We start from the raw sequence: 144,179 nt of genomic DNA, 5'->3' as shown, positions 1-144,179 counted from the left end.
GATGGATGAGGATATGGCTGTGGTACTCAGTATACAGTATATGGAGATGGATGAGGATATGGCTGTGGCACTCAGTATACAGTATATGGAGATGGATGAGGATATGGCATGGGCACTCAGTATACAGTATATGGAGATGGATGAGGATATGGCTGTGGCACTCAGTATACAGTATATGGAGATGGATGAGGATATGGCTGTGGCACTCAGTATACAGTATATGGAGATGGATGAGGATATGGCTGTGGCACTCAGTATACAGTATATGGAGATGGATGAGGATATGGCTGTGGCACTCAGTATACAGTATATGGAGATGGATGAGGATATGGCATGGGCACTCAGTATACAGTATATGGAGATGGATGAGGATATGGCTGTGGTACTCAGTATACAGTATATGGAGATGGATGAGGATATGGCTGTGGCACTCAGTATACAGTATATGGAGATGGATGAGGATATGGCTGTGGCACTCAGTATACAGTATATGGAGATGGATGAGGATATGGCTGTGGCACTCAGTATACAGTATATGGAGATGGATGATGATATGGCTGTGGCACTCAGTATACAGTATATGGAGATGGATGAGGATATGGCATGGGCACTCAGTATACAGTATATGGAGATGGATGAGGATATGGCTGTGGCACTCAGTATACAGTATATGGAGATGGATGAGGATATGGCTGTGGTACTCAGTATACAGTATACAGTATATGGAGATGGATGATGATATGGCTGTGGTACTCAGTATACAGTATATGGAGATGGATGAGGATATGGCATGGGCACTCAGTATACAGTATATGGAGATGGATGAGGATATGGCTGTGGCACTCAGTATACAGTATATGGAGATGGATGATGCTATGGCTGTGGTACTCAGTATACAGTATATGGAGATGGATGATGATATGGCTGTGGTACTCAGTATACAGTATATGGAGATGGATGATGATATGGCTGTGGTACTCAGTATACAGTATATGGAGATGGATGATGATATGGCTGTGGTACTCAGTATACAGTATATGGAGATGGATGATGATATGGCTGTGGTACTCAGTATACAGTATATGGAGATGGATGATGATATGGCTGTGGTACTCAGTATACAGTATATGGAGATGGATGATGATATGGCTGTGGCACTCAGTATACAGTATATGGAGATGGATGAGGATATGGCTGTGGTACTCAGTATACAGTATATGGAGATGGATGAGGATATGGCTGTGGCACTCAGTATACAGTATATGGAGATGGATGAGGATATGGCTGTGGCACTCAGCATACAGTATATGGAGATGGATGAGGATATGGCTGTGGTACTCAGTATACAGTATATGGAGATGGATGATGATATGGCTGTGGTACTCAGTATACAGTATATGGAGATGGATGATGATATGGCATGGGTACTCAGTATACAGTATATGGAGATGGATGAGGATATGGCTGTGGTACTCAGTATATGGAGATGGATGATGATATGGCTGTGGTACTCAGTATACAGTATATGGAGATGGATGATGATATGGCTGTGGCACTCAGTATACAGTATATGGAGATGGATGATGATATGGCTGTGGCACTCAGTATACAGTATATGGAGATGGATGAGGATATGGCTGTGGCACTCAGTATACAGTATATGGAGATGGATGAGGATATGGCTGTGGTACTCAGTATACAGTATACAGTATATGGAGATGGATGATGATATGGCTGTGGTACTCAGTATACAGTATATGGAGATGGATGAGGATATGGCTGTGGTACTCAGTATATGGAGATGGATGAGGATATGGCTGTGGCACTCAGTATACAGTATATGGAGATGGATGATGATATGGCTGTGGCACTCAGTATACAGTATATGGAGATGGATGAGGATATGGCTGTGGCACTCAGTATACAGTATACAGTATATGGAGATGGATGATGATATGGCTGTGGTACTCAGTATACAGTATATGGAGATGGATGATGATATGGCTGTGGTACTCAGTATACAGTATATGGAGATGGATGAGGATATGGCTGTGGCACTCAGTATACAGTATATGGAGATGGATGATGCTATGGCTGTGGCACTCAGTATACAGTATATGGAGATGGATGAGGATATGGCTGTGGCACTCAGTATACAGTATATGGAGATGGATGATGATATGGCTGTGGTACTCAGTATACAGTATATGGAGATGGATGAGGATATGGCTGTGGTACTCAGTATACAGTATATGGAGATGGATGATGATATGGCTGTGGTACTCAGTATACAGTATATGGAGATGGATGATGATATGGCTGTGGTACTCAGTATACAGTATATGGAGATGGATGAGGATATGGCTGTGGTACTCAGTATACAGTATATGGAGATGGATGATGATATGGCTGTGGTACTCAGTATATGGAGATGGATGAGGATATGGCATGGGCACTCAGTATACAGTATATGGAGATGGATGAGGATATGGCTGTGGTACTCAGTATACAGTATATGGAGATGGATGATGATATGGCTGTGGTACTCAGTATACAGTATATGGAGATGGATGAGGATATGGCTGTGGCACTCAGTATACAGTATATGGAGATGGATGAGGATATGGCTGTGGCACTCAGTATACAGTATATGGAGATGGATGAGGATATGGCTGTGGTACTCAGTATACAGTATATGGAGATGGATGAGGATATGGCTGTGGCACTCAGTATACAGTATATGGAGATGGATGAGGATATGGCTGTGGCACTCAGTATACAGTATATGGAGATGGATGAGGATATGGCTGTGGTACTCAGTATACAGTATATGGAGATGGATGAGGATATGGCTGTGGCACTCAGTATACAGTATATGGAGATGGATGAGGATATGGCTGTGGCACTCAGTATACAGTATATGGAGATGGATGAGGATATGGCTGTGGCACTCAGTATACAGTATATGGAGATGGATGATGATATGGCTGTGGTACTCAGTATACAGTATATGGAGATGGATGAGGATATGGCTGTGGTACTCAGTATATGGAGATGGATGATGATATGGCTGTGGCACTCAGTATACAGTATATGGAGATGGATGATGATATGGCTGTGGCACTCAGTATACAGTATATGGAGATGGATGAGGATATGGCTGTGGTACTCAGTATACAGTATATGGAGATGGATGATGATATGGCTGTGGTACTCAGTATATGGAGATGGATGATGATATGGCTGTGGCACTCAGTATACAGTATATGGAGATGGATGATGATATGGCTGTGGCACTCAGTATACAGTATATGGAGATGGATGAGGATATGGCTGTGGCACTCAGTATACAGTATATGGAGATGGATGATGCTATGGCTGTGGCACTCAGTATACAGTATATGGAGATGGATGATGATATGGCTGTGGTACTCAGTATACAGTATATGGAGATGGATGAGGATATGGCTGTGGTACTCAGTATACAGTATATGGAGATGGATGAGGATATGGCTGTGGCACTCAGTATACAGTATATGGAGATGGATGATGATATGGCTGTGGTACTCAGTATACAGTATATGGAGATGGACGGCCATGGCATGGGCACTCAGTATATGGAGATGGATGAGGATATGGCTGTGGCACTCAGTATACAGTATATGGAGATGGATGATGCTATGGCATGGGTACTCAGTATACAGTATATGGAGATGGATGAGGATATGGCTGTGGCACTCAGCATACAGTATATGGAGATGGATGAGGATATGGCTGTGGCACTCAGTATACAGTATATGGAGATGGATGATGATATGGCTGTGGCACTCACTATATACTCAGATGGATGAGGATATGGCTGTGGTACTCAGTATACAGTATATGGAGATGGATGACCATGGCATGGGTACTCAGTATACAGTATATGGAGATGGATGATGCTATGGCTGTGGCACTCAGTATACAGTATATGGAGATGGATGAGGATATGGCTGTGGTACTCAGTATACAGTATATGGAGATGGATGAGGATATGGCTGTGGTACTCAGTATACAGTATATGGAGATGGATGAGGATATGGCTGTGGTACTCAGTATACAGTATATGGAGATGGATGAGGATATGGCTGTGGTACTCAGTATACAGTATATGGAGATGGATGATGATATGGCTGTGGTACTCAGTATACAGTATATGGAGATGGATGAGGATATGGCTGTGGCACTCAGTATACTGTATATGGAGATGGATGATGCTATGGCTGTGGTACTCAGTATATGGAGATGGATGATGATATGGCTGTGGTACTCAGTATACAGTATATGGAGATGGATGAGGATATGGCTGTGGTACTCAGTATACAGTATATGGAGATGGATGAGGATATGGCTGTGGTACTCAGTATACAGTATATGGAGATGGATGATGATATGGCTGTGGTACTCAGTATACAGTATATGGAGATGGATGAGGATATGGCTGTGGCACTCAGTATACTGTATATGGAGATGGATGATGATATGGCTGTGGTACTCAGTATATGGAGATGGATGATGATATGGCTGTGGTACTCAGTATACAGTATATGGAGATGGATGAGGATATGGCTGTGGTACTCAGTATACAGTATATGGAGATGGATGATGATATGGCTGTGGCACTCAGTATACAGTATATGGAGATGGATGAGGATATGGCTGTGGCACTCAGTATACAGTATATGGAGATGGATGAGGATATGGCTGTGGCACTCAGTATACAGTATATGGAGATGGATGATGATATGGCTGTGGCACTCAGTATACAGTATATGGAGATGGATGAGGATATGGCTGTGGCACTCAGTATACAGTATATGGAGATGGATGAGGATATGGCTGTGGCACTCAGTATACAGTATATGGAGATGGATGAGGATATGGCTGTGGCACTCAGTATACAGTATATGGAGATGGATGATGATATGGCTGTGGTACTCAGTATACAGTATATGGAGATGGATGATGATATGGCTGTGGCACTCAGTATACAGTATATGGAGATGGATGAGGATATGGCTGTGGCACTCAGTATACAGTATATGGAGATGGATGATGATATGGCTGTGGCACTCAGTATACAGTATATGGAGATGGATGAGGATATGGCTGTGGCACTCAGTATACAGTATATGGAGATGGATGAGGATATGGCTGTGGTACTCAGTATACAGTATATGGAGATGGATGATGATATGGCTGTGGTACTCAGTATACAGTATATGGAGATGGATGAGGATATGGCTGTGGTACTCAGTATATGGAGATGGATGATGATATGGCTGTGGCACTCAGTATACAGTATATGGAGATGGATGAGGATATGGCTGTGGCACTCAGTATACAGTATATGGAGATGGATGATGATATGGCTGTGGCACTCAGTATACAGTATATGGAGATGGATGAGGATATGGCTGTGGTACTCAGTATACAGTATATGGAGATGGATGATGATATGGCTGTGGTACTCAGTATACAGTATATGGAGATGGATGAGGATATGGCTGTGGTACTCAGTATACAGTATATGGAGATGGATGATGATATGGCTGTGGCACTCAGTATACAGTATATGGAGATGGATGAGGATATGGCTGTGGCACTCAGTATACAGTATATGGAGATGGATGATGATATGGCTGTGGCACTCAGTATACAGTATATGGAGATGGATGAGGATATGGCTGTGGTACTCAGTATACAGTATATGGAGATGGATGAGGATATGGCTGTGGTACTCAGTATACAGTATATGGAGATGGATGATGATATGGCTGTGGTACTCAGTATACAGTATATGGAGATGGATGAGGATATGGCTGTGGTACTCAGTATACAGTATATGGAGATGGATGATGATATGGCTGTGGCACTCAGTATACAGTATATGGAGATGGATGAGGATATGGCTGTGGCACTCAGTATACAGTATATGGAGATGGATGATGATATGGCTGTGGTACTCAGTATACAGTATATGGAGATGGATGAGGATATGGCTGTGGCACTCAGTATACAGTATATGGAGATGGATGATGATATGGCTGTGGTACTCAGTATACAGTATATGGAGATGGATGAGGATATGGCTGTGGTACTCAGTATATGGAGATGGATGATGATATGGCTGTGGCACTCAGTATACAGTATATGGAGATGGATGATGATATGGCTGTGGCACTCAGTATACAGTATATGGAGATGGATGAGGATATGGCTGTGGCACTCAGTATACAGTATATGGAGATGGATGAGGATATGGCTGTGGTACTCAGTATACAGTATATGGAGATGGATGATGATATGGCTGTGGCACTCAGTATACAGTATATGGAGATGGATGATGATATGGCTGTGGCACTCAGTATACAGTATATGGAGATGGATGATGATATGGCTGTGGCACTCAGTATACAGTATATGGAGATGGATGATGATATGGCTGTGGCACTCAGTATACAGTATATGGAGATGGATGATGATATGGCTGTGGCACTCAGTATACAGTATATGGAGATGGATGATGATATGGCTGTGGTACTCAGTATACAGTATATGGAGATGGATGAGGATATGGCTGTGGTACTCAGTATACAGTATATGGAGATGGATGATGATATGGCTGTGGTACTCAGTATACAGTATATGGAGATGGATGAGGATATGGCTGTGGTACTCAGTATACAGTATATGGAGATGGATGATGATATGGCTGTGGTACTCAGTATACAGTATATGGAGATGGATGAGGATATGGCTGTGGTACTCAGTATACAGTATATGGAGATGGATGAGGATATGGCTGTGGCACTCAGTATACAGTATATGGAGATGGATGAGGATATGGCTGTGGCACTCAGCATACAGTATATGGAGATGGATGAGGATATGGCTGTGGTACTCAGTATACAGTATATGGAGATGGATGATGATATGGCTGTGGTACTCAGTATACAGTATATGGAGATGGATGATGATATGGCATGGGTACTCAGTATACAGTATATGGAGATGGATGAGGATATGGCTGTGGTACTCAGTATATGGAGATGGATGAGGATATGGCTGTGGTACTCAGTATACAGTATATGGAGATGGATGATGATATGGCTGTGGTACTCAGTATACAGTATATGGAGATGGATGATGATATGGCTGTGGCACTCAGTATACAGTATATGGAGATGGATGATGATATGGCTGTGGCACTCAGTATACAGTATATGGAGATGGATGAGGATATGGCTGTGGCACTCAGTATACAGTATATGGAGATGGATGAGGATATGGCTGTGGTACTCAGTATACAGTATACAGTATATGGAGATGGATGAGGATATGGCTGTGGTACTCAGTATACAGTATATGGAGATGGATGAGGATATGGCTGTGGTACTCAGTATATGGAGATGGATGAGGATATGGCTGTGGCACTCAGTATACAGTATATGGAGATGGATGATGATATGGCTGTGGCACTCAGTATACAGTATATGGAGATGGATGAGGATATGGCTGTGGCACTCAGTATACAGTATACAGTATATGGAGATGGATGATGATATGGCTGTGGTACTCAGTATACAGTATATGGAGATGGATGATGATATGGCTGTGGTACTCAGTATACAGTATATGGAGATGGATGAGGATATGGCTGTGGCACTCAGTATACAGTATATGGAGATGGATGAGGATATGGCTGTGGCACTCAGTATACAGTATATGGAGATGGATGAGGATATGGCTGTGGCACTCAGTATACAGTATATGGAGATGGATGATGATATGGCTGTGGTACTCAGTATACAGTATATGGAGATGGATGATGATATGGCTGTGGTACTCAGTATACAGTATATGGAGATGGATGATGCTATGGCTGTGGCACTCAGTATACAGTATATGGAGATGGATGAGGATATGGCTGTGGCACTCAGTATACAGTATATGGAGATGGATGAGGATATGGCTGTGGTACTCAGTATACAGTATATGGAGATGGATGATGATATGGCTGTGGTACTCAGTATACAGTATACAGTATATGGAGATGGATGAGGATATGGCTGTGGTACTCAGTATACAGTATATGGAGATGGATGATGATATGGCTGTGGTACTCAGTATACAGTATATGGAGATGGATGACCATGGCATGGGTACTCAGTATACAGTATATGGAGATGGATGATGCTATGGCTGTGGCACTCAGTATACAGTATATGGAGATGGATGAGGATATGGCTGTGGTACTCAGTATACAGTATATGGAGATGGAGGATGATATGGCTGTGGCACTCAGTATACAGTATATGGAGATGGATGAGGATATGGCTGTGGTACTCAGTATACAGTATATGGAGATGGATGATGATATGGCTGTGGCACCCAGTATACAGTATATGGAGATGGATGAGGATATGGCTGTGGTACTCAGTATACAGTATATGGAGATGGATGAGGATATGGCTGTGGCACTCAGTATACAGTATATGGAGATGGATGAGGATATGGCTGTGGTACTCAGTATACAGTATATGGAGATGGATGAGGATATGGCTGTGGCACTCAGTATACAGTATATGGAGATGGAGGATGATATGGCTGTGGCACTCAGTATACAGTATATGGAGATGGATGAGGATATGGCTGTGGCACTCAGTATACAGTATATGGAGATGGATGATGATATGGCTGTGGCACTCACTATATACTCAGATGGATGAGGATATGGCTGTGGTACTCAGTATACAGTATATGGAGATGGATGACCATGGCATGGGTACTCAGTATACAGTATATGGAGATGGATGATGCTATGGCTGTGGCACTCAGTATACAGTATATGGAGATGGATGATGATATGGCTGTGGCACTCACTATATACTCAGATGGATGAGGATATGGCATGGGTACTCAGTATACAGTATATGGAGATGGATGATGATATGGCTGTGGTACTCAGTATACAGTATATGGAGATGGATGATGATATGGCTGTGGTACTCAGTATACAGTATATGGAGATGGATGAGGATATGGCTGTGGTACTCAGTATACAGTATATGGAGATGGATGATGCTATGGCTGTGGTACTCAGTATACAGTATATGGAGATGGATGATGATATGGCTGTGGTACTCAGTATACAGTATATGGAGATGGATGAGGATATGGCTGTGGCACTCAGTATATGGAGATGGATGAGGATATGGCACTCAGTATACAGTATATGGAGATGGACGGCCATGGCATGGGCACTCAGTATATGGAGATGGATGATGCTATGGCTGTGGCACTCAGTATACAGTATATGGAGATGGATGATGATATGGCTGTGGCACTCAGTATACAGTATATGGAGATGGATGAGGATATGGCTGTGGTACTCAGTATACAGTATATGGAGATGGAGGATGATATGGCTGTGGCACTCAGTATACAGTATATGGAGATGGACGGCCATGGCATGGGCACTCAGTATATGGAGATGGATGATGCTATGGCTGTGGTACTCAGTATACAGTATATGGAGATGGATGATGCTATGGCTGTGGCACTCAGTATACAGTATATGGAGATGGATGATGCTATGGCTGTGGCACTCAGTATACAGTATATGGAGATGGATGAGGATATGGCTGTGGTACTCAGTATACAGTATATGGAGATGGATGAGGATATGGCATGGGCACTCAGTATACAGTATATGGAGATGGATGATGATATGGCTGTGGCACTCAGTATACAGTATATGGAGATGGATGAGGATATGGCTGTGGTACTCAGTATACAGTATATGGAGATGGAGGATGATATGGCTGTGGCACTCAGTATACAGTATATGGAGATGGACGGCCATGGCATGGGCACTCAGTATATGGAGATGGATGATGCTATGGCTGTGGTACTGCAGTGCTGGTTTGTAGATTCAGGCGAAGTTTGTGTTATTCTCTTGGTTTCATCCCTGGAATCCCCATGTGAAGGGAGAGTTAATTGCTCTTCATACCTTCGGACTTCTCCGGTTACACATGGAGGACTTGGCTCCGGTTCAGGATATTTGGGTGCAGATTGTGGCTTTGAGCGGCTGTTCGCTGGAACATCCTTTCCTTGGATGAAGGATTCTTCCACCCACTGGAAATATCTTGCTGACTCAGAAGAAGTAATATGGGCTTTTCCCAGGCCACATACGCAGACGATGCCACAGATGACGGCCATGCTGGTTTCTGGCCAATGTATCTTTACTATGCTTCCCCGCTGTGAAAAACTCATCCAAATATTTTGTCTTTTTACTAATAATGACAATATTCACAGAAAAAAAACAATTTCTTTTGATTTCCTGACAAGGAAAAGCAGTGTCATCATTTCTAGAATATTACCGATTCATTCCGCAGTTCATGAATTCGCTTCTTCTGTCACAGAATTATTATTAGCATTATTCTTACAAGTGATAGAAGGAAAGTCTACACAATATCCTCCTGAAACTTTTCTTTGGGTCCATAGCCTGCATGTAGGCAGGTATAGGCTGCAGTACTTTCTTTAACCTGAAGGTGGCACTGTGCAATTCCTTTAGGCTGGCAGGAGCCCATTGAGAAATAATTATCTCCGAACATGGACTACAGACAGCCATCTTGGAGGGGACGGCAATCCTATTGGATACTGAAGTCCCGCGAGATTTGGGTAGCCATCTTGACAGAGGATACTTTAATAGTGAATACTGTTTCATTCAGAGTGCCCCCACTGTGGGATAGGGACGGGGACGGGGTCCCTGCTGGATAGGGAGAGAAGAGGAGCAGCATTAGATAGAGGAACCCGACAAGAAGGGAATGAGTTCTCCTACAGGATTTATTGTAAGAAACAGCGCTGTATCTTGGCCTAGGCTGACAAGGCCCAGGCCTAGGGCGGCACTTTGCAGGGGGGGGGGTCAGCAAAAATGCAACACCCTGCACGAAAAAAAAAACGAAAAGGCTCCCCGCCTGGCTTGCGCTGCACTTTTAGTATAGTGCCAGTCTCATGGGGTGAATTGAGCCGGAGGCAGCAAACCGAAGTTCAAATATCTTAAAAGAAAGTAGTAATCTTACTAATCCAGTGACATAAAGCTGCACTGATGAGGTGGCCACTGATGGGCATGAGGTGGCACTGATAAGCTTCACTTATGGGCACTAGGTGGCACTGATAAGCTGCACTGATGAGGCTGCACTGATGGGCACTAGGTGGCACTGATAAGCTTTACTTATGGGCTGCACTGATGGGCACTAGGCAGCACTGATAAGCTGCACAGATAAGGCTGCACTGATGGGCACAAGTTGGCACTGATAAGCTTCACTTATGGGCACGATGCGGCACTGATAAGCTTCACTTATGGGCTGCACTGATGGGCACTAGGCGGCACTGATGAGCTACACTGATGGGCACGATGCGGCACTGATAAGCTGCACAGATGGGGCTGAAGATTTGGGCTGCGCTGGTGGTCTGTAGTTTACAGATGACAGGGTGGGTCATAAACATGAAGGGGGGTCATATTTAAATTAGGGGGTGCAGAAGGTTAGTCAGGCCTAGGGCAGCACGAAACCTAAATACACCACTGGTATGAAAGATATAGTGTGGACTGAGAAGGAGACCCCATATCATATTGTGTGCCCAATGGCATCATCCCAAATTGAATGGAAGAGAGAAATGGTTACAGGTAAAAGGGGTGGGGCTTTACAGATGCCTCTGAGAACACATTACACAATGCGTGTACTTGTAGATTAAAAAGGTTCTATATTAGGTTTATACAGATAAAAGATGCATAATAGCATACAACAACGCGAATAATACCATACAGTATATATTGTGAGAGATATATAATCTCAATGGGAACTTGGTCTGGTCGACGCGTTTCACAGCACTCCCACTTCTCCAGGACCATTCAAGCATGTATAATATGTAACCCTTAACTAGAATGAAGTAAATACATATAAAATAAATTTACCTACACAAAGGAAATAAATATTAAACATATTATCCCTATGATGTCATATATTATCCCTATGATGTCATATTATCCCTATGAGGTCATATATTATCCCTATGAGGTCATATATTATCCCTATGATGTCATATAATATCCCTATGATGTCATATAATATCCCTATGATGTCATATAATATCCCTATGAGGTCATATATTATCCCTATGAGGTCATATATTATCCCTATAATGTCATATATTATCCCTATGATGTCATAATATCCCTATGATGTCATATATTATCCCTATGATGTCATATATTATCCCTATGATGTCATATATTATCCCTATGATGTCATAATATCCCTATGATGTCATATATTATCCCTATGAGGTCATATAATATCCCTATGATGTCATATAATATCCCTATGATGTCATATAATATCCCTATGATGTCATATAATATCCTTATGATGTCATATAATATCCCTATGAGGTCATATAATATCCCTATGATGTCATATAATATCCCTATGATGTCATATAATATCCTTATGATGTCATATAATATCCCTATGAGGTCATATATTATCCCTATGAGGTCATATATTATCCCTATGATGTCATAATATCCCTATGATGTCATATATTATCCCTATGATGTCATATATTATCCCTATGAGGTCATATATTATCCCTATGAGGTCATATGTTATCCCTATGAGGTCATATATTATCCCTATGAGGTCATATAATATCCCTATGATGTCATATATTAAATACAACAAAAACAATTTGGTGCAGGTTTGTATGATCTAATGTACTATGGATTGGCTCAGCCAGTGGGTGCACCCCAACCAAGATGTACATTAATAACCAGACAATAAGTCATACGTTTAGTGAGAATTTGTAGCTCCTATAGGCATCATAAAAATAAAAGAAAAGTTGGACATGGGTCTCCAGATGGGGGGATGGGGATAGCGCCTATCGGCCAATGGGAGTGGCCCACCATTGTGCAATGGATGAGAAAACATTATAACCATATCATCAAGGACAATGTTGGGAGACCAATATATATGAATAGATCACATCTAACCATCCAGATCTGCGATGACAGTAAATTTACACTGTTATACAAGCTGTAGGATCGGTTCACAGTAGGGCGACACGACTTCAGGCGAGTTATGCCCTAACCCATGCACCGCGACTTCACATAATGGAAGTCAATGCAAGTCGCTCCGAGGTCGCCCCAAAGTAGTGCAGGAACCTTTTTCTAAGTCGGAGCGACTTGTGTCACTCCTATTAGAACGGTTCCAATTGCACAGCGCGGTCCGCTACTTTTCAGGCGACCAAGTCGGAACAGTGCGAACCGGCACTTATACAAGCTGTACACTCACTACTTTACATTGTAGCAAAGTCTCATTTCTTCAGTGTTGTCACATGAAAAGATAGAATAAAATGTGAAGGGTGTACTTACTTTTGTGAGATTCTGCCAGAAAATGGGACCGGAAATCCTGAACACACAGAAGGCAGCAGACACGGGTATTATTCTGCATTCATAGCCAGTGGTAAGGATCCTGTATCCAAATATATAGAGATATAGCAGACCGATGATGGTATATAATAAATATATAGAGATATAGCAGACTGATGATGGTATATAATAAATATATAGAGATATAGCAGACTGATGATGGTATATAATAAATATATAGAGATATAGCAGACTGATGATGGTATATAATAAATATATAGAGATATAGCAGACTGATGATGGTATATAATATATATAATAAATATATAGAGATATAGCAGACCGATGATGGTATATAATAAATATATAGAGATATAGCAGACTGATGATGGTATATAATAAATATATAGAGATATAGCAGACCGATGATGGTATATAATAAATATATAGAGATATAGCAGACTGATGATGGTATATAATAAATATATAGAGATATAGCAGACCGATGATGGTATATAATAAATATATAGAGATATAGCAGACCGATGATGGTATATAATAAATATATAGAGATATAGCAGACTGATGATGGTATATAATAAATATATAGAGATATAGCAGACTGATGATGGTATATAATAAATATATAGAGATATAGCAGACTGATGATGGTATATAATAAATATATAGAGATATAGCAGACCGATGATGGTATATAATAAATATATAGAGATATAGCAGACCGATGATGGTATATAATAAATATATAGAGATATAGCAGACTGATGATGGTATATAATAAATATATAGAGATATAGCAGACTGATGATGGTATATAATAAATATATAGAGATATAGCAGACTGATGATGGTATATAATAAATATATAGAGATATAGCAGACTGATGATGGTATATAATATATATATAGAGATATAGCAGACCGATGATGGTATATAATAAATATATAGAGATATAGCAGACTGATGATGGTATATAATAAATATATAGAGATATAGCAGACCGATGATAGTATATAATAAATATATAGAGATATAGCAGACCGATGATGGTATATAATATATATATAGAGATATAGCAGACCGATGATGGTATATAATAAATATATAGAGATATAGCAGACCGATGATGGTATATAATAAATATATAGAGATATAGCAGACTGATGATGGTATATAATATATATATAGAGATATAGCAGACCGATGATGGTATATAATATATATATAGAGATATAGCAGACCGATGATGGTATATAATATATATATAGAGATATAGCAGACCGATGATGGTATATAATATATATATAGAGATATAGCAGACCGATGATGGTATATAATAAATATATAGAGATATAGCAGACTGATGATGGTATATAATATATATATAGAGATATAGCAGACTGATGATGGTATATAATAAATATATAGAGATATAGCAGACTGATGATGGTATATAATAAATATATAGAGATATAGCAGACCGATGATGGTATATAATAAATATATAGAGATATAGCAGACTGATGATGGTATATAATATATATATAGAGATATAGCAGACCGATGATGGTATATAATAAATATATAGAGATATAGCAGACTGATGATGGTATATAATATATATATATATAGAGATATAGCAGACCGATGATGGTATATAATAAATATATAGAGATATAGCAGACTGATGATGGTATATAATATATATATAGAGATATAGCAGACCGATGATGGTATATAATATATATATAGAGATATAGCAGACCGATGATGGTATATAATATATATATAGAGATATAGCAGACTGATGATGGTATATAATATATATATAGAGATATAGCAGACTGATGATGGTATATAATATATATATATATAGAGATATAGCAGACTGATGATGGTATATAATAAATATATAGAGATATAGCAGACCGATGATGGTATATAATATATATATATAGAGATATAGCAGACTGATGATGGTATATAATATATATATAGAGATATAGCAGACTGATGATGGTATATAATATATATATATAGAGATATAGCAGACTGATGATGGTATATAATAAATATATAGAGATATAGCAGACTGATGATGGTATATAATAAATATATAGAGATATAGCAGACTGATGATGGTATATAATATATATATAGAGATATAGCAGACTGATGATGGTATATAATATATATATAGAGATATAGCAGACTGATGATGGTATATAATATATATATAGAGATATAGCAGACTGATGATGGTATATAATATATATATATATAGAGATATAGCAGACCGATGATGGTATATAATAAATATATAGAGATATAGCAGACTGATGATGGTATATAATAAATATATAGAGATATAGCAGACTGATGATGGTATATAATAAATATATAGAGATATAGCAGACTGATGATGGTATATAATATATATATAGAGATATAGCAGACTGATGATGGTATATAATATATATATAGAGATATAGCAGACCGATGATGGTATATAATAAATATATAGAGATATAGCAGACTGATGATGGTATATAATATATATATAGAGATATAGCAGACTGATGATGGTATATAATATATATATAGAGATATAGCAGACTGATGATGGTATATAATATATATATAGAGATATAGCAGACTGATGATGGTATATAATATATATATAGAGATATAGCAGACTGATGATGGTATATAATAAATATATAGAGATATAGCAGACTGATGATGGTATATAATATATATATAGAGATATAGCAGACCGATGATGGTATATAATATATATATAGAGATATAGCAGACTGATGATGGTATATAATATATATATAGAGATATAGCAGACTGATGATGGTATATAATATATATATAGAGATATAGCAGACTGATGATGGTATATAATAAATATATAGAGATATAGCAGACCGATGATGGTATATAATAAATATATAGAGATATAGCAGACTGATGATGGTATATAATAAATATATAGAGATATAGCAGACTGATGATGGTATATAATAAATATATAGAGATATAGCAGACTGATGATGGTATATAATATATATATAGAGATATAGCAGACTGATGATGGTATATAATATATATATAGAGATATAGCAGACTGATGATGGTATATAATATATATATAGAGATATAGCAGACTGATGATGGTATATAATATATATATATAGAGATATAGCAGACTGATGATGGTATATAATAAATATATAGAGATATAGCAGACTGATGATGGTATATAATATATATATAGAGATATAGCAGACTGATGATGGTATATAATAAATATATAGAGATATAGCAGACTGATGATGGTATATAATATATATATAGAGATATAGCAGACTGATGATGGTATATAATATATATATAGAGATATAGCAGACTGATGATGGTATATAATATATATATATAGAGATATAGCAGACTGATGATGGTATATAATAAATATATAGAGATATAGCAGACTGATGATGGTATATAATATATATATAGAGATATAGCAGACCGATGATGGTATATAATAAATATATAGAGATATAGCAGACTGATGATGGTATATAATAAATATATAGAGATATAGCAGACTGATGATGGTATATAATAAATATATAGAGATATAGCAGACTGATGATGGTATATAATATATATATATAGAGATATAGCAGACTGATGATGGTATATAATATATATATAGAGATATAGCAGACTGATGATGGTATATAATAAATATATAGAGATATAGCAGACTGATGATGGTATATAATAAATATATAGAGATATAGCAGACTGATGATGGTATATAATAAATATATAGAGATATAGCAGACCGATGATGGTATATAATAAATATATAGAGATATAGCAGACCGATGATGGTATATAATAAATATATAGAGATATAGCAGACCGATGATGGTATATAATAAATATATAGAGATATAGCAGACTGATGATGGTATATAATATATATATATAGAGATATAGCAGACTGATGATGGTATATAATATATATATAGAGATATAGCAGACTGATGATGGTATATAATATATATATATAGAGATATAGCAGACTGATGATGGTATATAATAAATATATAGAGATATAGCAGACCGATGATGGTATATAATAAATATATAGAGATATAGCAGACTGATGATGATATATAATATATATATAGAGATATAGCAGACTGATGATGGTATATAATATATATATAGAGATATAGCAGACTGATGATGGTATATAATATATATATAGAGATATAGCAGACTGATGATGGTATATAATATATATATAGAGATATAGCAGACTGATGATGGTATATAATAAATATATAGAGATATAGCAGACTGATGATGGTATATAATATATATATAGAGATATAGCAGACTGATGATGATATATAATATATATATATAGAGATATAGCAGACTGATGATGGTATATAATAAATATAGTTCCCATATAAAGGTCCAGATCTATAATAATATGTTCATCCAAAGCTTCAAAAGCACCCAAAGCCGGACTTCCCTCCCATGATGCTCTCCATTAACTACCAGAGTCCGTATCAAACAGATGGGAAATGAGGACTTGATAAGCAAACAAATCAGTCTATATATATATATATATACATGGTGGGTGTATATGAGAGCTGCCCACATCCCAAGGCACAGCCCTAATTAGGGTAAATTGGAGTCCAGGGGTGGGGGAGTCTCATTGATCATCCCAAGGCATGAGAAGGTCAATGCTTGGGGATATCGTCTCATTCTCCTATAAGGGGTCACTTCACTGGCAGCCCGATGTCGGCGGGGACTTTTGGGGGTCCCAGCGTGATTCCTCCACCCCCCAGAAATGCTCCTTTGGCGTCCTGTAATCTGTGTGCCGGAAACCTGCCTTAAGCCCCATACACACACACCGATTGTTAGCCGTAAATATTCGGCCGACGACCGATTTTTGGCTTGTTAGTATGATGCTTCCGACAGCCGACAGCGCATTTTCGGCCGAACAGAATCCGTCATGCAGGCATTAAAATTTTTGTTGGCCGTCACCAGAACGGCCGATTGTTCGTCAGTCAGTAGAGAATTCGGCCAACAGACAGCAGATTTGCAAGACTGAGCATGCTCAGAAAAGAAAAAAGACAGGGAAAGTTAACCATCACATGACATCACTTCTGCAGTCAGCTGTTGTTGGCCGACAAAATTCGTGTGCAGTCTTCAACCGACACGACAGCACCAGACAAAAGACGGCCGATCGTTCGGCTGACGATCAGTACGTGTGTACGGGGCTTAAATATCGATGTATTCCCTCCTTTGGAAACCAGGGCAGAAGATGTTCCTCTACTGGACCCTCTTACAATAAAACTCCAAGCAAGTTATCAACCACGTGTATGGAGAGGAAATGAAAGCGTAATCCGGTATAAAATAAATGACAGAAATGTACTCCATAATGCACTTCCATATTCACATCAATAAAAGCCAGAAATTGCGATAAAAACGCGGCGTCCCGCGTGTATTAGGAAGACGGCGTCTAGGGGGCGTGGTAACTGTACGTCCGGTACCGCCTTATTTGTCACCGGTGTATTCCTGCTAGATCATCTCCTTGGGATTCAAACCTCCTCTCTGTCATTGTCCATCCCGGGACTGTCATTGTCCATCCCGGGACTGTCATTGTCCATCCCGGGACTGTCATTGTCCATCCCGGGACTGTCATTGTCCATCCCGGGACTGTCATTGTCCATCCCGGGACTGTCATTGTCCATCCTGGGACTTGTGCATCACTCTTTGAACTTTGTTTCTTTGAATGGACACTTTATTGCACGATTGAGGTTTACAATTTCATGTATTATATGATTCACACTGCACCACACTGCACCACACTGCACCACACTGCATCACACTACATCACACTGCATCACACTGCATCACACTGCATCACACTACATCACACTGCATCACACTGCATCACACTGCATCACACTGCATCACACTGCATCACACTGCATCACACTGCATCACACTGCATCACACTGCATCACACTGCATCACACTGCATCACACTGCATCACACTGCATCACACTGCATCACACTGCATCACACTGCATCACACTGCATCACACTACATCACACTACATCACACTACATCACACTGCATCACACTACATCACACTACATCACACTGCATCACACTACATCACACTACATCACACTGCATCACACTACATCACACTGCATCACACTACATCACACTGCATCACACTGCATCACACTACATCACACTACATCACACTAACACAGTTGCCAACATTTAAAAAACATTTCCAGGGACACTTTGCAGCACAGCTATCAATTAACACACCCACTTCCCTGAAGCTCCGCCCACTCTGCATAATTAATCTCCGCCTACTTATCAGATTATAGAGTCTACTCCAATATAGAGAGAATTACAGGAAATTAAAAAGGGAATTTCAAACTTAAGGCCACAGTAGCAGAGTTGGAATAATTCTCCCATTCAGCTGCACTACTTCTGTGTAACATTTTATGGGCAGCCGATTAACAGGCGCTTCCAGGGACAATATAAATTATCTGGGACAGGCTCTTATTTGCAGGGACTGTCCCAGGAAAAAAAAGGGACAGTTGGCACGTCTGCACTATATCACGTTAGCACTGCATTAAGCCCCGTACACACGTACCGATCATCGGCCGAACGATCGGCCGTCTTTTGTCCGGTGCTGTCCTGTCCGCTGAAATGTGCCTAGACTGCACACGAATTTTGTCGGCCAACAACAGCCGACTGCAGAAGTGATGTCATGTGATGAATAACTTTCCGTGTCTTTTTTCTTTTCTGAGCATGCCCAGTCTTGCTAATCTGCCGATTGTCAGCCGAATTCTGTACTGACTGACGAACAATCGGCCGTTCTGTTGTCGGCGTACAAAAATTTTAATGCTTGCACGACAGATTCTGTTCGGCCGAAAAGTCGCAGTCGGTTGTCGGAAGCATCATACTAACAAGCCGACAATCGGCCGATCGTTCAGCGGCCAACAATCAGTACGTGTGTACGGGGCTTTATTTGTACTTTATATTTTTGGATTTCTATAGACCAAGTGTATCAGCTGCTTCCACAGTCACTTTCATTATTACTATCCACTTAGCACAGGATTTTTTGGGTTTTTAACCACTTGCCAACCGCTCACTCGAGCTCTACTGCGGCAAAGTGGTTAGTTCCCGTCCAGCGACGTAAACCTACGTTGCTGGACTCCTCCCCTTGTGGGCGGCGCACGCGTGCCGCCGGAGGCTCGCTCCCGCTGTATTCAGACACAGGCCAGTCGGGCCAGGGGAGGAGCTGCGGTGATCAACGCCGCTCTTCCCCGATCGTCGGGGAATCGAATTTGGAGATCCGCCCGCTTGTGTAAACAGAATGGGCGGATCTCCTAAGTGACAGACAGTGACAGATTGCAGGATTCAGCATAGCTCAACCTGCGATCTGTCCCTGTGTCACTCAGTCCCCTCCCCCCACACGTCAGTAAGCACCAGGCATACATTAACCCCTCCCTCTCCAATAAAGTTAACCCCTTCCCATGTATAGCACTGATTACTGTAGTAATGTCACTGGTACCCCCAAAAGTGTCAGAAATGTCAGTCAAGGGTCCGATCTGTCTGCCGCAATGTCGCAGTCCCGCAAAAAAAAAAAAAAAAAATATCGCAGATCGCCGCCATTACTAGTTAAAAAAAATAAAAAAAAAAAAATCAATAAAAATGACAGAAATCTTTCCCTTAGTTAGTAAACGCAATAACTTTTGCGCAAACCAATCAAAATACGCTTATTGTGATTTTTTTTTACCAAACATAGGTAGCAGAAAACAAATTGTAAAAAAAATTTGATTTTTACATTTTTTTGGGAAAATGTGAAAAATATTGTTAGTTTTTCAAAATTTACGCTCTTTTTTTGTTTATAGCGCAAAAAGTAAAAATTGCACAGGTGATCAAATACCACCGAAAGAAAGCTCTGTTTGTGGGGAAAAAAAGGACGTCAATTTCATTTAGGTACAGCGTCGCACGACTGCGCAATTGTCCGTTAAAGTCATGCAGTGCCGAATCGCAAAAAGTGGCCTGGACGTAAGACAGCAAAATCCTCCGGTGGTAAAGTGGTTAAAATGTGGTGCCATTGCTTGGCCTGCCTTTGTTGGACCTTTCTACAACATACAGGACAGTGCGATTCCTCCACTGTCGTCCTGTAATCTGTGTGCCGGAAACCTGCCTTAGGAACAATCATGACTTCCTTTTCCGGAAGTCTACAATGAATGCATAGGTGTGCGCACAGGGTGTGCCAGGTGTGCCCAGGCACACCCTAATCACCCTGTGCAGCACAGATTCCCCCTACTACCCTGACTCCCTGTGGCAGGCGCAGCACTACAAAGTGCCTTATGCGCTGTGGCGTTAGAAGAATTGGATCTCTCTGACTTCAGTCTAACCAGACTGTCTGTTACTCTATAAATTCCTCTAATACTGTTCTATGGAAAGCAGGAGGTTTAAAGAGCACAGCAAACGCTTCAGATATCTTCTTTATTAACTTCAACTTTTCAGCAGACAGTCCATGTACAACATGTGCTGAATACAGTGTAACAAATGGTGGATAGATTTCTCTCTCTATTGCTGTTTGCTTGGGTTTGGTTTTGAGTTGTTTGGGTTTGTTCGATAGTTTGAATTCGATATAACTTCTGAAGTTTGATAGTTTGTTTGTTTGGTGGAACTACAAGTGAACACATAACTAGTTGAGTATACAGCTCTAATCACATTACTAACAATAGGAACATGTATAACTGGTAATTACCTATTTTTGGCCACTTTGCTTCCATAAAACTGCTCTGTGGATCTGTGTGTCTATTCAGTTCTCTTCTCTGTAGTGGAATGAGAAGGTTGGCTGAAGCATGAGGCTTCAGAGAAAGAAAATGAGTGTAAGGCTGGCTGTGATTGGCCAAGACTGTTGCTGAGTGTGAGATTGGCTGTGATTGGCCAAGACTGTTGCTGAGTGTGAGATTGGCTGTGATTGGCCAAGACTGTTGCTGAGTGTGAGATTGGCTGCAATTGGCTACAAACTCCTTATGGGTAATAAAGTTTAACTCTGTGCTTTCTGGTTTCAACTCTGCTGTGTCTGAGCTTACCTTACATGCATACAAATGAATCTTACAGGAATATTTTTCCTTTGCTTCTGTGAACACAATATACAATTGTTATATGACATCCAAACATGAAATCACAGTAAATAACTCTGCTTTTGTCTCTCACATATAAACACATGCACTGTATACCTGCCAACTGTCCCGTTTTTCCCGGGACAATCCCGGCAAATAGGAGCCTGTCCCGGGTAATTTACATTGTCCCTGTTAATCAGGGACAATGTAAATCATAAAAAAAAAAAAAAAATTTTTTTTTTAATTTTGTTCCACACAGTGTCGCTCTCGCCCCAGCTAGGTGTTGTAGTTCTGACAGCAGGTTGTCTCTCTCTCTCGGTGCCCGCTCACTCTTCCCATCTGTCACAAATTTAACGTGTCACCGGAGGCAGGGTGTCAGCATGATGCACTTACCGAAATCCGCCAGCAGGGGGAGGCAGAGCACCTTCCGACAAGCTGACACTGTAGAATTGCAGGGAATTGTGATGAGAAGTAATGCAGCTGAATGGGAGAATTATTCCAACTCTGCTACTTTGGCCTCAAGTTTTCAATTCCCTTTTCAATTTCCTGTAATTCTCTATTTATGAAGTAGATCCTACAATCTGATAAGTAGGCGGAGATTAATTATGCAGAGTGGGCGGAGCTTCGGGGAAGTGGGTGTGGTAAGTAATTGATAGCTGTGCTGCAAAGTGTCCCTGGAAATTTTTTTCAAATGTTGGCACCTATGGCACTGTATTGAGGTTATTATCAGGTCTAGCTGTATATGCATGTAGGTCATATTAGCAACCTAGGACAGGTTCTAGCTGGCCAGCTACACTCCCCTCCCCCTTACCCTCACAGCTCTTCCGGCTTCCCTCCTCTCCTCTCCAGCCAGCTGTTGCTGTGGGGATGTTTTAGGATGAGTGGGGAAAGGGGCTGGTAAATATATAATTTGCCGGCCCCCTCCCTTTCTGAATGAACATCGTAAGTGATCGGTAGTGTGTGTTTGAGCTTTGGTGTGCACACCCTAATGCATTATTATACCTATGAATGAATGTGGTGCCATTGCTTGGCCTGCCTTGGTTGGACCTTTCTAGAACATACAGACAGTGCGCCGGATCCTCGCAGGCCTCAGCCTGGGTGCTGCTGCTGCATAATCACGCATCTTTGTTGCGCATATGTTTTTTAATAGTTACAAAGTTTGTCTGGTTGAAAAAAAGACACATCTAATGCAACCAATGCGTTTTTGATGCATTTCTTTGTAGAAAGAGGAGACGGCTTGAACTCAAAATCCTCCTAAAAACATCACGCCAGAATCCCACCTACCTGCGTTTATCTGTGCACTTTTCAGGCGCTCCCATCGAAGTCAATGGGCAAAAAAAATGCATTGTGCTGCACAAGAGAAGCACCTGCAGCATTTGAGAAATCGCATTGCTCCATGTCGCATTATTGTGGGCGGTACCATAGAGAATAATGGGATTTCCATTGTTGTGTATGGCAGAGTGATGGCGGACTCAGGGAAATCCGTGTGAACGGGGTCTCAGGGAACTCTGATTGGACCTCGGCTCCATGCATACACATGAGGTCAGTGACATCACATTATTGTGGGCGGTAACATAGAGAATAATGGGATTTCCATTGTTGTGTATGGCAGAGTGATGGGGGACTCGGGGAAATCCGTGTGAACGGGGTCTCAGGGGACCCTGATTGGACCTCGGCTCCATGAGGTCACATGAGGTCAGTGACATCACATTATTCCCCGCACCCAATAGTCATTTAGAGATGAAAAGAATGGAAGGTGTGAATCGGGAAATGCCGGCGTCAGAATTATTATTGATTTATTTATTAGATTACAGATCAGGAAATGTATAAGGGAGAACTCCGGGGGGGGGGAGGGGGTAGTCTGATAATCCAGAACATTTCATATCCTCTCTGTTCTTGTGTAACAAATCCATCAAATGATATTACCCCCCCCCCTCCCCTCCCCCCCTTGGCTTCTCATATGATGGGAATTAAGATTTCGGCTGGATTCCCACCAGACTCCCCCAACCCTCGCCACCAAAACCCCAAAACAGCTGCAGGAGGGGTTTCCCCCCTTTGAGGTTTACCATGCAGCTGCTGAGGGATCTGAGAACTTCTCTGGATTAGAAATCTTCAGTTCTCAGACGCCATCAATGTGTGACGGCCATTTCTGGGGAGTATCTGATGGCCATCACCCCTCCGCCATGACCCCTCCGCCATGACCCCTCCGCCATGCTTCCGAACTCCCATAGGACGTGCGGTCACACTGAAGAATGCAGGTCTGAGGATTGTTCTGAGAGTTCATACATTGTATACCCAGAGTCAGCCAGGAAATCAGCATTTTCACAATGGCACCCCACATATATCTCAGTATGGGTGTATGAAAGGATAGCTAACCCTAAAAACAAAAATATCATCTATTGCTGCTTACCAGGCTTCACATGTGCCGGCTGCATTCCTTTTCTTTCTTTTCAGGCTAAAACCATTTCCATTACACCGCATTCACATTGATCCGACTTGTCAGGGGACTTGGTCGCCTGACAAGTCGCGGTCCATCGCGCTCCCATTGAGTAGTACAGGAGCCGTTTTAATAGGAGTGACACAAGTCGCTCCGACTTAGAAAAAGGGTCCTGTACTACTTCGGGGCGACCTGGAGGCGACCGCCATAGACATTCATTATATGAAGTCCGTGGAAGTCGCACTGCACGCGACTCCACAGGTCACCCCCTAAGTTGGAGCGACGTACGTGAACGGAGGTTTAAAGCCGAGTTCCAGTCTATTTTGCAACTTTAGTGATTCCTGGAGCGCTCGCTATGCTGATCAACAATTGGGCATTTTTTTCGGGGGTCCCTTACCTTATTTTTTGATTGCACTTCCTCCTTCTCCCCCCTCTGTGGCCACCGACATCACTTCCTCCTTTGCATTGCATCCTGGGAGCTGTTTGTCATCACTCCCAGGAGGCTGGAATCAGGAAGAAGGGCACAGCAGATTACACTGCGGCTTCAGATGCCAACATCCAAGATGGCCGCGCCCAGACAGCGTTTTTAAAACTAAGATTTTGACTAAAATCCAATCCTGTACACCTTGTATGAGAATAGCGGTTCTGTAAGGGCGATGGATTGGTATTATAGGGGGATTTTTAGTTAAAAAAAAGGTATTTGAAGCCGGAACTCCGCTTTAAGTACAGAAAACATTTGTTGGTTCTGCCAGAAATGCAGGGTCCTCCATGCATAAAGAACCAGATTTGTAATGTGTAATCTGCTATTACCATCAACCCTCATATAAAGGAGAGAAAGACATGGATGAGCCCAGCATTGGTGACAACCCCAGCCTGTGCAGTCACTGAGCGTTGTCACACTCTCATAGGATGAGCGTTATTGGCAGGATCAGCGGGTGAAACAAAAGAATAAAAAGCTGGAAGAAAGAAAACGAATGCGGCCACCGCATCCAACATAATAAAAGATGAACAATACTGAGTTTTCACTTCCCCAAAATTTCAGGAAAAATCTGCAGACTTTGGGGAAATGTCAACATTTTGAAAAATTGCATTATAGCAGCTTTAACCTTAACACTTCCTCCTCTCTGTGTAACCTTAACATTTCCTCCTCCCTGTGTAACCTCAACACTTCCTCCTCCCTGTGTAACCTCAACACTTCCTCCTCCCTGTGTAACCTCAACACTTCCTCCTCCCTGTGTAACCTCAACACTTCCTCCTCCCTGTGTAACCTCAACACTTCCTCCTCCCTGTGTAACCTCAACACTTCCTCCTCCCTGTGTAACCTCAACACTTCCTCCTCCCTGTGTAACCTCAACACTTCCTCCTCTCTGTGTAACCTCAACACTTCCTCCTCTCTGTGTAACCTCAACACTTCCTCCTCCCTGTGTAACCTCAACATTTCCTCCTCCCTGTGTAACCTCAACACTTCCTCCTCTGTGTAACCTCAACACTTCCTCCTCTGTGTAACCTCAACACTTCCTCCTCCCTGTGTAACCTCAACACTTCCTCCTCCCTGTGTAACCTCAACACTTCCTCCTCCCTGTGTAACCTCAACACTTCCTCCTCCCTGTGTAACCTCAACACTTCCTCCTCTCTGTGTAACCTCAACACTTCCTCCTCCCTGTGTAACCTCAACACTTCCTCCTCTCTGTGTAACCTCAACACTTCCTCCTCCCTGTGTAACCTCAACACTTCCTCCTCCCTGTGTAACCTCAACACTTCCTCCTCCCTGTGTAACCTCAACACTTCCTCCTCCCTGTGTAACCTCAACACTTCCTCCTCTCTGTGTAACCTCAACACTTCCTCCTCTCTGTGTAACCTCAACACTTCCTCCTCCCTGTGTAACCTCAACACTTCCTCCTCCCTGTGTAACCTCAACACTTCCTCCTCCCTGTGTAACCTCAACACTTCCTCCTCTCTGTGTAACCTCAACACTTCCTCCTCTCTGTGTAACCTCAACACTTCCTCCTCTCTGTGTAACCTCAACACTTCCTCCTCCCTGTGTAACCTCAACACTTCCTCCTCCCTGTGTAACCTCAACACTTCCTCCTCCCTGTGTAACCTCAACACTTCCTCCTCCCTGTGTAACCTCAACACTTCCTCCTCTCTGTGTAACCTCAACACTTCCTCCTCTCTGTGTAACCTCAACACTTCCTCCTCTGTGTAACCTCAACACTTCCTCCTCCCTGTGTAACCTCAACACTTCCTCCTCCCTGTGTAACCTCAACACTTCCTCCTCTCTGTGTAACCTCAACACTTCCTCCTCCCTGTGTAACCTCAACACTTCCTCCTCTCTGTGTAACCTCAACACTTCCTCCTCTCTGTGTAACCTCAACACTTCCTCCTCCCTGTGTAACCTCAACACTTCCTCCTCCCTGTGTAACCTCAACACTTCCTCCTCCCTGTGTAACCTCAACACTTCCTCCTCCCTGTGTAACCTCAACACTTCCTCCTCTGTGTAACCTCAACACTTCCTCCTCCCTGTGTAACCTCAACACTTCCTCCTCCCTGTGTAACCTCAACACTTCCTCCTCTCTGTGTAACCTCAACACTTCCTCCTCTCTGTGTAACCTCAACACTTCCTCCTCCCTGTGTAACCTCAACACTTCCTCCTCTCTGTGTAACCTCAACACTTCCTACTCCCTGTGTAACCTCAACACTTCCTCCTCTCTGTGTAACCTCAACACTTCCTCCTCTCTGTGTAACCTCGAAACTTCCTCCTCCCTGTGTAACCTCAACACTTCCTCCTCCCTGTGTAACCTCAACACTTCCTCCTCCCTGTGTAACCTCAACACTTCCTCCTCTCTGTGTAACCTCAACACTTCCTCCTCCCTGTGTAACCTCAACACTTCCTCCTCCCTGTGTAACCTCAACACTTCCTCCTCTCTGTGTAACCTCAACACTTCCTCCTCCCTGTGTAACCTTAACACTTCCTCCTCCCTGTGTAACCTCAACACTTCCTCCTCCCTGTGTAACCTCAACACTTCCTCCTCCCTGTGTAACCTCAACACTTCCTCCTCTCTGTGTAACCTCAACACTTCCTACTCCCTGTGTAACCTCAACACTTCCTCCTCTCTGTGTAACCTCAACACTTCCTCCTCTCTGTGTAACCTCGAAACTTCCTCCTCCCTGTGTAACCTCAACACTTCCTCCTCCCTGTGTAACCTCAACACTTCCTCCTCCCTGTGTAACCTCAACACTTCCTCCTCTCTGTGTAACCTCAACACTTCCTCCTCCCTGTGTAACCTCAACACTTCCTCCTCCCTGTGTAACCTCAACACTTCCTCCTCTCTGTGTAACCTCAACACTTCCTCCTCCCTGTGTAACCTTAACACTTCCTCCTCCCTGTGTAACCTCAACACTTCCTCCTCCCTGTGTAACCTCAACACTTCCTCCTCTCTGTGTAACCTCAACACTTCCTCCTCTCTGTGTAACCTGGGGTAGCTCTGGAATGACCGCCAGACAGTTTGGTGAAAGTAAAACTTCATTTATTAGAATCCCAGCAAAACAAAATGCAGCCAAAGTAAAAAAAACGTCCAAATCCTGGCATTGGTAACTAAGCAGCAGGCTCACCGCTAGTCTCCGGTCCCATACAGGGGTCAGGCTCACCGCTAGTCTCCGGTCCCATACAGGGGTCAGGCTCACCGCTAGTCTCCAGTCCCATACAGGGGTCAGGCTCACCGCTAGTCTCCGGTCCCATACAGGGGTCAGGCTCACCGCTAGTCTCCGCTCCCATACAGGGGTCAGGCTCACCGCTAGTCTCCGCTCCCATACAGGGGTCAGGCTCACCGCTAGTCTCCGGTCCCATACAGGGGTCAGGCTCACCGCTAGTCTCCGGTCCCATACAGGGGTCAGGCTCACCGCTAGTCTCCGGTCCCATACAGGGGTCAGGCTCACCGCTAGTCTCCGGTCCCATACAGGGGTCAGGCTCACCGCTAGTCTCCGCTCCCATACAGGGGTCAGGCTCACCGCTAGTCTCCGGTCCCATACAGGGGTCAGGCTCACCGCTAGTCTCCGGTCCCATACAGGGGTCAGGCTCACCGCTAGTCTCCGGTCCCATACAGGGGTCAGGCTCACCGCTAGTCTCCGGTCCCATACAGGGGTCAGGCTCACCGCTAGTCTCCGCTCCCATACAGGGGTCAGGCTCACCGCTAGTCTCCGCTCCCATACAGGGGTCAGGCTCACCGCTAGTCTCCGCTCCCATACAGGGGTCAGGCTCACCGCTAGTCTCCGCTCCCATACAGGGGTCAGGCTCACCGCTAGTCTCCGGTCCCATACAGGGGTCAGGCTCACCGCTAGTCTCCGGTCCCATACAGGGGTCAGGCTCACCGCTAGTCTCCGGTCCCATACAGGGGTCAGGCTCACCGCTAGTCTCCGGTCCCATACAGGGGTCAGGCTCACCGCTAGTCTCCGCTCCCATACAGGGGTCAGGCTCACCGCTAGTCTCCGCTCCCATACAGGGGTCAGGCTCACCGCTAGTCTCCGCTCCCATACAGGGGTCAGGCTCACCGCTAGTCTCCGCTCCCATACAGGGGTCAGGCTCACCGCTAGTCTCCGGTCCCATACAGGGGTCAGGCTCACCGCTAGTCTCCGGTCCCATACAGGGGTCAGGCTCACCGCTAGTCTCCGGTCCCATACAGGGGTCAGGCTCTCCGCTAGTCTCCGGTCCCATACAGGGGTCAGGCTCACCGCTAGTCTCCGGTCCCATACAGGGGTCAGGCTCACCGCTAGTCTCCGGTCCCATACAGGTTTCAGGCTCTCCGCTAGTCTCCGGTCCCATACAGGGGTCAGGCTCACCGCTAGTCTCCGGTCCCATACAGGGGTCAGGCTCACCGCTAGTCTCCGCTCCCATACAGGGGTCAGGCTCACCGCTAGTCTCCGGTCCCATACAGGGGTCAGGCTCACCGCTAGTCTCCGGTCCCATACAGGGGTCAGGCTCACCGCTAGTCTTTGGTCCCATACAGGGGTCAGGCTCACCGCTAGTCACCGCTCCCATACAGGGGTCAGGCTCACCGCTAGTCTCCGGTCCCATACAGGGGTCAGGCTCACCGCTAGTCTCCGGTCCCATACAGGGGTCAGGCTCACCGCTAGTCTCCGGTCCCATACAGGGGTCAGGCTCACCGCTAGTCTCCGGTCCCATACAGGGGTCAGGCTCACATCTAGTCTCCGGTCCCATACAGGGGTCAGGCTCACCGCTAGTCTCCGGTCCCATACAGGGGTCAGGCTCACCGCTAGTCTCCGGTCCCATACAGGGGTCAGGCTCACCGCTAGTCTCCGGTCCCATACAGGGGTCAGGCTCACCGCTAGTCTCCGCTCCCATACAGGGGTCAGGCTCACCGCTAGTCTCCGCTCCCATACAGGGGTCAGGCTCACCGCTAGTCTCCGCTCCCATACAGGGGTCAGGCTCACCGCTAGTCTCCGCTCCCATACAGGGGTCAGGCTCACCGCTAGTCTCCGCTCCCATACAGGGGTCAGGCTCACCGCTAGTCTCCGCTCCCATACAGGGGTCAGGCTCACCGCTAGTCTCCGCTCCCATACAGGGGTCAGGCTCACCGCTAGTCTCCGCTCCCATACAGGGGTCAGGCTCTCCGCTAGTCTCCGCTCCCATACAGGGGTCAGGCTCACCGCTAGTCTCCGCTCCCATACAGGGGTCAGGCTCACCGCTAGTCTCCGCTCCCATACAGGGGTCAGGCTCACCGCTAGTCTCCGCTCCCATACAGGGGTCAGGCTCACCGCTAGTCTCCGCTCCCATACAGGGGTCAGGCTCACCGCTAGTCTCCGCTCCCATACAGGGGTCAGGCTCACCGCTAGTCTCCGCTCCCATACAGGGGTCAGGCTCACCGCTAGTCTCCGCTCCCATACAGGGGTCAGGCTCACCGCTAGTCTCCGCTCCCATACAGGGGTCAGGCTCACCGCTAGTCTCCGGTCCCATACAGGGGTCAGGCTCACCGCTAGTCTCCGGTCCCATACAGGGGTCAGGCTCACCGCTAGTCTCCGCTCCCATACAGGGGTCAGGCTCTCCGCTAGTCTCCGCTCCCATACAGGGGTCAGGCTCACCGCTAGTCTCCGGTCCCATACAGGTTTCAGGCTCTCCGCTAGTCTCCGGTCCCATACAGGGGTCAGGCTCACCGCTAGTCTCCGGTCCCATACAGGGGTCAGGCTCACCGCTAGTCTCCGCTCCCATACAGGGGTCAGGCTCACCGCTAGTCTTTGGTCCCATACAGGGGTCAGGCTCACCGCTAGTCACCGCTCCCATACAGGGGTCAGGCTCACCGCTAGTCTCCGGTCCCATACAGGGGTCAGGCTCACCGCTAGTCTTTGGTCCCATACAGGGATCAGGCTCACCGCTAGTCTCCGGTCCCATACAGGGGTCAGGCTCACCGCTAGTCTCCGGTCCCATACAGGGGTCAGGCTCACCGCTAGTCTCCGGTCCCATACAGGGGTCAGGCTCACCGCTAGTCTCCGGTCCAATACAGGGGTCAGGCTCACCGCTAGTCTCCGGTCCCATACAGGGGTCAGGCTCACCGCTAGTCTTTGGTCCCATACAGGGGTCAGGCTCACCGCTAGTCACCGCTCCCATACAGGGGTGAGGCTCCTCCAAAGTCAGGGTGCCAGGCCGGCCACACAAGGGAAAGTTAGCAGCCCATGGCTCAGCTTGTGAGTCTCTGTCTCTCTCCCATTCACTTCCCTGACTCAGGTGCTGATTTCACTCTGCTGCCTTCCAAGCCTCCCTCACCTGGGACCTAACCCCTGAGGACCACACAAGTTCTACAACTGACCCCATTAAAGGGACCACAGCTCAAACATCGGGGAATTGTACCTGCCATCCAGGACACATTCCCGGTGTTCTGTACAGTGCAAAAAGTGGTGACAAAATAAAGAGGGATTCAAGAGTGCATAAAAATCTCCTGAGAATTAGGGGGACTTCCTTCTACTATTCAGGACCGCTTCTTGTGCCAAAAATACTAACCAGAATCATAACCCCGACCCAGTACTAACCCGAATCATAACCCCAGTACTAACCCGAATCCTAACCCCGACCCCAGTACTAACCCTAATCATAACCCCGACCCCAGTACTAATCCTAATCATAACCCCGACCCCAGTACTAACCCGAATCATAACCCCGACCCCAGTACTAACCCTAATCCTAACCCTGACCCCAGTACTAACCCGAATCCTAACCCCGACCCCAGTACTAACCCTAATCATAACCCCGACCCCAGTACTAATCCTAATCATAACCCCGACCCCAGTACTAACCCGAATCATAACCCCGACCCCAGTACTAACCCTAATCCTAACCCTGACCCCAGTACTAACCCTAATCCTAACCCCAACCCCAGTACTAACCCTAATCCTAACCCAGACCCAGTACTAACCCGAATCATAACCCCGACCCCAGTACTAACCCTAATCCTAACCCCAGTACTAACCCGAATCCTAACCCCGACCCCAGTACTAACCCGAATCCTAACCCCGACCCCAGTACTAACCCGAATCATAACCCCGACCCCAGTACTAACCCGAATCCTAACCCCGTCCCCAGTACTAACCCGAATCCTAACCCCGACCCCAGTACTAACCCGAATCATAACCCCGACCCCAGTACTAACCCGAATTTTAAACTCCGACCCCATTACTAACCCGAATCATAACCCCGACCCCAGTACTAACCCTAATCATAACCCCGACCCCAGTACTAACCCTAATTCCAACCCCAGTACTAACCCGAATCCTAACCCCCGACCCCAGTACTAACCCTAATCCTAACCCCGACCCCAGTACTAACCCTAATCATAACCCCAACCCCAGTACTAACCCGAATCCTAACCCCGACCCCATTACTAACCCGAATCCTAACCCCGACCCCATTACTAACCCTAATCATAACCCCGACCCCAGTACTAACCCGAATCATAACCCCGACCCCAGTACTAACCCGAATCATAACCCCAGTACTAACCCTAATCCTAACCCCGACCCCAGTACTAACCCGAATCCTAACCCCGACCCCAGTACTAACCCTAATCCTAACCCCAGTACTAACCCGAATCCTAACCCCGACCCCAGTACTAACCCTAATCCCGACCCCAGTACTAACCCGAATCCTAACCCCGACCCCAGTACTAACCCTAATCCTAACCCCGACCCCAGTACTAACCCGAATCCTAACCCCGACCCCATTACTAACCCTAATCATAACCCCAGTACTAACCCGAATCCTAACCCCGACCCCAGTACTAACCCTAATCCTAACCCCAGTACTAACCCTAATCATAACCCCGACCCCAGTACTAGCCCGAATCCTAACCCCGACCCCATTACTAACCCGAATCCTAACCCCGACCCCAGTACTAACCCGAATCCTAACCCCGACCCCATTACTAACCCTAATCCTAACCCCGACCCCAGTACTAACCCTAATCCTAACCCCGACCCCAGTACTAACCCTAATCCTAACCCCGACCCCAGTACTAACCCTAATCCTAACCCCGACCCCAGTACTAACCCTAATCCTAACCCCGACCCCATTACTAACCCGAATCCTAACCCCGACCCCATTACTAACCCTAATCCTAACCCCGACCCAGTACTAACCCGAATCCTAACCCCGACCCCATTACTAACCCTAATCCTAACCCCGACCCAGTACTAACCCGAATCCTAACCCCGACCCCATTACTAACCCTAATCCTAACCCCGACCCAGTACTAACCCTAATCCTAACCCCGACCCAGTACTAACCCGAATCCTAACCACAGTACTAACCCTAATCCTAACCCCAACCCCAGTACTAACCCTAATGATAACCCCAGCCCCAGTACTAACCCTAATCCTAACCCCGTCCCCAGTACTAACCCTAATCATAACCCCAGCCCCAGTACTAACCCGAATCCTAACCCCGTCCCCAGTACTAACCCTAATCCTAACCCCGTCCCTAGTACTAACCCTAATCCTAACCCCGACCCCAGTACTAACCCTAATCCTAACCCCATCCCCAGTACTAACCCTAATCATAACCCCAACCCCAGTACTAACCCTAATCCTAACCCCATCCCCAGTACTAACCCTAATCATAACCCCAACCCCAGTACTAACCCTAATCCTAACCCCAGTACTAACCCTAATCCTAACCCCGACCCCAGTACTAACCCTAATCATAACCCCGATCCCATTACTAACCCTAATCATAACCCCAGTACTAACCCTAATAATAACCCCGACCCCAGTACTAACCCTAATAATAACCCCGACCCCAGTACTAACCCTAATGATAACCCCGACCTCAGTACTAACCCGAATCATAACCCCGACCCCAGTACTAACTCTAATCATAACCCCGACCCCGGTACTAACCCTAATCATAACCCCGACCCCAGTACTAACCCTCATCATAACCCCGACCCCAGTACTAACCCGAATTCCAACCCCAGTACTAACCCTAATCATAACCCCCGATCCCAGTACTAACCCTAATGATAACCCCGACCCCAGTACTAACCCTGATAATAACCCCGACCCCAGTACGAACCCTAATGATAACCCCGACCCCAGTACTAACCTTAATGATAACCCTAACCCCAGTACTATCCCTAATCATAACCCCGACCCTAGTACTAGCCCTAATTCCAACCCCAGTACTAACCCTAATGATAACCCCGACCCCAGTACTAACCCTAATCATAACCCTGACCCCAGTACTAACCCTAATAATAACCCCGACCCCAGTACTAACCCTAATCATAACCCCGACCCCAGTACTAACCCTAATTCCAACCCCGACCAAAGTACTAACCCTAATCCTAACCCTGACCCCAGTACTAACCCAAATTCCAACCCCGACCAAAACACTAACCCTAATCATAACCCCGACCCCAGTACTAACCCAAATTCCAACCCTAATCATAACCCTGACCCCAGTACTAACCCTAATCCTAACCCTGACCCCAGTACTAACCCTAATCATAACCCTGACCCCAGTACTAACCCGAATCATAACCCCGACCCCAGTACTAACCCTAATCCTAACCCCGTCCCTAGTACTAACCCTAATCCTAACCCCGACCCCAGTACTAACCCTAATCCTAACCCCATCCCCAGTACTAACCCTAATCATAACCCCAACCCCAGTACTAACCCTAATCCTAACCCCATCCCCAGTACTAACCCTAATCATAACCCCAACCCCAGTACTAACCCTAATCCTAACCCCAGTACTAACCCTAATCCTAACCCCGACCCCAGTACTAACCCTAATCATAACCCCAACCCCAGTACTAACCCGAATCCTAACCCCGATCCCATTACTAACCCTAATCATAACCCCAGTACTAACCCTAATAATAACCCCGACCCCAGTACTAACCCTAATGATAGCCCCGACCTCAGTACTAACCCGAATCATAACCCCGACCCCAGTACTAACTCTAATCATAACCCCGACCCCGGTACTAACCCTAATCATAACCCCGACCCCAGTACTAACCCTCATCATAACCCCGACCCCAGTACTAACCCGAATTCCAACCCCAGTACTAACCCTAATCATAACCCCCGATCCCAGTACTAACCCTAATGATAACCCCGACCCCAGTACTAACCCTGATAATAACCCCGACCCCAGTACGAACCCTAATGATAACCCCGACCCCAGTACTAACCTTAATGATAACCCTAACCCCAGTACTATCCCTAATCATAACCCCGACCCTAGTACTAGCCCTAATTCCAACCCCAGTACTAACCCTAATGATAACCCCGACCCCAGTACTAACCCTAATCATAACCCTGACCCCAGTACTAACCCTAATAATAACCCCGACCCCAGTACTAACCCTAATCATAACCCCGACCCCAGTACTAACCCTAATTCCAACCCCGACCAAAGTACTAACCCTAATCCTAACCCTGACCCCAGTACTAACCCAAATTCCAACCCCGACCAAAACACTAACCCTAATCATAACCCCGACCCCAGTACTAACCCAAATTCCAACCCTAATCATAACCCTGACCCCAGTACTAACCCTAATCCTAACCCTGACCCCAGTACTAACCCTAATCATAACCCTGACCCCAGTACTAACCCGAATCATAACCTCGACCCCAGTACTAACCCTAATCCTAACCCCGACCCCAGTACTAACCCTAATCCTAACCCCATCCCCAGTACTAACCCTAATCCTAACCCCGACCCCAGTACTAACCCGAATCCTAACCCCGACCCCATTACTAACCCGAATCCTAACCCCGACCCCATTACTAACCCTAATCCTAACCCCGACCCAGTACTAACCCTAATCCTAACCCCGACCCAGTACTAACCCTAATCCTAACCCCGACCCAGTACTAACCCGAATCCTAACCACAGTACTAACCCTAATCCTAACCCCAACCCCAGTACTAACCCTAATCATAACCCCAGCCCCAGTACTAACCCTAATCCTAACCCCGTCCCCAGTACTAACCCTAATCATAACCCCAGCCCCAGTACTAACCCGAATCCTAACCCCGTCCCCAGTACTAACCCTAATCCTAACCCCGTCCCCAGTACTAACCCTAATCCTAACCCCGACCCCAGTACTAACCCGAATCCTAACCCCATCCCCAGTACTAACCCTAATCATAACCCCAACCCCAGTACTAACCCTAATCCTAACCCCATCCCCAGTACTAACCCTAATCATAACCCCAACCCCAGTACTAACCCTAATCCTAACCCCGACCCCAGTACTAACCCTAATCATAACCCCAACCCCAGTACTAACCCGAATCCTAACCCCGATCCCATTACTAACCCTAATCATAACCCCAGTACTAACCCTAATCATAACCCCGACCCCAGTACTAACCCGAATCATAACCCCGACCCCAGTACTAACCCAAATCATAACCCCGACCCCAGTACTAACCCTAATGATAACCCCGACCCCAGTACTAACTCTAATCATAACCCCGACCCCGGTACTAACCCTAATCATAACCCCGACCCCAGTACTAACCCTCATCATAACCCCGACCCCAGTACTAACCCGAATTCCAACCCCAGTACTAACCCTAATCATAACCCCCGATCCCAGTACTAACCCTAATGATAACCCCGACCCCAGTACTAACCCTGATAATAACCCCGACCCCAGTACGAACCCTAATGATAACCCCGACCCCAGTACTATCCCTAATCATAACCCCGACCCTAGTACTAGACCTAATTCCAACCCCAGTACTAACCCTAATGATAACCCCGACCCCAGTACTAACCCTAATCATAACCCTGACCCCAGTACTAACCCTAATAATAACCCCGACCCCAGTACTAACCCTAATCATAACCCCGACCCCGGTACTAACCCTAATCATAACCCTGACCCCAGTTCTAACCCTAATTCCAACCCCGACCAAAGTACTAACCCTAATCCTAACCCTGACCCCAGTACTAACCCAAATTCCAACCCCGACCAAAACACTAACCCTAATCATAACCCCGACCCCAGTACTAACCCAAATTCCAACCCTAATCATAACCCCGACCCCAGTACTAACCCTAATCCTAACCCTGACCCCAGTACTAACCCTAATCATAACCCTGACCCCAGTAATAACCCGAATCATAACCCCGACCCCAGTACTAACCCTAATCCTAACCCTGACCCCAGTACTAACCCTAATCATAACCCTGACCCCAGTACTAACCCGAATCATAACCCTGACCCCAGTACTAACGCTAACCATAACCCTGACCCCAGTACTAACCCTAATCCTAACCCTAACCCCAATCATAACCCCGACCCCAGTTCTAACCCTAGCCCTGACCCCAGTACTAACCCTAATCATAACCCTGACCCCAGTACTAACCCGAATCATAACCCCGACCCCAGTACTAACCCGAATCATAACCCCGACCCCAGTACTAACCCGAATCCTAACCCCGACCCCAGTACTAACCCTAATCATAACCCCAACCCCAGTACTAACGCTAACCATAACCCTGACCCCAGTACTAACCCTAATCCTAACCCTGACCCCAGTACTAACCCGAATCATAACCCTGACCCCAGTACTAACCCCAGTACTAACGCTAACCATAACCCTGACCCCAGTACTAACCCTAATCCTAACCCTGACCCCAATCATAACCCCGACCCCAGTACTAACCCTAGCCCTGACCCCAGTACTAACCCTAATCATAACCCTGACCCCAGTACTAACCCGAATCATAACCCCGACCCCAGTTCTAACCCTAATTCCAACCCCAGTACAAACCCTAATGATAAACCCAACCCCAGTACTAACCCTAATCATAACCCTGACCCCAGTACTAACCCTAATAATAACCCCGACCCCAGTACTAACCCGAATCCTAACCCCGACCCCAGTACTAACCCTACTGATGACCCCGGTACTAACCCTAACCCTGACTCCAGTACTAACCCTAATCATAACCCCAACCCCAGTACTAACCCTAATCATACCCCAACCCCAGTACTAACCCTAATCATTACCCCGACCCCAACACTAACCCTAATCATAACCCCGACCCCATTACTAACCCTAATGATAACCCCGACCCCAGTACTAACCCTAATGATAACCCCGACCCCAGTACTAATCCTAATCCTAACCCCGACCCCAGTACTAACCCTAATCATAACCCTGACCCCATTACTAACCCTAATCCTAACCCCGACCCCAGTACTAACCCTAATCATAACCCCGACCCCATTACTAACCCTAATGATAACCCCGACCCCAGTACTAACCCTAATCATAACCCTGACCCCAGTACTAACCCTAATTCCAACCCCGACCCCAGTACTAACCCTAATCATAACCCTGACCCCATTACTAACCCTAACCCCGACCCCAGTACTAACCCTAATAACCCCGACCCCAGTACTAACCCTAATCATAACCCCGACCCCAGTACTAACCCTAACCCTAATAACCCCGACCCCAGTACTAACCCTAATTATAACCCCAACCCCCTAACTCTACTACAAACTCTAACAGTAACCCTAATTCCAACCCTAGTACTAACCCTTAACCCTTGTAATAATTACACAACCACCAGCCTGAACCATTACCCCCCTTCTTCCTCCACACCCACCCCATTACACAACCCCCAGCCTGAACCGGTAAAACGAGGCATTTTGGATCCACGCACCAAATTCTGACCCTCCCCCATCTGAATGTCGCAGCTGAAATCCAGACTGATCAGACCAGGCAATGTTTTTCCAATCTTCTATTGTCCAATGTTGGTGATCTGTGCCAATTGTAGTCTCAGTTTCCTGTTCTTAGCTGACAGGAGTGGCACCCGGTGTGGTCTTCTGCTGCTGTAGCCCATCTGCTTCAAGGTTGGATGTGTTGTGCATTCAGAGATGGTATTCTGCATACCTTGGATGTAACGAGTGGTTATTCAAATTACTGTTCCCTTTCTTTTATCAGGAATCAGTCTGTCCATCCCCCTCTGACTTCAACAAGGCATTTTCCTCCACACAACTGCCGCTCACTGGATATTTTCTCCTTTTCCCACCATTCTCTGTAATCTGCCCGAGAGATCCCAGAAATACTCAGAGCGGCCCGTCTGCCACCAACAACCATGCCACGTTCAACGTCACTTCAATCCCCTTCCTTTCCTATTCTGATGCTCAGCAAGTCGTCTTCACCACGTGCCTTAATGCATTGAGTTGCTGCCATGTGATTGGCTGATTAGCAATTTGTGTTACCAAGCAACTGAACGGGTGTACCTAATAAAGTGGCCTGGGAGGATATATAGAGTTCATAGCAGAACCCGGATCCTACAATCCTTCTCCCGGTGTCCTCCAAACTTCACAGGGAGGGTCTGGGATTGGAAAATTGGTGACCTTCGTATGAAGTCACCGGGGTTCCTTCCTGGAGATGACCTCTTCTAGGGATAAAGTGACAGAAGTGAGGGAAACTGTCACCTTCAGTGTCAGGGACAATTCTACAGCCAACGGAACTTCCATCAGCCAATGAGATTCTTGTGAAAAACCAATGAAGGAATGAATGGAACGTTGATTCCCCATTGTGCCGAAATTTGGGACTTTTCATCAGATTTAAAGTTCAGAATTTCTCCTTTGGTGAAGACTTTCAGGAAATGATCCGTTCTTCCTCCTGATTATAGTAATAGAGGATTGACCCGGGTCAGCCGGATATCTCCATCCATCATCCTTCTATTCTACTCACCTTTGTCTTCCTAATTCCCAATTTTATCCGGCTGGACTTCCAATTCCCTAATTACTGTCTGCAGCCGGAACCTTAATCTCCTTTGTGTGACTCTTCCTATCGGACACCTGGGAGGTGAGAGGGGGGGAGGGGGGGATTTGGGTGTAACCAGGTGTGTGGTCTCTGGACATTCACAGGTAATTCACCCTGAAGAGCCCACAATGGAGGAGATCGAACGTCTGCACCAAGTACTCGTTTTTCTTCTGTCCAGAGAAGCCAAACAGAGGGGATTTCTTTATTGGAATGATTTGTGAATGTGGCGCCCCCTGTCTGCTATTCACAGTCACTTTACAAGTCCTTTCTATATCACAGAGACCCCTTTACAGTGCAGACCCCTTTTATATCCCCCCCTTATGTATTTATACATGGTGATCATATCACCCTTATGTATTTATACATGGAGATCATATCCCCCCTTATGTATTTATACATGGTGATCATATCCCCCCTTATGTATTTATACATGGAGATCATATCCCCCCTTATGTATTTATACATGGTGATCATATCCCCCCTTATGTATTTATACATGGTGATCATATCCCCCCTTATGTATTTATACATGGTGATCATATCCCCCCTTATGTATTTATACATGGAGATCATATCCCCCCTTATGTATTTATACATGGTGATCATATCCCCCCTTATGTATTTATACATGGAGATCATATCCCCCCTTATGTATTTATACATGGAGATCATATCCCCCCTTATGTATTTATACATGGAGATCATATCCCCCCTTATGTATTTATACATGGAAATCATATCCCCCCTTATGTATTTATACATGGTGATCATATCCCCCCTTATGTATTTATACATGGAGAAGATATCCCCCCCTTATGTATTTATACATGGAGAAGATATCCCCCCTTATGTATTTATACATGGTGATCATATCCCCCCTTATGTATTTGTACATGGAGAAGATATCCCCCCCTTATGTATTTATACATGGAGAAGATATCCCCCCTTATGTATTTATACATGGAAATCATATCCCCCCCTTATGTATTTATACATGGAGGTCATATCCCCCTTATGTATTTATACATGGAGATCATATCCCTCCTTATGTATTTATACATGGAGATCATATCCCCCCCTTATGTATTTATACATGGAGAAGATATCCCCCCCTTATGTATTTATACATGGAGAAGATATCCCCCCCTTATGTATTTATACCTAGTGATCATATCCCCCCTTATGTATTTATACATGAGATCATATCCCCCCCCAAATTCAGTTCCTCTAATCTCTCCTCATAGCTGACCTCTTCCGTGCCTCTTATCAGTTTGGTTGCTCTTCTCTGCACTTTCTCCAGTTCCCTGATATCCTTTTTAAGAACTGGTGCCCAAAACAGAACTGCATATTCCAGATGAGGTCTTAGTAATGATTTGTACAGATGATATCTCTCTCTCTGGAGTCCATGCCTAATAAGAGCACCTTTGGGATGTGGTGGAACGGGAGATTGGCATCATGGATGTGCAGCCGACAAATCTGCAGCAACTGCGTGATGCTACATATAGTTACATAGTAGGTGAGGTTTTGGGGGGGGGGGGTTGTACATAGTTACATAGTAGGTGAGGTTGAATAAAGACAATAGTCCATCCAGTTCCCCCTGTGTAGGTGTGTGTGGGCGGAGTTCCCCCTGTGTAGGTGTGTGTGGGCGGAGTTCCCCCTGTGTAGGTGTGTGTGGCTGTAATCATCTCTCATACCCCTGAATGTTCTGATCCTTGAGATGTAAGTCTAGGACTCTCCCATACTTCCCACAGAAACCACCTCTTGTGGTAGAGAATTCCACAATCTTGTAGCCCTAACAGTAAAGAACCCCCCACGTTGCCTGAGGTTAAAACACTTCTCCTCTAATCGCATTGTATGCCCTCGAGTCCTCATGCAATCCCTTCGAATGAACAGCTTTTTTTCTAAGCTGGGATCCCCATTAAGATATTTATAAATTGCTATCATGTCCCCTCTCAGGCGTCTCTTCTCCAGGGAGAATAAATCGAGCGATTGTAGACGCTCTTCATAGTCAAGGTCCTCCAATCCCCTAATTAGTTTAGTTGCCCTTCTCTGGACTCTCTCCAGCTCCAACACATCTCTCCTGAGGACTGGTGACCAGAACTGGACAGAATACTCCAGATGAGGTCGGACCAGAGTTTTATAAAGTGGAAGGATTATAGTCTTATCTCTGGAATACATCCCTTTCTTTATGCATGCTAATATTCTGCTGGCTTTGGAAGCTGCCGCTTGACATTGCATGCTGTTGCCTAATCTATCATCAACTAAGACTCCCAGATCTTTCTCCATTTTTGATTCCCCCAAGGGTTCCCCTCCTAACGTGTATTGTGCTTTTATGTTTTTAGTCCCCAAGTGCAAAACCTTACACTTCTCCACATTAAACCTCATTTGCCATGTTGTTGCCCACTCTGATATTTTGTCCAGGTCATTCTGTAGGATATCTGCTTCATGCTGTGCAGTTATTGCTCTGCCCAATTTTGTGTCATCTGCAAAAACTGATATCGAACTCCTGATCCCGTCCTCAATGCTGTTTATGAATAAATTGAACAAGGTTGGTCCCAGGACTGAGCCTTGGGGGGACCCCGCTTACCACCTCAGACCAGTCTGAGTATGCGCTGTTTATTACCACCCTTTGGACACGCCCTTTTAGCCAGTTCCGTATCCAAGACCAAACCCTGCTGTCGATACCTGCAGATCTTATTTTATAAATTAAGCGCTTGTGGGGAACTGTATCAAATGCCTTAGCGAAATCCAAGTACACCACATCCACTGGTCTCCCCCTATCCAGGTACACCACATCCACTGGTCTCCCCCTATCCAGGTACCCCACATCCACTGGTCTCCCCCTATCCAGGTACACCACATCCACTGGTCTCCCCCTATCTAGGTACACCACATCCACTGGTCTGCCCCTATCCAGATACACCACATCCACTGGTCTCCCCCTATCCAGGTACACCACATCCACTGATCTCCCCCTATCCAGGTACACCACATCCACTGGTCTGCCCCTATCCAGGTACACCACATCCACTGGTCTGCCCCCATCCAGGTACACCACATCCACTGGTCTGCCCCCATCTAGGTACACCACATCCACTGGTCTGCCCCTATCCAGGTACCCCACATCCACTGGTCTGCCCCTATCCAGGTACACCACATCCACTGGTCTGCCCCCATCCAGGTACACCACATCCACTGGTCTGCCCCCATCCAGGTACACCACATCCACTGGTCTGCCCCTATCCAGGTACACCACATCCACTGGTCTGCCCCTATCTAGGTACCCCACATCCACTGGTCTCCCGCTATCTAGGTACACCACATCCACTGGTCTGCCCCTATCTAGGTACCCCACATCCACTGGTCTGCCCCTATCTAGGTAACCCACATCCACTGGTCTCCCCCTATCCAAGTACACCACATCCACTGGTCTCCCCTATCTAGCTCACAGCTCACCTCCTCGTAGAATGTTAAGTGATTGGTTTGACAAGAACGCCCATTTGTAAACCCGTGCTGATTACTGCTGATTACTGCTGATGATGTTGTTGTCTTTAGCAAACTCTACGATATAGTCCCTTATCATCCCCTCCAGAAGTTTACATACTATCGATGTCAGACTGACAGGCCTATAATTTCCCGGTATATGCCTCTGCCCCTTTTTGAATATCGGAATCACGTTTGCTTTCCTCCAATCCCCTGGTACATCTCCTGTCCTAATACTGTCAGCAAAGATCAGGAACAGTGGTCTAGATATAACCATACTGAGTTCCTTGAGCACTCTCGGATGTACGCCATCCGGGCCTGGTGATTTGTTTGTGTTAAGTTTATCCAGCCTTTCCCTGATTTCACCCTCTGTTAGCCATAGTGGCAAGTCCTGTGTATTACTACTAACCATACAGTCGTGGTCAGTGTACCCCGTACAGTCGTGGTCAGTGTACCCCCCATACAGTCGTGGTCAGTGTACCCCCCATACAGTCGTGGTCAGTGTACCCCCCATACAGTCATGGTCAGTGTACCCCCCATACAGTCATGGTCAGTATACCCCCCATACAGTCATGGTCAGTGTACCCCATACAGTCATGGTCAGTGTACCCCTCCTTTTTCTGTGTAAAGACTGACGAGAAAAAAGCATTCAGCACGGTTGCTTTTTCAGTGTCCTCTGTAACCATCCTCCCATCATTGTTAATTATGTGTGCAATATGCTCTGCCTTAGTTTTGTTGCTGTTGATATATTTAAAGAATTTCTTTGGGTTTTTTTTACTATCCTCCGCTATTTGTCTCTCAAAGTTGATTTTAGCCATCTTGATTTCTTGTTTACTTTTCTTATTTGCCTCCTTGTATTGCTCGAAAGCCGATACTGTGCTCTCTGATTTATATTTCTTGAAGGCCAATTTTTTTCCCCTAATAAGTTTTCTAACGCTACAGTTTAGCCAGCCAGGTTTGGCTTTGTCTCTTCTAAATTTATTTCCCATAGGAATGCACTGCAAGATGCCTTTGTTTAATATTGTTCTAAAGCATTCCCATTTTTCCTCTGTGGTCAGGGATCCCAGGGTTTGGTCCCAGTTTACCCTTTCCATCATTGAGTACAATTTGGGAAAGTTTGCCCTTCTGAAGTTTAGGGTTTTCCAAGGCTGAGATCAGCTTTGTGGATTATCTCCTGATTTCCTGAAGAGGACGATTGAAGTTTGGTGCGGATGGTAAAGATTCTATGGAGGTGGGGGAGGGGGAGGAATGGCCCCGGTTGGCTTGGTGTGGATGGTAAAGATTCTATGAAGGCGGGGGAGGGGAGGAATGGCCCCGGTTGGCTTGGTGCGGATGGTAAAGATTCTATGGAGGTGGGGGAGGGGGAGGAATGGCCCCGGTTGGCTCGGTGCAGATGGTAAAGTTTCTATGGAGGTGGGGGAGGGGAGAAATGGCCCCGGTTGGCTTGGTGTGGATGAGTCGGAGTTTAATGGATGTAATTGGCCGCTCTGGGTTTCAGATGCTTCTACTGGGATTTCATTGAGTGTAATTTCACTCGGCGTTATTTTTGGACGCGTTCTGAGAAGAGTTTTTCACACCTTTTGGTAGTGGAGATGCTGGCGGAGGAGGAGGGGGAGGGCAGGGAGGACCGCAGTCAGTGCTTTTCCTGGGGTTTGGACGCAGTACAGATGGGAGGGGGGGAGGGGGAGGACCGCAGTCAGTGCTTTTCCTGGGGTTTGGACGCAGTACAGATCCTATGAAGAAGAGAAGATTTCTGGCCATCCATGGAAAGTGACGTTCTACGACCTCAGAAATCCTGCCAGTCATACGCTGAAATCTGGGAAGGACGAAAAGCCGCAGAAATTCTACAAGTGCTGCGCTGGGGGAAATGGCTGCGGTCACACAATGAAGGGGGACATGTGAGGAACAGATGGGAACCAGCAAATCCCAGAGAGGACAAATGGACCAAATACAAGGCTTTGTCATGGAAAGAGGCCACGACAGGTCCCCCCAAACCCAGACTGACCCCAAATTCTCACAATCTACTTCTACTGGGCGATAAATGTTTGTTTTATCATAAATACTCAATAAATAGGATACTCAGACACCTGCACCCCCCCCCCAACATGCACTGTGGTTTCATCCACCGATCTCCAACACTTCTAGGGGGGTCAGACACCTGCACCCCCGACATGCACTGCGGTTTCATCCACTAACCTCCAACACTTCTAGGGGGGTCAGACACCTGCACCCCCGACATGCACTGTGGTTTCATCCACTAACCTCCAACACTTCCAGGAGGGTCAGACACCTGAACCCCCCCGACATGCACTGTGGTTTCATCCACTAACCTCCAACACTTCCAGGAGGGTCAGACACCTGCACCCCCCCAACATGCACTGTGGTTTCATCCACTGACCTCCAACACTTCTAGGGGGGTCAGACACCTGCACCCCAGGACATGCACTGTGGTTTCATCCACTAACCTCCAACACTTCCAGGAGGGTCAGACACCTGAACCCCCCCGACATGCACTGTGGTTTCATCCACTGACCTCCAACACTTCCAGGAGGGTCAGACACCTGAACCCCCCCCCGACATGCACTGTGGTTTCATCCACTGACCTCCAACACTTCTAGGGGGGTCAGACTCCTGCACCCCAGGACATGCACTGTGGTTTCATCCACTAACCTCCAACACTTCCGGGAGGGTCAGACACCTGCACCCCCCCAACATGCACTGTGGTTTCATCCACCAACCTCCAACACTTCTAGGGGGTCAGACATCTGAACCCCCCCAACATGCACTGTGGTTTCATCCACTGACCTCCAACACTTCCAGGAGGGTCAGACACCTGAACCCCCCCCCCGACATGCACTGTGGTTTCATCCACTGACCTCCAACACTTCCAGGAGGGTCAGACACCTGAACCCCCCCGACATGCACTGTGGTTTCATCCACTAACCTCCAACACTTCCGGGAGGGTCAGACACCTGCACCCCCCCAACATGCACTGTGGTTTCATCCACCAACCTCCAACACTTCTAGGGGGGTCAGACACCTGCACCCCCGACATGCACCGACCTCCAACACTTCTAGGGGGGTCAGACACCTGCACCCCTGGACATGCACTGTGGTTTTATCCACTGACCTCCAACACTTCTAGGGGGGTCAGACACCTGCACCCCCGACATGCACTGTGGTTTCATCCACCGACCTCCAACACTTCTAGGGGGGTCAGACACCTGCACCCCTGGACATGCACTGTGGTTTCATCCACCGACCTCCAACACTTCTAGGGGGGTCAGACACCTGCACCCCCGACATGCACCGACCTCCAACACTTCTAGGGGGGTCAGACACCTGCACCCCTGGACATGCACTGTGGTTTTATCCACTGACCTCCAACACTTCTAGGGGGGTCAGACACCTGCACCCCTGGACATGCACTGTGGTTTCATCCACCGACCTCCAACACTTCTAGGGGGGTCAGACACCTGCACCCCTGGACATGCACTGTGGTTTCATCCACCGACCTCCAACACTTCTAGGGGGGTCAGACACCTGAACCCCCCAACATGCACTGTGGTTTCATCCACCGACCTCCAACACTTCCCTTCATGTTACTTCTCATTTTTTTCTGATAGACGATACGAATTCTCTGTGCATCTTTTTGGGTTTTATCTATTATTATATACAGGAATATAAGGACTGCATCTTTGGGGGGAATATTTATTGTTTCCATCCCCCATCATCATTGTGCCATAAAGGGGACCTAAAGCTTGTCCCTGTGAAATCGAATCTACTGATAGAATACTTTTAGGTCTGGCCAGAAAAGCCACAATACCAGGAATCACCAGCAGGTGGTGCTGCAAGAAAGAGGAGTGATTGCACCTCCATGTGTCAGTCTGGATGGGTGACCCCTCATAGGAGATCATATAGAGGTCCTCATCACCTCCCCCACTGTGTCCCAGGGAAGCCATGTCATTGTCACAGCCTCCGGCCTCTCTCCATGTGTAGAGTTTATTCATGGTCACCGCTCCTTCATTACCTTCCCTGGTCAGGAACCAGAAGGAGAAGGGGACCTTCATGGGGGATGAGACCACCTTGTCCTCACCTGTGGGATTCTCAGATGTGGGTGGGGGTGGGGGCAGTGAAGCCAATATGGTGTTGACGGGTTTCCATTCATTGGTTGATGAGGCCAATAATTCCCATTGATAAGCTAATGTCCCTCTCATTCTTCTCACCCTGGAAGTGTGACGTCCAATAAAAGTCCCAATCATGGCCCATTGAATGGAGAGCCGCCATTTATAGACAAGGACACAATTTCCTGGTGTTTGCCGGCTGCCACCTTTCACGCCTTTTGAAGTCCCAGCTGCCGATGTTTATTGCCTGGAATGTCACCTCCAGGATTTCCTGATCCCTATTGTATTCCCTGAGGGGGGAGGGGGTGACACTCTGCTATTCACCTTCTCCCAGGTGCCGACATTCCTCCAAATACTTCCTACTGATAGATATTCATTGGAATCAGATATCAATCATTGATAACCCCAATCATAGATATCAATCATTGATAACCCCAATCATAGATATCAATCATTGGTAACCCCCATCATAGATATCAATCATTGATAACCCCCATCATAGATATCAATCATTGGTAACCCCAATCATAGATATCAATCATTGGTAACCCCAATCATAGATATCAATCATTGATAACCCCAATCATAGATATCAATCATTGATAACCCCAATCATAGATATCAATCATTGATAACCCCATCATAGATATCAATCATTGGTAACCCCAATCATAGATATCAATCATTGGTAACCCCCATCATAGATATCAATCATTGATAACCCCAATCATAGATATCAATCATTGATAACCCCCATCAGAGATATCAATCATTGATAACCCCAATCATAGATATCAATCATTGATAACCCCAATCATAGATATCAATCATTGATAACCCCCATCATAGATATCAATCATTGATAACCCCAATCATAGATATCAATCATTGATAACCCCCATCAGAGATATCAATCATTGATAACCCCAATCATAGATATCAATCATTGGTAACCCCAATCATAGATATCAATCATTGGTAACCCCCATCATAGATATCAATCATTGGTAACCCCAATCATAGATAGTGATCATTGGTAACCCCCATCAGAGATATCCATCATTGATAACCCCCATCATAGATATCAATCATTGATAACCCCAATCATAGATATCAATCATTGATAACCCCAATCATAGATATCAATCATTGGTAACCCCAATCATAGATATCAATCATTGGTAACCCCAATCATAGATATCAATCATTGGTAACCCCCATCATAGATATCAATCATTGGTAACCCCAATCATAGATATCAATAATTGATAACCCCCATCATAGATATCAATCATTGATAACCCCCATCATAGATATCAATCATTGATAACCCCCATCATAGATATCAATCATTGATAACCCCCATCATAGATATCAATCATTGATAACCCTGCGGATAGATATCAATCATTGATAACCCTGCGGATAGATATCAATCATTGATAACCCCGATCATAGATATCAATCATTGATAACCCCGATCATAGATATCAATCATTGATAACCCCCATCATAGATATCAATCATTGGTAACCCCCATCATAGATATCAATCATTGATAACCCTGCGGATAGATATCAATCATTGATAACCCTGCGGATAGATATCAATCATTGATAACCCTGTTCATAGATGTTGATCATTGATAACTCTGATCATAGATATTCATTATAAATAATCCTGATCATAGATATTGATCATTGATAACCCCGATCAAAGATATCCATCATTGATAACCCTGATCAGAGATACCAATCATTGATAGCCCTGATCATAGAAATCTATCTTTGGTAACCCTGATCATAGATATCGATCATTAATAATCCTGGTAATAAATATCATTGATAATTTTGATCATAGATATCGATCATTGGTAATCCCGGTAATAGATATTGATTATTGATAATCCTGATCATAGATATCAATCATAAATAATCCTGACCATAGGTATCGATCATAGATAAAACTGATAATTGATATGAATAATAGATATACATCATAGATACAAATAATACATACATGGATAATAGATAAACCTGAAATAAATGTAGATTATAGATAATCCTGATAAATGATATTGATTATTAATAATTCCGATTATAGATACAGATAAACATTCCTCAGTGTAGAAGATTTATGTCGCACACACATACAGGTGAGATGGACACTACCTGAGATATTCTTGGAGTCATCTAGAACAGAGGAGGAAAAGATCGCAAAGATAATGGTGGAAATGTTCTATAATATAACCCTTTGATTATCTCTGCTCCTCCCCCACGCTAGGGTGGCAGCGGGGTCATTGGATCTGTCAGTGGGAATTTGCTTTTTATCAATTAAGCGATTTAAGTGAAGATTTTGTTCTCCATGATAAATCAGAGATCAGAGATTAATAATCAGAGACGATAGAATAATTATCAGAGACAATAGAATAATAATCAGAGACGACAGAATAATAATCAGAGACGATAGAATAATAATCAGAGACAATAGAATAATTATCAGAGACGATAGAATAATAATCAGAGACGATAGAATAATAATCAGAGACAATATAAGAATAATCAGAGACGATAGAATAATCAGAGACAATAGAAAAATAATCAGAGACAATAGAATAATAATCAGAGACGATAGAATAATAATCAGAGACGATAGAATAATAATCAGAGACAATATAATAATAATCAGAGACGATAGAATCAGAGACGATAGAATCAGAGACGATAGAATAATTATCAGAGACGATAGAATAATAATCAGAGACAATAGAATAATAATCAGAGACGATAGAATAATAATCAGAGACAATAGAATAATAATCAGAGACGATAGAATAATCAGAGACGATAGAATAATTATCAGAGACAATAGAATAATAATCAGAGACGACAGAATAATAATCAGAGACAATAGAATAATTATCAGAGACGATAGAATAATAATCAGAGACAATAGAATAATTATCAGAGACGATAGAATCAGAGACGATATAATAATCAGAGACAATAGAATAATAATCAGAGACAATAGAATAATAATCAGAGACGATAGAATAATAATCAGAGACGATATAATAATAATCAGAGACAATATAATAATAATCAGAGACGATAGAATCAGAGACGATAGAATCAGAGACGATAGAATAATTATCAGAGACGATAGAATAATAATCAGAGACAATAGAATAATAATCAGAGACAATAGAATAATAATCAGAGACGTTAGAAGCTCCAAGAACAAATTGTGGGAGGTTTCTTTGTTTCCATCATTAATACTCATTATGACATCACACTTTCTGAGAAGATTCCATCACTTCATGTAATAAGGATTGACTTTGGTTGGGGGGTTCCCTTCCAACACAGAACAATCAAAGGGGGTGAGATAGCAGAGTGGGGGATGGGTAAGGGGTGAGATTGAGTCAGGCGGGCAATAGAAGGAGGACGGAGTATCTGGGCAATTCAGGATGTTGAAGGCCCAGATCGGTGAAGAGGTTCCTGCTGATTGGATGCACCGGGAACTTTCCGGAGGACTGATTGGAAAATTGGGGCTCAGCTGCTCATTGACCTTTCACCTGGAAAGGAATCTTTGGTGGCCGGGATTTGGTGACACCTTCTATATGAGGAGGAGGAAATGCCGGCCTTCCTCATGGACAATTCGTCTGGAAAACCGGATTTTCCAATTCATTTCACACAACTCATCTACTACACAAAGGTGCAATATCCAACCCATGGTCCCCCCACCCCCACCCGGGGGGAGCCTCATTATTATGGCTGAGAAGTCACATGTCACCCCCATTGTCTGCCCATTGTCACCCCATTGTCTGCCCATTGTCACCCCATTGTCTGCCCATTGTCACCCCATTGTGCCGTTCATTAACACCTCTTCTCCGAGAGACAAACTGACATTTCCATCAATTCACATCCAGGAGAGAAGATGGGAAGAAGACTTTCCACTAATCCTCACCTGATTATGTGTAATGTCTGCAAGTCTAATTATTGATAATCTATTAAAGGTCTATTTATTGATAATGTACAAGTCTAATTATTGATAATCTATTAGAAGTCTATTTATTGATAATGTATTAGAAGTCTATTTATTGATAATGTATTGCCTAGAAGTCCATTTACCTCTTTGCCCTTAGAAGGGGTAACCACGGTCTCGCTGCCCTCAAAGTCTTGGGGGGGGGGGGGGGTCTAACACTGCAACTAACACACACAGAGGGCGGCACCGACCGAGTGCATTATCCCGAGACAAATCATTTATAGAATAAAAACACACAGGAAGTAATGTCCTCACAAATCACTGTAAATTCCATCCAATGTATCCAAATGTATGGGTGTAACAGTCACTGAAGACCCTGTGTGCTGACGCGTTTCGAGGAATTCCTCTTCTTCAGAGCCATCTGTGATGAGCATTTTTCTGCTGTCTTTGTGAGCAAATTACTTCCCGTGTTTTTATTCGATAAATGATTTGTCTCGGGATAATGCACTCGGTCGGTGCCGCCCCCTCTGTGTGTTTTATATAGTTAGAGGGTGACAACGCTCTGTCCCTGTTTTCTAATTATTCCCCTGCCTTGTCACCCATCCCATACAAAGTATCCTTCCATGTCACCCATCCCATTACAAAGTATCCTTCCATGTCACCCATCCCATTACAAAGTATCCTTCCATGTCACCCATCCCATTACAAAGTATCCTTCCATGTCACCCATCCCATTACAAAGTATCCTTCCATGTCACCAATCCCATTACAAAGTATCCTTCCATGTCACCAATCCCATTACAAAGTATCCTTCCATGTCACCCATCCCATTACAAAGTATCCTTCCATGTCACCAATCCCATTACAAAGTATCCTTCCATGTCACCAATCCCATTACAAAGTATCCTTCCATGTCACCCATCCCATTACAAAGTATCCTTCCATGTCACCCATCCCATTACAAAGTATCCTTCCATGTCACCCATCCCATACAAAGTATCCTTCCATGTCACCCATCCCATTACAAAGTATCCTTCCATGTCACCCATCCCATTACAAAGTATCCTTCCATGTCACCCATCCCATTACAAAGTATCCTTCCATGTCACCCATCCCATTACAAAGTATCCTTCCATGTCACCCATCCCATTACAAAGTATCCTTCCATGTCACCCATCCCATTACAAAGTATCCTTCCATGTCACCCATCCCATTACAAAGTATCCTTCCATGTCACCCATCCCATTACAAAGTATCCTTCCATGTCACCCATCCCATTACAAAGTATCTTTCCATGTCACCCATCCCATACAAAGTATCCTTCCATGTCACCCATCCCATTACAAAGTATCCTTCCATGTCACCCATCCCATTACAAAGTATCCTTCCATGTCACCCATCCCATTACAAAGTATCCTTCCATGTCACCAATCCCATTACAAAGTATCCTTCCATGTCACCAATCCCATTACAAAGTATCCTTCCATGTCACCCATCCCATACAAAGTATCCTTCCATGTCACCCATCCCATTACAAAGTATCCTTCCATGTCACCCATCCCATTACAAAGTATCCTTCCATGTCACCCATCCCATTACAAAGTATCCTTCCATGTCACCAATCCTATTACAAAGTATCCTTCCATGTCACCCATCCCATACAAAGTATCCTTCCATGTCACCCATCCCATTACAAAGTATCCTTCCATGTCACCCATCCCATTACAAAGTATCCTTCCATGTCACCCATCCCATTACAAAGTATCCTTCCATGTCACCCATCCCATTACAAAGTATCCTTCCATGTCACCCATCCCATTACAAAGTATCCTTCCATGTCACCCATCCCATTACAAAGTATCCTTCCATGTCACCCATCCCATTACAAAGTATCCTTCCATGTCACCAATCCTATTACAAAGTATCCTTCCATGTCACCCATCCCATTACAAAGTATCCTTCCATGTCACCAATCCTATTACAAAGTATCCTTCCATGTCACCAATCCCATTACAAAGTATCCTTCCATGTCACCCATCCCATTACAAAGTATCCTTCCATGTCACCAATCCCATTACAAAGTATCCTTCCATGTCACCAATCCCATTACAAAGTATCCTTCCATGTCACCCATCCCATACAAAGTATCCTTCCATGTCACCCATCCCATTACAAAGTATCCTTCCATGTCACCCATCCCATTACAAAGTATCCTTCCATGTCACCCATCCCATTACAAAGTATCCTTCCATGTCACCAATCCTATTACAAAGTATCCTTCCATGTCACCCATCCCATTACAAAGTATCCTTCCATGTCACCAATCCTATTACAAAGTATCCTTCCATGTCACCAATCCCATTACAAAGTATCCTTCCATGTCACCCATCCCATTACAAAGTATCCTTCCATGTCACCAATCCCATTACAAAGTATCCTTCCATGTCACCAATCCCATTACAAAGTATCCTTCCATGTCACCCATCCCATTACAAAGTATCTTTCCATGTCACCCATCCCATTACAAAGTATCCTTCCATGTCACCAATCCCATTACAAAGTATCCTTCCATGTCACCCATCCCATTACAAAGTATCCTTCCATGTCACCCATCCCATTACAAAGTATCCTTCCATGTCACCAATCCCATTACAAAGTATCCTTCCATGTCACCCATCCCATTACAAAGTATCCTTCCATGTCACCCATCCCATTACAAAGTATCCTTCCATGTCACCAATCCCATTACAAAGTATCCTTCCATGTCACCCATCCCATTACAAAGTATCCTTCCATGTCACCCATCCCATTACAAAGTATCTTTCCATGTCACCCATCCCATACAAAGTATCCTTCCATGTCACCCATCCCATTGCAAAGTATCCTTCCATGTCACCCATCCCATACAAAGTATCCTTCCATGTCACCCATCCCATTACAAAGTATCCTTCCATGTCACCCATCCCATTACAAAGTATCCTTCCATGTCACCAATCCCATTACAAAGTATCTTTCCATGTCACCCATCCCATTACATAGTATCCTTCCATGTCACCCATCCCATTACAAAGTATCCTTCCATGTCACCCATCCCATTACATAGTATCCTTCCATGTCACCCATCCCATTACATAGTATCCTTCCATGTCACCCATCCCATTACAAAGTATCCTTCCATGTCACCCATCCCATTACATAGTATCCTTCCATGTCACCCATCCCATTACATAGTATCCTTCCATGTCACCCATCCCATTACAAAGTATCCTTCCATGTCACCCATCCCATTACAAAGTATCCTTCCATGTCACCCATCCCATACAAAGTATCCTTCCATGTCACCCATCCCATTACAAAGTATCCTTCCATGTCACCCATCCCATTACAAAGTATCCTTCCATGTCACCCATCCCATTACAAAGTATCCTTCCATGTCACCAATCCCATTACAAAGTATCCTTCCATGTCACCAATCCCATTACAAAGTATCCTTCCATGTCACCCATCCCATTACAAAGTATCCTTCCATGTCACCCATCCCATTACAAAGTATCCTTCCATGTCACCCATCCCATTACATAGTATCCTTCCATGTCACCCATCCCATTACATAGTATCCTTCCATGTCACCCATCCCATTACAAAGTATCCTTCCATGTCACCCATCCCATTACAAAGTATCCTTCCATGTCACCCATCCCATACAAAGTATCCTTCCATGTCACCCATCCCATTACAAAGTATCCTTCCATGTCACCCATCCCATTACAAAGTATCCTTCCATGTCACCAATCCCATTACAAAGTATCCTTCCATGTCACCAATCCCATTACAAAGTATCCTTCCATGTCACCATCCCATTACAAAGTATCCTTCCATGTCACCCATCCCATTACAAAGTATCCTTCCATGTCACCCATCCCATTACAAAGTATCCTTCCATGTCACCAATCCCATTACAAAGTATCCTTCCATGTCACCAATCCCATTACAAAGTATCCTTCCATGTCACCCATCCCATTACAAAGTATCCTTCCATGTCACCCATCCCATTACAAAGTATCCTTCCATGTCACCCATCCCATTACATAGTATCCTTCCATGTCACCCATCCCATTACATAGTATCCTTCCATGTCACCCATCCCATTACAAAGTATCCTTCCATGTCACCCATCCCATTACAAAGTATCCTTCCATGTCACCCATCCCATACAAAGTATCCTTCCATGTCACCCATCCCATTACAAAGTATCCTTCCATGTCACCCATCCCATTACAAAGTATCCTTCCATGTCACCAATCCCATTACAAAGTATCCTTCCATGTCACCAATCCCATTACAAAGTATCCTTCCATGTCACCATCCCATTACAAAGTATCCTTCCATGTCACCCATCCCATTACAAAGTATCCTTCCATGTCACCCATCCATTACAAAGTATCTTTCCATGTCACCCATCCCATACAAAGTATCCTTCCATGTCACCCATCCCATTACAAAGTATCCTTCCATGTCACCCATCCCATTACAAAGTATCCTTCCATGTCACCCATCCCATTACAAAGTATCCTTCCATGTCACCAATCCCATTACAAAGTATCCTTCCATGTCACCAATCCCATTACAAAGTATCCTTCCATGTCACCCATCCCATACAAAGTATCCTTCCATGTCACCCATCCCATTACAAAGTATCCTTCCATGTCACCCATCCCATTACAAAGTATCCTTCCATGTCACCCATCCCATTACAAAGTATCCTTCCATGTCACCAATCCTATTACAAAGTATCCTTCCATGTCACCCATCCCATACAAAGTATCCTTCCATGTCACCCATCCCATTACAAAGTATCCTTCCATGTCACCCATCCCATTACAAAGTATCCTTCCATGTCACCCATCCCATTACAAAGTATCCTTCCATGTCACCCATCCCATTACAAAGTATCCTTCCATGTCACCCATCCCATTACAAAGTATCCTTCCATGTCACCCATCCCATTACAAAGTATCCTTCCATGTCACCCATCCCATTACAAAGTATCCTTCCATGTCACCCATCCCATTACAAAGTATCCTTCCATGTCACCAATCCTATTACAAAGTATCCTTCCATGTCACCCATCCCATTACAAAGTATCCTTCCATGTCACCAATCCTATTACAAAGTATCCTTCCATGTCACCAATCCCATTACAAAGTATCCTTCCATGTCACCCATCCCATTACAAAGTATCCTTCCATGTCACCAATCCCATTACAAAGTATCCTTCCATGTCACCAATCCCATTACAAAGTATCCTTCCATGTCACCCATCCCATACAAAGTATCCTTCCATGTCACCCATCCCATTACAAAGTATCCTTCCATGTCACCCATCCCATTACAAAGTATCCTTCCATGTCACCCATCCCATTACAAAGTATCCTTCCATGTCACCAATCCTATTACAAAGTATCCTTCCATGTCACCCATCCCATTACAAAGTATCCTTCCATGTCACCAATCCCATTACAAAGTATCCTTCCATGTCACCCATCCCATTACAAAGTATCTTTCCATGTCACCCATCCCATTACAAAGTATCCTTCCATGTCACCAATCCCATTACAAAGTATCCTTCCATGTCACCCATCCCATTACAAAGTATCCTTCCATGTCACCCATCCCATTACAAAGTATCCTTCCATGTCACCAATCCCATTACAAAGTATCCTTCCATGTCACCCATCCCATTACAAAGTATCCTTCCATGTCACCCATCCCATTACAAAGTATCCTTCCATGTCACCCATCCCATTACAAAGTATCCTTCCATGTCACCCATCCCATTACAAAGTATCCTTCCATGTCACCCATCCCATTACAAAGTATCCTTCCATGTCACCCATCCCATTACAAAGTATCCTTCCATGTCACCCATCCCATTACAAAGTATCCTTCCATGTCACCCATCCCATTACAAAGTATCCTTCCATGTCACCCATCCCATTACAAAGTATCCTTCCATGTCACCCATCCCATTACAAAGTATCCTTCCATGTCACCCATCCCATTACAAAGTATCCTTCCATGTCACCCATCCCATTACAAAGTATCTTTCCATGTCACCCATCCCATACAAAGTATCCTTCCATGTCACCCATCCCATTGCAAAGTATCCTTCCATGTCACCCATCCCATACAAAGTATCCTTCCATGTCACCCATCCCATTACAAAGTATCCTTCCATGTCACCCATCCCATTACAAAGTATCCTTCCATGTCACCCATCCCATTACAAAGTATCCTTCCATGTCACCCATCCCATTACAAAGTATCCTTCCATGTCACCCATCCCATTACAAAGTATCCTTCCATGTCACCCATCCCATTACAAAGTATCTTTCCATGTCACCCATCCCATTACATAGTATCCTTCCATGTCACCCATCCCATTACAAAGTATCCTTCCATGTCACCCATCCCATTACATAGTATCCTTCCATGTCACCCATCCCATTACATAGTATCCTTCCATGTCACCCATCCCATTACAAAGTATCCTTCCATGTCACCCATCCCATTACATAGTATCCTTCCATGTCACCCATCCCATTACATAGTATCCTTCCATGTCACCCATCCCATTACAAAGTATCCTTCCATGTCACCCATCCCATTACAAAGTATCCTTCCATGTCACCCATCCCATACAAAGTATCCTTCCATGTCACCCATCCCATTACAAAGTATCCTTCCATGTCACCCATCCCATTACAAAGTATCCTTCCATGTCACCAATCCCATTACAAAGTATCCTTCCATGTCACCAATCCCATTACAAAGTATCCTTCCATGTCACCCATCCCATTACAAAGTATCCTTCCATGTCACCCATCCCATTACAAAGTATCCTTCCATGTCACCCATCCCATTACATAGTATCCTTCCATGTCACCCATCCCATTACATAGTATCCTTCCATGTCACCCATCCCATTACAAAGTATCCTTCCATGTCACCCATCCCATTACAAAGTATCCTTCCATGTCACCCATCCCATACAAAGTATCCTTCCATGTCACCCATCCCATTACAAAGTATCCTTCCATGTCACCCATCCCATTACAAAGTATCCTTCCATGTCACCAATCCCATTACAAAGTATCCTTCCATGTCACCAATCCCATTACAAAGTATCCTTCCATGTCACCCATCCCATTACAAAGTATCCTTCCATGTCACTCCATCCCATTACAAAGTATCCTTCCATGTCACCAATCCCATTACAAAGTATCCTTCCATGTCACCAATCCCATTACAAAGTATCCTTCCATGTCACCCATCCCATACAAAGTATCCTTCCATGTCACCCATCCCATTACAAAGTATCCTTCCATGTCACCCATCCCATTACAAAGTATCCTTCCATGTCACCAATCCCATTACAAAGTATCCTTCCATGTCACCCATCCCATTACAAAGTATCCTTCCATGTCACCCATCCCATTACAAAGTATCCTTCCATGTCACCAATCCCATTACAAAGTATCCTTCCATGTCACCAATCCCATTACAAAGTATCCTTCCATGTCACCCATCCCATTACAAAGTATCCTTCCATGTCACCCATCCCATTACAAAGTATCCTTCCATGTCACCCATCCCATTACAAAGTATCCTTCCATGTCACCAATCCCATTACAAAGTATCCTTCCATGTCACCCATCCCATTACAAAGTATCCTTCCATGTCACCCATCCCATTACAAAGTATCCTTCCATGTCACCCATCCCATTACAAAGTATCCTTCCATGTCACCATCCCATTGCAAAGTATCCTTCCATGTCACCCATCCCATTACAAAGTATCCTTCCATGTCACCCATCCCATTGCAAAGTATCCTTCCATGTCACCCATCCCATTACAAAGTATCCTTCCATGTCACCCATCCCATTACAAAGTATCCTTCCATGTCACCCATCCCATTACAAAGTATCCTTCCATGTCACCCATCCCATTACAAAGTATCCTTCCATGTCACCCATCCCATTACAAAGTATCCTTCCATGTCACCCATCCCATTACAAAGTATCCTTCCATGTCACCAATCCCATTACAAAGTATCCTTCCATGTCACCAATCCCATTACAAAGTATCCTTCCATGTCACCAATCCCATTACAAAGTATCCTTCCATGTCACCCATCCCATTACAAAGTATCCTTCCATGTCACCCATCCCATTACAAAGTATCCTTCCATGTCACCAATCCCATTACAAAGTATCCTTCCATGTCACCCATCCCATACAAAGTATCCTTCCATGTCACCCGGTGATCCGGGAGAGTTCATAGATCAGCTAAAAAGAACAGAAAATATTTCATTAACCACAGAGGGTTAATATGAATGACCCCAATATTGAGGAGGTATACGGAGGAGGGGAGTGACCCCTATACAGAGGAGGGGAGTGACCCCCTATACAGAGGAGGGGAGTGACCCCCTATACAGAGGAGGGGAGTGACCCCCTATACAGAGGAGGGGAGTGACCCCCTATACAGAGGAGGGGAGTGACCCCCTATACAGAGGAGGGGAGTGACCCCTATACAGAGGAGGGGAGTGACCCCCTATACAGAGGAGGGGGAGTGACCCCCTATACAGAGGAGGGGGAGTGACCCCCTATACAGAGGAGGGGAGTGACCCCCTATACAGAGGAGGGGAGTGACCCCCTATACAGAGGAGGGGAGTGACCCCTATACAGAGGAGGGGAGTGACCCCCTATACGGAGGAGGGGAGTGACCCCTATACGGAGGAGGGGAGTGACCCCCTATACAGAGGAGGGGAGTGACCCCCTATACAGAGGAGGGGAGTGACCCCTATACAGAGGAGGGGAGTGACCCCCTATACAGAGGAGGGGAGTGACCCCTATACAGAGGAGGGGAGTGACCCCTATACAGAGGAGGGGAGTGACCCCCTATACAGAGGAGGGGAGTGACCCCTATACGGAGGAGGGGAGTGACCCCCTATACAGAGGAGGGGAGTGACCCCTATACAGAGGAGGGGAGTGACCCCCTATACAGAGGAGGGGAGTGACCCCTATACAGAGGAGGGGAGTGACCCCTATACGGAGGAGGGGAGTGACCCCCTATACAGAGGAGGGGAGTGACCCCTATACAGAGGAGGGGAGTGACCCCTATACGGAGGAGGGGAGTGACCCCTATACGGAGGAGGGGAGTGACCCCTATACGGAGGAGGGGAGTGACCCCTATACAGAGGAGGGGAGTGACCCCTATACAGAGGAGGGGAGTGACCCCCTATACAGAGGAGGGGGGAGTGATCCCTATACAGAGGAGGGGAGTGACCCCTATACAGAGGAGGGGAGTGACCCCCTATACAGAGGAGGGGAGTGACCCCCATACGGAGGAGGGGAGTGACCCCCATACGGAGGAGGGGAGTGACCCCCATACGGAGGAGGGGAGTGACCCCTATACGGAGGAGGGGAGTGACCCCTATATGGAGGAGGGGAGTGACCCCTATACAGAGGAGGGGAGTGACCCCCTATACAGAGGAGGGGAGTGACCCCTATACAGAGGAGGGGAGTGACCCCCATACGGAGGAGGGGAGTGACCCCTATACGGAGGAGGGGAGTGACCCCTATACGGAGGAGGGGAGTGACCCCCGTACAAAATAAATAAAGATAATCTCTGCTATATATTAAAGGGGAAGTTGGTGATGGAAATCTCTAAGCGGACGGACGGACGGACGGACGGACGGACGGACGGACGGGTGAAAGGCTTCCCACACCTAAACACACAAAGACCTCTCAGCATAACTCACAGAAAGTGCGGGAAACCCCCGGAGTGGAATAATTTCAACATTTCATTTGTTAAAAAAACAATTGGTGACGGTTCACAATATAAATCACCATAATACCCCCCCACAATATAAATCACCATAATACCCCCCCCACAATATAAATCACCATAATACCCCCCCCCCCACAATATAAATCACCATAATACCCCCCCACAATATAAATCACCATAATACCCCCCCCCCACAATATAAAATCACCATAATACCCCCCCCTCACAATATAAAATCACCATAATACCCCCCCCTCCACAATATAAATCACCATAATACCCCCCCCTCCACAATATAAATCACCATAATACCCCCCCCCCCTCCACAATATAAATCACCATAATACCCCCCCCCCTCCACAATATAAATCACCATAATACCCCCCCCCCTCCACAATATAAATCACCATAATACCCCCCCCCCTCCACAATATAAATCACCATAATACCCGCCCCCCCACAATATAAATCACCATAATGCCCCCCCCCCCACAATATAAATCACCATAATACCCACCCCCCCACAATATAAATCACCATAATGCCCCCCCCCCCACAATATAAATCACCATAATACCCCCCCCCCACAATATAAATCACCATAATACCCCCCCCCACAATATAAATCACCATAATACCCCCCCCCACAATATAAAATCACCATAATACTCCCTACAATATAAATCACCATAATACCCCCCCCCCCCCCACAATATAAATCACCATAATACCCCCCCCCCCCACAATATAAAATCACCATAATACTCCCTACAATATAAATCACCATAATACTCCCTACAGCATAAATCACCATAATACCCCCTACAACATAAATCACCATAATACCCCCCTACAGTATAAATCACCATAATACCCCCCTACAGTATAAATCACCATAATACCCCCCTACAGTATAAATCACCATAATACCCCCTACAGTATAAATCACCATAATACCCCCTACAGTATAAATCACTATAATACCCCCCTGCAGTATAAATCAACATTATACCCCCCACAGTATAAATCACCATAATACCCCCTACAGCATAAATCACCATAATACCCTCCTACAGCATAAATCACCATAATACCCCCCTACAGTATAAATCACCATAACACACCTACATTATAAATCACTATAATACCCCCCTGCAGTATAAATCACCATTATACCCCCCCCCCCCACAGTATAAATCACCATAATACCCCCCTACAGTATAATTCACCATTATACCCCCCCCCCATTCCTCTCCCCCCATTCCTCTCCCACATTGTACTGGAATGATGTGAAGTTACAATTCAGACAAAATGTTTCTTTTTGTACTGAGTGTCTCAGGTGGCCACTCCCTGCAGACTCCTCCCTCTGCAGCCCCGCCCCTTACTCTATGCTGTGCTATTGGCTCCTGAACCCAGCTGGAGCGCAGGCAGACGAGCGGAGGAGGGAGCGTCGGGCACTGGAGACTTCTGAGCCCGAGACTGGTACCGCCGCCTGCTGGACGGACTGCAGGATTACACCGATACTGGTGAGCGAGGTTTTTATCGATCATTGCAAGATCGGATCAATGCAGCCCCCCTAACATCGATGGCAAATCGATCAACTATCAATTCATTCAAAGATTCTGCTGAGATTAATAATCCTCCAACAATCTCCTGAGATAAATAATCACCCAATAATTATTAGGTACCTGTGAGGTAAAGTCCGAAGTTTGAGTGCTGAGGATTCAGGCGAAAATGCAGTCAGAGATCAGGCCGGCAACAGATCGGGCAAAGCGGTATCCAAACGCAATCCAAAGAATGGTCAGGCAGGCAGAAGTCATACACAAGCTGGCGGTGAAGTACGGATTCGGCAGGCTGAAGAGGGGTCAAGAATACAGGGAAAAGTTCATACACAAAAGTCTATCAAAGAGCAAGCAGCACACCCAGGAAGATATTCCAAACAAACGGCATTGAGGAACAGGAAGTGCTGCTTTCTGAAGGCTGAGTAAATTGTACATTGATCACAGCTGAGTAAATTGTACATTGTTTGCAGCTGGCAGCAGGTGGAGCTAGTGAGTCCAAAAGTAAAGCATTAGGCTGGAAAATCACTGCAAAAACTCCGGAGCTTCTTTGTGGCACAACAGATAAGGCTGCAAGCTATGGGACAGGGAACCTCCCTGTTCAAGGACACCCAGGTACATGACAATAATCTCCTGAGATCAATTTTGTAAGGGTATATTGCTAGAGATAAGAATTAATTCATGCAACACATCCCTGAATAGAGATAGCTACAAATGGGTGTGGAGGATGGGACTTTAAAGGTGCAGATAATAATTTCAAATGGAGAAAAATCTGAATTTTTCTAAAAAACAAAAAACTTTATTCAAAAAATTAAATTACAAGGACAATACTTTTAAAATATGTAAAAGCATAAGAAAGCACTGGAATATGTCTGCTCTAGTGCTTTCTTGTGCTTTTACATATTTTAAAAGTATTCTCCTTGTAATTTAATTTTTTGAATAAAGTTATTTGTTTTTTAGAAAAATTCAGATTTTTCTCCATTTGAAATTATTATCTGCACCTTTAAAGTCCCATCCTCCACACCCATTTGTAGCTATCTCCTGAGATCAATAATCACCCAACAATCTCCTGAGATCAATAATCACCCAATAATCTCCTGAGATCAATAATCACCCAACAATCCCATGAGATCAATAATCACCCAGCAATCTCCTGGGATAATAATCACCCAATAATCTCCTGAGATCAATAATCACCCAATAATCTCCTGAGATCAATAATCACCCAGCAATCTCCTGAGATCAATAATCACCCAATAATCTCCTGAGATCAGTAATTACCCAATAATCTCCTGAGATCAATAATCACCCAATAATCTCCTGAGATCAATAATCACCCAATAATCTCCTGAGATCAATAATCACCCAATAATCTCCTGAGATCAATAATTACCCAACAATCTCCTGAGATCAATAATCACCCAATAATCTCCTGAGATCAATAATCACTCAACAATCTCCTGAGATCAATAATCACCCAATAATCTCCTGAGATCAATAATCACCAAACAATCTCCTGAGATCAATAATCACCCAGCAATCTCTTGAGATCAATAATCACCCAGCAATCTCCTGGGATAATAATCACCCGACAATTTCCTGAGATCAATAATCACCCTACAATCTCCTGAGATCAATAATCACCCAATAATCTCCTGAGATCAATAATTACCCAACAATCTCCTGAGATCAATAATCACCCAACAATCTCCTGAGATCAATAATCACCCAGCAATCTCCTGAGATCAATAATCACCCAATAATCTCCTGAGATCAGTAATCACCCAGCAATCTCCTGGGATAATAATCACCCAATAATCTCCTGGGATAATAATCACCCGACAATTTCCTGAGATCAATAATCACCCAACAATCTCCTAAAATCAATAATCACCCAATAATCTCCTGAGATCAATAATTACCCAACAATCTCCTGAGATCAATAATCACCCAATAATCTCCTGAGATCAATAATCACCCAACAATCTCCTGAGATCAATAATCACCCAATAATCTCCTGGGATAACAATCATCCGACAATTTCCTGAGATCAATAATCACCCAACAATCTCCTGAGATCAATAATCACCCAATAATCTCCTGAGATCAATAATCAGGCGGGTGCAGAGCGGAGACTGACCGTCGGAGGGAAAGAAAAAAAAAAACAGCCACGAACTGCTAGAGTCAGACTTAAAGGGACATACACTAGGTAAGTAAGACTGGTGACTGAGATTGTACACTGATTGAGGGTGTAGTGTAGTACCTGAGTATCTGTGAGTACCTGAGTATCTGTGAGTACCTGAGTACCTGTGAGTATCTGTGAGTACCTGAGTATCTGTGAGTATCTGTGAGTACCTGAGTATCTGGGAGTACCTGAGTATCTGGGAGTACCTGAGTATCTGGGAGTACCTGTTGCTACCTGAGTGTCTGGGAGTACCTGAGTATCTGGGAGTACCTGTTGCTACCTGAGTATCTGGGAGTACCTGAGTACCTGGGAGTACCTGAGTATCTGGGAGTACCTGAGTACCTGGGAGTACCTGAGTATCTGGGAGTACCTGAGTATCTGGGAGTACCTGAGTACCTGGGAGTACCTGAGTACCTGGGAGTACCTGAGTATCTGGGAGTACCTGAGTACCTGGGAGTACCTGAGTATCTGGGAGTACCTGAGAGTACCTGAGTATCTGGGAGTACCTGAGTATCTGGGAGTACCTGAGAGTACCTGAGTATCTGGGAGTACCTGAGTATCTGGGAGTACCTGAGTATCTGGGAGTGCCTGAGTATCTGGGAGTACCTGAGTATCTGGGAGTACCTGAGTATCTGGGAGTACCTGAGTATCTGGGAGTACCTGTTGCTACCTGAGTGTCTGGGAGTGCCTATCACTACCAGAGTGTTGCGTCTGACCGGGCTGTGCGACTGAGCGTTGTGCGTCTGACCGGGCGGTGCGACTGAGCGTTGTGCGTCTGACCGGGCTGTGCGACGGAGCGTTGTGCGTCTGACCGGGCGGTGCGACTGAGCGTTGTGCGTCTGACCGGGCGGTGCGACTGAGCGTTGTGCGTCTGACCGGGCGGTGCGACTGAGCGTTGTGCGTCTGACCGGGCGGTGCGACTGAGTGTTGTGCGTCTGACCGGGCTGTGCGACTCAGTGTTGTGCGTCTGACCAGGTTGTGCGACTCAGTGTTGTGCGTCTGACCGGGCTGTGCGACTCAGTGTTGTGCGTCTGACCGGGCTGTGCGACTCAGTGTTGTGCGTCTGACCGGGTTGTGCGACTGACTGGGCTGTGAGATTGTGAGTGTTGTGCAACTGAGCGTCAAGTGAGTGAAGCGGAATACCAGAGGGTGAGAAGGTAGCGTTAGGAAGCCAGGAAATAGCCACATAGGATAGACTTAAATCGCTGAATCCCCATTAGATTAGATAGTAGGTACAATGCCCGGCGGGTGTGGAGATGCGACTCGGTGTACATCTTGTGATATGTATGCGTTCCTCGGACATGTGATCGAGGGCGAATACAAATGCGCAAAATGTGAGCACGTTGCTTCCCTGGAAGCTCAGGTCCTGAATCTAGGGAAGCAGCTGGCAACACTGAGACGAATGTCCATACCGGAGGAGAGCCAGGATTGTACCAATCAGGTGCAGGCAGGGGTCTGCACAGAGGTGGGCGGAGTATCGGAGGTGCAGGCATCAGAGCAGAGCAGAGGGGTGACAGTTAGGAGGGGTAGAAGGGGACAAGGCAAGGAGGCTGATCCTGGGCTGGAGCACCCCAATAGATACGCCCCGTTGTGTGATGTTGGGGAAACCAGTCAGGGACCAGCATTGCTGGAGCAGAGTGACGCCCCTAGCTGCCAGGGGAAGAACTCCTCCAGTGAGGCCGGGAGAAAGGGAAAGGAAAGACAGGTGCTGGTGGTAGGGGACTCAATTATTAGAAGGGCAGATAGTGTAATCTGTGACATAGACCGTGTGCGCCGAACAGTCTGTTGTTTGCCGGGCGCTCGGGTTCGGCACATCGCGGATCGGGTGAACAGATTATTGGGTGGGGCTGGGGAAGACCCAGCTGTCATGGTACACGTGGGTACCAATGACATAGGCAGAGGAAGACGGAGAGTCCTAAACGATTTCAGGGACTTAGGCGCTAAGTTGAGGACTAGGACCTCCAAGGTAGTATTTTCCGAAATACTACCTGTACCTCGAGCCACACCAGAGAGGCAGCGGGAGATTAGGGAAGTTAACGAGTGGCTGAGGAGCTGGTGTAGTAAGGAGGGTTTCGGGTTCCTGGAGAACTGGGCCGACTTCTCAGTCGGTCACCGGCTCTTTTGTAGGGACGGATTGCACCTAAATGGGGTGGGTGCAGCCGTACTGGGTGCAAGGATGGCCAAAAAGTTATAGGGGCTTTTAAACTAGGGAATGGGGGGGAGGGTACAGATGTAGAATTAGCCAGTGGAAAGCAAGTTTCAGAGGGCAGAAATGGGGGCATTAGCGATAGGGTGTGCGGAGCTCCTATACCCAGCGTGGGTATGGGGAAAAATCAAGAGAGCAGCCTAAAAACATCAAAAGAGGATAAATATAACCGATCAAAATTACGAGGCTTATATACCAATGCCAGAAGCCTGGCCAACAAGATGGGAGAGCTGGAGCTGCTGATGTTTGAGGAGGACTTAGATTTTGTGGGGATAACAGAGACTTGGTTTGACAGCTCTCATGACTGGATGGCGACCATTCAGGGGTATTCCCTTTATCACAGGGATAGAGAGGGTAAAAAAGGGGGAGGGGTATGTCTGTATATTAAGAACAGTATACAGGTAAATATGAGGGATGATATTAATAATGGAGCTATGGACGAGGCAGAATCCCTATGGGTAGAGCTTCAAAGGAAAGGCACGGTGGGGAAGGTAATATTGGGCGTATGCTATAGGCCCCCCAACCAGAGGGAGGAGGGTGAGGTGGACCTCATTTTACAGATAGGATTGGCAGCAAGGATGGGAAATGTCATTATAATGGGGGACTTTAATTATCCTGATATAGACTGGGCAGAAGGAACCGCGCACTCAGCCAAGGCTCGGCAGTTCCTAAATGTTTTGCAGGACAATTTCATGGGTCAGATGGTGAATGCACCGACAAGAAACAATGCGGTACTTGACCTACTGATTACCAACAATACAGACCTGATCACGGATATAGAAATACGGGACAACTTAGGGAACAGTGACCATAGGTCAATTGGTTTCAATATTAATTACAGTAATAGGAAACACAAGGGTAATATAAGGACACTGAATTTCAAAAGAGCCAATTTCCCTAAACTGCGCTCACTGCTAGAAAATATAAAATGGGATAGAACCCTGGGAACAAAGAACACGGAGGAAAAATGGGAGTGCTTCAAGAGCATACTTAACAAAGGGGATTGGCCAGTGCATTCCACAGGGAAATAAATTTAAAAGAGCAAAACTAAACCCTGGGTGGCTAAACTCCAACATAAAAATGTATATTAGAGCTAAAGAAAAGGCCTTCAAAAAATACAAGACTGAGGGGTCATTGGCAGCATTTAAGCATTACAAAGAGTGCAATAAGAAATGTAAAGATGAAATCAGGGCGGCTAAAATAGAACACGAGAGACATATAGCGGAGGAGAGTAAAAAGAACCCCAAGAAGTTCTTTAAGTATATAAACAGTAAGAAAGCGAGACCAGAACACATTGGCCCCAAAAAGGAAAAATGGCCACAGAGGACAGAGAAAAGGCGGAAGTGTTAAATAATTTCTTTTCTTCAGTCTTCACAAAGGAATCGGGGGGCTACACGAACCCCGCTTGTAAGGCCGAACTAAATAATACACCTCAGGAAGTGCCGCCATGGCTAACAGAGGATAGACTTAGAGCTAAACAAGAGAAACTTAACATAAATAAATCCCCGGGACCAGATGGCTTGCACCCGAGGGTTCTTAATGAGCTCAGCCAGGTGATTGCCAGACCATTATTCTTGATCTTTAAGGATAGTTTACAGACAGGTATGGTGCCAGCTGATTGGAAAAAAGCCAACGTGGTACCAATATTTAAAAAGGGGCCGAGATATATCCCGGGTAACTATAGGCCGGTCAGCCTAACATCTGTAGTCTGCAAAATTTTGGAGGGGATGATAAGGGACCACATACAAGACTTTAGTAATGAAAACGGTATTATAAGTATTAATCAGCACGGATTCATGAAAAATCGTTCGTGCCAAACCAATCTATTAACCTTCTACGATGAAGTGAGCTGCCACTTAGATAAAGGTAAGCCTGTGGATGTGGTGTATCTGGACTTTGCAAAGGCCTTTGACACCGTTCCCCACAAACGCTTACTGTACAAACTAAGGAAGGTAGGTATGGACCATAAGGTGAGTACCTGGATAGAGAACTGGCTCCAGGGGAGAGTCCAGAGGGTGGTGATTAATGGGGAGTACTCTGATTGGGCGGGTGTGGAAAGTGGGGTCCCCCAGGGTTCTGTCCTGGGACCAATCCTGTTTAATTTATTCATAAATGATCTAGAGGAGGGGATATCTAGTACAATCTCAGTATTTGCAGATGATACTAAATTAGGCTTGCCAATATCTTCTATGCAGGATGTGGAAATCTTGCAAGCGGACCTGAACAAAATAATGGGGTGGGCAACTACATGGCAGATGAGGTTTAATGTAGAAAAATGTAAAGTAATGCACTTGGGGGCCAGAAACCAGAAAGCAAGCTACTCACTAGGGGGGGACCTCTGGGTGAGTCTAGGATGGAAAGGGACCTGGGGGTACTGGTAGACAACAGGCTTGGCAGTGGCATGCAATGCCAAGCCGCTGCAAGCAAAGCCAACAGAATACTGGGATGTATAAAAAAGGGGATTCACTCCAGAAATAAAGAGATTATTCTTCCACTCTACAAGACTCTGGTCCGGCCACATCTGGAGTATGCTGTCCAGTTCTGGGCACCGGTCCTCAGGAAGGATGTGCTGGAACTGGAGAAAATCCAGAGAAGGGCAACAAAAATAATTAGGGGAATGGAGGACATCAGCTATGAGGAAAGACTACAAGCACTGAACTTATTCTCTCTGGAGAAGAGACGATTGAGGGGGGATATGATATCAATGTACAAATACTGTACTGGCGACCCGAGCATAAGGAACAAACTATTCAGAGAAAGGAGATACAATAAGACACGTGGCCACTCACTAAAACTTGAGGAAAGGCGGTTTAACCTTAAAGTGCGTAAGGGGTTCTTCACTGTAAGAGCGGTAAGGATGTGGAATTCTCTTCCGCAAGCAGTCGTATCAGCGGGGAGCATTGATAGTTTCAAAAAACTATTGGATGGACACCTTAAAGACCACAACATACAGGGGTATACAATGTACGGTTAAAAGCAAACACACACACACACATCATAGGTTGAACTGGATGGACTTGTGTCTTTTTTCAGCCTCACTAACTATGTAACTATGTAACTATGTAACCTCCTGAGATCAATAATCACCCAACAATCTCCTGAGATCAATAATCACCCAACAATCTCCTGAGATCAATAATCACCCAGCAATCTCCTGGGATAATAATCACCCGACAATTTCCTGAGATCAATAATCACCCAATAATCTCCTGAGATCAATAATCACCCAATAATCTCCTGAGATCAATAATCACCCAATAATCTCCTGAGATTAATAATCACCCAACAACCTCCTGAGATCAATAATCACCCAACAACCTCCTGAGATCAATAATCACCCAACAATCTCCTGAGATCAATAATCACCCAACAATCTCCTGAGATCAATAATCACCCAACAATCCCCTGAGATCAATAATCACCCAATAATCTCCTGAGATCAATAATCACCCAACAATCTCCTGAGATCAATAATCACCCAACAATCCCCTGAGATCAATAATCACCCAATAATCTCCTGAGATCAATAATCACCCAACAATCTCCTGAGATCAATAATCACCCAACAATCTCCTGAGATCAATAATCACCCAACAACCTCCTGAGATCAATAATCACCCAATAATCTCCTGAGATCAATAATCATCCAACAACCTCCTGAGATCAATAATCATCCAACAACCTCCTGAGATCAATAATCATCCAACAACCTCCTGAGATCAATAATCACCCAACAATCTCCTGAGATCAATAATCACCCAACAATCTCCTGAGATCAATAATCACCCAACAATCTCCTGAGATCAATAATCACCCAACAATCCCCTGAGATCAATAATCACCCAATAATCTCCTGAGATCAATAATCACCCAACAATCCCCTGATATCAATAATCACCCAACAATCTCCTGAGATCAATAATCACCCAATAATCTCCTGAGATCAATAATCACCCAACAATCCCCTGAGATCAATAATCACCCAGCAATCTCCTGAGATCAATAATCACCCAACAAACTCCTGAGATCAATAATCACCCAATAATCTCCTGAGATCAATAATCACCCAACAATCCCCTGAGATCAATAATCACCCAATAATCTCCTGAGATCAATAATCACCCAACAATCCCCTGAGATCAATAATCACCCAACAATCTCCTGAGATCAATAATCACCCAACAATCTCCTGAGATCAGTAATCACCCAATAATCTCCTGAGATTAATAATCACCCAACAATCTCCTGAGATCAATAATCACCCAGCAATCTCCTGAGATCAATAATCACCCAACAATCTCCTGAGATCAATAATCACCCAATAATCTCCTGAGATCAATAATCACCCAATAATCTCCTGAGATCAATAATCACCCAACAATCCCCTGAGATCAATAATCACCCAACAATCTCCTGAAATCAATAATCACCCAATAATCTCCTGAGATCAATAATCACCCAACAATCCCCTGAGATCAATAATCACCCAACAATCCCCTGAGATCAATAATCACCCAATAATCTCCTGAGATTAATAATCACCCAATAATCCCCTGAGATCAATAATCACCCAACAATCCCCTGAGATCAATAATCACCCAATAATCTCCTGAGATCAATAATCACCCAACAATCCCCTGAGATCAATAATCACCCAACAATCTCCTGAAATCAATAATCACCCAACAATCTCCTGAGATCAGTAATCACCCAACAATCCCCTGAGATCAATAATCACCCAATAATCTCCTGAGATCAATAATCACCCAACAATCCCCTGAGATCAATAATCACCCAACAATCCCCTGAGATCAATAATCACCCAACAATCCCCTGAGATCAATAATCACCCAACAATCCCCTGAGATCAATAATCACCCAATAATCTCCTGAGATTAATAATCACCCAATAATCCCCTGAGATCAATAATCACCCAACAATCCCCTGAGATCAATAATCACCCAATAATCTCCTGAGATCAATAATCACCCAATAATCCCCTGAGATAATCACCCAATAATCTCCTGAGATCAATAATCACCCAACAATCTCCTGAAATCAATAATCACCCAACAATCTCCTGAGATCAATAATCACCCAACAATCTCCTGAAATCAATAATCACCCAACAATCTCCTGAGATCAATAATCACCCAATAATCTCCTGAGATCGATAATCACCCAACAATCTCCTGAGATCAATAATCACCCAACAATCTCCTGAGATCAATAATCACCCAATAATCTCCTGAGATCAATAATCACCCAACAATCTCCTGAAATCAATAATCACCCAATAATCTCCTGAGATCGATAATCACCCAACAATCTGGAGTATTCTGTCCAGTTCTGGTCGCCAGTCCTCAGGAGGGATGTGTTGGAGCTGGAGAGAGTCCAGAGAAGGGCAACTAAACTGATTAGGGGATTGGAGGACCTTGACTATGAAGAGCGTCTACAATCGCTCGATTTATTCTCCCTGGAGAAGAGACGTCTGAGAGGGGACATGATAGCAATTTATAAATATCCCAATGGTGATCTCAGCATAGAAAAAAAGCTATTCAGTCGAAGGGATTGCATGAGGACTCGAGGACATACAATGCGATTAGAGGAGAAGCGTTTTAACCTCAGGCAACGTGGGGGGTTCTTTACTGTTAGGGCTACAAGATTGTGGAATTCTCTACCACAAGAGGTGGTTTCTGCGGGAAGTATGGGAGACTCCTAGACTTACATCTCAAGGATCAGAACATTCAGGGGTATGTGAGATGACTCCGCCCACACACACCTACACAGGGGGAACTCCGCCCACACACACCTACACAGGGGGAACTCCGCCCACACACACCTACACAGTGGGAACTCCGCCCACACACACCTACACAGGGGGAACTCCACCCACACACACCTACACAGGGGGAACTCCGCCCACACACACCTACACAGGGGACTCTGCCCACACACACCTACACAGGGGGAACTCCGCCCACACACACCTACACAGGGGGAACTCCGCCCACACACACCTACACAGGGGGAACTCCGCCCACACACACCTACACAGGGGGAACTCCACCCACACACACCTACACAGGGGGAACTCCGCCCACACACACCTACACAGGGGACTCTGCCCACACACACCTACACAGGGGGAACTCCGCCCACACACACCTACACAGGGGACTCTGCCCACACACACCTACACAGGGGGAACTCCGCCCACACACACCTACACAGGGGGAACTCCGCCCACACACACCTACACAGGGGGAACTCCGCCCACACACACCTACACAGGGGGAACTCCGCCCACACACACCTACACAGGGGGAACTCCGCCCACACACACCTACACAGGGGGAACTCTGTGTAACTATGAATTGTTTTAGTTTTAGTGGGTTTGGTTACATTGTATCGCAGTATTGGAGTATTTCTCTGGAATTGCGGATCTCTTTCCATCCTCCGGGAGTAACAATGTAACAGAAGGGATTATTTCCGCACACACAGATTCGATGTTTATTTATAAATAAAGTTTGATAAACAAACAGAAATATTTCTTGTTGACAAACAGAGGTGAAACAATAAAATATAAGAAAACAAATCTGTGACCTCCATTGGCTGCGATTCCATGGCAGGGATTACCAGCATCACACAAAGCCTTTCCCTGCTCAGCCGATTAGTCGTCGCCCCCTACAGATTCTAATGTGGAAGTGCAATAAATGATGAAAGTTTCCCGGGATTTTATTACAGGCGGGGGTGGAATTTGGTTGCCGATGTAGAGGAGCCGGCAGAGAAATTTTACTTTTCACATCAAATTTGGATTTAGTTTTAGTCGTCGTCTTTTCACTAAAATTACATTTTTATTTTTTTTAGTCTTCTGAATTCTTTGAGTTTTAGTCGATTAAAATCTCCATCACCAATCTTCATTTCATCGAATAAATTAACATTATTGGGTGATTATTGATCTCAGGAGATTGTTGGGTGATTATTGATCTCAGGAGATTGTTGGGTGATTATTGATCTCAGGAGATTATTGGGTGATTATTGATCTCAGGAGATTATTGGGGGATTATTGATCTCAGGAGATTATTGGGTGATTATCGATCTCAAGAGATTATTGGGTGATTACTGATCTCAGGAGATTATTGGGTGATTATTGATCTCAGGAGATTATTGGGTGATTATTGATCTCAGGAGGTTGTTGGGTGATTACTGATCTCAGGAGATTATTGGGTGATTATTGATCTCAGGAGGTTGTTGGGTGATTATTGATCTCAGGAGGTTGTTGGGTGATTATTGATCTCAGGAGATTATTGGGTGATTATTAATCTCAGGAGATTATTGGGGGATTGTTGATCTCAGGAGATTATTGGGTGATTATTGATCTCAGGAGATTATTGGGTGATTATCGATCTCAAGAGATTATTGGGTGATTACTGATCTCAGGAGATTATTGGGTGATTATTGATCTCAGGAGATTATTGGGTGATTATTGATCTCAGGAGGTTGTTGGGTGATTATTGATCTCAGGAGATTATTGGGTGATTATTAATCTCAGGAGATTATTGGGGGATTGTTGATCTCAGGAGATTATTGGGTGATTATTGATCTCAGGAGATTATTGGGTGATTATTGATCTCAGGAGATTGTTGGGTGATTATTGATCTCAGGAGATTATTGGGTGATTATTGATCTCAGGAGATTATTGGGTGATTATTGATCTCAGGAGGTTGTTGGGTGATTATTGATCTCAGGAAATTGTTGGGTTATTATTTATCTCAGGAGATTATTGGGTGATTATTGATCTCAGGAGATTATTGGGTGATTATCTCAGGAGATTATTGGGTGATTATTGATCTCAAGAGATTGTTGGGTGATTATTGATCTCAGGAGATTATTGGGTGATTATTGATCTCAGGAGATTATTGGGTGATTATCTCAGGAGATTATTGGGTGATTATTGATCTCAAGAGATTGTTGGGTGATTATTGATCTCAGGAGATTATTGGGTGATTATTGATCTCAGGAGGAGATTATTGGGTGATTATTGATCTCAGGAGATTATTGGGTGATTATTGATCTCAGGAGATTGTTGGGGGATTATTGATCTCAGGAGATTATTGGGTGATTATTGATCTCAGGAGATTATTGGGTGATTATTGATCTCATGAGATTATTGGGTGATTATTGATCTCAGGAGATTGTTGGGTGATTATTGATCTCGGGAGATTATTGGGTGATTATTGATCTCAGGAAATTGTTGGGTGATTATTGATCTCAGGAGATTATTGGGTGATTATTGATCTCAGGAGATTATTGGGTGATTATTGATCTCAGGAGATTATTGGGTGATTATTGATCTCAGGAGGTTGTTGGGTTATTATTTATCTCAGGAGATTATTGGGTGATTATTGATCTCATGAGATTATTGGGTGATTATTGATCTCAGGAGATTATTGGGTGATTATCTCAGGAGATTATTGGGTTATTATTGATCTCAGGAGGTTGTTGGGTGATTATTGATCTCAGGAGATTAATGGGTGATTATTGATCTCAGGAGATTATTGGGTGATTATTGATATCAGGAGATTATTGGGTGATTATCTCAGGAGATTATTGGGTTATTATTGATCTCAGGAGGTTGTTGGGTGATTATTGATCTCAGGAGATTAATGGGTGATTATTGATCTCAGGAGATTATTGGGTGATTATTGATCTCAGGAGATTGTTAGGTGATTATTGATCTCAGGAGATTATTGGGTGATTATTGATCTCAGGAGATTATTGGGTGATTATTTATCCCAGGAGATTGTTGGGTGATTATTAATCTCAGGAGATTATTGGGTGATTATTTATCTCCGGAGATTATTGGGTGATTATTGATCTCAGGAGATTATTGGGTGATTATTGATCTCAGGAGATTGTTGGGTGATTATTGATCTCAGGAGATTGTTAGGTGATTATTGATCTCAGATTGTTGGGTGATTATTTATCCCAGGAGATTGTTGGGTGATTATTAATCTCAGGAGATTTTTTGGTGATTAATACCTACAATCTCATGAGATTATTAATTGCCCAACAATCACCTAAAATGAATAATCCTCCAACAATCTCCAGAGATTAATATTCACCCAGAAATCTCCTGAAATGTTTATATTCACCCAACAATCTCCTGATATTAATATTCATTCATATTATTATATGAAAGATCGAATGGTCACATTATCCCCCCCCCCCCCCCCACAATATCTGTCTCAGTTTGCCCTCCTCCCTCAATATCTGTCTCAGATTGTCACTCCCCTCCTATTATCTGTCTCAGATTGCCCCCCCCCCCCCCAACAGTCCCTACTGAATGTCCCCGAACAGCTGCAGTCCCGGTTTGGAGGGGGGGGGGGGTAACACCTGTTGTGAACATGAAAAGGTGGTCGGAGCTCCGGGGTGTCACATATCGCCATGAACTCGCCGGATCAGATTTTCCCTGCACCCCCCTCCTCCTCCTGCACCCCCCCTCCTCCTCCTGCACCCCCCCCCCCTCCTCCTGCACCCCCCCTCCTCCTCCTGCACCCCCCTGTGCACCGGCACTCCGGCCACACTCTCCTGCAGGGTCCGCATCCATCTGCAGATCCTTCTTCTCATAGAAGGAGGCAGAGCGATGGAAGGGAGAAGGGGGGGGGGGGGGGATAACACTGAGGTTGGGAGGGGGGGGGGTAATAATGAGGTGTGGCTTGTATTTAAATGTGCAGAATGTGGAGGGGGGGGGGATGTATATAAAGTGACTTTTCATCTCTCCGATCAGACAGACTCAGCTATGACCGGCTATAGGACATCCATGAAGCTCCCTATGAGAAGGACTACACAGGGACTGCTGGTCCTCATCGCCCGGGACTTGTTAATGGACATCGTTCTCTAAGTGCCCCTTCCAGTGCCCAGCTGCCCCTCACCCCTCACCTGCACCCAGGCGGCTATGGCTGAAGTTGGGGGGTTTCTGGCATCTCTGGATTTGGACTTGCATGGTTTCTCCTCTTCTTATGGGAATGTGGCTTTAGCTGACTCCCCCGGCTTCCTGAATGAGAGGCTGGGGCAAATAGAGGGGAGGCTACAGAGGGGGACCCCCACCGACTTCGCCCACCTGAAGGGGATCCTAAGGAGGAGGCAACTTTACTGCAGGACTGGATTCCACCTGGAGATCTTCCCCAATGGGACTGTGCATGGAACCAGGCAGGACCACAGTAGATTCGGTAAGGATCCATGACTTCCCTTCCTCAAATCTTCCCCATCCCCATACCTTCCCCATACCTTCCTCATACCTTCCTCATACCTTCCCCATACCTTCCTCATACCCATAACCCTTCCCCATACCTTCCTCATACCCATAACCCATCCCCATACCTTCCCCATACCTTCCTCATACCCATAACCCTTCCCCATACCTTCCTCATACCCATAACCCTTCCCCATACCTTCCCCATACCCATAACCCTTCCCCATACCTTCCCCATACCCATAACCCTTCCCCATACCTTCCCCATACCCATAACCCTTCCCCATACCTTCCTCATACCCATAACCCTTCCCCATACCTTCCCCATACCCATAACCCTTCCCCATACCTTCCTCATACCCATAACCCTTCCCCATACCTTCCCCATACCCATAACCCTTCCCCATACCTTCCCCATACCCATACCTTCCCCATACCTTCCCCATACCTTCCTCATACCCATACCTTCCTCATCCCCATAACCCTTCCCCATACCTTCCTCATACCCATAACCCTTCCCCATACCTTCCTCATACCCATAACCCTTCCCCATACCTTCCTCATCCCCATAACCCATCCCCATACCTTCCTCATACCCATAACCCATCCCCATACCTTCCCCATACCTTCCCCATACCCATAACCCTTCCCCATACCTTCCTCATACCTTCCTCATCCCCATAACCCTTCCCCATACCTTCCTCATACCTGGCTTCTCATACCTTCCCCATACCTTCCTCATACCCATAACCCTTCCCCATACCTTCCTCATACCTGGCTTCTCATACCTTCCCCATACCTTCCCCATACCCATAACCCTTCCCCATACCTTCCTCATACCCATAACCCTTCCCCATACCTTCCTCATACCTGGCTTCTCATACCTTCCCCATACCTTCCTCATACCCATAACCCTTCCCCATACCTTCCTCATACCCATAACCCTTCCCCATACCTTCCTCATACCTGGCTTCTCATACCTTCCCCATACCTTCCTCATACCTTCCCCATACCTTCCTCATACCCATAACCCTTCCCCATACCTTCCCCATACCTTCCTCATACCCATAACCCTTCCCCATACCTTCCTCATACCTGGCTTCTCATACCTTCCCCATACCTTCCTCATACCCATAACCCTTCCCCATACCTTCCTCATACCCATAACCCTTCCCCATACCTTCCTCATACCTGGCTTCTCATACCTTCCTCATCCCCATAACCCATCCCCATACCTTCCCCATACCTTCCCCATACCCATAACCCTTCCCCATACCTTCCTCATACCCATAACCCTTTCCCATACCTTCCTCATACCCATAACCCATCCCCATACCTTCCTCATACCTTCCTCATACCCATAACCCTTCCTCATACCTTCCTCATACCCATAACCCTTCCCCATACCTTCCTCATACCCATAACCCTTCCCCATACCTTCCTCATACCTTCCTCATACCTTCCTCATACCTTCCTCATACCTTCCTCATACCCATAACCCATCCCCATACCTTCCCCATACCTTCCCCATACCCATAACCCTTCCCCATACCTTCCTCATACCCATAACCCTTCCCCATACCTTCCTCATACCCATAACCCATCCCCATACCTTCCTCATACCCATAACCCTTCCCCATACCTTCCTCATACCTTCCTCATACCCATAACCCTTCCTCATACCTTCCTCATACCCATAACCCTTCCCCATACCTTCCTCATACCCATAACCCTTCCCCATACCTTCCTCATACCCATAACCCATCCCCATACCTTCCTCATACCCATAACCCTTTCCCATACCTTCCTCATACCCATAACCCATCCCCATACCTTCCTCATACCTTCCTCATACCCATAACCCTTCCTCATACCTTCCTCATACCCATAACCCTTCCCCATACCTTCCTCATACCCATAACCCTTCCCCATACCTTCCTCATACCTTCCTCATACCTTCCTCATACCTTCCTCATACCTTCCTCATACCCATAACCCATCCCCATACCTTCCCCATACCTTCCCCATACCCATAACCCTTCCCCATACCTTCCTCATACCCATAACCCTTCCCCATACCTTCCTCATACCCATAACCCATCCCCATACCTTCCTCATACCCATAACCCTTCCCCATACCTTCCTCATACCTTCCTCATCCCCATAACCCATCCCCATACCTTCCTCATACCCATAACCCATCCCCATACCTTCCCCATACCTTCCCCATACCCATAACCCTTCCCCATACCTTCCTCATACCTTCCTCATCCCCATAACCCTTCCCCATACCTTCCTCATACCTGGCTTCTCATACCTTCCCCATACCTTCCTCATACCCATAACCCTTCCCCATACCTTCCTCATACCTGGCTTCTCATACCTTCCCCATACCTTCCCCATACCCATAACCCTTCCCCATACCTTCCTCATACCCATAACCCTTCCCCATACCTTCCTCATACCTGGCTTCTCATACCTTCCCCATACCTTCCTCATACCCATAACCCTTCCCCATACCTTCCTCATACCCATAACCCTTCCCCATACCTTCCTCATACCTGGCTTCTCATACCTTCCCCATACCTTCCTCATACCTTCCCCATACCTTCCTCATACCCATAACCCTTCCCCATACCTTCCCCATACCTTCCTCATACCCATAACCCTTCCCCATACCTTCCTCATACCTGGCTTCTCATACCTTCCCCATACCTTCCTCATACCCATAACCCTTCCCCATACCTTCCTCATACCCATAACCCTTCCCCATACCTTCCCCATACCTTCCTCATACCCATAACCCTTCCCCATACCTTCCTCATACCTGGCTTCTCATACCTTCCTCATCCCCATAACCCATCCCCATACCTTCCCCATACCTTCCCCATACCCATAACCCTTCCCCATACCTTCCTCATACCCATAACCCTTTCCCATACCTTCCTCATACCCATAACCCATCCCCATACCTTCCTCATACCTTCCTCATACCCATAACCCTTCCTCATACCTTCCTCATACCCATAACCCTTCCCCATACCTTCCTCATACCCATAACCCTTCCCCATACCTTCCTCATACCTTCCTCATACCTTCCTCATACCTTCCTCATACCTTCCTCATACCCATAACCCATCCCCATACCTTCCCCATACCTTCCCCATACCCATAACCCTTCCCCATACCTTCCTCATACCCATAACCCTTCCCCATACCTTCCTCATACCCATAACCCATCCCCATACCTTCCTCATACCCATAACCCTTCCCCATACCTTCCTCATACCTTCCTCATACCCATAACCCTTCCTCATACCTTCCTCATACCCATAACCCTTCCCCATACCTTCCTCATACCCATAACCCTTCCCCATACCTTCCTCATACCTTCCTCATACCCATAACCCTTCCCCATACCTTCCTCATACCCATAACCCATCCCCATACCTTCCTCATACCCATAACCCATCCCCATAACCCATCCCCATACCTTCCTCCTACCCATAACCCATCCCCATACCTTCCTCATACCCATAACCCATCCCCATAACCCATCCCCATACCTTCCTCATACCCATAACCCTTCCTCATACCTTCCCCATACCTTCCTCATACCTTCCTCATACCCATAACCCTTCCCCATACCTTCCTCATACCCATAACCTTCCTCATACCTTCCTCATACCTTCCCCATACCTTCCTCATACCTTCCTCATACCTTCCCCATACCCATAACCCTTCCCCATACCTTCCTCATACCCATACCTTCCTCATACCTTCCTCATCCCCATAACCCTTCCCCATACCTTCCTCATACCCATAACCCATCCCCATAACCCTTCCCCATACCATCCTCATACCTGGCTTCTCATACCTTCCTCATACCTGGCTCCTCATTCCCTTCCTCAAATCTTCCCCATACCCATAACCCTTCCCCATACCATCCTCATACCTGGCTTCTCATACCTTCCTCATACCTTCCCCATACCCATAACCCTTCCCCATACCTTCCTCATACCCATAACCCTTCCCCATACCTTCCTCATACCCATAACCCTTCCCCATACCTTCCTCATCCCCATAACCCTTCCCCATACCTTCCTCATACCTGGCTTCTCATACCTTCCCCATACCTGGCTTCTCATACCTTCCCCATACCTGGCTTCTCATACCTTCCCCATACCTGGCTCCTCACTCCTCTTCCCCATACCTGGCTCCTCTCATACCTGGCTCCTCACTTCCCTTCCCCATACCTGGCTCCTCACTCCCCTTCCCCATACCTTCCTCATACCTGGCTCCTCACTCCTCTTTCCCATACTTGGCTTCTCATACCTTCCCCATACCTGGCTCCTCATTCCCTTCCCCATACCTTCCTCATACCTGGCTCCTCATTCCTCTTTCCCATACCTGGCTTCTCATACCTTCCCCATACCTGGCTTCTCATACCTTCCCCATAACTGGCTTCTCATACCTTCCCCATACCTGGCTCCTCACTCCTCTTCCCCATACCTGGCTCCTCTCATACCTGGCTCCTCACTTCCCTTCCCCATACCTGGCTCCTCATTCCCTTCCCCATACCTTCCTCATACCTGGCTCCTCATTCCTCTTTCCCATACCTGGCTTCTCATACCTTCCCCATACCTGGCTTCTCATACCTTCCCCATACCTGGCTTCTCATACCTTCCCCATACCTGGCTTCTCATACCTTCCCCATACCTGGCTCCTCATACCTTCCCCATACCTGGCTCCTCACTCCTCTTCCCCATACCTGGCTCCTCTCATACCTGGCTCCTCACTTCCCTTCCCCATACCTGGCTCCTCACTCCCCTTCCCCATACCTTCCTCATACCTGGCTCCTCACTCCTCTTTCCCATACCTGGCTTCTCATACCTTCCCCATACCTGGCTTCTCATACCTTCCCCATACCTGGCTCCTCATACCTTCCCCATACCTGGCTCCTCACCCCCCTTCCCCATACCTGGCTCCTCATTCCCTTCCCCATACCTGGCTCCTCATACCTTCCCCATACCCATAACCCTTCCCCATACCTGGCTCCTCATTCCCTTCCCCATACCTGGCTCCTCATACCTTCCCCATACCCATAACCCTTCCCCATACCTGGCTCCTCACTCCCCTTCCCCATACCTTCCTCATACCTGGCTCCTCACTCCTCTTTCCCATACCTGGCTTCTCATACCTTCCCCATACCTGGCTTCTCATACCTTCCCCATACCTGGCTTCTCATACCTTCCCCATACCTGGCTCCTCACCCCCCTTCCCCATACCTGGCTCCTCATTCCCTTCCCCATACCCATAACCCTTCCCCATACCTGGCTCCTCACCCCCCTTCCCCATACCTGGCTCCTCATTCCCTTCCCCATACCTGGCTCCCCATACCTGGCTCCTCACCCCCCTTCCCCATACCTGGCTCCTCACATCCCTTCCCCATACCTGGCTCATCACATCCCTTCCCCATACCTGGCTCCTCACTCCCCTTCCCCATACCTGGCTCCTCACTTCCCTTCCCCATACCTGGCTCCTCACATACCTTCCCCATACCTGGCTCCTCACTCCCCTTCCCCATACCTGGCTCCTCACTCCCCTTCCCCATACCTGGCTCCTCCCTTCCCCATACCTGGCTCCTCACTTCCCTTCCCCATACCTGGCTCCTCACTTCCCTTCCCCATACCTGGCTCCTCACTCCCCTTCCCCATACCTGGCTCCTCACTCCCCTTCCCCATACCTGGCTCCTCACTTCCCTTCCCCATACCTGAGCCCTCACACCCCTTCCCCATACCTGACTCCTCTCATCCCTTCCCCATACCTGGCTCCTCACATCCCTTCCCCATACCTGGCTCCTCACTCCCCTTCCCCATACCTGGCTCCGCACTTCCCTTCCCCATACCTGGCTCCTCACACCCCTTCCCCATACCTGGTTCCTCACATGCCTTCCCCATACCTTCTTCCTCACTTCCCTTCTCCATAGCTGGCTCCTCACACCCCTTCCCCATTCCTGACTTCTTTCATCCCTTCCCTATACCTGGTTCCTCTGATCCCTTTCCCATACCTGGCTTCTCTCATCTCTTCCCCATATCGAGCTCCACTCATTCCTTCTCCATTCCTGGGACCTCACTCCCCTTCCCCATACCTGGCTCCTCACTTCCCTTCCCCATACCTGGCTCCTCACTTCCCTTCCCCATACCTGGCTCCTCACTTCCCTTCCCCATACCTGGCTCCTCACTTCCCTTCCCCATACCTGGCTCCTCACTCCCCTTCCCCATACCTGGCTCCTCACACCCCTTCCCCATAACTGGCTTCTCTCATCCCTTCGTCATACCTGGCTCCTCACTTCCCTTCCCCATACCTGGCTCCTCACTTCCCTTCCCCATACCTGGCTCCTCACTTCCCTTCCCCATAACTGGCTTCTCTCATCCCTTCGTCATACCGGACTTCTCACATCTCTTCCCCATACCTGACTCCTCTCATCCCTTCCATATACCTGGCTCCTCACATCCCTTCCCCATACCTGGCTCCACACATCTCTCTCACATATCTGGCTCCTCCAATCCCTTCGCTATAGCTGAATGCTCTCATCCCTTTCCCATACCTGGCTCCTCTCATCCCTTCCCTATAGCCGGAGCCTCTCATCTTTTCACATACCTTGTTCCTCACTCAGGTCCCTTCCCCATACCTGGCTCCTAACACCCCACTCCATACCTGGCTCTCACATCCCTTCTCCATACCAGGCTTCTCTCACCTCTTCCCCATACCTGGCCCCTCACATGCCTTTCCCATGCCAGGCTTCTCTCACCTCTTCCCCATACCTTGCTCCTCTTATCCCTTCCCCATACATGGCTTCTCTAACCCCTTCCTCACACCTGGATTCTTCCATCCCCTCCACATACCTGGCTCCTCTCATCTCCTCCTCAAATCTGGCTCCTCACACCCCTTCTCCGTACCTGACTCCTCTCATCGCTTCCCCATACCTGGCTCCTGACACTCCCTCCCGATACCTGGATCTTTTCATCTCCTCCCCATACCTGGCTCCTCTCATCCCTTCCCTATACCTGGCTCCTCACACCCTTTCCTATACCTGGCTCCTTTCAACCCTTTCCCCATATCTGGCTCCTCACACTCCCTCCACATACTTGGCTTTTTTCATCTCCTCCCAATAGCTGGCTCCTCACACCCCTTACCCATACCTTTCTCCTCTCATCCATTCCCCATTTCTTGCTCCTCACACCCCTTCCCCATACCTGGCTTCTCTCAATCCTTCCCAAAACCTGGCTCCTCACACTTCCCTTCCCCATACCTGGCTCCTCACTCCCCTTCCCCATACCTGGCTCCTCACTCCTCTTCCCCATACCTGGCTCCTCACATCCCTTCCCCATACCTGGCTCCTCACATCCCTTCCCCATACCTGGCTCCTCACACCCCTTCCCCATACCTGGCTCCTCACTCCCCTTCCCCATACCTGGCTCCTCACTCCCCTTCCCCATACCTGGCTCCTCACTGCCCTTCCTCATACCTGGCTCCTCACTGCCCTTCCCCATACCTGGCTCCTCACTGCCCTTCCTCATACCTGGCTCCTCACTCCCCTTCCCCATACCTGGCTCCTCACTCCCCTTCCCCATACCTGGCTCCTCACTCCCCTTCCCCATACCTGGCTCCTCACTCCCCTTCCCCATACCTGGCTCCTCACACCCCTTCCCCATACCTGGCTCCTCACTCCCCTTCCCCATACCTGGCTCCTCATTCCCCTTCTCCATACCTGGCTCCTCACATCCCTTTCCCATACCTGGCTCCTCACACCCCTTCCCCATACCTGGCTCCTCACTCCCCTTCCCCATACCTGGCTCCTCACACCCCTTCCCCATACCTGGCTCCTCACACCCCTTCCCCATACCTGGCTCCTCACTCCTCTTCCCCATACCTGGCTTCTCTCATCCCTTCCCCATACCTGGCTCCTCACTCCCCTTCCCCATACCTGGCTCCTCACTCCCCTTCCCCATACCTGGCTCCTCACTCCCCTTCCCCATACCTGGCTCCTCACTCCCCTTCCCCATACCTGGCTCCTCACACCCCTTCCCCATACCTGGCTCCTCACTCCCCTTCCCCATACCTGGCTCCTCATTCCCCTTCTCCATACCTGGCTCCTCACATCCCTTTCCCATACCTGGCTCCTCACACCCCTTCCCCATACCTGGCTCCTCACTCCCCTTCCCCATACCTGGCTCCTCACATCCCTTCCCCATACCTGGCTCCTCACATCCCTTCCCCATACCTGGCTCCTCACTCCTCTTCCCCATACCTGGCTCCTCACACCCCTTCCCCATACCTGGCTCCTCACTCCCCTTCCCCATACCTGGCTCCTCACTTCCCTTCCCCATACCTGGCTCCTCACTCCCCTTCCCCATACCTGGCTCCTCACTCCTCTTCCCCATACCTGGCTTCTCTCATCCCTTCCCCATACCTGGCTCCTCACTCCCCTTCCCCATACCTGGCTCCTCACTCCCCTTCCCCATACCTGGCTCCTCACTCCCCTTCCCCATACCTGGCTCCTCACACCCCTTCCCCATACCTGGCTCCTCACTCCCCTTCCCCATACCTGGCTCCTCATTCCCCTTCTCCATACCTGGCTCCTCACATCCCTTTCCCATACCTGGCTCCTCACACCCCTTCCCCATACCTGGCTCCTCACTCCCCTTCCCCATACCTGGCTCCTCACATCCCTTCCCCATACCTGGCTCCTCACATCCCTTCCCCATACCTGGCTCCTCACTCCTCTTCCCCATACCTGGCTCCTCACACCCCTTCCCCATACCTGGCTCCTCACTCCCCTTCCCCATACCTGGCTCCTCACTTCCCTTCCCCATACCTGGCTCCTCACTCCCCTTCCCCATACCTGGCTCCTCACATCCCTTCCCCATACCTGGCTCCTCACATCCCTTCCCCATACCTGGCTCCTCACTCCTCTTCCCCATACCTGGCTCCTCACTCCCCTTCCCCATACCTGGCTCCTCACATCCCTTCCCCATACCTGGCTCCTCACATCCCTTCCCCATACCTGGCTCCTCACTCCTCTTCCCCATACCTGGCTCCTCACACCCCTTCCCCATACCTGGCTCCTCACTCCCCTTCCCCATACCTGGCTCCTCACTTCCCTTCCCCATACCTGGCTCCTCACTCCCCTTCCCCATACCTGGCTCCTCACTCCTCTTCCCCATACCTGGCTTCTCTCATCCCTTCCCCATACCTGGCTCCTCACTCCCCTTCCCCATACCTGGCTCCTCACTCCCCTTCCCCATACCTGGCTCCTCACTCCCCTTCCCCATACCTGGCTCCTCACACCCCTTCCCCATACCTGGCTCCTCACTCCCCTTCCCCATACCTGGCTCCTCATTCCCCTTCTCCATACCTGGCTCCTCACATCCCTTTCCCATACCTGGCTCCTCACACCCCTTCCCCATACCTGGCTCCTCACTCCCCTTCCCCATACCTGGCTCCTCACATCCCTTCCCCATACCTGGCTCCTCACATCCCTTCCCCATACCTGGCTCCTCACTCCTCTTCCCCATACCTGGCTCCTCACACCCCTTCCCCATACCTGGCTCCTCACTCCCCTTCCCCATACCTGGCTCCTCACTTCCCTTCCCCATACCTGGCTCCTCACTCCCCTTCCCCATACCTGGCTCCTCACATCCCTTCCCCATACCTGGCTCCTCACATCCCTTCCCCATACCTGGCTCCTCACTCCTCTTCCCCATACCTGGCTCCTCACTCCCCTTCCCCATACCTGGCTCCTCACATCCCTTCCCCATACCTGGCTCCTCACATCCCTTCCCCATACCTGGCTCCTCACTCCTCTTCCCCATACCTGGCTCCTCACACCCCTTCCCCATACCTGGCTCCTCACTCCCCTTCCCCATACCTGGCTCCTCACTTCCCTTCCCCATACCTGGCTCCTCACTTCCCTTCCCCATACCTGGCTCCTCACTCCTCTTCCCCATACCTGGCTCCTTATACCCCTTCCCCATAACTGGCTCCTCACATCCCTTCCCCATACCTGGCTCCTCACTTCCCTTCTCCATACCTGGCTCCTCACTTCCCTTCCCCATACCTGGCTCCTCACTTCCCTTCTCCATACCTGGCTCCTCACTTCCCTTCCCCATACCTGGCTCCTCACTGCCCTTCTCCATACCTGACTCCTCTCATCCCTTCCCCATACCTGGCTCCTCACTCCCCTTCCCCATACCTGGCTCCTCACATCCCTTCCCCATACCTGGCTCCTCACATCCCTTCCCCATACCTGGCTCCTCACTTCCCTTCCCCATACCTGGCTCCTCACACCCCTTCCCCATACCTGGCTCCTCACACGGGTTTATTGGTGCTTCTCACAATCTGATATTTAGTTGGTAATGTGATGCCGGTGATTACACATCCAGTTTCCTGCATTGTGTTTGTTCTTTGGATGACAGATTTCGGTTCCCAGAATCAGTTGTGGCTTTTAAATGTCAGGCAACCAATTTCCATTGTTCTGGGATTTCCCGATCTATAGAGCTGAAATAAAATGTGAGATTAGCTGGAGGATGGGTGTAGTTGTATTTCCATGATGTATTGTCATTATCACACCAGGCTCCTTTATAACAGTCCATTGTGCTTTGCTGTAGTAAAATGGCTAATGGTGGCCACACACAAGTCAATCTGGTCATTCAATCGACCAAGGTGAAAAATCTGCTTGAATTAAAGGATGAATGTCTCATACCTATAACGGTCACAAGTCACTACATGTATGGCCACCCCAATCACTGAGAATTGGGGGACATTGGGAGCAATGGTCTCATCCTACATTCTGATTCATTGTGCTTAAAGTCGTTTATCTCTCCTGCGTGTTTTTCAGTGTTGTTTGGGTTTATGTGTATTCTGGGGGTTCTATTATTTATGTGTATTCTGGGGGATCTATTATTTATGGGTTTTATGGGGGCTCTCCTATTATTTATGTGTCTTATGGGGGTTCTACTATTATCTATGTGACCTATGGGGGCTCTTCTATTATCTATGTGTATTCTGGGGGTTCTATTATTTATGTGTATTCTGGGGGTTCTATTATTTATGTGACTTATGGGGGCTCTCCTATTATTTATGTGTATTCTGGGGGTTCTATTATCTATGTGTCTTATGGGGGCTCTCCTATTATTTATGCGTTTTATGGGGGTTCTCCTATTATCTATGTGACCTATGGGGGTTCTACTATTATCTATGTGTCTTATGGGGGCTCTCCTATTATTTATGTGTTTTATGGCCATTTACCTATTTATGCGTTTTATGGGGGCTCTCCTATTATCTATGTGACCTATGGGGGCTCTCCTATTATTTATGTGTCTTATGGGGGTTCTCCTATTATCTATGTGACCTATGGGGGGTTCTCCTATTATCTATGTGACCTATGGGGGCTCTCCTATTATTTATGTGACTTATGGGGGCTCTCCTATTATCTATGTGTCTTATGGGGGCTCTCCTATTATCTATGTGTCTTATGGGGGTTCTCCTATTATTTATGTGACTTATGGGGGCTCTCCTATTATCTATGTGTCTTATGGGGGCTCTCCTATTATTTATGTGTCTTACGGGGGCTCTTCTATTATCGATGTGTCTTATGGGGGCTCTTCTAGTATCTATGTGACTTATGGGGGCTCTCCTATTATCTATGTGTCTTATGGGGGTTCTCCTATTATTTATGTGACTTATGGGGGCTCTCCTATTATTTATGTGTCTTATGGGGGCTCTTCTAGTATCTATGTGTCTTATGGGGGCTCTCCTATTATCTATGTGTCTTATGGGGGCTCTTCTAGTATCTATGTGTCTTATGGGGGCTCTCCTATTATCTATGTGTCTTATGGGGGCTCTCCTATTATCTATGTGTCTTATGGGGGCTCTCCTATTATTTATGTGTCTTATGGGGGCTCTTCTATTATCTATGTGACTTATGGGGGCTCTTCTATTATCTATGTGTCTTATGGGGGCTCTCCTATTATTTATGTGTCTTATGGGGGCTCTTCTATTATCTATGTGACTTATGGGGGCTCTCCTATTATCTATGTGTCTTATGGGGGTTCTCCTATTATTTATGTGACTTATGGGGGCTCTTCTAGTATCTATGTGTCTTATGGGGGCTCTCCTATTATCTATGTGTCTTATGGGGGCTCTCCTATTATCTATGTGTCTTATGGGGGCTCTCCTATTATTTATGTGTCTTATGGGGGCTCTCCTATTATCTATGTGTCTTATGGGGGCTCTCCTATTATTTATGTGTCTTATGGGGGCTCTTCTATTATCTATGTGACTTATGGGGGCTCTTCTATTATCTATGTGTCTTATGGGGGTTCTCCTATTATTTATGCATCTTATGGGGGCTCTTCTATTATCTATGTGTCTTATGGGGGCTCTCCTATTATCTATGTGTCTTATGGGGGCTCTCCTATTATTTATGTGTCTTATGGGGGCTCTCCTATTATCTATGTGTCTTATGGGGGTTCTCCTATTATTTATGTGTCTTATGGGGGCTCTTCTATTATCTATGTGACTTATGGGGGCTCTCCTATTATCTATGTGTCTTATGGGGGTTCTCCTATTATTTATGTGACTTATGGGGGCTCTTCTAGTATCTATGTGTCTTATGGGGGCTCTCCTATTATCTATGTGTCTTATGGGGGCTCTCCTATTATCTATGTGTCTTATGGGGGCTCTCCTATTATTTATGTGTCTTATGGGGGCTCTCCTATTATCTATGTGTCTTATGGGGGCTCTTCTAGTATCTATGTGTCTTATGGGGGCTCTCCTATTATCTATGTGTCTTATGGGGGCTCTCCTATTATCTATGTGTCTTATGGGGGCTCTCCTATTATTTATGTGTCTTATGGGGGCTCTTCTATTATCTATGTGTCTTATGGGGGCTCTTCTATTATCTATGTGACTTATGGGGGCTCTTCTATTATCTATGTGTCTTATGGGGGCTCTTCTAGTATCTATGTGTCTTATGGGGGCTCTCCTATTATCTATGTGTCTTATGGGGGCTCTCCTATTATCTATGTGTCTTATGGGGGCTCTCCTATTATTTATGTGTCTTATGGGGGCTCTTCTATTATCTATGTGTCTTATGGGGGCTCTCCTATTATCTATGTGTCTTATGGGGGCTCTCCTATTATTTATGTGTCTTATGGGGGCTCTTCTATTATCTATGTGTCTTATGGGGGCTCTTCTATTATCTATGTGTCTTATGGGGGCTCTCCTATTATCTATGTGTCTTATGGGGGCTCTCCTATTATCTATGTGTCTTATGGGGGCTCTCCTATTATTTATGTGTCTTATGGGGGCTCTTCTATTATCTATGTGACTTATGGGGGCTCTTCTATTATCTATGTGTCTTATGGGGGCTCTCCTATTATCTATGTGTCTTATGGGGGCTCTCCTATTATTTATGTGTCTTATGGGGGCTCTTCTATTATCTATGTGACTTATGGGGGCTCTTCTATTATCTATGTGTCTTATGGGGGCTCTCCTATTATCTATGTGTCTTATGGGGGCTCTTCTATTATCTATGTGACTTATGGAGGCTCTCCTATTATCTATGTGTCTTATGGGGGCTCTTCTATTATCTATGTGACTTATGGGGGCTCTCCTATTATTTATGTGACTTATGGGGGCTCTCCTATTATTTATGTGTCTTACGGGGGCTCTTCTATTATCTATGTGTCTTATGGGGGCTCTTCTATTATCTATGTGACTTACGGGGGCTCTCCTATTATTTATGTGTCTTATGGGGGCTCTCCTATTATCTATGTGTCTTATGGGGGCTCTTCTATTATCTATGTGACTTATGGGGGTTCTCCTATTATCTATGTGACTTATGGGGGCTCTCCTATTATCTATGTGTCTTATGGGGGCTCTCCTATTATCTATGTGACTTATGGGGGCTCTTCTATTATCTATGTGTCTTATGGGGGCTCTCCTATTATCTATGTGTCTTATGGGGGCTCTTCTATTATCTATGTGTCTTATGGGGGCTCTTCTATTATCTATGTGTCTTATGGGGGTTCTCCTATTATCTATGTGTCTTATGGGGGCTCTTCTATTATCTATGTGACTTATGGGGGCTCTTCTATTATCTATGTGTCTTATGGGGGCTCTCCTATTATCTATGTGTCTTATGGGGGCTCTCCTATTATCTATGTGTCTTATGGGGGCTCTTCTATTATCTATGTGTCTTATGGGGGCTCTTCTATTATCTATGTGACTTATGGGGGCTCTTCTATTATCTATGTGTCTTATGGGGGCTCTCCTATTATCTATGTGTCTTATGGGGGCTCTTCTATTATCTATGTGTCTTATGGGGGCTCTTCTATTATCTATGTGTCTTATGGGGGTTCTCCCATTATCTATGTGACTTATGGGGGTTCTCCTATTATTTATGTGTCTTATGGGGGCTCTTCTATTATCTATGGGACTTATGGGGGTTCTCCTATTATCTATGTGTCTTATGGGGGTTCTCCTATTATCTATGTGACTTATGGGGGTTCTCCTATTATCTATGTGTCTTATGGGGGGCTCTCCTATTATCTATGTGTCTTATGGGGGTTCTCCTATTATTTGTCTTATGGGGGTTCTCCTATTATTTATGTGACTTATGGGGGTTCTCCTATTATTTATGTGACTTATGGGGGCTCTCCTATTTATGTGTATTCTGGGGGTTCTCCTATTATATATGTAAATTTTGGAGGTTCTCCTAATATTTATGTGTCTTACAGGGGTTCTCCTATTATTACTGTGTTTTATGGGGGTTCTCCTAATATTTATGTGCCTTATAGGGGTTCTCCTATTATTTATGCATCTTATAGGGGTTCTCCTATTATTTATGCATCTTATGGGGGTTCTCCTATTATTTATGCGTCTAATGGAGGTTCTCCTATTATGTATGTGTCTTATGGGGGTTCTCCTAATATTTATGCGCCTTATAGGGGTTCTCCTAATATTTATGCATCTTATAGGGGTTCTCCTATTATTTATGCATCTTATAGGGGTTCTCCTATTATTTATGCATCTTATAGGGGTTCTCCTATTATTTATGTGTCTTACAGGGGTTCTCCTATTATTACTGTGTTTTACGGGGGTTCTACTATTAATGTGTTTTATGGAGGTTCTCCTATTATTTATGCGTCTTATGCGAATTCTCTTATTATTGATGCAGCTTATATAGGTCCTATTATTATTGATGTGTCTTATGTGGGTTCTCCTACTATTTATGTCTTAAGGGAGCTCTCTTAATATCTATGTGTCTTATGGAGGTGGCCAGTACCACTGCTGAACACAACCCATTCAGGTGAATGAGTCTACAGCTCAACCACGTCCAATATGCAAAGTTGAGGCACGGGGTTCAGAGACAGTTCACCTCCTCACCGCCCGTCACACGTCTCTGAAAAGAGATCCAGATGATAAAATACAAGTGACAGCGTCACCAATCATTACATCCCTATAGAATGTATGGATCGAGGAGTGAATGGAGAGGTAGATAGATAGATAGAGTATCTGACAAAAGTAAGTACACCCCTCGCATTATTCTATCTTTTCATGTGACAACACTGAAGAAATGAGACTTTGCTACAATGTAAAGTAGTGAGTGTACAGCTTGTATAACGGTGTAAATTTACTGTCCCCTCAAAATAACTCAACACACAGCCATTAATGTCTAAACCGCTGGCAACAAAAGTCAGTACACCCCTAAGTGACAATCTCCAAATTGGGCCCAAAGTGTCAATATTTTGTGTGGCCGCCATTATTTTCCAGCACTGCCTTAACCTTCTTGGGCATGGAGTTCACCAGAGCTTCACAGGTTGTCACTGGAGTCCTCTTCCCCTCCCCCATGATGACATCACAGAGCTGGTGGATGTTAGAGACCTTCCCCTCCTCCACCTTCTGTTTGAGGATCCCCACAGATGATCAATAGGGTTTAGGTCTGGAGACGCTTGGCCAGTCCATCACCTTTACCCTCAGCTTCTTTAGCAAGGCAGTGATCGTCTTGGAGGTGTTTGGGGTTGTTATGTTGGAATATTGCCCTGCCCCCCAGTCTCTGAAGGGAGGGGATCATGCTCTGCTTCAGTATGTCACAGTACATGTTGGCATTCATGGTTCCCTCAATGATCTGTAGCTCCCCAGTGCCGGCAGCACTCATGCAGCCCCAGACCATGACACTCCCACCACCATGCTTGACTGTAGGAAGACACACTTGTCTTTGTACTCCTCACCTGGTTGCCCCCACACACGCCTGACACCATCTGACACCAAATAAGTTTATCTTGGTCTCATCAGAGCACAGGAGACGGTTCCAGTAATCCATGTCCTTAGTCTGCTTGTCTTCAGCAAACTGTTTGTGGGCTTTCTTGTCCATCATCTTTAGAAGAGGCTTCCTTCTGGGATGACAGCCATGCAGACCAATTTGATGCAGTGTGCGGCGTATGGTCTGAGCACTGACAGGCTGACCCCTCCCCCACCCCTTCAACCTCTGCAGCAATGCTGGCAGCACTCATACGTCTATTTCCCAAAGACAACCTCTGGATATGACGCTGAGCACGGCACTCAACTTCTTTGGTGGACCATGGTGAGGCCTGTTCTGAGTGGAACCTGTCCTGTTATACCGCTGTATGGTCTTGGCCACCGTGCTGCAGCTCAGTTTCAGGGTCTTGGCAATCTTCTTATAGCCTAGGCCATCTTTATGTAGAGCAACAATTCTTTTTTTCAGATCCTCAGAGAGTTCTTTGCCATGAGGTGCCATGTTGAACTTCCAGTGCCCAGTATGAGAGAGTGAGAGTGATAACCCCAAATGTAACACACCTCCCCCATTCACACCTGAGACCTTGTAACACTAACGAGTCACATGACACAGGGGAGGGAAAATGGCTAATTGGGCCCAATTTGGAGATTGTCACTTAGGGGTGTACTGACTTTTGTTGCCAGCGGTTTAGACATTAATGGCTGTGTGTTGAGTTATTTTGAGGGGACAGTAAAGTTACACTGTTATACAAGCTGTACACTCACTACTTTACATTGTAGCAAAGTCTCATTTCTTCAGTGTTGTCACATGGGAGGGGTGTACTTACTTTTGTGAGATACAAAAAAGATGGATATAGATAGATAGATAGATAGATAGATAGATAGATAGATAGATAGATAGATAGATAGATAGATAGATAGATGGGTGGATGGGTGGATAGATAGATATAGATGGAGATAGATCAGAAGAGTCTATGATAGATAGATGGATGGATGGGTGGGTGGATGGATGGATGGATGGACGGATCAGAATAGGATAGATAGAAGAGTCTGTAATAGGTGGGTGGATGGATGGATGGGTGGATGGATGGATGGATAGGTGGATGGATGGATGGGTGGATGGATGGATAGATATAGAAGGAGATAGATCAGTAGAGTCTGTGATAGATGGATGGATGGGTGGGTGGATGGATGGATGGATGGATGGATGGATAGATGGACGGATCAGAATAGGATAGATAGAAGAGTCTGTAATAGGTGGGTGGATGGATGGATGGGTGGATGGATGGATGGATGGATAGGTGGATGGATGGATGGATAGATAGATATAGAAGGAGATAGATAGAAGAGTCTGTGATAGATAGAGGTATAAAGGATAATATTCTAGACTAAACTTGGCGTTGGTCATGCTGGGGTCAGTGGGCGGGGTGACCTTTCTCATGCCCCGCCCAGGAGGAAACAGGTGTCCTTCCTCCCTGGCTGTGGCTATGGAGGGGTTAACCCCTTCCCTGCCAGGCTGCGGAGTGCCACATCCAGAACTCATCGCTCCTTTCCGCTCGGGGAGAATGAAATTCTAAACAAATTCGCTCATTTACAAGAAATGTTCCGCCAGCTCTTCTCTTTCTGCAGGTGCACAAAAAAACATTTGTGAGGAATGTCTGGGATTAGTCAGAGTGTCCCGGCTCCGCCCTCCCGGAATCTCTGCCCTGAGTACATGGATCTGGAATGATCCGGACAACCATGCAGTGGGTGGAATGGGGGGGTCCAGTATAATGAAATGGATCTCCTGCAGCCTCTTTGCAGCCACTTCCTGTCCCCATACACTCCAGTGATGACATTTCTCAGGGGGGTTCCTGATGGAGACACCAGAGGGCTGTGTGATGTGTGATGGAACGACCACTTGTAGTCTCCATGGGAAGCCGGGGTGACAACACAAGAGGACAAATTTCCTCCCGACTTCTCCATGTATTCCATTAAAGTGACACCAAACTCTGATATAAAGGAAAAAACTGACTATGGGACTCCAGACTATGGGACTCCAGACTATGGGACTACGGGACTACCGACTATGGGACTACAGACTATGAGATTATGTGACTATGGGACTACAGATTATGGGACTACAGACTACAGACTATGGGACTAAGTACTATGGACTATGGGACTACAGACTATGGGACTACGTACTATGGACTATAGGAATACGGACTATTGACCATGAGACTACGTACTATGGGACTAGGGACTATAGGAATAAGGACTATTGACTATGGGACTATGGACGATGGGACTACGAACTATTGACTACGGGACTAAGAGACCATGGAATATGGACAATGGGACTATGGACTTTGATACTACGGACTATGGGACTAAGAGACTACAGACTACAAACTATGGGACTACGGACTATGGACAATGGTACTACAGGCAACGGACTAGGGACTATTGGACTATGGGACAATGGATTCACTAGAGGACTATGGAACTACAGACTATGGTCTAAGGACTAGGGACTATTGGACTAAGGACTGGGGACTAGTTACTATGAACAAGGGACTATTGGACTATGGACCGCGGACTAGGGACTAGTTAATATGAACTAGGGACTGCTAGTCTATGGACTAAGGACTAGTTACTGTGAACTAGATACTATGAGACTACAAACTATGAAACTATGGGACAATTCACTAAGAGTGAAATAAAAACCTGCGGTAAATTGTAAAGTGTGGAAATGTTGGAGTCACTAAGAATTGTGCGGTAAAGTTTGGATAATTTGGTCATTTATCGCACTTAGCTGGTTGCTAAGGAGCGGGTCGGGAAGCCGGCTGCTGTGTCCTTGACAACGGATGACTCATCAGCTGTCAGCGGGCTTCCCCAATGACAGCTGAATGTTAACAAAAACAATGCCAGCAATAACAAAAACAAAACAGTGTGGGGTCCCCCCCTCCCCAAAAAATCCATACCAGACCTTTATCTGAGCATGCAGCCCGGCAGGTCAGGAAAGGGGAGGCGAGCAAACGCCCCCCCCCCCCCCCCCGAACCATACCAGGTCACGTGCCCTCAACATAGGGAACATAGGGGGGTGCTTTGGGACAGGGGCGTTCTGTCCCCATGCCTGGTATGCTTTGGGGGGGGGGGCAATTTCTATTTGCCGGCATTTTTTATAACATCCAGCTGTCAGCGAGCGACCCGTCGCCAGCTGATAAATCATCCGTTGTTAAGGACGTGTTGGCCAGCTTTCAGACCCTCTCCTGAGCAACCAGCTATTGGGGGGGGGGGGGGGGGGGAGACCCAACGCTATTTCTAAATAATACCGAATAATTGTTCATTTTTTTTGTGAATTGGATTTTATTTACCACATGCGATAATTTATGCAAATGAGTCACATGACGGTGTTATCGCATGACGGTGTTATCCCATGACGGTGTTATCGCATGACGGTGTTATCGCATGACGGTGTTATCGCATGACGGTGTTATCACATGACGGTGTTATCACATGACGGTGTTATCACATGACGGTGTTATCACATGACGGTGTTATCGCATGGCGGTGTTATCGCATGACGGTGTTATCGCATGGCGGTGTTATCACATGGCGGTGTTATCACATGGCGGTGTTATCACATGGCGGTGTTATCACATGACGGTGTTATCACATGGCAGTGTTATCGCATGACGGTGTTATCGCATGATGGTGTTATCGCATGGCGGTGTTATCGTATGACGGTGTTATCGCATGACGGTGTTATCACATGGCAGTGTTATCACATGGCGGTGTTATCGCATGACGGTGTTATCGCATGACGGTGTTATCGCATGACGGTGTTATCGCATGACGGTGTTATCATGTTGGTGAATTGACCCCATAGGGACTACAGACTATAGGAATATGGGACTAGTTACTATAAATTGAGGACTATAGGAATATGGAACTATAGACTAATGACTGGGCACTAGTTACTATGGACTATGGAACTAGGGAATATGGATTATGGGAATAGGGACTCTAAACTATGGGACTAGTTTTCAGAGACTGTGGACTATGGGATTATAAACTATGGACTACGTAACTACAGGCTATGGACTAGAGACTGTGGACTATGGACTATAGAACTATTAACTATGGAACTATGAATAGTGGACTATGGGAATATGCACTATGAGATTAGGGACTATGATCTATGGGACTATACACTATAGGATTAGGGACTATGCACTGTGGGATAAGAGACTAAGGACTATAAGACTATATGATCCAGAACTAAGGACTATGGTCTATGGATTATGGAAAAAGAAAATATGGGACTGAATATAATGAACTATAGACTATGGAGTAGAGACTATGAAATATGTGCTGAGTTCCCGGGTCTGTACCCCCGCTGTGCCCATTATGAGGGGTTCCCCCCATCCCTGTGCTGAGTTCCTGGGTCTGTACCCCCGCTGTGCCCATTATGAGGGGTTCCCCCCATCCCTGTGCTGAGTTCCTGGGTCTGTACCCCCGCTGTGCCCATTATGAGGGGTTCCCATCATCCCTGTGCTGAGTTCCCGGGTCTGTACGCCCGCTGTGCCCATTATGAGGGGTTCCCACCATCCCTGTGCTGAGTTCCTGGGTCTGTACGCCCGCTGTGCCCATTATGAGGGGTTCCCACCATCCCTGTGCTGAGTTCCCGGGTCTGTACACCCGCTGTGCCCATTATGAGGGGTTCCCACCATCCCTGTGCTGAGTTCCCGGGTCTGTACACCCGCAGTGCCCATTATGAGGGGTTCCCACCAGCCCTGTGCTGAGTTCCCGGGTCTGTACACCCGCTGTGCCCATTATGAGGAGTTCCCACCATCCCTGTGCTGAGTTCCCGGGTCTGTACACCCGCTGTGCCCATTATAAGGGGGTTAATTTTGTTTATTGAAAAATCTTACAAACAACAACTTATATACAATAAAACCATAATAAATAAATTAATAAATAACATATTTACAAAATAATTGAATATAACTATACAAAACCAAAAACCAAACAAGAACATAATAAATAAACCAAATTGCGCACAGCATAAACCCTACGAGAGAGCCAGACTAAGGAACATCACCGTCACCATGCATGTAGCCTTTTATCAAAAATATATTTTATCTGAAAATCTAGGGGAGTGAAGCAAGGACAGAAAGAAAAGCCGCACACCCCGAGATCAACAGGCAGCAGCTACAGAGTCCTGATATTCCTCCACGCCTTTATCCAGGCCTCCTGCTGCCACCTGTCTTTCTCAAGACCCCGAATCTTCCCAACCTCACCCAGAATGTTCTGCACCACCACCTCAACAGGGAGGATTTTACTCCGTAAGGATACCTGGCACCGTGCACTCCACGTGAAATAACGGACTACTACACTAACTAAAAAAAGTGTTTCCAAATCATAATCCCGGCGAGTCTGGAATGCCCCATACACCCACTCTGCATAACTCATATGGGGGAGGAAGGGTACACTCAGAGCCCTCCCTACCCTCTTGTACACCTCTATATTAAAAGGGCACTGAAGCAAAAAATGATCCATGGACTCCACCGCACCTCCACACTCTACTCTCGGGCAGCCACGATCACTCACAGAGAGAAACTTCAGGTTGCCCTTCACATATAGTTTTCCATGGAAAGCGAGCCAAGCCTGATCCCTAAACTTCATTGGGATTCTCTCCAAATTAATCAAACGCAAACCCTCCCCCAAAACTAGGCTTGGGCAATCCCTTAAGGCCAGTGGTTCGCAAAAAACAGAGCTCATGATCCGCTTCTCAAGAAGTTTCCTTGGAAGAGATCTGATCTCCCCTGCCGTTACTTGCCACTGCCGAAGTATTTTCAAACACGGGACAACATAAGTCGGGAGCTTATCATGCTTGACCCTCAGGCTTTTCACTGGCCCACCATTTTCCCAGTTTCGCAGAAAGGGCCTAAACCAGGACTGGAAAATACCAACCCACCCAGGCGGTCTCTCTGCCAACATGTTACCAAGGTTGTACTTTACAAACATCAGAGAGAAAAAGACTACAGGGTTGATCATTCCTAGACCACCCTCCCGCCTAGGAAGATAAGTCACACTCCTTTTGACAAGGTTTATTCTGTTTCCCCATAACAGCTGGAAGAAACAACTATAGATCCTGGTATAGAGAGACACTGGCAAAATGCAGACAAAACTGACATACAGAAAAATTGGAATCAGGTAACCTTTGATCAGATCAACCTTTTCCCTTAAGGAAAACCGCCAACTTTTCCAGCTCGCCACCTTGGCATTGGCATTCTCCAGCCTGCTCACCCAATTTGCATGACCATAGTCACCTGGGCCAAATTCAATGCCTAGAACTCTAATTTTTTGTTGGGGCTCCGGGAAGTCATCCGGGAGAACAAAGCTCTCACCTTCCACGCCCATCCAGAAAGCTTCACACTTGTCCTGGTTGACCTTTGAACCTGATGCTTCCGCATACTGCCTTGTCACTGAGACCACCTCCTGCGCTTCCCCAGTCCCAGAGACAAAAACAGAAACGTCATCAGCATAAGCCACAACCTTCAAAGGAGGCTCACCAGCGATGCCCAAAGGTACCCCACACAATGGTCCACTCTCTAGCCTTCTAATGAAGGGGTCGATTGCAAACGCATATAGCAGAGGACTCAAAGGACACCCCTGACGCACACCTGAGCCAACCACAAAGGGCTGCCCAACCCAACCATTAACCAGAGGAAAGCTTTCAGCCCCTTTGTACAAAATCTTGAGCCAATCAATGAAACCCCCCTCCAGGCCATACTTGCCAAGAAGGAGCCATAGGTACTCATGATTAACCCTATCAAAGGCCTTAGCCTGATCCAATGTCAGCAGATATTTACCCCAACCAGCAGCCCTACAACGCTCCAAGGCCTCCCGGACAGCTAACACCAATAACCCTCAGTTTTAGCTGCACAGACCATCCCCCCGTCCATATTCCTCGGTCATCCATAATTTTGTGTAAGGGGCTCAGGATGTCTCCATATCTCCTCAGCCATACAGATAAATCCCCTTGTGGTATGGACTCATTGCGCACAAGAATCGTCACCATTTTAATAAGTGGCTGACGTGACACAACTTTGGGGATGAGCCCTCTCCAGTCCGGCAGGCTCCTACACACATGCTCATATTTCTCCCAAAATATGTCCAAAGACTCCGGACGGATAAAGGACAAATCATACTCATAGGAGCCGGTCGGACTGATCAGGGCGAAGATATCTTCGGGTCTAAACCCCATCTGCAGAATCTTATCAACCACAGCTCTCCTATATGGGGGAATACCTTCGCCTTCCCATCTGAGCTGAACCACATTCCTCCTTTTAAATAGTGAGGAAGATAAACCATTTCCATGCTCCCCCCTACCAGATCCTGTAGCAGCACCAGCATAGGTTTTCCTCCCAGACATACCAGTAATTACAGCATTGTCCTTAGACACAACCACACCTGCTGACAAGGAGCCTGAATCAACCCTTGCAGTCTTTGGAGCAGCAGAGACAAGACCCACCCCCTCCCCCTTCTCTAAGCACTCAGCTGCTTTCCTGGGTTCAATCACAGTTTTTTTTACTGCAGAATCCCCAACAGTTGTAGCACTACTGCTCCCAGCATCTCCTGCACCATTTTCAGGAACAACAGCTTTATCTGGGTCAGGAAAAGCCTTTGCAATGTCCGTGGTGCTCCTCTCTGCAGACACTTCAACCAAAAGCTCAAAGTTATTTTCAGTTTTCCCACCAATCGCATTTAAAGTTTTTTTAGCAGGTGCATCAGGTTGCACTGCATGCTGCACATTGTCTATGGGTGTGGGCTGACAGCCCATAGCACTACAACCCTCAGCAAGCACATTGTCATTAAAGTTCACATCACCACCTTGCACACACACTGTACCTGCTTGCTGTGTTACCTCTGCAGTGTCATGGCTGATGGTGGGATCAAACTTCCTCCTGGTTGTTGCAGGCTTCATGGTGAATGTTCCTCTCTCCACAGGTCTCTCTTTCATAGGGCGAGGAACGGTATCCATCTCCTCATCTGAGGAATCCGCAGAAAAATGTAACTTTCTTCCATCCAGAGGGGTTTCCAGCTCAGCGATGAACTCCAACATGCCAGTACCCCCCTCAACCTCCTGCTCAGATGTTCCACATTGCTGCTGCAGAGGGAGGGAGACAGAGGCCTCCGCCATTGGGGGCTCAGCAGATGTGTGAGGTGTTGAAGAGCTGGGCTCATCCTCCGGGCCCACTTTCTCACTCTCTGCTGACTCTGTCGGTACCTGCATCTCTTCACTGGCTGGGTCACTCTCCATGCTAGAAACGGCTCCTCTCCTCATACGGCTGAAACGTTCCTCATTCCTGTATTTTTCCTTAAAAGCTCCGCTACTTTCCTTCAGAAAGCTCACCAACTCTTTCTGCTTCCTCAAAGCTTGCTCCAAGTCCTTTAATTCAGGCCTCAGAGCCGGTCTCTTCTTACTGTACAGTTTGGCACAATACAACTTTTTCTTTTTAAATTCAGTTTTTAAAGCTGCCAATTTCTCCTCCTCTTTCTCAATCCTTGTCAGCTTGTCCACAATCCTCCGTCTAAAGGTAGATAGGGATTCACCCCTCCTTGGGCCGAGCTCCATGTCTTCCATAGGCTGAGGCCTAGTCTCAGGCCTATCCAGGGGGCCCCCGCCGGGGTCCTCCCCAGGATCCAGCATCCCTCCTGGGGCAGAGAAACAACTCTAGCCCCTGGCTTCTGGAAGCACACGAGCTAAGGAACCAGCAACCTCACACCTCGCTGTCAGGGAGTGGAATGGCAGTTTCCCACCATCCCTGTGCTGAGTTCCTGGGTCTGTACACCTGCTGTGCCCATTATGAGGGGTTAATTTTGTTTATTGGAAATTCTTACAAACAATCAACTTATATACAATAAAACCATAATAAATAACATATTTACAAAATAATTGAATATAACTATACAAAACAAGAACATAACAAATAAACCAAATAGCACACAGCATAAACCCTACGATAGAGCCGGACTAAGGGTCCTTTCACACGGCCGCTCCGTGTGTCCGCAAATCATCCAATCCGTTTGCGGATGATTTGCGGACATAATGTAAGTGAATGGCACTGCGGGTGTCAGCGGAATACCACCCGCTGACACCCGATTTTCCTCCTTTCAGTTCTGTTCCGTTTTTACAAATGGAACAGAACCCATTTTTTCTTCCGTGTAAAACACGGAAAGGAAGGAAAATCGGATGTCAGCGGTGTTATCCGCTGACATCCGCAGTGCCATAGACATACATTATGTCCGCATATCATCCGCAAACGGACGGGATGATATGCGGGCACACGGAGCGGATGACAGAAATGTCATCCGCTCCGTGGAAGAAAAAAAAAAAAAGTCCCGCAGCGGACCTTTCACACGGAGCGGCCGTGTGAAAGGAGCCTAAGGAACATCACCGTCACCATACATGGAGCCTTTTATCAGACATTATATTTTATGACTGATTTTAAGCTGATAACATTATTGGTTGCCACTTTTAACGGAGGATAATTGAGGCAGCCGTTTCTTAGGCTGACTACTCTCTCCCCCTGGAGAACCAGTGCGCTTCACTGCACCCTGCGACTCATCATCCATGGAAGACTCTGTACTCAACCAGTCCCATTCATCATCATCATCTGACAGGACCCCAAACTTATTTGTCAAAGGCAAAACCTCAGGACTCTCGGTGACTGAACACTTTTTTTTCCTTCTTTCTTTTCTCCTCCAACCATTCCACATCATCCTTGGACAAACTGGAAATAACAGTTTCCCCACTCTCACCCTCCCCTTCACCCCCACTCTCCCTTACCTTATCTGCCACCAGGCCAGCCTCTTCACCATTCTCCCCACTCCTCTGCACCCCATGGTCCCTAATAGAAGCCCTGCAATGTCTAGGGGGGAGGGGACTGGCACTGCACTTGATGCCCCTGCCTCAGCACCTCTTGCCGCCTCTGCAATTTTGGAAGACACAGAAGGATTGGACACATTCTCAGTAACCGATACCTTAGATACAGACTGGGAAGACACTGACACACTAGGCAAATGCACAGACTGGGGCGCCACAGACTGGGAAGACACTGACACACTGGGAATTGGCACAGACTGGGAAGACACTGACACACTGGGAATTGGCACAGATTGAGGCAACACAGGCACACTAGGCAAATGCACAGACTGGGAAGACATAGGCACAATGGGAATTGGCACAGACTGGGGCGCCACAGACTGGGAAGACACAGGCACACTGGGAATTGGCACAGACTGGGGCACCACAGACTGGGAAGACACTGACACACTGGGAATTGGCACAGACTGGGGCGCCACAGACATGGAAGACACAGGCACACTGGGAGTTGGCACAGACTGGGGCACCACAGACTGGGAAGACACAGGCACACTGGGAATTGGCACAGACTGGGAAGACACAGGCACACTAGGCATTGGCACAGACTCGGAGGGAGTCGCAGGCCCCCTAGCTGCTGAGCTCTGAGCATCCTCCATGTCCAGGCGGAAGAACTCTCTCATGAGCTCAGGCTGGTTGTGCATTGCCTCAGGACACTGGCTATAAGGATGCCCCACCGCATTGCACAAGTTGCACTTTATAATATTGCAATATTTTGCCAAATGCCCTAAATCCTGACACAGAGAGCAATTCATTACTGGACAGGAGGATGCAAAGTGCCCTTTTTCCCCACACTTATTGCACAGCTTTGGCTGGCCTGGATAGAAGATGGTCAGTCTGTCCCTCCCCAGGAAAGCTGAGGAGGGCAGATGCTGGATGACATTATCAATAACCCTCAGTTTTAGCTGCACAGACCATCCCCCCGTCCATATTCCTCGATCATCCATAATTTTCTGTAAGGGGCTCAGGATATCTCCATATCTCCTCAGCCATACAGATAAATCCCCTTGTGGTATGGATTCATTGCGGACAAGAATTGTCACCATTTTAATGAGTGGCTGACGTGACACAACTTTGGGGATGAGCCCTTTCCAGTCCGGCAGGCTCCTACACACATGCTCATATTTTTGTCAAAATATGTCCAGAGACTCAGGACGGATAAAAGACAAATCATACTCATAGGAGCCAGTCGGACTGATCAGGGCAAAGATATCTGCGGGTCTAAAACCCGATCCGCCGATCCCCCACTAAGCAGGAGGATGACAGCTGTGTCTCCACTCTGTGTGCGGAGACACACCTGTCAGTTCCCCATGCATCTCTATGGGGAAATCGGATGGGAACGGACCGCCGGTCCGTTCTCATCCGATCCCACCCGATCCGATCCGCTGGACGGATGGAAAATAGGGTTTCCATCCATCCAGATTTGACGGATCGGATGTCAGCGGACATGTCTCCTCCGACATCCGATGCCCCATAGGGATGCATGGGGGGACCGTTCAGATCCGCCAAAAAAATGGACAGGCGAATCTGAATGGTCCGCCTGTGTGAAAGAGCACTTATGAGGAAAATAAAACATTTCCATGCTCCTTCCCTGCTGCACCCCCCTCCCAGATCCTGCAGCAGCACCAGCATAGGTTTTCCTCCCAGAAACACCACCAGTAATTACAGCATTGTCTTTAGACACAGCCACACCTGCTGACAAGGAGCCTGAAACAACCAATGCAGTCTTTGGAGCAGCAGAGACAAGACCCACCCCCACCCCCTGCTCCGAGCACTCAGCTGCTTTCCTGGGTTCAATCACAGTTTTGTCTACTGCAGAATCCCAAACAGTTGTAGCACTACTGCTCCCAGCATCTCCTCCACCATTCTCAGGATCAACAGCTTTATCTGGGCCAGGAAAAGCCTCTGTAATGTCCATGGTGCGCCTCTCTGCAGACTCTTCAACCAAAAGCTCAAAGTTATTTTCAGTTTTCCCACCAATTGCATTTAAAGTTTTTTTTAGCAGGTGCATCAGGTTGCACTGCATGCTCCACATTGTCTATGGGTGTGGGCTGACAGCCCATAGCACTACAACCCTCAGCAAGCACATTGTCATCATTAAAGGTCACATCACCACTTTGCACACACACTGTACCTGCTTGCTGTGTTACCTCTGCTGTGTCATGGCTGATGGTGGGATCAAACTTCCTCCTGGTTTTTGCAGACTTTATGGTGAATCTTCCTTTCTCCACAGGTCTCTCTTTCACATGCTTCCTCAAAGTTTGCTCCAAGTCCTTCAATTCAGGCCTCAGAGCCGGTCTCTTCTTGCTGTAGAGTTTGGCACAAAACAACTTTTTCTTTTTAAATTCAGCTTTTAAAGCTGCCAATTTCTCCTCCTCTTTCTCAATCCGCGTCAGCTTGTCCACAATCCTCCGTCTAAAGGTAGACAGGGATTCATCTCTCCTTGGGCCAAGCTCCATGTCTTCATTAGTCTTAGGCCTAGTCTCAGGCCTATCCAGGAGGCTCCCGCCGGGGTCCTCCCCAGGATCCAGCATCCCTCCTGGGGCAGAGAAGCAACTCTAGCCCCTGGCTTCTGGAAGCACACGAGCTAAGGAACCAGCAACCTCATACCTCGCTGTCAGGGAGTGGAATGGCAGTTTCCCACCATCCCTGTGCTGAGTTCCCGGGTCTATACACCCGCTGTGCCCATTATGAGGGGTTCCCACCATCCTTGGGCTGAGTTCCTGGGTCTGTACACCCGCTGTGCCCATTATGAGGGGTTCCCACCATCCCTGTGCTGAGTTCCCAGGTCTGTACACCCACTGTGCTCATTATGAGGGGTTCCCTCAATCCCTGTGCTGAGTTCCCTGGTCTTTACAACCTATGTGCCCATTATGAGGGGTTCTCACCATCCCTGTGCTGAGTTCCTGGGTCTGTACAACCGCTGTGCCCATTGTGAGGGGTTCCCACCATCCCTGTGCTGAGTTCCCGGGTCTGTACACCCGCTGTGCCCATTATGAGGGGTTAATTTTGTTTATTGGAAATTCTTACAAACAATCAACTTATATACAATAAAACCATAATAAATAACATATTTACAAAATAATTGAATATAACTATACAAAACAAGAACATAATAAATAAACCAAATTGCACACAGCATAAACCCTACGAGAGAGCCGGACTAAGAAACTTCACCATGCATGGAACCTTTAATCAAAAATTATATTTTAGGACTGATTTTCAGCTGATAACATTATTGGTTGCCACTTTTAACAGATAATTGAGGCAGCCGTTTCTTAGCCTGACTACTCTCTCCCCCTGGAGAACCAGTGCGCTTCAATGCACCCTGCGACTCATCATCCATAGAAGACGCTATACTCAACAAGTCCCATTCATCGTCATCATCTGACAGGACCCCAAACTTATTTGTCAAAGGCAAAACCTCAGGACTGTGGGTAGCTGAACACTTTTTTTTCCTTCTTTTGCCCTTCTTTCTTTTCTCCTCCAACCATTCCACATCCCCCTTGGACAAATTGGAAATAACAGTTTCCCCACTCTTACCCTCCCCTTCACCCCCACTCTCCCTTACCTTATCTACCACCAGGCCAGCCTCTTCACCATTCTCCCCACTCCTCTGCACCCCATGGTCCCTAATAGAAGCCCTGCAATGTCTAGGGGAGGGGACTGGCACTGCACTTGATGCCCCTGCATCAGCGCCTCTTGCCGCCTCTGCAATTTTGGAGGACATAGACACAAAAGGATTGGACACATTCTCAGTAACTGATACCTTAGATACAGACTGGGAAGACACTGACACACTAGGCATTGGCACAGACTGGGACACCACAGACTGGGAAGACACTGACACACTGGGAATTGGCACAGACTGGGGCACCACAGACTGGGAAGACACTGACACACTGGGAATTTGCACAGACTGGGGCGCCACAGACATGGAAGACACAGGCACACTGGGAATTGGCACAGACTGGGAAGACACAGGCACACTAGGCATTGGCACAGACTCGGAGGGAGTCGCAGGCACCCTAGCTGCTGAGCTCTGAGCATCCTCCATGTCCAGGTGGAAGAACTCTCTCATGAGCTCAGGCTGGTTGTGCATTGCCTCAGGACACTGGCTATAAGGATGCCCAACTGCATTGCACAAGTTACACCTTATAATATTGCAATCTTTTGCCAAATGCCCTAAATCCTGACACAGAGAGCATTTCATTACTGGACAGGAGGATGCAAAGTGCCCTTTTTCCCCACACTTATTGCACAGCTTTGGCTGGCCTGGATAGAAGATGGTCAGCCTGTCCCTCCCCAGGAAAGCGGAGGATGGCAGATGCTGGATGACATTATCAATAACCCTCAGTTTTAGCTGCACAGACCATCCCCCCGTCCATATTCCTCGATCATCCATAATTTTCTGTAAGGGGCTCAGGATGTCTCCATATCTCCTCAGCCATACAGATAAATCCCCTTGTGGTATGGATTCATTGCGGACAAGAATTGTCACCATTTTAATGAGTGGCTGACGTGACACAACTTTGGGGATGAGCCCTTTCCAGTCCGGCAGGCTCCTACACACATGCTCATATTTTTGCCAAAATATGTCCAGAGACTCCGGACGGATAAAGGACAAATCATACTCATAGGAGCCAGTCGGACTGATCAGGGCAAAGATATCTGCGGGTCTAAAACCCATCTGCAGAATCTTATCCACCACAGCTCTCCTATATGGTGGGATACCCTCTCCCTCCCATCTGAGCTGAACAACATTCCTCCTTTTAAATAAGGCCCCTTTCACAAACTCCGTCCGTCGGGCGGACTCCGTTTTTCTCAGCGGGGGATCGATCCGCCGATCCCCCACTGAGCAGGAGGATGACAGCTGTGTCTCCACTCTGTGTGCGGAGACACACCTGTCAGTTCCCCATGCATCTCTATGGGGAAATCGGATGGGAACGGACCGCCGGTCCGTTCTCATCCGATCCCACCCGATCCGATCCGCTGGACGGATGGAAAATAGGGTTTCCATCTGTCCAGATTTGACGGATCGGATGTCAGCGGACATGTCTCCTCCGACATCCGATGCCCCATAGGGATGCATGGGGGGACCGTTCAGATGTTCCAGGGGTCCCCACCATCCTGTGCTGAGTTCCCGGGTCTGTACACCTGCTTTGCCCATTATGAGGGGTTCCCCCCATCCCTGTGCTGAGTTCCCGGGTTTGTACACACGCTGTGCCCATTATGAGGGGTTCCCACCATCCCTGTGCTGAGTTCCCGGGTCTGTACACCCGCTGTGCCCATTATGAGGGGTTCCCACCATCCCTGTGCTGAGTTCATGGGTCTGTACACCCGCTGTGCCCATTATGAGGGGTTCCCACCATCCCTGTGTTGAGTTCCCAGGTCTGTACACATGCTGTGCCCATTATGAGGGGTTCCCACCATCCCTGTGCTGTGATCCTGGGTCTTTACACCTGCTGTGCCCATTATGAGGGGTTCCCACCATGCCTGTGCTGGCTTCCTGGGTCTGTACACCTGCTGTGCCCATTATGAGGGGTTCCCTCCATCCCTGTGCTGAGTTCCTGGGTCTGTACCCCCGCTGTGCCCATTATGAGGGGTTCCCACCATCCCTGTGCTGAGTTCCCAGGTCTGTACACCCACTGTGCCCATTATGAGGGGTTCCCTCCATCCCTGTGCTGAGTTCCTGGGTCTTTACACCCGCTGTGCCCATTATGAGGGGTTCTCATCATCCCTGTGCTGAGTTCCTGGGTCTTTACACCCACTGTGCCCATTATGAGGGGTTCCCACCATCCCTGTGCTGAGTTCCCGGGTCTGTACACCCGCTGTGCCCATTATGAGGGGTTCCCACCATCCCTGTGCTGAGTTCATGGGTCTGTACACCCGCTGTGCCCATTATGAGGGGTTCCCACCATCCCTGTGTTGAGTTCCCAGGTCTGTACACATGCTGTGCCCATTATGAGGGGTTCCCACCATCCCTGTGCTGTGATCCTGGGTCTTTACACCTGCTGTGCCCATTATGAGGGGTTCCCACCATGCCTGTGCTGGCTTCCTGGGTCTGTACACCTGCTGTGCCCATTATGAGGGGTTCCCTCCATCCCTGTGCTGAGTTCCTGGGTCTGTACCCCCGCTGTGCCCATTATGAGGGGTTCCCACCATCCCTGTGCTGAGTTCCCAGGTCTGTACACCCACTGTGCCCATTATGAGGGGTTCCCTCCATCCCTGTGCTGAGTTCCTGGGTCTTTACACCCGCTGTGCCCATTATGAGGGGTTCTCATCATCCCTGTGCTGAGTTCCTGGGTCTTTACACCCACTGTGCCCATTATGAGGGGTTCCCACCATCCCTGTGCTGAGTTCCCGGGTCTGTACACCCGCTGTGCCCATTATGAGTGGTTCCCACCATCCCTGTGCTGAGTTCCGGGGTCTGTACACCCACTGTGCCCATTATGAGGGGTTCCCACCATCCCTGTGCTGAGTTCCCGGGTCTGTACACCCGCTGTGCCCATTATGAGTGGTTCCCACCATCCCTGTGCTGAGTTCCGGGGTCTGTACACCCACTGTGCCCATTATGAGTGGTTAATTTTGTTTATTGGAAATTCTTACAATCAATCAACTTATATACAATAAAACCATAATAAATAAATTATAAATAACATATTTACAAAATAATTGAATATAACTATACAAAACAAGAACATAATAAATAAACCAAATTGCACACAGCATAAACCCTACGAGAGAGCCGGACTAAGAAACATCACCATGCATGGAGCCTTTAATGAAAAATTATATTTTAGGACTGATTTTCAGCTGATAACATTATTGGTTGCCACTTTTAACAGATAATTGAGGCAGCCGTTTCTTAGCCTGACTACTCTCTCCCCCTGGAGAACCAGTGCGCTTCACTGCACCCTGCGACTCATCATCCATGGAAGACTCTGTACTCAACAAGTCCCATTCATCATCATCATCTGACAGGACCCCAAACTTATTTGTCAAAGGCAAAACCTCAGGACTGTGGGTAGCTGAACACTTTTTTTTCCTTCTTTTGCCCTTCTTTCTTTTCTCCTCCAACCATTCCACATCCCCCTTGGACAAATTGGAAATAACAGTTTCCCCACTCTTACCCTCCCCTTCACCCCCACTCTCCCTTACCTTATCTACCACCAGGCCAGCCTCTTCACCATTCTCCCCACTCCTCTGCACCCCATGGTCCCTAATGGAAGCCCTGCAATGTCTAGGGGAGGGGACTGGCACTGTACTTGATGCCCCTGCCTCAGCACCTCTTGCCGCCTCTGCAATTTTGGAAGACATAGACACAGAAGGATTGGACACATTCTTAGTAACCGATACCTTACATACAGACTGGGAAGACACTGACACACTGGGCATTGGCACAGACTGGGGCACCACAGACTGGGAAGACACTGACACACTGGGCATTGGCACAGACTGGGGCACCACAGACTGGGAAGACACTGACACACTGGGTATTGGTACAGTCTCGGAGGGAATCGCAGGCACCCTAGCTGCTGAGCTCTGAGCATCCTCCATGTCCAGACGGAAAAACTCTCTCATGAGCTCAGGCTGGTTGTGCATTGCCTCAGGACACTGGCTATAAGGATGCCCAACTGCATTGCACAAGTTGCACCTTATAATATTGCAATCCTTTGCCAAATGCCCTAAATCCTGACACAGAGAGCATTTCATTACTGGACAGGAGGATGCAAAGTGCCCTTTATCCCCACACTTATTGCACAGCTTTGGCTGGCCTGGATAGAAGATGGTCAGTCTGTCCCTCCCTAGGAAAGCTGAGGATGGCAGATGCTGGATGACATTATCAATAACCCTCAGTTTTAGCTGCACAGACCATCCCCCCGTCCATATTCCTCGATCATCCATAATTTTGTGTAAGGGGCTCAGGATGTCTCCATATCTCCTCAGCCATACAGATAAATCCCCTTGCAGTATGGATTCATTGCGCACAAGAATCGTCACCATTTTAATAAGTGGCTGACGTGACACAACTTTGGGGATGAGCCCTTTCCAGTCCGGCAGGCTCCTATACACATGTTCATATTTCTCCCAAAATATGTCCAAAGACTCCGGACGGACAAAGGACAAATCGTACTCATAGGAGCCGGTCGGACTGATCAGGGCAAAGATATCTGCAGGTTTAAAGCCCATCTGCAGAATCTTATCAACCACAGCTCTCCTATATGGCGGAATACCTTCGCCTTCCCATCTGAGCTGTACCACATTCCTCCTTTTAAATAATGAGGAAGATAAAACATTTCCATGCTCCTTCCCTGCTTGCACCCCCCTCCCAAACCCTTCAGCAGCACCAGCATAGGTTTTCCTCCCAGAAACATCAGCAATTACAGCATTGTCTTTAGACACAACCACACCTGATGACAAGGAGCCTGAATCAACCCTTGCAGTCTTTGGAGCAGCAGAGACAAGACCCACCCCCTCCCCCTTCTCTGAGCACTCAGCTGCTTTCCTGGGTTCAATCACAGACTTGTCTACTGCAGACTCCAAAAAAGTTATAGTACTACTGCTCCCAGCATCTCCTCCACCATGCTCAGGAACAGCCACTGTATTTGGTCCAGGCAAAGCCTCTGCAATGTCCGTGGTGCTCCTCTCTGCAGACTCTTCAACCAGAAACACACAGTTTTTTCCAATTTTCTCACCACTTGCATTTAAAAGTGGAATTTTTTCAGCAGGTGTATCAGGTTGCACTGCATGCTGCACATTGTCTATGGGTGTGGGCTGACAGCCCATAGCACTACAACCCTCAGCAAGCATATTGTCATTAAAGTTCACATCACCACCTTGCACACACACTGTACCTGCTTTCTGTGTTACCTCTGCAGTGTCATGGTTAATGGCGGGATCAAACTCCCTCCTGGATGTTGCAGGCTTAATGGTGAATTTTCCTCTCTCCACAGGTCTCTCTCTCATAGGGCGAGGAACAGTATCCATCTCCTCATCTGGGGAATCTGCAGAAAAATGGAACTTTCTTCCATCCAGAGGGGATTCCAGCTCAGCGATGAACTCCAACATGCCAGTACCCCCCTCAACCTCCTGCTCAGATGTTCCACATTGCTGCTGCAGAGGGAGGGAGACAGAGGCCTCCGCCATTGGGGGCTCAGCAGATGTCTGAGGTGTTGAAGAGCTGGGCTCATCCTCCGGGCCCACTTTCTCACTCTCTGCTGACTCTGTCGGTACCTGAATCTCCTCACTGACTGGGTCACTCTCCATGCTGGAAACGGCTCCTCTCCTCATACGGCTGAAACGCTCCTCATTCCTGTATTTCTCCTGAAGTGCTTCACAGCTTTCCTTCAGAGAGCTCACCAACTCTTTCTGCTTCCTCAAAGCTTGCTCCAAGTCCTTCAATTCAGGCCTCAGAGCCGGTCTCTTCTTACTGTACAGTTTGGCACAATACAACTTTTTCTTTTTAAATTCTACTTTCAAAGTTGCCAATTTCTCCTCCTCTTTCTCAATCCGCCTCAGCTTTTCAACAGTCCTCCGTCTAAAGGTAGGCAGGGATTCACCCCTCCTTGGGCCGAGCTCCATGTCTTCCATAGTCTCAGGCCTATCCAGGGGGCCCCCGCCAGGGTCCTCCCCAGGATCCAGCATCCTTCCTGGGGCAGAGAAGCAACTCTAGCCCCTGGCTTCTGGAAGCACACGAGCTAAGGAACCAGCAACCTCACACCTCGCTGTCAGGGAGTGGAATGGCAGTTTCCCACCATCCCTGTGCTGAGTTCCCAGGTCTGTACACCTGCTGTGCCCATTATGAGGGATTTCCACCATTCCTGTGCTGAGTTCCGGGGTCTTTACACCCGCTGTGCCCATTATGAGGGGTTCCCACCATCCCTGTGCTGAGTTCCCGGGTCTGTACACCCGCTGTGCCCATTATGAGTGGTTCCCACCATCCCTGTGCTGAGTTCCGGGGTCTGTACACCCGCAGTGCCCATTATGAGGGGTTCCCACCATCCCTGTGCTGAGTTCCGGGGTCTGTACACCCGCTGTACCCATTATGAGGGGTTCCCACCATCCCTGTGCTGAGTTACCGGGTCTGTACCCCCGCTGTACCCATTATGAGGGGTTCCCACCATCCCTGTGCTGAGTTACCGGGTCTGTACCCCCGCTGTGCGCATTATGAGGGGTTCCCACCATCCCTGTGCTGAGTTCTGGGGTCTGTACATTGGTCGGGTTGCTACAGGTAAAAGTTATTCTATTTGATCTGCAGATGAATGAACAGAATGATAGAAAAGGAAGATTCTGTTACTTTGTATCTTTCTATATTTCTCTCTGGATTTATGTTGTTTATAAACATTGATTTGTCTCCTTTGTCACAGCTGAAGTGGCTCCGCCTTCTCTGAGAAAACTGGAATCCAAACAATTGCTGTTTACTGGGAGGGGCAGACGGGCTGGACACGCCCACACACGTCCTGTCTACAATGATGATGTTTGTGAGGTCTAGCACTCTTAAAGTCTGTAACTAGATAACTAAACCATCTTTGTGTGGACCGCCCCTTTATGGAAGAACTTCTTATGTGGGACATTGTTGATTATTTTTCAGCAGTCACTTTCGTAGTGCCTGTTGATGTCTACTTTAATCTTTCTGCTAATCTTCATGGAGCGAAGTGAACTGTTGGGGGTGCTGTGGTGCCTATTGCCTCATTGCGGCTCCATGTTTTCCAGTGTGGTGTGCAAGGTTGTGGAATAGACAGACCTGGGGGTACTGGTTGCGGGGGAGGTACCTGTTCCCATTGGAATACTGGTTGCCGTGAGGGTACTCATTCCCATGGAGGTACTGGTTGTGGTGGGAGTACCCGTTCCTGTGGGGGTACTTTTTGCATTGGGGGTACTGGTTCCCGTGAGAGTACCTGTTGCGGTAGAGTTACTTGTTGCGCTTGGCGTACCCATTGCAGTGGGGGTACCAGTTGCAGTGGGGATACTTGTGGTGGGAACACCTGCTCCCATGGAGGTACTGGTTGTGGTGGGGTACCTGTTGTGGTGGGAGTACCTGTTCCCATGGGGGTACTGGTTTTGGGGGGGGGTACCTGTTCCCATTGTAATACTGGTTGCCGTGAGAGTACCCTTTCCAATGGAGGTACTGGTTGTGGTGGGGGTACCAGAACTGGGGGGAAGTACCCATTCCCGTGGGGGAACTTTTTGCATTGGGGGTACTGCTTCCCGTGAGGGTACCTGTTGTGGTGGGGTTACTTGTTGCCGTTGGCGTACCTATTGCAGTGGGGGTACTTGTTGTGATGGAGGTACATGTTGCAGTGGGAGTACCCGCTCCCATGGGGTACTGGTTGCGGTGGGGTACCTATTGTGGTGGGGTTACTTGTTGCGATGGAGGTACCTGTTGTGGTGGGAGTACCCACTCCCATGGGGTACTGGTTGTGGTGGGGTACTTATTGTGGTGGGGGTACTTGTTGCGATGGAGGTACATGTTGCGGTGGGAGTACCCGCTCCCATGGGGTACCTGTTGTGGTGGGGGTACATGTTGCGGTGGGAGTACCCACTCCCATGGGGTACATGTTGCAGTGGGAGTACCCGCTCCCATGGGGTACTGGTTGCGGTGGGGTACCTGTTGCGGTGGGGTACTTGTTGCGATGGAGGTACATGTTGCGGTGGGAGTACCCGCTCCCATGGGGTACTGGTTGTGGTGGGGTACTGGTTGCGGTGGGGTACATGTTGCGGTGGGAGTACCCGCTCCCATGGGGTACTGGTTGCGGTGGGGTACTTGTTGCGATGGAGGTACCTGTTGCGGTGGGAGTACCCGCTCCCATGGGGTACTGGTTGCGGTGGGGTACTTGTTGCGATGGAGGTACATGTTGCGGTGGGAGTACCCGCTCCCATGGGGTACCTGTTGTGGTGGGGGTACTGGTTGCGATGGAGGTACCTGTTGCGGTGGGAGTACCCGCTCCCATGGGGTACTGGTTGCGGTGGGGTACTTGTTGCGATGGAGGTACCTGTTGCGGTGGGAGTACCCGCTCCCATGGGGTACTGGTTGCGGTGGGGTACTTGTTGCGATGGAGGTACATGTTGCGGTGGGAGTACCCACTCCCATGGGGTACCTGTTGTGGTGGGGGTACTGGTTGCGATGGAGGTACATGTTGCGGTGGGAGTACCCACTCCCATGGGGTACATGTTGCAGTGGGAGTACCCGCTCCCATGGGGTACTGGTTGTGGTGGGGGTACTTGTTGCGATGGAGGTACCTGTTGCGGTGGGAGTACCCGCTCCCATGGGGTACTGGTTGCGGTGGGGTACTTGTTGCGATGGAGGTACATGTTGCGGTGGGAGTACCCGCTCCCATGTGGTACTGGTTGTGGTGGGGTACTGGTTGAGGTGGGGCACCTGTTCTCATGGCAGTACCGGTTGCAGTGGGGGGGTTGCCTTAAGCTGGGGAAGAGGAGGTTATAAAATTATAACAGAAGTTCTCTTCTCCTTCAATATAGAAAGTAAGTTGGGTCCAAATTGCAGAATAGAAAAAGGTAAAAAGGTGTGAAGGAGAAATAGAGGGAAATGTAAGCACCCCATAGGGGGTGGAGCTCGGGAACATGATGAATGGACTAGTAAGTGGACTAGACAGCTCACCTCGGGGGCCAGTTGTCTGCGCTCCACCTGTTCTGTGTCTGGATCTCTCCAGCTTGGAGTGCGGACGGTTCCCGGGTGTTTCATCGCCCGTTCTCCATGTGACTGAACATGTCTAGACGGCCAATATGAGACTTTCTGGGATTGCGTTCCTCTGTTCCCCGAGGCCGTGTAAATGATTATTTGTAAGAATTGTAGTTATTGGAAATGTGTGTCTGTACAGCGAGCGCACCGCCAGCCTGGAATATTATAGACACGCCGCGCTCACTTACTGTTAACTCTTCACACAGCAGAAGAATGGAACCGGCTTCTGGAAGCTTGCTGAGACCATGTACTAAGCAGGGGCACTACTAGCCCCTGGTACCCAGGGCATATGCCCCACGTCTCCTACTGCATGTCCAAAGTCCTTTCTCACTTCTCAAAGTGCCCCAACCCCAGGTCTTCTACTTCATGCCCGAAGTCCTCTCACTTCTCAAGGTACCCTAACCCTAACCCCAGCTCTCCTACATTATGCCCCAGGCCCTAACCCTAACCCCAGGTCTTCTACTTCATGCACCAGGTCCTCTCACTTCTCAAAGTACCCCAACCCCAGGTCTCCTACTGAGTGCCACAAACTCTAACCCCAGGTCTTCTACTTCATGCCCGAGGTCCTCTAACTTCTAAAGGTACCCTAACCCCAGCTCTCCTACATTATGCCCCTGGCCCTAACCCTAACCCCAGGTCTCTTACTGAGTGCCCCAGGCCCTGGCCCTAACCATAACCCCAGGTCTCCTACTGCATGCCCGAGGTCCTCTCACTTCCCAAAGTGCTCTAACCCCAGCTCTCGTACAGAGTGCCCCAGGTACTAACCCTAACCCTTGGTCTCCAACTGCATGTCCAAGGTCCTCTCTCTTCTCAAAGTGCCCTAACTCCAGGTCTCCTACTGAGTGCCGCAGGCCCTAACTCCAGGTCTCCTACTGCATGCCCAAGGTCCTCTCCCCCTCTCACTTCTCAAAGTACCCCAACCCCAGGTCTCCTACTGAGTGCCACAAACTCTAAACCCAGGTCTTCTACTTCATGCCCGAGGTCCTCTAACTTCTCAAGATACCCTAACCCCAGCTCTCCTACATTATGCCCCTGGCCCTAACCCTAACCCCAAGTCTCTTACTGAGTGCCCCAGTTCCTGGCCCTAACCATAACCCCAGGTCTCCTACTGCATGCCCGAGGTCCTCTCACTTCCCAAAGTGCCCTAACCCCAGCTCTCGTACAGAGTGCCCCAGGTACTAACCCTAACCCTTGGTCTCCAACTGCATGTCCAAGGTCCTCTCTCTTCTCAAAGTGCCCTAACTCCAGGTCTCCTACTGAGTGCCGCAGGCCCTAACTCCAGGTCTCCTACTGCATGCCCAAGGTCCTCTCCCCCTCTTACTTCTCAAAGTAGCCAAACCCCAGCTCTCCTACAAAGTGCCCCAGGCCCTAACCCCAGGTCTGCTACAGAGTGCCCTATGCCCTAACCCCAGGTCTCCTACAGAGTACTCCAGGCCCTAACCCTAACCCCAGGTCTCCTACAGAGTGCCCTATCCCCTAACCCCAGGTCTCCTACAGAGTGCCCTAGGACCTAACCCTAACCCCAGGTCTCCTACAGAGTATTCCAGGCCCTAACCCTAACCCCAGGTCTCCTACAGAGTGTCCTAGGCCCTAACCCTAACTCCAAGTCTGCTACAGAGTGCCCTAGGCCCTAACCCTAACCCCAGGTCTGCTACAGAGTGTTCTAGGCCCTAACCCTAACCCCAGGTCTCCTACAGAGTATTCCAGGCCCTAACCCTAACCCCAGATCTCCTACTGAGTGCCCGGGTCTTCTACTGAATACTCTGGGTATCCTTTGTAGTAGTTGCCATCATCCCAGGTTTGATCCCTTAATGATCCATTTTTAGCCCCACTAGTGACTGTATTTTCCTCTTAAAGTTCTTTAGAATCACGTTGGGTGGATAATTCTAGAACTTAGTGGTAAGTACTGTACTTACCTAAATTTACAATGCCCGATCCCTCCATGCCATCCATGGAGTCCAATGCCTGATCCCTCCATGCCATCCATGGAGTTCAATTCCCGATCCCTCCATGCCATTCATGGAGTTCAATGCCTGATCCCTCCATGCCATCCATGGAGTTCAATGCCTGATCCCTCCATGCCATTCATGGAGTTCAATTCCCGATCCCTCCATGCCATTCATGGAGTTCAATGCCCGATCCCTCCATGCCATCCATGGAGTTCAATGCCCGATCCCTCCATGCCATCCATGGAGTTCAATGCCCGATCCCTCCATGCCATCCATGGAGTTCAATGCCCGATCCCTCCATGCCATCCATGGAATTCAATGCCCAATCCCTCCATGCCATCCATGGAGTTCAATGCCCGATCCCTCCATGCCATTCATGGAGTTCAATTCCCGATCCCTCCATGCCATCCATGGAATTCAATGCCCGATCCCTCCATGCCATCCATGGAATTCAATGCCCGATCCCTCCATGCCATCCATGGAATTCAATGGAAGATCCTCCAAAGTATCGATTGCAAGCCACTGAAAGGCGTTTTCCCAAGTCTTGAAGTCAGACCTGTGATTCGCCCAGCGACATATTTTTGGTGGGAAAATTGCAGATTTGTCCTCATTTATGAATTTCTTCTACACTTGGGAATCCAAATCCTGGATGACGAGAGGGCACAGACCGGAATCTTCCCTCCACGGTACAGAGGAGAAGTGGGTGACCAGTTGGGGAACGCGGGAAGTCATGATGGCGGCTGGGAGTAGAAATTGTTGTGCATGTGTCGGCGAAGGAATGTTCGATCTCCGCTGTTCTCTAGTCATGCTCTTTAATTAGTACAAAGTACTCACTGGAGGGCACATGTGCAGCGCGCCATACTCAGTAATTACAGGACATCCACCTTGGGGCACATCAGCTGGGAGTCGCCTGCTCACTTGTCCTCCTCACCCCATCCTTCCTGTCTGGATGATTTTATGTTCCAGAATGTCTGACTTTTCCCATAATCCCCCGAGAGGGAGAGCAAACGCCGCTGATTTATCAAGGTCCAGATGTGGAGGGAAATAGTAACAGCCAATGTATTACAATGATGGGACCGTGTGCATCTCTTCAGAGCCAAGAGGAAACCACATACAAACTCCATGCAGATGTGAGTGACAGAAGTGCTGAACACTGCGCCGCCCCTTTACAAGTCCTCATAGGATTCCCATCCTTCGCCCCTTATTAGACCCATGGTGGTGCCCATCCCCCGACTCCTTTATGGATCTGACCTGATACAATGTATACAAGCTTCTATATGTTATGTAAGGAATCGGAATTTTCCTCTTCATATCATTCTCAGATCTTCACCAGAGGCAAGCGAGATATCATCTCCTGATTACCGGCTACAAACCAGATGTGCCGGCACAGAACATGATTCTCCGCAGGCTCTGTTCTCATCCTCATCAACATTCTAATCAAAGGATTACATAAAACCTTTCCATTCTCTACTTTATACCTTCGATGTCATCACTCTGAGCTTCTCTCTGCAATGAGGGGTGATCATGGCTGGTGGGAGGGGCTAGCAGGGGGCTGTACGTACACTATATTATCAAAAGTATTGGGACGCCTGCCGTTACACACACATGACCTTTAATGACCCCCCAGTCTTAGTTCGTAGGGTTCAATATTGAGTTGGCTCCGCCCTTTGCAGCTATAACAGCTTCAGCTCTTCTGGGAAGGCTGTCCACAAGGTTTAGGAGTGTCTATGGGAAGGTTTCACCATTCTTCCAGAAGAGCATGTGTGAGGTCAGGCATTGATGTGGACAAAAAGGCCTGGCTCGCAATCTCTGCTCTAATTCATCCCAAAGGTGTTCTATCGGGTTGAGGTCAGGACACTGTGCAGGCCAGTCAAGTTCCTCCACCCCAAACTCACTCATCCATGTCCTTATGGACCTTGCTTTGTGCACTGGTGGGCAGTCATGTTAGAACAGGGAGGGGCCATCCCCAAACTCCTCCCACAATGTTGGGAGCATGAAATTGTCTATAATATCTTGGTATGCTGACGCCTTAAGAGTTCCCTTCACTGGAACTAAGGGGCCAAGCTCCACCCCTGAAAAACAACCCCCACACCATAATCTCCCCCCCACACCATAATCCCCCCCTCCACCACACCATAATCCCCCCCTCCACCAAATGATTTGGACCAGTGCACAAAGCAAGGTCCATAAAGACATGGATGAGTGAGTTTGGGGTGGAGGAACTTGATTGGCCTGCACAGTGTCCTGACCTCAACCCGATAAAACACCTTTGGGATGAATTAGAGCGGAGACTAAAAGCCAGGCCTTCTGATTGCACAAAATCGCTTGTGGAAGAATGGTGAAACATTCCCATAGACACTCCTAAACCTTGTGGACGGCCTTCCCAGAAGAGTTGAAGCTGTTATAGCTGCAAAGGGCGGAGCCAACTCAATATTGAACCCTACAGACTAAGACTGGGATGTCATTAAAGATCTGGTGTGAGAGTAAGGCAGGTGTCCCAATACTTTTGGTAATATGGTGTGGCTTCCTGAAAACATCCCAGCACCATGCTTCAGTACTCCTCTCCAGAACCCTCAGTCCTGATGTAAGCAGTGGGAGGAGTTATGCAAATGTGAAAATGCCTTGATGGGCGGGTGTCAGCCTGAAGAAGTGGGCGGTCCTAGGCAGGCTGCATTTCTATAAATGAAACAAAAATGAACAAAGCTGCCTATAAATCGCATAGAATAGAAGTGCTAGAATGCCACATATAAAAGTCCGCTTTGTTTCCAGTGGCGGCGACTCTGATGGCGGCGACTCTATTTGTTGTTTTTATGGATGAGTTTGTTTTCTGTACAGCACATTGTGAGTCTCTATGGATCTTACAATGTATATTTGATAATATTGTAGATATGGTATACCCTTTGTTTCCCTGAGGAAAGAGTTCTCTCCGAAACGCGTCGGCTCTGTCCTGGTTTAACATCAATGTAGAGAAAGCTGAATAACATGGAAGATAATAATGGTTGACCAAGGACGATTGGGTATCCCGAGCAACATATCCTGTTATGCTGTACATGTCTACTAATGGCAGCTGTGCTGTAATCTTATATTGTTTTATTCTGTTCTGTATTAGAATAAAGATCGGCACACTTTGCCTTTTACTATAAAGCTTTGTACATTGAATAAAAAGTCCCTAAGAGGGAAAAATAGATCTTGTTACAAACATTCCCCATCGTCTGCAGAGGAGGGTCCCTATGACCCCCATAGAGAGACCTCTACCATCTGCAGAGGAGGAGGGTCAGGGGTCCCCCATAAGGAGACCTCTTCCATCTGCAGAGGTGGAGGCTTAGGGGTCCCCGTGGCCCCATAGAGAGACCTCTCCCATCTGCAAAGAAAGAGGGTCAGGTGTCCCTATGACCCCCATAGAGAGACCTCTTCTGTCTGCAGAGGAGGAGGGTCAGGGGTCCCCGTGTCCCCCATAGAGAGACCTCTACCGTCTGCAGAGGAGGAGGCTCAGGGGTCCCCGTGTTCTCCATAGAGAGACCTCTACCGTCTGCAGAGGAGGAGGCTCAGGGGTCCCCGTGTTCTCCATAGAGAGACCTCTACCGTCTGCAGAGGAGGAGGCTCAGGGGTCCCCGTGTCCTCCATAGAGAGACCTCTACCGTCTGCAGAGGAGGAGGCTCAGGGGTCCCTGTGTTCTCCATAGGGAGACCTCTTCTGTCTGCAGAGGAGGAGGCTCAGGGGTCCCAGTGTTCTCCATAGGGAGACCTCTTCTGTCTGCAGAGGAGGAGGCTCAGGGGTCCCCGTGTCCCCCATAGGGAGACCTCTTCTATCTGTAGAGGTGGAGGCTTAGGGGCCCCCGTGTCCCCCTATAGAGAGACCTCTACTGTCTGCAGAGTAGGAGGTTCAGGGGTCCCTGTGTCCCCCATAGGGAGACCTCTTATATCTGCAGAGGTGGAGGCTTAGTGGTCCCCGTGTCCCCCATAGAGAGACCTCTACTGTCTGCAGAGGAGGAGGCTCAGGGGTCCCCGTGTACCCCATAGAGAGACCTCTGCCGTCTGCAGAGAAAGAGGGCCAGGTGTCCCTATGACCCCCATTGAGAGACCTCTTCCATCTGCAGAGGAGGAGGGTCAGGGGTCCCTATGTTCTCCATAGAGGTGACCTCTATGGTCTGCAGAGGAGGAGGGTCAGGGGTCCCCATGTCCCCCATAAGGAGACCTCTTCCATCTGCAGAGGTGGAGGCTTAGGGGTCCCCGTGGCCCCATAGAGAGACCTCTCCCATCTGCAAAGAAAGAGGGCCAGGTGTCCCTATGACCCCCATAGAGAGACCTCTTCTATCTGCAGAGGAGGAGGCTCAGGGGTCCCCGTGTCCCCCATAGGCAGGCCTCTTCTGTCTGCAGAGGAGGAGGGTCAGGGGTCCCCGTGTCCCCCATAGGCAGGCCTCTTCTGTCTGCAGAGGAGGAGGGTCAGGGGTCCCCGTGTCCCCCATAGGGAGACCTCTACGGTCTGCAGAGGAGGAGGGTCAGGGGTCCCCGTGTTCTCCATAAGGAGACCTCTTCCATCTGCAGAGGTGGAGGCTTAGGGGTCCCCGTGTTCACCATAGAGAGACCTCTCCCATCTGCAGAGGAGGAGGGTCAGGGGTCCCCGTGTTCTCCATAGAGAGACCTCTGCCGTCTGCAGAGGAGGAGGGTCAGGGGTCCCCGTGTCCCCCATAGAGAGACCTCTACCGTCTGCAGAGGAGGAGGGTCAGGGGTCCCCGTGTTCCCCATAGAGAGACCTCTGCCGTCTGCAGAGGAGGAGGGTCAGGGGTCCCCGTGTCCCCCATAGAGAGACCTCTACCGTCTGCAGAGGAGGAGGGTCAGGGGTCCCCGTGTTCTCCATAGAGAGACCTCTACCGTCTGCAGAGGAGGAGGGTCAGGGGTCCCTGTGTCCCCCATAAGGAGACCTCTTCGAGCTGCAGAGGTGGAGGCTTAGGGGTCCCCGTGTTCCCCATAGAGAGACCTCTACTGTCTGCAGAGGAGGAGGCTCAGGGGTCCCCGTGTACCCCATAGAGAGACCTCTGCCGTCTGCAGAGGAGGAGGGTCAGGTGTCCCTATGACCCCCATTGAGAGACCTCTTCCATCTGCAGAGGAGGAGGGTCAGGGGTCCCTATGTTCTCCATAGAGGTGACCTCTACGGTCTGCAGAGGAGGAGGGTCAGGGGTCCCCGTGTCCCCCATAAGGAGACCTCTTCCATCTGCAGAGGTGGAGGCTTAGGGGTCCCCGTGGCCCCATAGAGAGACCTCTCCCATCTGCAAAGAAAGAGGGCCAGGTGTCCCTATGACCCCCATAGAGAGACCTCTTCCATCTGCAGAGGAGGAGGCTCAGGGGTCCCCGTGTTCTCCATAAGGAGACCTCTTCCATCTGCAGAGGTGGAGGCTTAGGGGTCCCTGTGTTCACCATAGAGAGACCTCTCCCATCTGCAGAGGTGGAGGCTTAGGGGTCCCCGTGTTCACCATAGAGAGACCTCTCCCATCTGCAGAGGAGGAGGGTCAGGTGTCCCTATGACCCCCATAGAGACCTCTGCCGTCTGCAGAGGAGGAGGGTCAGGGGTCACCGTGTTCCCCATAGAGAGACCTCTGCCGTCTGCAGAGGAGGAGGGTCAGGGGTCCCCGTGTTCTCCATAGAGAGACCTCTACCGTCTGCAGAGGAGGAGGGTCAGGGGTCCCAGTGTCCCCCATAAGGAGACCTCTTCGAGCTGCAGAGGTGGAGGCTTAGGGGTCCCCATAGAGAGACCTCTCCCATCTGCAAAGAAAGAGGGTCAGGTGTCCCTATGACCCCCATAGAGAGACCTCTTCTGTCTGCAGAGGAGGAGGGTCAGGGGTCCCCGTGTCCCCCATAGGGAGACCTCTCCCATCTGTAGAGGAGGATGGTCAGGGGTCCCCATGTTCTCCATAGAGAGACCTTTACCGTCTGCAGAGGAGGAGGGTCAGGGTTCCCCGTGTTCTCCATAGAGAGACCTCTCCCATCTACAGAGGAGGAGGGTCAGGGGTCCCCGTGTCCTCCATAGAGAGACCTCTCCCATCTGCAGAGGAGGAGGGTCAGGGGTCCCCGTGTCCCCCATAGAGAGACCTCTACCGTCTGCAGAGGAGGAGGGTCAGGAGTCCCCGTGTCCCCCATAGAGAGACCTCTACCGTCTGCAGAGGAGGAGGGTCAGGGGTCCCCGTGTCCCCCATAGAGAGACCTCTACCGTCTACAGAGGAGGAGGGTCAGGAGTCCCCGTGTTCCCCATAGAGAGACCTCTCCCATCTACAGAGGAGGAGGGTCAGGGGTCCCCGTGTCCTCCATAGAGAGACCTCTCCCATCTACAGAGGAGGAGGGTCAGGGGTCCCCGTGTCCCCCATAGAGAGACCTCTCCCATCTACAGAGGAGGAGGGTCAGGGGTCCCCGTGTCCCCCATAGAGAGACCTCTACCGTCTGCAGAGGAGGAGGGTCAGGAGTCCCCGTGTCCCCCATAGAGAGACCTCTACCGTCTGCAGAGGAGGAGGGTCAGGGGTCCCCGTGTCCCCCATAGAGAGACCTCTACCGTCTGCAGAGGAGGAGGGTCAGGAGTCCCCGTGTCCCCCATAGAGAGACCTCGACCGTCTGCAGAGGAGGATGGTCAGGGGTCCCCGTGTCCCCCATAGAGAGACCTCTACCGTCTGCAGAGGAGGATGGTCAGGGGTCCCCGTGTTCCCCATAGAGAGACCTCTACCGTCTGCAGAGGAGGAGGGTCAGGGGTCCCCGTGTCCCCCATAGAGAGACCTCTACCGTCTGCAGAGGAGGAGGGTCAGGAGTCCCCGTGTCCCCCATAGAGAGACCTCGACCGTCTGCAGAGGAGGATGGTCAGGGGTCCCCGTGTCCCCCATAGAGAGACCTCTACCATCTACAGAGGAGGAGGGTCAGGAGTCCCCGTGTTCCCCATAGAGAGACCTCTACCGTCTGCAGAGGAGGAGGGTCAGGGGTCCCCGTGTCCCCCATAGAGAGACCTCTACCGTCTACAGAGGAGGAGGGTCAGGAGTCCCCGTGTTCCCCATAGAGAGACCTCTCCCATCTACAGAGGAGGAGGGTCAGGGGTCCCCGTGTCCCCCATAGAGAGACCTCTCCCATCTACAGAGGAGGAGGGTCAGGGGTCCCCGTGTCCCCCATAGAGAGACCTCTACCGTCTGCAGAGGAGGAGGGTCAGGAGTCCCCGTGTCCCCCATAGAGAGACCTCTACCGTCTGCAGAGGAGGAGGGTCAGGGGTCCCCGTGTCCCCCATAGAGAGACCTCTACCGTCTGCAGAGGAGGAGGGTCAGGGGTCCCCGTGTCCCCCATAGAGAGACCTCTACCGTCTACAGAGGAGGAGGGTCAGGAGTCCCCGTGTTCCCCATAGAGAGACCTCTCCCATCTACAGAGGAGGAGGGTCAGGGGTTCCCGTGTCCCCCATAGGTAGACCTCTCCCATCTGCAGAGGAGGAGGGTCAGGGGTCCCCGTGTCCCCCATAGAGAGACCTCTCCCATCTGCAGAGGAGGAGGGTCAGGGGTCCCCGTGTCCCCCATAGAGAGACCTCTACCGTCTACAGAGGAGGAGGGTCAGGAGTCCCCGTGTCCCCCTTAGAGAGACCTCTTCCGTCTGCAGAGGAGGAGGGTCAGGAGTCCCCGTGTCCCCCATAGAGAGACCTCTACCGTCTGCAGAGGAGGAGGGTCAGGGGTCCCCGTGTCCCCCATAGAGAGACCTCTTCCGTCTGCGGAGGATGAGGCTCAGGGTTCCCCATGTCCCCCATAGAGACCTCTCCCGTCTGCAGAGGAGGAGGGTCAGGGGTCCCCGTGTCCCCCATAGAGAGACCTCTACCGTCTGCAGAGGAGGAGGGTCAGGGGTCCCCGTGTCCCCCATAGAGAGACCTCTACCGTCTGCAGAGGAGGAGGGTCAGGAGTCCCCGTGTCCCCCATAGAGAGACCTCGACCGTCTGCAGAGGAGGATGGTCAGGGGTCCCCGTGTCCCCCATAGAGAGACCTCTACCGTCTACAGAGGAGGAGGGTCAGGAGTCCCCGTGTTCCCCATAGAGAGACCTCTCCCATCTACAGAGGAGGAGGGTCAGGGGTCCCCGTGTCCCCCATAGAGAGACCTCTCCCATCTGCAGAGGAGGAGGGTCAGGGGTCCCCGTGTCCCCCATAGAGAGACCTCTACCGTCTACAGAGGAGGAGGGTCAGGAGTCCCCGTGTCCCCCTTAGAGAGACCTCTTCCGTCTGCAGAGGAGGAGGGTCAGGAGTCCCCGTGTCCCCCATAGAGAGACCTCTCCCGTCTGCAGAGGAGGAGGGTCAGGCGTCCCCGTGTTCTCCATAGAGAGACCTCTACCATCTACAGAGGAGGGTCAGGAGTCCCCGTGTCCCCCATAGAGAGACCTCTTCCGTCTGCAGAGGATGAGGCTCAGGGTTCCCCATGTCCCCCATAGAGACCTCTCCCGTCTGCAGAGGAGGAGGGTCAGGAGTCCCCGTGTCCCCCATAGAGAGACCTCTACCGTCTGCAGAGGAGGAGGGTCAGGCGTCCCCGTGTTCTCCATAGAGAGACCTCTACCATCTACAGAGGAGGGTCAGGAGTCCCCGTGTCCCCCATAGAGAGACCTCTTCCGTCTGCGGAGGATGAGGCTCAGGGTTCCCCATGTCCCCCATAGAGACCTCTCCCGTCTGCAGAGGAGGAGGGTCAGGGGTCCCCCATAGGGAGACCTCTTCCATCTGCAGAGGAGGAGGGTCAGGGGTCCCCGTGTTCTCCATAGAGAGACCTCTCCCGTCTGCAGAGGAGGAGGCTCAGGGGTCCCTGTGTTCTCCATAGAGCCATAGAGAGACTTCTGCCGTCTACAGAGGAGGAGGGTCAGGGGTCCCCTCGTTCTTCATGGGTATTAATTTCAAACCTGAGAATTAGAAGTTGTCAGCCGACACATTTTAGGGTTCTAGATCTCCTTTTTTAGGATCTGAGATCACCGAGCCGCTTCAGCTTCTCTGTATGAGGGATGAGTGACATCATAAAGGTTATGAATGAATGATGGATAATAAAGGTTATGAATGAATGATGGATAATAAAGGTTATGAATGAATGATGGATAATAAAGGTTATGAATGAATGATGGATAATAAATGTTTTCTCTGTATTTTCTGTCGGCTCATTGTATCCATTTCATTGTCTTTTAGGAATTTTGGAATTCATCAGCCTAGCGGTGGGTCTGGTCAGTATCCGCGGTGTGGACTCCGGTCTCTACCTGGGAATGAACGAGCGAGGCGAGCTGTATGGGTCGGTAAGGTTACATTTTCTAAACTTCCTAGAAATGAATGTAATGCTAGAAAAGTGGAAATAGGTCCATAAAGACATGGATGAGTGAGTTTGGGGTGAAGGAATGTGATTGGCCTGCACAGAGTCCTGACCTCAACCCGATAGAACACCTTTGGGATGAATTAGAGCAGAGACTGCGAGCCAGGCCTTCTCATCCAATATCCAGAATCAAACATTCCCATAGACACTCCTAAACCTTGTGGACGGCCTTCCCAGAAGATTTGAAGCTGTTATAGCTGCAAAGGATGGGCCAACCCAATATTGAACCCTACGGACTAAGACTGGGAGGCCATTAAAGTTCATGTTTGTGTAAAGGCCGGCGTCCCAATACTTTTCACAACATAGTGTACAGTGAGGGGAAAAAGTATGTGATCCCCTGCTGATTTTGTACGTTTGCCCGCTGACAAAGAAATGATCAGTCTATAATTTTATTGGTCGGTTTATTTTACCAGTGAGATTTCTGGCTCCCAGGTGTCTTCTATACAGGTAACAAGCTGAGATTAGGAGGATTCTCTTACAGGGAGTGCTCCTAATCTCAGCTTGTTACCTGTATAGAAGACACCTGTCCACAGAACCAACCAATCAGATTCCAATCTCTTCACCATAGCCAAGACCAAAGAGCTGTCCAAGGATGTCAGGGAGAAGATTGGAGACCTACACAAGGCTGGAATGGCTACAAGACCATCGCCAAGCAGCTTGGTGAGAGGAGACAACAGTTGGTTGGAAGAAACAGAAAATAACTGTCAGTCTCCTCAGTCTGGGGCTCCATGGAAGATCTCATCTCATGGAGGTTCAATGATGATGGAGAACGGTGAGGAATCAGCCCAGAACTACACAGGAGAATCTTCTCAATGATCTCAGCTGGGACCATCGTCACCAAGAAAACAATTGGTAACACACTACCCCATGGAGGACTGAAATCCTGCAGCACCCGCAAGGTCCTCCTGCTCAGGAAATCACATGGTACAGCCCAACTGATGTCTGCTAATGAACATCTGAATGATTCAGAGGAGAACTGGGGGAAAGTGCTGGGGTCAGATGAGATCAAAATTTAGCTCTTTGGCATCAACTCAACTCACCGTGTTTGTAGGAGGAGGAATTCTGCCTATGACCCCAAGAACCCCATCCCCCACCGTCATACATGGAGGAGGAAACATTATGCTTTGGGGGTGTTTTTCTGCTAAGGGGACAACTTCACCGCATCAATGGGACGATGGACGGGGCCATGTACCATCAAATCTTGGGTGAGATCCTCCTTCCCTCAGCCAGGGCATTGAAAATGGGTCATGGATGGGTCTTCCAGCATGACAATGACCCAAAACACACGGCCAAGGCAACAAAGGAGTGGCTCAAGAAGAAGCACATTAAGGTCCTGGAGTGGCCCCAGTCTCCAGACCTTCATCCTATAGAAAATATGTGGAGGGAGCTGAAGATTTGAGTTACCAAACGTCAGCATCCAAACCTCAATGACTTGGAGAGGATCTGCAGAGAGGAGAAAATCCCTCCTGAGATGTGTGCAAACCTGGAGGCCAACTACAAGAAACGTCTGACCTCTGTGACCCCCAACTACAAGAAACGTCTGACCTCTGTGACCCCAACTACAAGAAACGTCTGACCTCTGTGACCCCCCAACTACAAGAAAAGTCTGACCTCTGTGACCTCTGACCTGTGACCCCAACTACAATAAACATCTGACCTCTGTGACCTCTGACCTCTGTGACCCCAACTACAAGAAACGTCTGACTTCTGTGACCCCCAACTACAAGAAACGTCTGACCTCTGTGACCCCCAACTACAAGAAACGTCTGACCTCTGTGACCCCCCAACTACAAGAAACGTCTGACCTCTGTGACCCCCAACTACAAGAAACGTCTGACCTCTGTGACCCCAACTACAAGAAACGTCTGACCTCTGTGACCCCCCAACTACAAGAAACGTCTGACCTCTGTGACCCCCAACTACAAGAAACGTCTGACCTCTGTGACCCCCAACTACAAGAAACGTCTGACCTCTGTGACCCCCCAACTACAAGAAACGTCTGACCTCTGTGACCCCCCAACTACAAGAAACGTCTGACCTCTGTGACCCCCCAACTACAAGAAACGTCTGACCTCTGTGACCCCCCAACTACAAGAAACGTCTGACCTCTATGCTCCCAACTACAAGAAACGTCTAACCTCTGTGACCCCAACTACAAGAAACGTCTGACCTCTGTGACCCCCCAACTACAAGAAACGTCTGACCTCTGTGCTCCCAACTACAAGAAACGTCTGACCTCTGTGACCCCCCAACTACAAGAAACGTCTGACCTCTGTGACCCCCCAACTACAAGAAACGTCTGACCTCTGTGCTCCCAACTACAAGAAACGTCTGACCTCTGTGACCCCCCAACTACAAGAAACGTCTGACCTCTGTGACCCCCCAACTACAAGAAACGTCTGACCTCTGTGCTCCCAACTACAAGAAACGTCTGACCTCTGTGCTTCCCAACTACAAGAAACGTCTGACCTCTGTGAACTCTGACCTCCCAACTACAAGAAACGTCTGACCTCTGTGACCCCAACTACAAGAAACGTCTGACCTCTGTGACTCCCAACTACAAGAAACGTCTGACCTCTGTGACCCCAACTACAAGAAACGTCTGACCTCTGTGACCCCCAACTACAAGAAACGTCTGACCTCTGTGACCCCCCAACTACAAGAAACGTCTGACCTCTGTGACCCCCAACTACAAGAAACGTCTGACCTCTGTGACCCCCAACTACAAGAAACGTCTGACCTCTGTGCTTCCAACTACAAGAAACGTCTGACCTCTGTGACCCCCCCAACTACAAGAAACGTCTGACCTCTGTGCTCCCAACTACAAGAAACATCTGACCTCTGTGCTTCCAACTACAAGAAACGTCTGACCTCTGTGCTTCCATCTACAAGAAACGTCTGACCTCTGTGACCCCCCAACTACAAGAAACATCTGACCTCTGTGACCCCAACTACAAGAAACGTCTGACCTCTGTGACCCCCAACTACAAGAAACGTCTGACCTCTGTGACCCCCAACTACAAGAAACGTCTGACCTCTGTGCTTCCCAACTACAAGAAACGTCTGACCTCTGTGCTTCCCAACTACAAGAAACGTCTGACCTCTGTGCTTCCAACTACAAGAAACGTCTGACCTCTGTGACCCCCAACTACAAGAAACGTCTGACCTCTGTGCTTCCCAACTACAAGAAACGTCTGACCTCTGTGCTTCCCAACTACAAGAAACGTCTGACCTCTGTGCTTCCAACTACAAGAAACATCTGACCTCTGTGACCCCAACTACAAGAAACGTCTGACCTCTGTGACCCCAACTACAAGAAACGTCTGACCTCTGTGACCCCCAACTACAAGAAACGTCTGACCTCTGTGCTTCCAACTACAAGAAACGTCTGACCTCTGTGACCCCAACTACAAGAAACGTCTGACCTCTGTGACCCCAACTACAAGAAACGTCTGACCTCTGTGCTCCCAACTACAAGAAACGTCTGACCTCTGTGCTTCCAACTACAAGAAACGTCTGACCTCTGTGCTTCCCAACTACAAGAAACGTCTGACCTCTGTGCTTCCAACTACAAGAAACGTCTGACCTCTGTGCTTCCCAACTACAAGAAACGTCTGACCTCTGTGCTTCCAACTACATGAAACGTCTGACCTCTGTGACCCCCAACTACAAGAAACGTCTGACCTCTGTGCTTCCCAACTACAAGAAACGTCTGACCTCTGTGCTTCCAACTACAAGAAACGTCTGACCTCTGTGCTTCCCAACTACAAGAAACGTCTGACCTCTGTGCTTCCAACTACAAGAAACGTCTGACCTCTGTGACCTCAACTACAAGAAACGTCTGACCTCTGTGCTTCCATCTACAAGAAACGTCTGACCTCTGTGACCCCCAACTACAAGAAACGTCTGACCTCTGTGCTTCCCAACTACAAGAAACGTCTGACCTCTGTGCTTCCAACTACAAGAAACGTCTGACCTCTGTGCTTCCAACTACAAGAAACGTCTGACCTCTGTGACCCCAACTACAAGAAACGTCTGACCTCTGTGACCCCCAACTACAAGAAACGTCTGACCTCTGTGCTTCCATCTACAAGAAACGTCTGACCTCTGTGCTTCCCATCTACAAGAAACGTCTGACCTCTGTGCTTCCATCTACAAGAAACGTCTGATCTCTGTGACCCCCCAACTACAAGAAACGTCTGACCTCTGTGACCCCAACTACAAGAAACGTCTGACCTCTGTGACCCCAACTACAAGAAACGTCTGACCTCTGTGATTGGCCAACAAGGGTTTCTCCACCAACTACTAAGGGGTCAAATATTTATTTCACTCATCAAATGCAAATCAATTTATAACTTTTTTGAAATGCGTTTTTCTGGATATTTTTGTTATTCCGTCTCTCATTGGTAAAATAAACCGACCAATAAAATTATAGACTGATCATTTCTATGTCAGCGGACAAACCTACAAAATCAGCAGGGGGTCACATACTTTTTCCCCTCACTGTATATATCCCATAGTTTGTAGATGCTGTATATACCTTTTGTGAAATCAATATACAGATATTGGGATTTGTAGGAGAATACAGATTGAGGGAAATTGATGAAGAAATTTGATTTTTTTTTGGAAGTTTTATAGCAGAAAGTAAAAAATATTGTTGTTTTTTTCAGAATTTTCGCTCTTTTTTTGTTTATAACACAAAAAATAAAAATCGCAGAGGTGATGAAATATCACCAAAAGAAAGCTCTGTTTGTGGGAAAAAAATGACTGAAATGATATTTGGGTACAGCGTCTCAGGATCACGTAATTGTCAGTCAAAGTAACGCAGAATGTCCTGGTCATGAAGGGGGGTAAATCTTCCAGTGGAACCGCCATTACTATATAAAGCTCTCCGGTTGGGATCGCCGCAGTCGCGCCCTCATTTCACTTTCTGATGATTTGTGATAATCGCATTCCTTCATTATAATAAATCCTGATCACTTTCCCTGATAAGCTGCAGTAATTAGGTTACACAGAGAGGCCCCACCCCCACCCCGCGCCCCCGGGGCCTGAGAATCTGGAAATTGGGTGATTGGAGCCGCGCTCTGCAGCTGGTTCAATCCAAACTCGGGATGAAGTTAACCCCTTACAGTCCAAATGTGTCCCAGGTAGAGAAGAGCGATCAGAGAGACGTTCTCTGTTCTGAGTCTGACCTAGAGCACTCAACAATCAGCAGGTGTCCGCCAAACTCCTCCCCCCCCCCAGACTAAAGCCCCTTTTTTTAGTCCAATAAGCTGCCTGCTGGGTCATTCTTTGTTTACAGAGCTGAAATGACTCAGCCCCCAGCTCATTGGACTAAATAGGAGCTTGAGTTTGGCTGGGGGGGGGGGGGGGGCGGGGTGTGAGTCTGGCTGGGGGGGATCAGTCTGGCTGGGGGGGATCAGTCTGGCTGGGGGGTGTGAGTCTGGCTGGGTGTGAGCCTGGCTAGGGGGGGACGCGAGTCTGGCTGTGGGGTGAGTTTTTTTCTGGGGGTGCGAGTCTGGCTGGTGGGGGATACGAGTCTGGCTTGGGGGGGTGAGTCTGGTTTGGGGGGGGGTGAGTCTGGCTTGGGGGGGTGAGTCTGGCTGAGGTGTGGGGATGCGAGTCTGGCTGGGGGGATGGGAGTCTTGCTGGGGAGGGGGGTGGGTGAATCTGGGGGGGGGGGGGTTGAGTCTGGCTGTGGGGTGAGTTTTTTCTGGGGGTGTGAGTCCATCTGGGGGGGGATTCGAGTCTGACTGGGGGGATGTGAGTCCGTCTGGGGGGGGGATGTGAGTCTGGCTGGGGAGGGTGGGAGTCTGGCTGGGGAGGGTGGGTGAATCTGGGGGGGGGGGGGAGGTGAGTCTGGCTGTGGGGTGAGTTTGGAGGACATCTGAACCCCGGTCAGACCTGACCCCTCCCTACAATACAGGACACTTTTGATGAGGGGTGTGGCTGTTACTCAGCTCTGCTGGCACAGAGCACTGCAGTGGGATTGGTGTGATAAGAAGGCCTATGGAGGGTAGGGAGTGGGGTGGGGGAGGGAGAGCTGACCGGGTCAGTCTGGCTGGGGGGCTCAGTCTGGCTGGGGGGTGTGAGTCTGGCTGGGTGTGAGCCTGGCTAGGGGGGGATGGGAGTCTGGCTGGGGGGGACGTGAGTCTGGCTGTGGGGTGAGTTTTTTTCTGGGGGTGTGAGTCCGTCTGGGGGGTGTGAGTCTGGCTGGTGGGGGATGTGAGTCTGGCTTGGGGGGGTGAGTCTGGTTTGGGGGGGTGAGTCTGGCTTGGGGGGGGTGAGTCTGGCTGAGGTGTGGGGATGTGAGTCTGGCTGGGGGGATGGGAGTCTTGCTGGGGAGGGTGGGTGAATCTGGGGGGGGGGTTGAGTCTGGCTGTGGGGTGAGTTTTTTCTGGGGGTGTGAGTCCGTCTGGGGGGATGTGAGTCCGTCTGGGGGGGGATGTGAGTCTGGCTGGGGGGGGATGTGAGTCTGGCTGGGGGGGGATGTGAGTCTGGCTGGGGGGGATGTGAGTCTGGCTGGGGGGGATGTGAGTCTGGCTGGGGGGATGTGAGTCTGACTGGGGGATGTGAGTCCGTCTGGGGGGGGGTGTGAGTCTGGCTGGTGGGGTGAGTCTGGCTGGGGGGGATGTGAGTCTGGCTGGGGGGGATGTGAGTCCGTCTGGGGGGGCATGTGAGTCTGGCTGGGGGGGCATGTGAGTCTGGCTGGGGGGGCATGTGAGTCTGGCTGGGGGGGATGCGAGTCTGGCTGGGGGGGATGTGAGTCTGGCTGGGGGGGATGTGAGTCCGACTGGGGGGGGTGTGAGTCTGGCTGGTGGGGTGAGTCTGGCTGGGGGGGATGTGAGTCTGGCTGGGGAGGGTGGGTGAATCTGGGGGGGGGTGAGTCTGGCTGGGGGGGATGTGAGTCTGGCTTGGGGGGGTGAGTCTGGCTGGGGGGTGGGGATGTGAGTCTGGCTGGGGAGGGTGGGTGAATCTGGGGGGGGAGGAGGTGAGTCTGGCTGTGGGGTGAGTTTGGAGGACATCTGAACCCCGGTCAGACCTGACCCCTCCCTACAATACAGGACACTTTTGATGAGGGGTGTGGCTGTTACTCAGCTCTGCTGGCACAGAGCACTGCAGTGGGATTGGTGTGATAAGAAGGCCTATGGAGGGTAGGGAGTGGGGTGGGGGGAGGGAGAGCTGACCGGGGTGAGTATAAATCTGGCACGGCACTCGGTGGGACAATAATAATCTTTCATAGACTTTGCAATGTGTGAATATTATTTCTATTACCGCAAAAATAGCGATGTCTAAAAATACTCAACACAATCCCAACCCCCGCTCCATCCTTACAGATAACGGCGCCTCAACAATCTGTCCATAAATGGGGTCACCCTGAATCCCAATGAAATTCAACTGGTTGGGATTCCATGGACTGTCCATGTTTTTTATCAAGTCTTCTCAATAATAATATTAGTCAGTCTATGGCATTATCCACATAAATGGTGTCACCCAGTATCCACACTTCCATGAGATTCTATTGGTTGGGATTCTGTGGCATTCTATTGGTTTGGATTCTTTGAGATGCTACTGGTTGGGGGATCTGTGAAATTCTATTGGTTGGGATTTTACTGGTTTGAATTCTGTGAAATTCAATTGGTTGGGATTTTACTGGTTGTGATTCCCTGAGATTCTATTGGTTGGGATTTTACTGGTTGGGATTCTATTGGTTGGGATTCTGTTGGTTGGGATTTTACTGGTTGGGATTCTGGGAGATTCAGTTGGTTAAGATTCTATTGGTTGGGATTTTACTGGTTGTGATTCTATTGGTTGGGATTTTATTGGTTGGGATTCTATTGGTTTTGATTCTCTGAGATTCTATTGGTTGGGATTCTATTGACTGGGATTTTCGTGGTTGGGATTCTCTGAGATTCTATTGGTTGGGATTCTATGAGATTCTATTGGTTGGGATTCTATTGGTTGGGGTTTTAGTGGTTGTGATTCTGTGAGATTCTATTGGTTGGGGTTTTAGTGGTTGTGATTCTGTGAGATTCTATTGGTTGGGATTCCTTGGCCTTTCCATGTTTTCTCCTCATTAGTGGTTCCATGCGGCAGTTAAGGGGTGACCCCGGGGGATGGTAGAGGTTTGTGACCCGGGGCAGTGTAAGGTGTTGAGTAGAATTCCTCCCTTCCATAGAGGAGAAGAATGTGGCGGAGGCGCTGTGCGATATTCCGCCTGGGCTCTTTACTCGCTCGCTCTCTACATATGGAAGTCATTTGATGTTTCTCTTCCCTCGGCCCTGCGATTTGTCACATGAAGCCAACTTCTTTTATGTCAAAGCTGTAAAATTCATGCTGAAAACACAGATTTGTCTGTGCCAAGGCATAAGGGAACAATCTTCAGAAATCTGCGTACAGGTGGAGATTTTCCTATTAAAATGATCAAAGACACAATTAGCAACGCTGAAAGAAAAACATTCCGGATCCGAAGGAAAAAGTCAAGGATTTCTACCCCGCCGCCAACATCCCAGATGGTTAACCTTCGCTGTGCCAGCACGGGGGAATTATCCCCAAATATTCCTTGGTCTCCCATGGAACTCCTTTCCCTAAGGTGCCGGGATGTGTCTGGCTACCATTGGATTTACTTCTTATATGGGGGTCAGTTATGGCCAATACAACCAATAAGAAGAGAAATCCCCCCCCCCCCGTAATAGAAGGATACAAAATACCCTCACTGTAGGGGTAAAAGTATGTGAACCTCTGCCCATCACATCTCACCAAATCCTATATGGTCAAAAGCCTGTGCCCCTCCTTCTCTCAAAATGATGGAGTTCAGGTGTCTCCAGTGAAGGGTCCTGGTAATCCTCCAATCCTCCATCAGATAAAGACATTGGAGACAATGGTACTCCTCCAGCCTTGTGGTAACAGTTTGGTGAAGACCCTTTTCTGTTCCAGCATGACTGTGCCCCTATTCCTCCCACTGACACCAATTATGGGGCACTATTCCTCCCACTGACACCAATGATGGGGTACTATTCCTCCCACTGACACCAATTATGGGGCACTATTCCTCCCACTGACACCAATGATGGGGTACTATTCCTCCCACTGACACCAATGATGGGGTACTATTCCTCCCACTGACACCAATGATGGGGTACTATTCCTCCAACTGACACCAATGATGGGGCACTATTCCTCCCACTGACACCAATTATGGGGCACTATTCCTCCCACTGACACCAATGATGGGGTACTATTCCTCCCACTGACACCAATGATGGAGCACTATTCCTCCCACTGACACCAATGATGGGGTACTATTCCTCCCACTGACACCAATGATGGGACACTATTCCTCCCACTGACACCAATGATGGGGCACTATTCCTCCCACTGACACCAATGATGGGGCACTATTCCTCCCACTGACACCAATGATGGGACACTATTCCTCCCACTGACACCAATGATGGGGCACTATTCCTCCCACTGACACCAATGATGGGACACTATTCCTCCCAGTGACACCAATGATGGGACACTATTCCTCCCAGTGACACCAATGATGGGACACTATTCCTCCCAGTGACACCAATGATGGGACACTATTCCTCCCACTGATACCAATGATGGGGCACTATTCCTCCCACTGACACCAATGATGGGACACTATTCCTCCCAGTGACACCAATGATGGGACACTATTCCTCCCAGTGACACCAATGATGGGACACTATTCCTCCCACTGATACCAATGATGGGACACTATTCCTCCCACTGACACCAATGATGGGGCACTATGCCTCCCATTAACCTGTGTGATGAGTGGGGTGCTATTTCTCCTCCATACCACAGGGGTGCTGTGTAATTTTTTTTTCACTCCCACTGACCACCAAGCCTGAGGCATTATCTAATCTCATTAGTCACAGCCCAGCTTAGCTCCGCCCCTTATTTAGAAAGTTTGGAGACCCTTGTTCTAGAGTGTCTGCCATCTGATAGACTTTTACATCTGAAGGGGTCACGCCCCCTGCTGGCGACACACAATGTCATTTCTTTATTGGGTTCTCCATACACCAGACTGAAGGGGAGGGGAGATGTCCAGGTGGAGGTGTCTAGGAGTCCTCCAGGTACTCAGGTGGTATCTCTGGCCAACATTCAGTGTCGCCCCCCCCAGTGGCTGAACATTTAAAATGACATTAAAAGTCATGTTATGGCCAACATTCCTAACATTTATAGATAATGTTGATCCCGGGAATATCCGATCTCGGGGGATCAGGAAGGATTTTTTGGATCATGCTTTGCTGGGGGTTTTTTGCTTTCCTCTGATCAGCTGCGGCTATGGAGGGATTTTATGATTTTTATTTTTACATTTTATTGGTTGAACTGGATGGACTTCTGTCTTCTATTAACCTGACTAAGTATGTAAGATATGAAAGCTGGGCCGAGTATTTCTGGAGCTCAGTGAATGAGGTGACATGATTGGATGATGGAAGTCAGTAGACCTCCAATCTCATTCACTAAGCTGTGGGACCTTTCTCCTGTAAAGTGAGTTAGGCTACAATGGACACGGGACGTCTTAAAAAGTCCTTTGAACGCTGGAACTTGACAGCTACAGAACGACGTTAAAAACGCTCGTTGTGTCGCGTTTGCACGCGTTTAGTGGCGTTTGCATTCAGATGCGTTTTTTGCAAAACACATCTGGAGACCCTCCCAAATACCCACAATGCAACAGAAATATATGTTTTTCAGCCATTTTCATTTGAATGAATATATATATATATATATATATATATATATATATATATATATATATATATATATACTGTATGTATGTATGTATGTATATATATATGTATACCCCTAACCCAAAATCTGCATAGTTGGGTCACCCTGGCATGGCAGCTGCATGATCCCACTCTGCCATGTCAGGGTGACCGGAGTTTAGGGTGACCTGACTCTGCCATGCCAGGGTGACCCCACTCTGCCATGTCAGGGTGACCCCACTCTGCCATGCCAGGGTGACCCCACTCTGCCATGCCAGGGTGACCGGAGTTTAGGGTGACCTGACTTTGCCATGCCAGGGTGACCCAACTATGCAGATTTTGGGTTAGGGGTATATATATATATATATATATATATATATATATATATTCATTCAAATGAAAATGGCTGAAAAACATATATTTCTGTTGCATTGTGGGTATTTGGGAGGGTCTCCAGATGTGTTTTGCAAAAAACGGGCGTTCTGTAGCTGTGAAGTTCCAGCGTTGAAAGGACTTCATAAAACGTCCCGTGTACATGTAGCCTTAGAACAAAACAATGCTGGACTCGGATTCCGGACTCTCGCATTCAGAACTGAACCTCACCTGTTTTTTTTCTTCTTCTATTTAACAGAAAAAGCTGAACAGAGAATGCGTCTTCCGGGAACAATTTGAAGAAAACTGGTACAACACCTACGCATCCACCTTGTACAACTCAGAGAGACAGTTCTATGTGGCCTTAAATAAAGACGGTTCCCCAAGAGACGGATACAGGACTAAGAGACACCAAAAGTTCACCCATTTCCTCCCGAGACCAGTGGAGCCCTCGAAAATACCAGTCATGTACAGAGACCTCTTCCATTATAGGTGATGGTGACGGACTGTGGACTGCAATGTACATGACTGGAGAGCTGGTGACAATACTACTTGGCTGAAATCACATTCCTTCTGAAATGTCCGAGGGTTGTGACGTAGATGAGTGGGGGAGGGCCTTCGGAATATAGACCACTTTTTTATATTAAGAAGACATTTACTTTTGTAAATAGTAATAAGACAATAGGTACTTTGTACCATTCTCGACCATCAAATGTATACCACTGGTTGCCTGTCTCTGGAACCCAATACTAATAACCATTCCTGACGTTGGTGGAGTTAAAGTCTCCAGTACGGCAGAAGTACGGAGTTTGCTGCTCCATCTGTGTCTGGGGACTTTAAGCTGAGAGTAATGGTACTGTGCTTGAATGTAAGAGAGCGTTATCAAAGGGGATCACAAATTCGGCCTTTTTAGTTGAAAGCAGAAAAATTAAAAAGGGAGATTCTGTTTCGGAGTCTGAGAGAATACTTCTATATATTTATACACACTATATGGCCATAGGTTTCCGGACATCCCACCATCACACTTGTGTGGGTTTGTTGGATAACCCATTTCAAAATCATGACTGTTAATATGGATCACAAATTACCCCCCCCCCCCCATTGCCGTTAATACCGAGCTCCCCTCTTCCTATGACCATCAAGTTGAGGCCCCCCCCCCCTCCCCATGGCCAATAATATTGAACTGATCCCCTTTGTGGCTACACCATCCTCCACTCTTCTGGGAAGACTTTCCACAGGATTTTGGATGGAGTTGCCCCTCCTTGCATGGACATTTTTATGAAGTTGCCCCCCTTTGTAACTATACCATGCGTCACTCCTCTGGGCAAGCTTGCCACAAGATTATGCCACAAGACCTAATTATGAGGTCAGGTACTGATGTTGGGTGAGAAGACCTGGCTCACGTATCAGGCCTCATGTTGAGCCCCACAAAAAAAGGTCTTGCATAACTATCACCATTCCAATTCATCCCAAAGGTGTTCAGTAGATTTGGGGACACTTAAGTTCCTCCACCCCAAACTGATCGCACCATTACAAGATCTTAGAGGGTGTCTGTGGGAATTTGTGCTCCTTTGTGAGGTCAGAAACCGATGTAGGATACGAAAACCTGACTCACTATCAGTGTTCTAATTCAGTGGTTCTCAATTCCGGTCCTCGGGACCCACTAACAGGCCAGATTTTAAGTATTACCTTGGGGGATGCAGACTAGAATACTGCAATCACTGAGCAGCAAATTAGATCACCTGTGATGTAATTTAGTTATCTTGCAAACCTGGCCTGTTGGTGGGTCCCGAGGACCGGAGTTGGGAACCACTGTTCTAATTCATCCCAAAGGTGATCAGTAGGCAGAGCCGGTGCTAGACTATTTTGCACCCTAGGCAAAACCAGCTCCTAGCACCCCCTCCCCCCCCCCAAAAAAAAAAAAAAAACTGTACACATTGCCTCCCTTTCCTGTACATAATGCCTCCCCTTTCCCCCTTTTCTCCCCTTCCTGTATACACTGCCCCCCTTTAATCCTACACCCCCTTCATATACACACTGCCCCCCCTTTAACCCTACACCCCTTTCATATACACACTGCCCCCCTTTAATCCTACACACCCCCCCTTCCTGCACACACTGCCCCCCTTTAACCCCACACCCCCTTCATATACACACTGCCCCCCCTTTAACCCTACACCCCCTTCATATACACACTGCCCCCTTTAATCCTACACCCCCTTCCTGCACACACTGCCCCCTTTAACCCTACACCCCTTCATATACACACTGCCTCCCTTTAATCCTGCACCCCCTTCATTTACACACTGCCTCCCTTTAACCCTACACCCCTTTCATATACACACTGCCCCCCTTTAATCCTACACACCCCCCCTTCCTGCACACACTGCCCCCCTTTAACCCTACACCCCCTTCATATACACACACTGCCCCCCTTTAATCCTACACCCCCTTCATATACACACACTGCCCCCCTTTAATCCTACACCCCCTTCATATACACACTGCCCCCCTTTAACCCTACACCCCCTTCATTTACACACTGCCCCCCCTTAACCCTGCACACCCCTTCATATACAAAGTGCCCCACCTTTAACCCTACCCACCCGTTCTTACACACATTGCCCCTTCCCCCCTTCCTTCACACACTGCCCTTCTTTAATGCTATACCCCCTTCCTGCACACAATGCCCCCCCTTTAACCCTACACCCCCTTCCTGCACACACTGCCTCCCTTTAACCCTACACCCCCCTTCCTGCACACACTGCCCCCCTTTAACCCTGCACACCCCTTCATATACAAAGTGCCCCCTCTCTAGAGGTGACCTCCCCTGGGGATGAAAAGGTGACAGGTGAGGAATGGGGCACTGGCCATGGCTGCGCCCTAGGGGTGGCAGTGCGCCCTAGGGGTGGCAGTGCGCCCTAGGTGGCTGCCTAGTTTGCCTAGTGGTAGCACGAGCCCTGTCAGTAGGTATGAGGTCAGAGGTCTGTGCAGGACACTCAAGTTCCTCTATGACCTCAAACATACTGAAACATTTTGGGAAGGCCTCAACCTAAAGGTGTTCCATAAGGTTAAGAAAAGGTACTGATGATGGAAGGGGAAAAAGGGGGTTTTCTTGGTGTCTCAGGCTAAGGAAATGGGACTTTATGGCCCATAAAGTCCCATTTCCTTGGCCTGAGACACCAAGAAAACCCCCTTTTTTCTTCAAGATATAGGGACGGAGGCAACACCTACTCATACCACCTTTAAGATCAAAACCCCCACCCCCTGATGATGGAAGAGAAGACCTTATACCAAAGATCTTCTAGGAGTAGGGATGAGGTCAGGGTTCTGTGCAGGACACTGAAGTTCCTCCACACCAACCTGGTCACACCATGACTTTATGGAGCTGGCTTTGTACGCAGGGGGGGGGGGGGGGCAGTCATGCTGTAACAGAAAAAGGGTCTTCACCAAACTGTTACCACAAGGCTGGAAGAGTACAATTGTCTACTAGGGCCAACCATAGAGGGAGCAAATTTCTTTCCTGCAACCACGGGTTGAGGAGCACTCTATTCCCTCATCAACACAGTCAGTGTAGATGGGGGGGATCCCTCCTGTGGAGCCATTGTGTTCTTCTGGTGGGGGGGAACCGTCCCCGCTGGGTGAACACAGTGGTTGCTAGCCGTTAACTAATATTCACATGTAAACCCACAGGCTGGTTGTACCCTATTTGATCGATCAACTTAGGTACATTCAGTCTGGCCATACATGGTTTGAATCTCAGCCGAGATTTGAACCATCTATGGCCGCTTTAACAGTCACCTTGCATAGCAATGCGCTTGATTTTGCACCTGTTATGCGTGAGGGCAGCTAGAACCTTCCCCTTAAAAATGGAGTGGGATGTTCACACTTTTGGCCATATAGTGTATACGTTTCTTTGAAAAAGCAATTCAATTATCTTCTTGACTTTTTTTTATAAATTGTTTAATCGAAAATCAAGTTGTGCTAAAAATCCACATTTAAAATTCTCAACGAACGTGAGCTATCACTGAATCTGTTCACCAGCATTAACCCAATGACTAGAAGCTGTGGGAGCCATTAGCTGCAGTCTGATCAACGAAATCCATGACAATATTATTAGCACCCCCAGCTTAGTAATGGCTGGAAAGATCTTCCACACACACATTCACCGAAACTGCTGACATTCCGGGCAATGTAGATCCCAAGATCCGCTCAACGTAATACAGCAAGGAAGGGGAGATTAATCATGGCTTACAGAAGGGAATCTGGGAACAAATCATTGGAGGAAACGGAAGATTCGGGGAGGACCTTTGGAAATATCCTAAACAAGGAATAAGTCAAAATGGCAAAATTGATTTAATTGCAAAATTCTCAAATTTGCCTTTCCTGGATTTCTGTGGAAATTTGACCTAAATTTTGGCTGCTTAGGTGAAATGTGTTAGAAAAAAAAAAAAAGCTCCTATATAGCGTCATTATGATCCCAGCTAAGGGAATGGCCTTTCAATTCTTTGCAAACATATCACTGTAAGGAGCTTCTTGAGCCCTCAGGAGCCATTAGAATCCAATTGGACTCGGAGAAATACACACCAGATTAGTTTATTTTTATTGACTCCAGTGTTGAATTCTGGGGAGGAATCCTAATGTCCCTCAACCCTACTGCAGACAAGGTTGTGA

General features: G+C 47.4%; 1 protein-coding gene across 1 annotated transcript; it reads left to right on the top strand.

Moving 5' to 3' along the window:
• The first annotated feature begins 77,682 nt into the window (after positions 1-77,682).
• On the top strand, positions 77,683-140,463 carry FGF16 (fibroblast growth factor 16). The gene is made up of 3 exons (XM_082264302.1): positions 77,683-78,109; positions 128,208-128,311; positions 139,765-140,463. The coding sequence occupies exons 1-3, from the start codon at positions 77,836-77,838 to the stop codon at positions 139,999-140,001; spliced, it is 615 nt and encodes a 204-aa protein (XP_082120428.1). The 5' UTR covers positions 77,683-77,835; the 3' UTR covers positions 140,002-140,463.
• Positions 140,464-144,179: the final 3,716 nt, after the last annotated feature.

The sequence above is a fragment of the Pelophylax lessonae genome (genome assembly GCF_965119305.1).
Source record: "Pelophylax lessonae genome assembly, chromosome: 7".
Taxonomy (NCBI): Eukaryota; Metazoa; Chordata; class Amphibia; order Anura; family Ranidae; genus Pelophylax; species Pelophylax lessonae.
Note: the sequence above shows the minus strand (reverse complement) of the source record. Positions and strands in the feature narration are given on the sequence as shown.

What these genes read in the sequence shown, in the direction of transcription:
- FGF16 (XM_082264302.1), top strand. Translation starts at nt 77,836, where the DNA reads ATGGCTGAAGTTGGGGGGTTTCTGGCATCTCTGGATTTGGACTTGCAT. An exon ending in GCAGGACCACAGTAGATTCG is followed by an intron (nt 78,110 to 128,207) that starts GTAAGGATCCAT and finishes ATTGTCTTTTAG; the next exon opens with GAATTTTGGAATTCATCAGC. An exon ending in GAGGCGAGCTGTATGGGTCG is followed by an intron (nt 128,312 to 139,764) that starts GTAAGGTTACAT and finishes TCTATTTAACAG; the next exon opens with AAAAAGCTGAACAGAGAATG.